This window comes from Theropithecus gelada, chromosome 5 (assembly GCF_003255815.1).
Source record: "Theropithecus gelada isolate Dixy chromosome 5, Tgel_1.0, whole genome shotgun sequence".
Classification (NCBI taxonomy): domain Eukaryota; kingdom Metazoa; phylum Chordata; class Mammalia; order Primates; family Cercopithecidae; genus Theropithecus; species Theropithecus gelada.
The window spans coordinates 38,597,091-38,719,827 of NC_037672.1; the positions used below are offsets into that span (position 1 = coordinate 38,597,091).

At 42.1% G+C, this 122,737-nt stretch overlaps 1 protein-coding gene across 8 annotated transcripts; it reads left to right on the forward strand.

Annotated features, from left to right (window-relative positions):
• Positions 1 to 33,570: 33,570 nt before the first annotated feature.
• On the forward strand, positions 33,571 to 119,595 carry UBE2K (ubiquitin conjugating enzyme E2 K). Of its 8 annotated transcripts, none has more exons than XM_025385132.1 (7): positions 33,571 to 33,920; positions 72,102 to 72,195; positions 80,372 to 80,430; positions 93,203 to 93,285; positions 111,304 to 111,403; positions 114,473 to 114,601; positions 115,152 to 119,595. In XM_025385132.1, exons 1-7 carry the CDS (start codon positions 33,858 to 33,860, stop codon positions 115,224 to 115,226), a joined length of 603 nt encoding a protein of 200 aa, XP_025240917.1. In that variant the 5' UTR covers positions 33,571 to 33,857; the 3' UTR covers positions 115,227 to 119,595. The 8 variants fall into 8 exon arrangements, with proteins under 8 accessions (XP_025240917.1, XP_025240918.1, XP_025240920.1 ...); XM_025385136.1 differs by having other exon boundaries at positions 33,574 to 33,832; XM_025385133.1 differs by lacking the exon at positions 114,473 to 114,601.
• The last annotated feature ends 3,142 nt before the right edge of the window (positions 119,596 to 122,737 follow it).

Consider the following 122,737-nt stretch of genomic DNA (forward strand, 5'->3'; position numbering starts at 1 on the left):
ATTTATGAGGGCAAAACCTCTTTACTCAGTCAACTGATACAAATGCTGGTCTCTTCCAGAAACACCCTCACAGACCCAGAAATAATGTTTTACCAGCCATCTGGGCATCCCTTAGTCCACCCAAGTTGACCCCAAATTAACTATCGCACCATCTTACCAGCTCCCTTTCCCACATCCAAATAATCACTGAATCCTGTTAATGTAACTTCTAAGTCAGCTTAAGTTTTGGCATTCTCTCTTTTTCAGTACCAATTCTTAGATCAGTTCCTGGACTAATAAAATAATATCTTAACTGGTGATTCTGCCTAGAGTCAGCTCTTCACAAATAATCCTCTGTGTTGTTGCCAGGGTGTTCTTTCTAAGATCTTTCTCTAACTATGTCATTTCCCCATTTAAAACCCTCTGCAGTACAGGACAAAGTTCAAATTCCTTTACATCTGAATCCCATTCTCCACCTTATGCATTGCACTAGAACATCGTACATCTCTTTATTTCCTGCACACATCATGCTCTTGTATATGGTGTTTCTGCTGCCTGGAATGTCCTTTCCACCTTGACTTCTTGCTGCATACCTATTCATCCTTTCAAATCTGGTGCCTGCAACACTTGCTGGTGTTCTGTGACACTTTCCTGAACCTCACAGTGAGAATATCCTCCTCTGCACTATTTCACGGCCTTGCACATAGTTCAGTTGTTTCACACATCACACACTGTTGTGTTATGTATTGACATGGCTGTCTTCACAACTAGGCTCTGAGCACCTTAAAGGCTGGGACTGACTCCAGTCAGTCTAATGCAAAGGACAGTGCTGTTATGGAAATGTTTATTGAACTGAACTGAAAATCCTGCCACATAAAGAGAGCTTAGGAAGGACAGAGAAGAGATAGAATGCTGAAAATGCCAAGCATAAACTTTGCAGTGGCTGAACTGTAAGAAGTTCACCCAAAGAATCAGCTCTGAGTCATCATTCTTGAGGTTCAAAATCACACAAATGAAGCAACTGAACGTAGAATTTAACCACTTACTTTGAAGAGGGTTTCTTGCTAGCCATTCAGGAAAACACAAAATGGTGCAAATATCTTTTTAAAATAAAGAATATGTAGAAATTCAAATCAAGTTTTAAAATGTAAAACTAGTTCACCTCCTCAGAGAGAATGAATAACTTGGAAGAGGAAAAAATGGTCTAAAAATTTCTATTAGTATAGTATCTCTTCTTTCTCTTGCATTATCATTTTGTATTTTCTAAGAGATAGAACTCACTTTCTGTTCCTACCGTTTTATGAGGCCTCTATTTTAGCAGTAAATTGATTGAATTACTGCCTGAAACTCTACATTTTAGATGAAATATTATAAATAGGATGTTCTGTGAATTGCGGTTACTTGTTACATAAAGGAACAGCTATAAAAATGCATCCGAATAGGTAAGACATTTTGAAAAGCAAGATTTTGTATTAAACTGTCTGTGATGCACTGTAATAGGTTAGTCCAAAAATATTACTTGTTTTTCTTTTTTTTTTTTCTTTTTCTTTTCTTTTTTTCTTTTTTTAGCTCAAAGGACCTGGCATAAAAATATTAACTTGTAATAAAAGAGTTTAGTAGCACTAATATGTGATGGCAATTTCAGGAATGTCAATGTTCTGAGCAAGAAGAACAAGGAACAGAAGGTATAATGATAACAGATGACAGAGGAAAAAGCAGACTCAATCAACTCCTACTTTTCCGTCATTTTTCCATTACAGAGAATTATCCTCAAATTAGAAAGAGTAGGACCTACGTGGTAAAGAAAAAATTTACGTGCCAGGCAGATGAGGAAGTAAGACAGCATCCAGCCCTTTCACACAACTTCATTCTCTGTCTTACTGAAACAATGTGAAATGTGGTGGCAACTTTACTGGGGACAGGAGAGGTGCCAGAAGTTTGAAGATGGACTAATGTCCTCGTTTTCTAAAAGAAGAACCTGTAAGTCTCTGAGCACATTTTTCCTTGGCAAAATTCTGGAATGCATAATTAGACAAATGGTTTGTGAATCTTTAGAAAAGTGGCAAAAACAAGGCACAGCATAAATTCACTAAAAAATAAGTGGACCTAAACTAAGCATTCTTTCTTCCTGATAGGAATCCTACTTTCCTTGATCTGACACCTGCAGGGTCGAGTATGGGCCTTGGAGTCAGCTGAGGCTGAATTCCAATTCCAGTTCCACCACTCCAAAAGTGACACTTGGACACCAAAGTCTCCGAGACCCTCCTGTAATGTGAGTGTAGTGGAGCTACTTTGGGGTTAGTGCGCTCTCCTCCAGGGCCTTCCTTGAGACCAGTGTCACACATGGTCTCATTACAAAACAGTAACAACAAAAATCCCAACTTTGGAAGCATTAATAAATAATGGGGATTATATTATACATAACAAAGCAAAATCTTCATAAAAATCATCTTCTATAACCCGAGTCTGGCCGAGTGTGGTAGCTCACGCCTGTATTCCCAGCACTTTGGGAGGCCAAAGTGGGCAGATTGCTTGAGCCCAGGAGTTCCAGACCAGCCTGGGTGACATAGGAAAACTCCATCTCTACAAAATACAAAAATTAGCTGGGCATGGTGGTGGGTGCCTGTACTCCCAGCACAAGGGAGTCTAAGGCAGGAGGATCACTTGAGCCCAGGAGTTTAAGACCAGCCTGGGTAACGTAGTAAGGCCCCATCTCTTCCAAAAATAAAAAAATTAGGCCAGGCACAGTGGTTCACGCCTGTAATCCCAGCACTTTGGGAGGCCAAGGCAGGTGGATTACCTGAGGTCAGGAGTTTGAGAGCAGCCTGGCCAACATGGTGAAACCATGTCTCTACTAAAAGTACTAAAATTAGCCAGGCGTGGTGTCGGGTGTCTGTAATCCCAGCTACTTGGGAGGCTGAGGCAGGAGAATCCCTTGAACCCAGGAGGCAGAGGTTGCAGTGAGCCAAGGTTATGCCATTGCACTCCAGCCGGAGAAACAAGAGTGACACTCCGTCTCAAAAAAAAAAAAAAAATTAGCTATGTGTGATGGTGGACACCCATAGTCTTAGCTACTGGGGAGGCTGAGGTGGGAGGATCACTTGAGCCCAGGAGGTCAAGTCTGCAGTGAGCCGTGATTGCACCACTGCACTCCAGCCTCAGCAACAGAGCAAAAAATAGAATCTGACACCTTCCCTAAAATTCTTCCCTTAGGAATCTACATCATTTCCTTCACCTCTTAACTCCCTGAAAACAACAAAAACAAAACAAAACAAAAAGCAACGACTACTTTCTCTACAACTTCTCCAGGCATACTTCTCTTTCTCTCCCAGTGGTCATTAAAAGAAAAGGCAGCCAACAATATTTGGAAAAACAAACATGTGGTTAGCTAAAACTAGACCACACTCATGTATGCCTTACAGGTCCTCAATTCTTGTCCCGTAATAAAAATTAAAACAGTAATACCTCAGAAAGTTTTTGAGGGGACTAAGTTAAAAGTAATCTATCAAGGTTAGGTGTGATGGCTCACACCTATAATCCCACCACTTTGAGAGGACAAGGCCGTAGGATGGATTGAGGCCAGGAGTTCAAGAGCAGCCTGAGCAACATATCAACACGTTGTCTCTACAAAAAAACAAAAATAAATTTTTTTTTTGAGACAATGTCTTGCTCTGTCAGCCAGGCTGGAGTGCAGTGGCACGATCTTGGCTCACTGCAAACTCGCCTCCCGAGTTCAAGCGATTCTTGTGACTCAGCCTTCCAAGTAGCTGTGATTACAGACATGCACCACCACACCTGGCTAATTTTTGTATTTTTAGTAGAGAAGGGATTTCACCATGTTGGCCAGGCTGGCCTCAAACTCTGATCTCAAGTGATCCACCTGCCTCGGCCTCTCAAAATGCTGTGATTACAGGCAAGAGCCACTGTGTCCAGCCTCTACAAAAAAATTTTAAAAATTAACTGGGTGTGGTGGTATGCACTTGTAGTCATAGCTACTTGGGAAGCTGAAGCGAGAGGATTGCTGGAGCTACAATGAGCCATAACTGTGCTATTGCACTCCAGCCTAGGTGACAGAGCAAGCAAGACCCTGTCTCAAAAAAACCCCCAAACACACACACACACACACACACACACACTCACTCTTAAAGCTTGACCAGGCCACTCAATAAATGATAGTTTTTATTATTCATTACTATTCTTACTACTATAGTAGATCAAGAAAATGGTGTGGAACCTATGTCCTTCTATTTAGAGGCATTCGACAAATCTTCATGAAGAAGGAGGGCTGGATAATAGCACAGTTTATTGGAAGCTGAGATTATGCAAAGGTTGAAATAGAAATTTCTAGCAATTTGTCAAAGGCCTCTATGACTCTTTACTGTTAAACCTTTTTATGAATGACTTGGCATGAACAAGCATGGAGGAAGCATGCTTGTCAAATCTGCAGATAATACAAAATGGGCTTGATGGGTCAACGGCTGAGTGACAGAATGCGCATTTCAGGAGATCTAAACAGGCTGAGCCAAGAAGTAATTTAACCTAAAGCTGAGTGTGTATGCTTGAAAAACATAACTACTGCATAAAAACAGAATGATGAGACTTGGATTTACTAGTATTTCAAGTGAAAAAATACTGGAACATCTTGTTGACTACAAGCTCAAAAATGAACCATCAGTCGTTGTATAAAACCTAAATAGCAATTGCAACAATGATGGCCCTATACAGAATACTTCCTTCTTTTTCTTTTCTAAAATAATTTTTAATTAAAAAGGAAATACAGATGGGGTGTTCTTATGTTGCCCAGGCTGGTCTTGAACTCCTGTGCTTAAGCAGTCCTTCCGTCTCGGCCTCCCCAAAGTGCTGGGATTACACATGTGAAGCCACCATGCCCAGCCTATGTTCTTATTTCCCTACAGCATCAAGTAGTGATGTCATAGCCTGAAGATCCCACGTTCTAGTCTTGGCTCTCCAGCATTTACTAGCTGCATGACCTTGGCCATGTTGATGAATCTTTCTGAGTCCTAACCCCGCAACTCAAAAGAGGTAGGGAGGGGAGTTTGGACTAATTTATTACTGTGTGTGTGTGTGTGTGTGTGAATGAGACAGGGTCTCACTCTGTCACCCAGGCTGGAGTGCAGTGGTTCAATCATAACTCACTGCAGCCTTGAACTCCTGGGCTTAAGCAATCCTCCTGCCTTAGCCTTCTGAGTAGGTGGAACTATAAGCATGCACCACCATGCCTGGCTAATTTTTTTTTTTTTTTTTTTTTTGAGACAGAGTCTCTCTTGCCCAGGCTGGAGTGCAGTAGCATGATCTTGGCTTGCTGCAACCTCCACCTCCCAGGTTCAAGCAATCCTCCTGCCTCAGCCCCTCTAGTAGCTGGGATTACAGGCACATGCCGCAACTCCCGGCTAATTTTTGTATTTTTAGTAGAGATGGGGTTTCACCATGTTGGCCAAGCTGGTCTCGAACTCCTGACCTCAGGTGATCCATCCACCTCAGCCTCCAAAGTGCTGGGATTACAGGCGTGAGCCACCATGCCCAGCCACGCCTGGATAAGTTTTTCTTTTTTAATTACACTTTAAATTCTGGGATACACGTGGAGAACATGCAGGTTTGTTACATAGATATAGACACAACTTGGTGGTTTGCTGCACCCATCAACCTGTCATCTACATTAGGTATTTCTCCTAATTCTATCCTTCCCCTTGCCCCCATCCCCTGACAGGCCCCAGTGTATGATGTTCCCCTCCCAGTGTCCATGTAATTTCATTGTTCAACTCCCACTTATGAGTGTGAACATATGGTGTTTGGTTTTCTGTTCCTGTGTTAGTTTGCTGAGAATTATGGTTTCCAGCTTCATTCATGTCCCTGCAAAGGACATTTTCTTTATCCAGTCTATCATTGATAGGCATTTGGGTTGGTTCCAAGTCTTTGCTGTTGTGAACAGTGCTGCAATAAACATACACATGCGTGTGTCTTTATAGTAGAATGCTTTATAATCCTTTGTGTATATGCCCAGTAATGGGATTGCTGGGTCAAATGGTATTTCTGTTTCTAGATCCTTGAGGAATCACCACACTGTCTTCCACAATGGCTGGACTAATTTACACTCCCACCAACAGTGTAAAAGTGTTCCTATTTCTCCACATCCTCTCCAGCATGTGTTGCTATCCTGACTTTTTAATTATTGCCATTCTTTTTGTTTTTTGTTTTTTGTTTTTTTGAGACAGAGTCTCGCTCTGTTGCCCAGGCTGGAGTGCAGTGGCGCAATCTTGGCTCATTGCAAGGCTCCGCCTCCCGGGTTCACGCCATTCTCCTGCCTCAGCCTCAGGTGCAGCTGGGACTACAGGTGCCCACCTCCCCACCCGGCTAATTTTTTGTATTTTTAGTAGAGATGGGGTTTCACCGTGTTAGCCAGGATGGTCTCGATCTCCTGACCTTGTGATCTGCCTGTCTCGGCCTCCCAAAGTGCTGGGATTACAGGCGTGAGCCACCGCACCCAGCCTTTTTTTTTTGAGAGGGAGTCTCGCTCTGTTGCCCAGGCTGGAGTGCAGTGGCACGATCTCAGCCCACTGCAAGCTCTGCCTCCCGGGTTCACGCCATTCTCCTGCCTCAGCCTCCTGAGTAGCTGGGACTACAGGCGCCTGCCACCACACCTGGCTAATTTTTTGTATTTTTAGTAGAGATGAGGTTTCACTGTGTTAGCCAAGATGGTCTCGATCTCCTGACCTCGTGATCTGCCTGCCTCGGCTTCCCAAAGTGCTGGGATTACAGGTGTGAGCTACCACGCCCAGCCCTAATGATTGCCATTCTAACTGGCGTTTTGATTTGCATTTCTCTAAGGACCAGTGATGATGAGCTTTTTTTCATCTGTTTGTTGGCCACCTAAATGTCTTCCTTGGAGAAGTGTCTGTTAACATCTTTCGCCCACTTTTTGATGGGGTTGTTTGTTTTTTTCTTATAAATTTGTTTAAGTTATTTGCAGATTCTGGATATTAGTCCTTTGACAAATGGATAGATTGCAAAAATTTTCTCCCATTCTGTAGGTTGCCTGTTCACTCTGATGATAGTTTCTTTTGCTGTGCGGAAGCTCTTTAGTTTAATTAGATATCGTTTGTCAATTTTGGCTCGTGTTGCCATTGCTTTGGTGTTTTATTCATGAAGTCTTTACCCATGCCTATGTCCTGAATGGTATTGCCTAGGTTTTCTTCCAGGGTTTTTATGGTTTTAGTTCTTATGTTTAACTCTTTAATCCATCTTGAGTTAATTTTTGTATAAGGTATAAGGAAGGGGTTCAGTTTCAGTTTTCTGCATATGGCTAGCCAGTTTTCCCAACACCATTTATTAAATAGGGAATCCTTTCCCCATTGCTTGTTTTTGTCAGGTTTGTCGAAGATCAGATGGTTGTAGATGTGTGACGTTATTTCTGAGGCCTCTGTCCTGTTCCATTGGTCTATATATCTGTTTTGGTACCAGTACCATGCTGTTTTGGTTACTGTAGCCTTGTAGTAAGTTCGAAGTCAGGTAGCGTGATGCCTCCAGCTTTGTTCTTTTACTTAGGATTGTCTTGGCTATACAGGATCTTTTTTAGTTCCATATGAAATTTACAGTAGTTTTTTCTAATTCTGTGAAGAAAATCTATGGTAACTTGATGCAGATAGTATTGAATCTATAAATTACTTTGGGCAGTATGGCCATTTTCACAATATTGATTCTTCCTATTCATGAACATGGAATGTTTTTCCATTTGTTTGTGTCCTCTCTTATTTCCTTGAGCAGTGGTTTGTAGTTCTCCTTGAAGAGGTCCTTCGCATCCCTTGTAAGTTGTATTCTTAGGTATTTTATTCTCTTTGTAGCAATTGTGAATGGGAGTTCACTCTATTATTGGCTCTCTATTATTGGTATATAGGAATTCTTGTGATTTTTGCACATTGATTTTTGTATCCTGAGACTTTGCTGAAGTTGCTTATCAGCCTAAGGAGATTTTGGGCTAAGACAATGGGGTTTTCTAAATATACAGTCATGTCATCTGCAAACAGGGAAAATTTGACTTCCTCTCTTCCTATTTGAATACCCTTTCTTTCTTTCTCTTGCCTGATTGTCCTAGCCAGAACTTCCAATACTATGTTGAATAGTAGCAGTGAGAGAGGGCATCCTTTTCTTGTGCCAGTTATCAAAGGAAATGCTTCCAGCTTTTGCCCATTCCATATAATATTGACTGTGGGTTTGTCATAAATAGCTCTTATTATTTTGAGATACATTCCATCAATACCTAGTTTATTGAGTGTTTTTAGCATGAAGCGGTGTTGAATTTTATAGAAGGTTTTTTCTGCATCTATTGAGATAATCATGTGGTTGTTGTCATTGCTTCTGTTTATGTGATGGATTACATTTATTAATTTGTGTATGTTGAACCAGCCTTGTATCCCAGGGATGAAGCTGACTTGATCGTGGTGGATAAGCTTTTTGATGTGCTGCTGGATTTGGTTTGCCAGTATTTTACTGAGGATTTTCACATCAATGTTCATCAGGGATATTGGCTTGAAATTTTCTTTTTTTGTTTTGTCTCTGTCAGGTTTTGGTACCAGGATGATGCTGGCCTCATAAGATGAGTTAGGGAGGAGTCCCTGTTTATCTATTGTTTGGAATAGTTTCAGAAGGAATGGTACCAGCTCCTCTTTGTACCTCTGGTAGAATTTGGCTGTGAATCCATCTGGTCCTGGGTTGTTTTTTTTTGTTTTTTTGTTTTTTTTTTTGCTTGATAACTACTTATTACTGCCTCAATTTCAGAACTTGTTTTTGCAGTGGCTGGTACTGGTTTTTCCTTTCCATATTTAGTGCTTCCTTCAGGAGCTCTTGTAAGGCAGGTCTGCTGGTGACAAAACCTCTCAGCATTTGCTTGTCTGTAAAGGATTTTATTTCTCCTTTGCTTATGAAGCTTAGTTTGGCTGGATGTGAAATTCTGGGTTGAAAATTACTTTCTTTAAGAATGTTGAATATTGGCCCCCACTCTCTTCTGGCTTGTAGGGTTTCTGCAGAGAGATCCACTGTTAGTCTGATGGGCTTCCCTTTGTGGGTAACCTGATATTTCTGGCTGCCCTCAACATTTTTTCCTTCATTTCAACGTTGGTGAATCTGATGATTATGTGTCTTGGGGTTGCTCTTCTGAAAGAGTATCTTTGTGGCATTCTCTATATTTCCTGAATTTGAATGTTGGCCTGTCTTGCTAGGTTGGGGAAGTTATCCTGGATAATTCCTGAAGAGTCTTTTCCAACTTGGTTCCATTCTCCCCATCACTTTCAGGTACACCAATCAAACGTAGGTTTGGTGTTTTCACATAGTCCCATATTTCTTGGAGGATTTCTTCATTCCTTTTCATTCTTTTTTCTCTAATCTTGTCTTCACACTTTATTTTATTAAGTTGATCTTTAGTCTCTGATATCCTATCTTCCGCTTGATTGATTCGGCTATTCATACTCATGTATGCTTCATGAAGTTCTCGTGCTGTGTTTTTCCGCTCCATCAGGTCATTTATGTTCTTCTCTAAACTGGTTATTCTAGTTAGCAATTCCTCTAACCTTTTTTCAAGGTTCTTAGCTTCCTTGCATTGGGTTGGAACATGCTCCTTTAGCTTGGAGGAGTTTGTTATTACCCACCTTCTGAAGCCTACTTCTGTCAATTAGTCAAACTCATTCTCTGTCCAGTTTTATACCCTTGCTGGTGAGGACTTGTGATCCTTTGGAGGAGAAGAGACGTTCTGGTTTTTGGAATTTTCAGCCTTTTTGCATTGGTTTTTCCTCATCTTCATGAATTTATCTACCTTCGGTCTTTGATGTTGGTGACCTTTGGATGGGGTTTCGGTGTGGACATCCTTTTTGTTGATGTTGATGCTATTCATTTACGTTTGTTAGTTTTCCTTCTAACAGTCAGGCCCCTCTGCTGCAGGTCTGCTGGAGTTTGCTGGAGGTCCACTCCAGACCCTGTTTGCCTGGCTGTCACCAGTGGAGGCTGCAGAGCAGCAAAGATCGCTGCCTGCTCCTTCCTCTGGAAGCTTCATCCCAGAAGGGCACCTGCCAGATGACGCCTGGCTAATTTTTCTTAAGTTTTTGGAGAGATGGATTCTCCATATGTTGCCCAGGCTGGTCTTGAACTCCTGGCGTCAAGGGGTCCTCCTGCCTGAGCTTCTCAAAGTGTTGGGATTACAGATATGAGCCACTGGACCTGGCCAGGACTAAATTATTTCTGAAAAAAACTTCTGGCCATGAAATTATATTTCAATTATTTAATTCAAAGCCAGTAGTTATTTTAAGCAATTTAGTTTAGCAGATTAACTGATTGCCATTTTAGATAAGGGATACATTAGTTGTTGTAAATGGTATAAATCCAATTCAAATTATTTCAGGCAAAACAGGATTATATAGGCTCTTAGAATTCAACAAATGGTTAAGCAATGAAACAGTGGGAAGGACAGAGATGCAGCTGAGCCTTGGGAACCCTGATACTCACACTAAGATAGACCTCAGTTCTAAGAGAAGTAAGATTTGAAATTGGTTACTTGATTTGGCTGTGAAAGCCAGCCTTGGCCGATGAATTACAGAAAGAAGAAGGGAGAGGAGCAGGAACCAAGCTTTGTTGAATGTCCACTATGTGTCAGGTTCTGTGCTAAGTAATTTCAAGAAATCTCTTTTAATCCTTATCAAAAAGTATAGAAACTGAAGTTTAGAGTGTTTTAAGAAACTTGCCTAAAGTCAAGTGGCAGGGCCAGATGCAGTGACTCATGCCTGTAATCCCAGCACTTTGGGAGGCCAAGGCAGGCAGATCACGAGGTCAGGAGATCGAAACCATCCTGGCTAAAATAGTGAAACCCCGTCTCTACTAAAAATACAAAAAAAAAAAAAAAAATTAGCTGGGCGTGGTGGTGGGCGCCTATAGTCCCAGCTACTCAGGAGGCTGAGGCAGGAGAATGGCGTGAACACGGAAGGTGGAGCTTGCAGTGAGCCGAGATCACGCCACTGGACTCCAGCCTGGGCGACAGAGCGAGACTCCATCTCAAAATAAATAAATAAATAAATAAATAAATAAATAATACAAAATTTACCTGGGCATGGTGGCCCAGTCCTGTAATCCCACCTACTCAGGAGGCTGAGGCAGAAGAATTGCTTGAACCTGGGAGGCGGAGGTTGCAGTGAGCAGAGATCATGCCACTGCACTCCAGCATCGGCAACAGAGCGAGACTCTGTCTGGAAAAAATAAATAAATACATACACAAAAAATTAAGTAAACTCAAAGTAGAACCAAAGAAGTGGCAGTGACAAATAATTTTCCCTGGTTTGGTTTAATTATGCTCAGCTAATAATATGCTTCCAAATATTTTTTCTTTTCTTTGTTTTTTGTTTTGTTTTTGTTTTTATTTTTGTTTTTCAGACAGAGTTTCGCTTTTATTGCCCAGGCTGGAGCACAATGTTGTGTTCTCAGCTCACTGCAACCTCGGCCTCCTGGGTTCAAGCGATTCTCCTGCTACAGCCTCTCAAGTAGCTGGGATTACAGGTGCCCACCACTATGCCCAGCTAATTTTTGTGTCTTTAGTAGAGACAGGATTTTGTTGTGTTGGTCAGGCTGATCTCAAACTCCTGACCTCAGGTAATCTGCCCGCCTCGGCCTCCCAAAATGCTGGGAATAGAAACATGAGCCACCACGCCTGGCTGCAAATATTTCTTAATAGTGGTAGCAGCCGGGTGCGGTAGCTCACGCCTGTAATCCCAGCACTTTAGGAAGCTGAGGCTGGCAGATCATGAGATCAGGAGATCGAGACCATCCTAGCCAACATGGTGAAACCCTGTCTCTACTAAAAATACAGAAATTAGCTGGGCATCAAGAGGTGGAGGTTGCAGTGAGCCAAGATCGCGTCACTGCACTCCAAACTGGGCGATAGATTGAGACTCCATCTCAAAAAAATAAAATAAATAAATAAGCTGGGTGTGGTGGTGTGCACCTGTAGTCCCAGCTACTAGGAAGGCTGAGGCAGGAGAATCTCTTGAACCCAGGAGGCAGAGGTTTCAGTGAGCCAGGATGGCACCACTGCACCAACTTGGAGGCAGAGCAAGACTCCGTCTAGAAAAAAAAAAAGTGGTAGCTAACAGATTTATAGTGCTTACTGAGTGACAAGAGCATATATAAGGTTAACTTTTTAATAATTTTTTTTTTTTGAGACAGAGTCTCACATTGTCACCCAGGCTGGAGTGCAGTGGCGCAATCTCAGCTCACTGCAACCTCTGCCCCCTGGGTTCCAGCAATCCTCCTGCCTCAGCCTCCTGAGTAGCTGGGACTACAGGCACGTGCCACCATGCCTGGCTGATTTTTTGTATTTTTAGTAGAGATGGGTTTCACCATGTTGGCCAGGCCGATCTCAAACTCCTAACCTCAGGTGATCCACCCGCCTCGGCCTCCCAAATTGCTGGGATTACAGTTGTGAGCCACCGTGCCCAGCCAACTTTTTAATAATTTTTAATTTTTTTTTTTCAGACAGTGTCTCTCTGTCACCCAGGCTGGAATACAGGGGTGAAGTCTCAGCTCACTGCCACCTCTGCTGCCTGGGTTCAAGCAATCCTCCCTCCTCAGTCTCCTGAGTAGCTGGGATTACAGGCAGAAACCACCATGCCTGGCTAATTTTTGTATTTTTAGTAGAGACAGGATTTCATCATGTTGCTCAGGCTAGTCTTGAACTCCTGAGCTCAAGTGATCTGCCCACCTCGGCCTCCCAAAGTGCTGGGACTTCAATTTTTAATTTTATAATAATTATAGATTCACGGGAAGTTGTGAGGTTCCATGTGCCCTTCACCCAGTTTCCCCCAGTGGTTACCTCTCACATAAATACAGTACACTATCAAAACAGGGAATTTGACATTGTTGTAATGTGTGTGCATAGTTCTATGTCATTTTATCACATATGTAGATTTATGTAACCACCACTACAATCAAGTCACTGGTTCTGAGATTTTACCTTACCTCTCTTTACATCCCTTTACCCTCCCTCACTTATTGTTTAATTGTCTTAAGTATTTCCTCTATGTACATCGAGAATTAGAAAGGGTTATTATTTTTGCTTCAACTGCCAAACATAACTTAGAAAATGCAAGAGAAGGAAAGTCTATTGTATTTACCTACGGTTTTCTTCTTTCCATGTTTTATCTTCCTTCCTGATGTTCCAAGATTTTTTCTTTTATTATTTCCTTTTTGTTTAGAGAACTTCTTTTTTTTTTTATTTTATTTATTTTTTTTTTTTTGAGACTGAGTCTGGCTCTGTCGCCCAGGCTGGAGTGCAGTGGCCGGATCTCAGCTCACTGCAAGCTCCGCCTCCCGGGTTGACGCCATTCTCCTGCCTCAGACTCCCGAGTAGCTGGGACCACAGGCGCCCGCCACTTCGCCCGGCTAGGTTTTTTTTTTTGTATTTTTTAGTAGAGATGGGGTTTCACCGTGTTAGCCAGGAGGTCTCGATCTCCTGACCTCGTGATCCGCCCGTCTCGGCCTCCCAAAGTGCTGGGATTACAGGCTTGAGCCACCGCGCCCGGCCGAGAACTTCTTTTTTTTTTTTTGAGACGGAGTTTCACTCTTGTTGTCCAGGTTGGAGTGCAATGGGGCAATCATTGGCCACATTGGCCATTCTTTCAGGGTAGGTCTACTAGTGACAAATTTTTAGTTTTCCTTTATCTGAGAATGCCTTCATATCTAAGGATATTATCTCTGGATATAAAATTCTAGATTGACAGTTAATTTTCTCTTAGTAATTCAAAAGTGTTGTGCCATCTTCCTTCTGGCCTCTGGTTTCTGATGAGAAATCTGCTGTTATTCAAATTGGTTTTTTTTTTGTTTTTTTTTTTTTTTTGAGACTGAGTCTTGCTCTGTCGCCCAGGCTGGAGTGCAGTGGCCAGATCTCAGCTCACTGCAAGCTCCGCCTCTGGGTTTATGCCATTCTCCTGCCTCAGCCTCCCAAGTAGCTGGGACTACAGGCGCCCGCCACCTCGCCCGGCTAGTTTTTTGTATTTTTTAGTAGAGACGGGGTTTCACCGTGTTAGCCAGGATGGTCTCGATCTCCTGACCTCATGATCCGCCCGTCTCGGCCTCCCAAAGTGCTGGGATTACAGGCGTGAGCCACTGCGCCCGGCTATTCAAATTGTTTATCCCCCTGGGAGGTAATGTTTCATTTGTCTCTGACTGCTTTCAAGATGTCTCCTGGTCTTCAGTTTTCAGAAGTTTAACCATAGCGTGCCTTGCATGGATTTCTTTGAGTTTATCCAGTTTTCAGTTCAGTCAGCTTTAATCTGTAGGTTTATGGTTTGTTTGCCAAATTTGAACATTTTCAGTTATTATTTCTTCAAATACTTGTTTAGCACTGGGTTCTTCCTCTATGAGACTTTTATGAGATGAAGGTTAGATTTTTTTGTTACAGTCCCACAGGTCCCCAAGTTTCTGTTAATTAACAAAAATCCATTTTTTCTCAGTTGTTTAGACTAGATAATTTCAACTGCTCTGTCATTAAGTTCACTGATTCTTTCTTCTATCCTCTCCATTCTTTCTGTTGAGCCCACTCATTAAGATTTTTATTTGTTTCTTTTTTTTTTGTTTTGTTTTGTTTTGAGATGGAGTCTCCCTCTGTTGCCCAGGTTGGAGTGCGGTGACACAATTTCGGCTGGCTGCAACCTCTGCCTCCAAGATTCAAGCCATTATCCTGCCTCGGCCTCCCAAGTAGCTGGGATTACGGGCACCGGCCACCACATCTGGCTAATTTTTTTGTATTTTTGGTAGAGACAGGGTTTCACCACATTGGCCAGGCTGGTGCTGGTCTCGAGCTCTTGGCCTCAAGTGATCCGCCCGCCTCGGCCTCCCAAAATGCTGTGATTACAGGCATGAGCCACTGCATCAGGCCTCATTTTTTCAGTTCTAAATTTCTACTTGGTTCTGTTTTATATACTCTATTTCTTTTCTAAGATTTCCTATTTATTTGCTAAGACTTTCTATTTTTTTCATTTGCATTAAGCATGCTCATAATTGCTTGTTGGAGTATTTTTATGATGGCTACTTTAAAATCCTTGTCAAATAATTTAACATCTGTGACATGTTGGTGCTGGCATCTATTAATTGTCTTTTTCTCATTCATTTTGAAATCTTCTTGGGTTTTGGTATGATGAGTGACTTTTTAATTGAGACCTGGGCATTTGGAATAGATCTTATTTATTTAATTATTTAAATCTCATGTTGGGATCAGCCCTACCTCTGACACTGGGTGGGTAAAGGTGAAACCAGGTGAAAGTCCTGGTTCTCGAACTCTGTTGATACTATGGGTGGAAGAAGGGACATTTCATTACTGCTGAGTGGGGGTGGGAGTGCTGGCTCCCTACATGGTCTCCACTGAGACAGTAAGGATATGTGTGGCCTTGTTACCACGGAGAGGTGGGGAAAGGACCTAATGGTCCTGACTTTCCACTAGGCTTCCTCTGACATCACTTGTAAGGAAGAAGGGTGCCTTGGATGTGGACTGAAGTCCAGGCTCCCTATGTGGTCTCCACTGACACTATGGGGCATTCAATATTCTTTACCACCAGCCAGAGATGAAAGTCCAGGCTTTCCATTTGGCTTTCTCTAACACTACCCTACAGGAGAGCTGGGCTGACACATCACAACTTGGAAAGAATGGAAGTCTACGCTCTCCAGTGGGCTTTTGCTGCTAATCATGTAGGTGGCCACGGTTTGGGTTTTTTTTTGTTTTTTGTTTTTTTTTTCTGTTATGCTTTAGTAGAGTAGAGCAACTATTATCTAAAGCAGTGGTGTCCAACCTTTTGGCTTTCCTGGGCCACACTGGAAGAAAAAGAATTGTCTTAGGCCACACATAAAACACAATAACACTAATGATAGCTGATGAGCTTAAAAAAAAAAAAAAAAAAGAGGAGCTGGGTGTGGTAGCTCAGGCCTGTAATCCCAGCACTTTGGGAGGTCGAGGCAGGTGGACCACATGAGGTTAGGAGTTCAAGACAAGCCTGGCCAACAAGGCAAAACCCCGTCTCTACTAAAAGTACAAAAATTAGCCAGGCGTGGTGGTGGGTGCCTGTAATCCCATCTACTTGGGATGCTGAGGCAGGAGAATTGCTTGAACCAGGGAGGCAGAGGTTGCAGTGAGCCGAGATCACACCACTGCACTCCAGTCTGGGCAACAAGAGAGAAACTCCGTCTCAAAAAAAAAAAGAAAAAAAAAGAATTGCACGAAAATATCATAGTATTTAAAGAAACTTTACAAATTTGTGTTGGGCCACATTCAAAGCTGTCCTGGCCTGCATGTGGCCTGTGGGCTGCAGGTTGGACGAGCTTGATCTAAAGGTTTTCTGTCTTGCTAGGCTACTCCTTTCCTGATCATTTGGCCCTTGGTTAGAGAGAGCAGACTTAGCCAGATGCAGTGGCTCATGCCTGTAATCCTAACACTTTGGGAGGCCGAGGTGGGTGGATCCCTTGAGCCCAGGAGTTCAAGACACCAGCCATGGGCAACATAGCAAAACCCAGTCTCCACAAAAAATATAAAAATTAGCTGGGCATGGTGGCTTGCACCTGTGGTCCCAGCTACTCGGGAGGCTGAGATAGGGAGGAGGAGTTCAAGGCTGAAGTGAGTTATGACTGTGCCACTGCACTCCAGCCTGCATGACAGAGTGAGACCCTGTCTCAAAAGAAAAAAAAGAGAGGGGAGGGTGGGGCTTGTGCAGGCTTTTCTTATGCCTTCTCTTTTTTTTCTTTTTTTTTTTTGTTTCTGTCTGTGGCCATTGCTGTTTCTAGGTTGCTTGCTTTTTCAGTATCCAGTGTGGGAAATATGCAGTAAAAGAAAATGAAGGGAATTCAGTATCATGTTGTTCTTTGGGTATCAAGGTCTCTAGCTGGTCTGCTTTCTCTGCTAGACTTTTACTTGTCTTCTTACATTTTGTTTTATATTGAATGTCCAAGGATCTTAGTTGCAACTAATAGAAGAAATAGGGAAAAGTGCATCTATTCGATTTCTTCCTAGAAGCAGAAGTCTATGTTAACTTTTTTTTTTTTTGAGACGGAGTCTCATTCTGTTGCCCAGGCTGGAGTGCAGTGGCGCGATCTCGGCTCACTGCAAGCTCCGCCTCCCGGGTTTACGCCATTCTCCTGCTTCAGTCCCAAGTAGCTGGGACTACAGGCGCCCACCACCACGCCCGGCTAATTTTTTTGTATTTTTTAGTAGAGACGGGTTTTCACCGTGTTAGCCAGGATGGTCTCGATCTCCTGACCTCATGAGCCGCCCGTCTCATCCTCCCAAAGTGCTGGGATTACAGGCTTGAGCCACCGCACCAGGCCTGTTAACTTTTATTTATTTATTTATTTTTATTTTTATTTTTTTGAGATGGAGTTTTTCTCTTGTGCCCCAGGCCGGAGTGCAATGACACGATCTTGGCTCACTGTAACCTCCACCTTCTGGGTTCAAGTGATTCTTGTGCCTCAGCCTCTGAGTAGTTGGGATCATAAGCACCCACCACCACACCCAGCTAATTTTTGTATTTTTAGTAGGGACAGGGTTTCACCATGTTGGCCAGGCTGGCCTGGAACTCCTGACCTCAGGTGATCCATCTGCCTCGGCCTCCCAAAGTATGTGAGCCACTGCGCCCAGCCTATGTTAACTTTTAAAATCCTCCTAATATTCCTATGTAGTAATCACTATTAGACCCATTTTAGATGGGGAATCTAAAGTATAGAGAAGTTAATTTATTTGCCGAAGATCACACAGCTAGTAACTAAGGAGATAAGATTCAAACTGAGGCAATCTGATGTCAGAGCCCATGGTCATGACTACCACATGGACTGTTGATAGCCTTTCATTTATTTATCACTTTATACCCTCAAAGTACCATCACAAATTTCATTCATTATTAACCCTATCATATCAAATGCTTACTGAGCACTCATTATGATACACTTTGTACTAGGTATCAGGATACAACAATGAAAAGACTTGGTCCCTGATTATAAAATGCTTACAGCCTAGTAAAGGGTACAGAAATATGAATAAATACCTGCAACAGAACATTATGAGTACTATAGCAGAGATATGTGGCAGATGTTATGGCTACATGAAAGAGGATGTAACTTTGTTTGCAGAAGTCAGGCAAGTTTCACAGATTATTTTTATTTATTTATTTAGAGACAGGGTCTCACTCTATTGCCCTGCCTGGAGTGCAATGGTGAGATCACAGCTCTCTGCAGCCTTGAACTCATAGGTTCAAGCTATCCTCCCACCTCAACCTTCTGAGAGGCAAGGACTGCAGCAGTGCACCCCCATGCCCAACTAATTTTTCTAAAAATATTTTTGTAGAGATGGGATCTCACTGTGTTGCCCAGGTTACAGATGACTAATTTGGATCTTAAAAGAAGGACATGCTTTCAACAGGGGATGAAAGGGAGAAAGAATTCCAAGCAGAGAGAACAGCACAAGCAATGGTATGGAAGCATGAAAATAGCATCTCTGGTAATGTCTAGTAAGCAGTAAACACAATGACATAGCCATTGTGCAAGGTGCACGTTGTAGGGTGGAAGATATGGTTGGCTTGCCCAAATTATCCTAACACTGCTTATTAAACAATTCATTATTTATCTACCAAATTTAAATTCCACATTTATCACATGTTAAAATTTTATTAATGGTGACTCTGCCTGTTCTGGCTACATTGTCTGGTTTGATTCTTCTTTTTTTTTTTTTGGAAACGGAATCTTGCTCTGTCGCCCAGGTTGGAGTACAGTGGGGCGATCTCAGCGCACTGCAACCTCCACCTCCTGAGTTCAAGCAATTCTCCTGCCTCAGCCTCCTGAGTCTCTGGGACTACAGGCCCATGCCACCACACCTGGCTAATTTTTTTTTTTTTTGTATTTACTTTAGTAGAGACGGGGTTTCACCATGTTGGCCAGCCTGGTCTCGAACTCCTGACTTCAGGTGATCCCACCACCTCAGCCTCCCAAAGTGCTGGGATTACAGGCGTGAGCCACCGTGCCCAGCCCTGGTTTGATTCTTAACAGCTTTAAAGTATACTTTGATATCTGGGCGCAGTGGCTCACGCCTGTAATTCCAGCAATTTGGGAGGCAGAGGCGGGCAGATCATGAGGTCCGGAGATCCAGACCATCCTGGCTAACATAGTGAAACCCCGACTCTACTAAAAATACAAAAATAAAAAAATTAGTCGGGCATGGTGGCAGGCGCCTGTAGTCCCAGCTACTCAGGAGACTGAGGCAGGAGAATGGTGTGAACCCAGGAGGCGGAACTTGCAGGGAGCCAAGATCGCGCCACTGCACTCCAGTCTGGGCGACAAAGCGAGACTCCATCTCAGGAAAAAAAAAAGTATACTTTGATATCTAATAGTGTGTTTCTTTTTTCTTCTTTTTTTTAGAGCTGGGTTCTCACTTTGTTGGCCAGGTTGATCTTCAACTCCTGGTCTCAAGCAATCCTCCTGCCTCAACCACCCAAAGTGCTGAGATTACAGGAGTGAGCCACTGTGCCTAGCCCTTTTTTCTTTCTTCTTTTTTTTTTTTTTTTTTTTTCTGAGACGGAGTCTGGCTCTGTTGCCCAGTCTGGAGTGCAGTGGCACAATCTCGGCTCACTGCAAGCTCTGCCTCCCGGGTTCCCTCCATTCCCCTGCCTCAGCTTCCCGAGTAGCGGGACTACACGTGCCTGCCACCACACCTGGCTAATTTTTTTGTATTTTTAGTAGAGACGGGGTTTCACCGTTTTAGCCAGGATGATTTCGATCTCCTGACCTCGTGATCCGCCCGCCTGGGCCTCCCAAAGTGCTGGGATCACAGGCGTGAGCCACCACGCCCAGCCCTAAAACTGATCAGTGTTCTAAAGGGCAATAAAACACAACCTTTGTAAATGGTCATCCTCACTACCAACAGAAAGGAAAAAAAATTATTGCATCCCTGTTCATTTCTATAAATTAAGCTCTACTGTTAGAGGATTGGAAGGCATCTGGTCCCTTATCAATTATTAGTCAGTGTTAGATTTTCTGAGTCAGATGATCCTTGGGCAGCCTTGTTTTAAAATGCTCTAAAAAATGCTCTAGCACAGAATAGCCAACACAATACTGAAGAAGAACAAAGTTGGAGAACATAATTGGAGAAACACTTAAAGACTTTAAAGACACTTGACCGGGCATGGTGGCTCACGCCTGTAATCCCAGCACTTTGGGAGGCCGAGGCGGGCGGATCACAAGGTCAGGAGATCGAGACCACGGTGAAACCTCGTCTCTATTAAAAATACAAAAAATTAGCCGGGTGCTGTGGCGGGCGCCTGTAGTCCCAGCTACTCCGGAGGCTGAGGCAGGAGAATGGCGTGAACCCGGGAGGCGGAGCTTGCAGTGAGCCGAGATTGCGCCACTGCACTCCAGCCTGGGCGACAGAGCGAGACTCCGTCTCAAAAAAAAAAAAAAAAAAAAGACTTTAAAGACACTTAAAGACTTACCATAAATCTACAAGGATTGACAGTGTGGTTTTGGAGAAAGAAAAGGCAAATACATATATCAATGGAAGAGAATAGAGAGTCCAGAAATAGACCCATGCAAATACAGTAAACTGATCCTTTTAAGGAGCAAAGGCAACTCAGTGGAAAAAAGATAGTCTTTTCACAAATAATGCTGAAACAACTGGACATCTTGTTGCAAAAACATGCACTTAGACACTAACCTTACATCTTTCAGTACCATAAAACTTCTAGAAGATAACAGGAGAAAATCTAGGTGACCTTGGGTTGGCATTAAATTTTTATTTATTTTTATTTATTTTTATTTTTTTTTTGAGACAGAGTCTCTCTCTGTTGCCCAGGCTGGAGTGCAGTGGCACGATCTTGGCTCACTGCAAGCTCCGCCTCCCGGGTTCACGCCATTCTCCAGCCTCAGCCTCCGGAGTAGCTGGGACTGCAGGCACCCGCCACCATGCCCGGCTAATTTTTTGTATTTTTTAGTAGAGATGGAGTTTTCACCGGGTTAGCCAGGATGGTCTCCATCTCCTGACCTTGTGATCTGCCCACCTCGGCCTCCCAAAGTGCTGGGATTACAGGCGTGAGCCACCGCGCCTGGCCTTTTTAAAAAAACTTTTAAGTTCAGGGCTGTACATACAGGTTTGTTATACAGATAAACTTATGGCATGGGGTTTGTTGTACAGATTACTTCATCACCCTAGGTATTAAGCCTAGTACTCATTAGTTATTTTTCCTGATCCTCTCCCTCCTCCCGCCCTCCACCCTCTGAAAGGCTCCAGTGTGTGTTGTCCCTGTCCATGTGTCCATATGTTCCCATCATTTAGCTCACACTTATAAGTGAGAACATGTGGTATTTGGTTTTCTGCTCCTGCCTTAGTTTGCTAAGGATGATGGCCTCTAGCTCCATCCATGTTCTTGCAAAGGACATGATCTCATTCTTTTTTATGGCTATATAGTATTCCATGTTTTCTTTATCTGGCATTGAATTTTCATTTTTATTTTTTATTTTTAGAGACAGGATCTTGCTTTGCAGCCCAGGCTGCAGTGCACTGGCATGATGATAGCTGCTGTCTCCACCACACCTGGCTAATTTTAAATTTTTTTGCAAAGACAGAGTCTCACCATCTAGCCCAAGCTAGTCTTGAACTCCTGGGCTCAAATGATCGTCCTGCCTCAACCTCCCAAAGTGCTGAGATTACAGGTGTGAGCCACTGCACCTGGCATTTATTTATTTATTTATTTATTTATTTAGGGGACAGGGTCTTGCTCTGTCACAGACTGGAGTGCAGTGGTGTGATCATGGCTCATTGCAGCCTAGACCTCCCAGGCTCAAGGGATCTTCCTGCCTTGACCTCCTAAATTGCTGGAATTACAGGTTCGAGTCACCATGCCTGGCAAAATTTTAGATACGACATAAAAAGCACGGTCTATAAAAGAAACAATAGATGAATTGTACTTCATTAAAATTAAAATATTTTGCCCTGTATAAGATACTGTTAAGGGAATGAAAAGTCATAAACTGGAAGAAAAATTTGCAAAACATATATCTGAAAGGCCAGGCGCGGTGGCTCAAGCCTGTAATCCTAGCACTTTGGGAGGCCGAGACAGGCGGATCACGAGGTCAGGAGATCGAGACCATCCTGGCTAACACGGTGAAACCCCGTCTCTACTAAAAAATACAAAAAACTAGCCGGGCGAGGTGGCTGGCGCCTGTAGTCCCAGCTACTCGGGAGGCTGAGGCAGGAGAATAGCGTAAACCCGGGAGGCGGAGCTTGCAGTGAGCTGAGATCCGGCCACTGCACTCCAGTCTGGGCGACAGAGCGAGACTCCGTCTCAAAAAAAAAAAAAAAAAAAAAAACAAACATATATCTGATATAACAGATACATTGATATATTGTATACATCTGGTATCTTGTATCTAAAATACACAACCAACTTTTAAAACTGAGCAATAAGAAAAAAACTCCAAAGTAGCCAGGTGTGGTGGCTCACACCTGTAGTCACAGGTACTTAGGAGGCTGAGGCAGGAGGATCACTTGAGCCTGGGAGGTCAAGAATGGAGTGAGCTGTGAGGGCACCACTGTACTCCAGCCTGGATGAAAGAAACAGACCCTGTCAAAAAAGAAAGAAAGAAAGAAGGAAAAAAAGAAAAGAAAAGAAAAGAAATGAAATGAAATGAAAAGAAAAGAAAAGAAAAGGGAGGGAGGGAGGGAGGGAAGGAAGGAAGGAAGGAGGGAAGGAAGGAAGGAAGGAAGGAAACACGATAATTTTGTCCCGTTTCCTGATCATTGTAATTTGGAGCACTGAAGTTAAGGGTGTAGGCTCTATAGTCAAAAGATCTGTGAGAATTCTCTTTCAGTCCCTAGTGCTTAACTTGGCGTTGGGTAAGTTACTTAACTTGCTTTGTTTCAGCTTCCTCATGGCAAAAAGGTTATTGTGAGTTTAAATGAGTTAATTTACATTTTATAACTTAATACATATGCATAGCACTTGGAAGCATGTTTGACATTAAATGAACACTCAACAAATGTTACTTTTTTTCTTGGAATTTTGAACTGTATAGAACTTCAACATTGTTAAATAGTATTCTCATGGTCATGAGATGGCTGTTGCAGTTTCAGCTTGATATCCAGAGGCAGGGAAAAGAAATAACTCTGTTTTGTGTTCTGGAAGACTTCTTCTCTTATATGAGTCTCCCGTCAGTTTTCTTTTCATGGCTCCCTGGCCAGAATTATGGCACATGCTCATACCTAATTTAATTACCTACAAAAGTACTTAAGACACCTATGATTATTTGGCCAATCAACATTCACCTTTGGATCTTGGGAGGGGGGTCACATGGAGAATGAACACATGAACAAACTGGGCCTCTGCAAAGAAGGGGGATGGGCAGGTGGTGGAAATGGATTTGGGTAGGCAATTAACAGGATTTGCTTCATGTATTAGCTCAAAACGTATACAAATTTGAATTCCTTGTCTTTCCTCTTACACCTGCACCTCTTCTTATCTTTCCTATTTCTGTTAATGATTTCAAAAGAAACCTGTGCATTTTCTTTGCTTCCTTCCTTACCCTTGCCCTTTAAATCCAAATAGTTGGCAAGACATACTGGAAATAATCTGCCTACACATCATAAGCTTTTCTCTATTCACTTTATTGCCACCCTCTTTCAGGTACTCATAACTTGTCTCCTAGAGCAGTGCTTCCTAAATGTTTCTCTGCATCAGAATCACCTGGAGAATAAAAATGCAGATTACTGGATCCCAGAACTAATTCAGTAGTTCAGGAGTGGGAACCAATAATTTACATTTTTAACAATTTCCTAGTTGATGCTAGTGCTGTTCTAGAATATTTTAACAGAAACCAGGCAGGCTTTCTTCCTCCAATTCTTCTCCATTTCAGTCTAGCCTACTGAGAGCTGCCAGTATTAATCCTCCTTAGCAGAGTTTCAGCACATAATCAAAAACTTTGGGGATTCTATAAAGCTAAGGGAAACAGCTCATTTGGTCCAGACAATAGTTGTTTATGGATTACTGGTTGGTATTTTTTTTCTTTTCTCTTTCTGTCTCTCAACTACTTTATTGAGATGTAGTTCGCATACAATAAAATTCACATTTTTTTTAAAGAAGTGATGGGGCTGGGTGAGACTTTATTTTTATTTTTAATAACACCTTCATTGAGATACAATTTACATACCATACAAGCCATCTATTTAAAGTGTACAATTCCACCCGGGTGCAGTGGCTCACGCCTGTAATCCCAACACTTTGGGAGGCCAAGGTGGGAGGATCACCTGAGGTCAGGGGTTTGAGACCAGCCTGGTCAAAGCGGGAAAACCCCGTCTCTACTAAAAATACAATAATTAGCTGGGTATGGTGGCACGCACCTGTAATCCCAGCTACTCGGGAGGCTGAGGCAGGAGAATCGCTTGAACCCAGAAGGCAAAGGTTGCAGTGAGCCAAGGCACTGCACTATAGCCTGGGCAATAGAGGAAGACTCTGTATCAAAAAAAAAAAAAAAAAAAAGTGTACAATTCTGTGGTTTGTAGTATATTTACAGAGTTGTGCAACTGCCCCCATAATCAATTTTAAAACATTTTTAATACCCCGAAAAGAAACCCTGTACCCATTAGCAGTCACATCACTTTCTATTCCTACCCATAGCCTAGGCAACCACTAACCTACTTTCTGTTTGTATGAATTTCCCTATTCTGGATATTTTATATAAATGGAATAATACAATACAATACGTGGCCCTTTGTGATGGCTTCTTTTACTTAGGATAATGTTTTCAAGGTTCATTCGTGTTATAGCATGTATTAGTACTTCATTTCTTTTAATTGTTGAATAATGTTCCATCATATGGATATACCATATATTCATCATTGCTAGACATTTGGGCTGTTTCCACTTTTTGGCTATTATAAATAATGTTGCTATGAACATTTGCGTACATACTGATTGGTATCTTTCCTTTTCTTTTTTTTTCTTTCTTTCTTTTTTTTTTTTTTGAGATAGGCGCGATCCTAGCTCATTGTGGTCTTGACCTCCCGGGCTCAAGTGATCCTCCCACCTCGCTCCCAAGTAACTGAGACTACAGGCACACACCACCACACCTGGCTAACTCTCTCTCTCTCTCTTTTTTTTTTTCTCGATAGAGACAGGGTCTTGCTGTATTCGGTGTCACTGGGACCACGCGGAACCCCTTCTGTATTTTTTTCAGCCCCACCTTCAGTTTGCTTTCTCTAGACTTTGAGAGGCAGTCACTGTTGCCTTCGATAATACTTCCTCCTTTTCTTTCTTTTTCTCTTTTTTTCTTTCTTTCTCTTTTTCTTTTCTTTTTCTGGAGAGGGAGTCTCGGTCTGTTGCCCAGGCTGGACGACTGTATATTGCCTAACCTGGTCTAGAACTCCTGGCCTCAAGCAGTCCTCCTGCTCAGCCTCCCAAAGTGCTGGGATTACAGGCATGAGCCACTGTGCTCAGCTGATTGGTATCTTAATACACAAAATCGGCCAGGTGTGCTAGTTCATGCCTATAATCCCAGCACGTTGGGAAGTCGAGGTGGGTGGATCACCTGAGGTCAGGAGTTCGAGACCAGCCTGGCCAACAAGGCAAAACCCCATCTCTACTAAAAATACAAAAATTAGCCGGGCGTGGTTGTGTGCACCTGTAATCCCAGCTACCCAGGAGGCTGAGGCAGGAGAATAGTTGGAACCCAGGAGGCAGAGGCTGCGGTGAGCCAAGACTGTGCCATTGTATTCCAGCCTGGGTGACAGAGCAAGACTCTGTCTCAAAAAAAAGAAAAATATATATATATATAAAATATATATGTATACACACACGTATGTACAAAATCCATTATTAAAATCACAACCTCTGAACTCCCAGGACACACAATTTCTTTGCCACTTATTTAAAAATTGGCATATGCTATCCTGTATTTGTCTTACAATGAAATGTTCTATCTCCTCCAATAAACTAGGTTTTTATTTTTTATTTTTTATTTTTGGGTGGGTGGGGGACAGGATCTCACTCTGTTACCCGGGCTGGAGTGCAGTGGTGCGATCATAGCTCACAGCAGCTTCAAACTCCTTGGGCTCAAGCCATTCTCCTGCCTCAGCCTCCTGAGTAGCAGGGACTATAGGCACACATCATCATGCCTGGGATGGGGACTCACTTATGTTGCCCAGGCTGCTCTTGAACTCCTGGACTCAAGCAGTCCTTGTGCCTTGGCCTCCCAAAGTGCTGAGATTACAGGCATGAGCCACTGGGCCCAGCCTCCTGCAATAAATTCATTTTTTTTTTTTTTTTTGACAAAGTCTCACTCTTGCCCAGGCTGCAGTGCAGTAGTGTGATCATGGCTCACTGCAGCTTTGAACTCCTGGGCTCAAGCGATTCTCCCACTTCAGCCTTCAGAGTAGCTAGGACTACAGGTGTACACCACCACACCCAGCTAATCTTTAAGTTTTCTGTAGAGATAATGTCTCAGTATATTGCCCTGGCTGGTGTCAAACTCCTAGCCTCAAGTGATTCTCCCACCTTGGCCTCTCAAAATGCTGGGATTACAGGTGTAAGCCACTCTGCCCAGCTCCTAATAAGTTATTAATTTCATAAGCAGAGTATGTATTTTATTTCTCTGTGCACTCCTAGCATCTAACATAGTGACTTGAACTTCCATAAATGTTGATAATTACAGCTGCTTTTCTTCAATATAAAGCTTTGTCTGGGAAGAAAAGATTACAATAACTTTCTGTATTAAAAGCTTGGGATGGGGCCAGGCGCAGTGGCTCACGCCTGTAATCCCAGCACTTTGGGAGGCCGAGGTGGGTGGATCACCTGAGGTCAGGAGTTTGAGACCAGCCTGGCCAACATGGCGAAACCCCGTCTCTACTAAAAATAGAAAAATTAGCCGGGCGTGGTGGCATGCACCTGTAGTCCGAGCTACTTGGGAGGCTGAGGCAGGAGAATCGCTTGAACCCTGGAGGCGGAGGTTGCAGTGAACCGAGATCCTGCCACTACCCTCTAGCCTGGGTGACAGAGCGAGACTCCACCTCAAAAAAAAAAAAAAAAAATTAAAATGGCAGGGCGCCTGTAATCTCAGCACTTCGGGAGGCTGAGGCAGGAGAATCTCTTGAGCCCAGGAATTCAAGACCAGCCTGGGCAACATAATGAGACCTTGACTCTACAAGAAATTTTTTTTTTTTTTTTTTTTTTTTTTTGGAGACGGAGTCTCGCTCTGTCGCCCAGGCAGGAGTGCAGTGGCCGGATCTCAGCTCACTGCAAGCTCCGCCTCCCGGGTTCACGCCATTCTCCCGCCTCAGCCTCCCGAGTAGCTGGGACCACAGGCGCCCGCCACTTCGCCCGGCTAATTTTTTGTATTTTTTAGTAGAGACGGGGTTTCACCGTGTTAGCCAGCATGGTCTCGATCTCCTGACCTCGTGATCCGCCCGTCTCGGCCTCCCAAAGTGCTGGGATTACAGGCTTGAGCCACCGCGCCCGGCAAGAAATTTTTAAAAATAGCCAGACATATTGGTGTGCACCTGTGGCCCCAGCAACATGGGAGGCTGAGGAAGGAAGATCACTTGAGCCCAGGAGGTTGAGGCTACAGTGAGCTATGATCATGCCACTGTGCTCCAGTCTGGGTTGACAGGGTAAGACCCTATCTCTAAAAAGGAAAAAAAAAAAAAAAAATTAACTCCAAATGGATTAGAGGCCCAGTGTGATGTCTTTTACCTGTAATTCCAGTGCTTTGGGAGATCAAGGTGGGAGGATTGCTTGAGCCCAAGAGTTTGAGTCTGCAATGAGCTATGATTGTGCCACTGTACTCCCACCTGGGTGACAGAGTGAGACTTTGTTTCAAAATTTAAAAAAATTTAAAAAAGGATAAAATATAAATCTTAGAGGCATTTCTGGAACTGGGGTCAATTGGAAGTTAATGTGGCAGATTAGCATCCAAGATGGAGCTGCTTTAGTCTCCACTAAGTTTAATAAAATTAATAATTCCTACTGTTCCATTAAGACATTCCAAAGTGAAATTGGCAGTTTTTTAAACAGTGAATATGTTACATTATTGTTACTAGTACAGTAATTGTATAGTACTATTGCTTTACAGTATTGGTGCAAATGTCAAAGTGGGAAAAAGGCAGATAATGTCTTAGTATCATTATAATAGTTTAAGCATGGGCTGGGCGTGGTGGCTCACGCCTGTAATCCCTACACTTTAGGAGGCCGAGGTGGGTGGATCATGAGGTCAAGAGATCCAGACCATCCTGGCTAACATGGTGAAACCCTGTCTCTACTAAAAATACAAAAAATTAGCTGGGCATGGTGGCACCCGCCTGTAATCCCAGCTACTCAGGAGGCTGAGGCAGGAGAATCTCTTGAACCCTGGAGGCAGAGGTTGGGTAGATTAACTGCCTGAAAACATCTCAGGGATTCCCCAGGCGTCTGCAGACTATAGTTTGAGGTTAATTCTCTTCATCCCTGCTAAAATGTAAATTCCACACTTGCAGGGATTTTAATCCCTTGTTCATTGATATGCCTCCAGGGCCTAACACATAGTAGGTGTTCAATAAATATGTATTTAATTATTTAGTTAATGAAGTTAATCAGAATTAGAGCATATTACTGAAGAGCTATGTTCTCCATGATTGGAAACACATTTTTTAAAATTTGTTTTTGGATGGATAAAATATACAGCAGGAGACATGGTGAAAATTCTCCCACTTTGCTTTCCCCAAAGTACGTAAGTTCCTTTCTGAGAGGTAATCACTGTTATCAGTTTCTTCAACATTTTTCCAGTGATATTTTATGGTTCACAAGCATCATATACACAAGCATATTCCTTTCTCTCCTCACAAATATGGTGGCATACTATATACATATGGGCTGTGTCATACCCTTTAATAAGTAAACTTTTTCTTTTGGAATAATTTTATTTACTTTTTTTTTTTTTTTTGAGACGGAGTCTCACTCTGTCGACCAGGCTGAAGTGCAGTGGCACGATATCGGTTCACTGCAAAACTCCGCCTCCTGGGTTCAAGTGATTCTCCTGCCTCAGCCTCCTGAGTAGTTGAGATTACAGGCATGCACCACTACACCCGGCTAATATTTTGTATTTTTAGTAGAGACGGGGTTTCACCATGCTGGCCAGGCTGGTCTCAAACTCCTGACCTCGTGATCTGCTCACCGTGGCCTCCTAAAGTGCTAGGATTACAGGCATGAGCCACCGCACCTGGCTAGAGATGGGGTCTTTTTTTTTTTTTTTTTTGAGATGGGGTCTTGCTCTGTCACCCAGGCTGGAGTGCAGTGGCCGGATCTCAGCTCACTGCAAGCTCCGCCTCCCGGGTTCACGCCATTCTCCTGCCTCAGCCTCCCGAGTAGCTGGGACTACAGGCGCCCGCCACCTCGCCTGGCTAGTTTTTTGGATTTCTTAGTAGAGACGGGGTTTCACCATGTTAGCCAGGATGGTCTCGATCTCCTGACCTTGTGATCCGCCCGTCTCGGCCTCCCAAAGTGCTGGGATTACAGGCTTGAGCCACCGCGCCCGGCCGAGATGGGGTCTTTCTATGATGCCCAGGCTGGTCTAGAATTCCTGGCCTCAGGTGATCGTCCCACCTCTGCCACCCAAGTTGCTGAGATCACAAGCATGAGCCATCACGATTGGCCTTGGAATAATTTTAGATTACAAGAATGTTGAAAAGATAATACAGAGAGTCTTTTTTTGTTTTTTGTTTTTTTTTTTTTGAGATGGAGTTTCGCTCTTGTTGCCCAGGCTGGAGTACAATGGCATGATCTCGGCTCACTGCAAACTTTGCCTCCTGGGTTCAAGCTATTCTTCTGCCTCAGCCTCCTGAGTAGCTGGGATTACAGGCATGCACCACCACCATGCCCGGCTAATTTTGTATTTTTAGTAGAGATGGGGTTCTCTATGTTGGTCAGGCTGGTCTCGAACTCCTGACTTCAGGTAATCTGCCTGTCTTGGCTGCCCAAACTGCTAGGATTACGGGTGTGAGCCATCGCACCTGGCCCCGTACAGAGATTCTTGTATACTCTTTACTCAACTTCCACTAATGTTAACATCATATATAACCATATGGCTATGTCAAAACTGAGAAATTAGCATTGTTACAATACCATTAACTAAATTACAGAATTTATTTATATTTCACTAGGTATGTCCTTTTGGTTCTAGGATCCAATTCAGGATACCACATTACCACATTGCATTTAGCATGGTGCTTCTTTTTTTTTTTTTTTTTTTTGAGACAGAGTCTGGCTCTTGCCCAGGCTGGAGTGCAGTGGTGCAATCTGGGGTCATTGCAAACTTTGCCTCCTGGGTTTGAGCGATTCTCCTGCTTCAGCCTCCTGAGTAGCTGGGATTACAGGCGCCCACCACTATGCCCAGTTAATTTTTTTGTAGTTTTAGTAGAGACAGGGTTTCACCATGTTGGCCAGGCTCGTCTCCAACTCCTGACTTCAAGTGATCTGTCCATCTTGGCCTCCGAAAGTGCAGGGATTACAGGTGTTAGCCACCGTGCCTGGCCTCGCATGGTGCTTCTTATTCACTTAAAATGTATCTTGGAGATTGTTTCACATCAGTTAATATGCCGTAGTCTCATTAGAAGGACTATAGAATGAATTCCTAAAAGTGAAATCGCAGAATCAGTGATTATGTGCATTTAAAGATTACCAAACCCTCTCCCTTGAAGAAATTACCAGATCCTTGCCAGATGCGGCGGCTCACACCTGTAATCCCAGCTCTCAGGGAGGCAGAGGCGTGAGGATAGCTTGAGCCCAGGAGTTTGAGACCTGCCTGGGCAATATAGCGAGACCCGGTTCTCCACAGAAAGGGGGAAAAAAAGACACAAAAAAGAAATTACCAGACCCTTTTTTTTGCGGGGGGGAATTTTTTTTTTTTTTTTTTTTTTGGTTTTTCTCTTGAGACAGAGTCACCCTCTGTCACCCAGGCTGGAGTGCAGTGGCGTGATCTCCGCTCACTGCAACCTCCGCCTCCTGGGTTCAAGTGATTCTCCTGCCTCAAACTCCCAAGAAGCTGGGACTACAGGCGCACGCCACCACAACTAGCTAAGTTTTTGTATTTTAGTAGAGACGGGGGTCTCACCATGTTGCCCAGGCTGGTCTCGAATTCCTGAGCTCAAGCGATCCGCCCGCCTCGGCTTCCCAAAGTGCTGGGATTACAGGTATAAGTCACGGCTTCTGGCTTAGACCCTTCTAACTGGTCCCCCTTTGAGTATTCCAAGTTTCTTCACATTCCAAGATTAGGATTGGACAGTGATAATGTAAAGCGCTCAAAAAGTTTTTGCACTCTTCAAAATAATTTTTTTAAAGTCTACTGACACAAATACACAAATACATATAGCATTGCGTGATTTACATTATGCCAATAATTCCTTGTACCGTGACCTGTGTATATGGTTGAGTCCTCTTAGGACCACTAGGGGGCTCTGCTAGAAGGGTTTATATAATTTATGTCAGCCCACTTAGGGGAAATGTTTTGAGATGATGTTTTAGAATTCTGAACTCTTAAAACTTTAAAGAGATAATCTAATCCAGTTTTCTCATTTCGTAGATGAGGAAATAAAAGCCGGCAAGACAGCTGCCATGGGAGAGACTGGAATTTTAAAATCTCCTCTTGGTTCCTGGGACAGGAGTTTAAGAAATTCTTTTGCCGTGTGCCTCCACTGATTCACCTCCATTGGCTATTTCCGTGTTTGCCACCACAATTTTAATTATTTTTGGTAAGACCATGTATTTGTGATTTTTTTTTTTTTTTTTTTTTTGAGACGGAGTCTCGCTCTGTGGCCCAGGCTGGAGTGCAGTGGCCGGATCTCAGCTCACTGCAAGCTCCGCCTCCCGGGTTCACGCCATTCTCCTGCCTCAGCCTCCCAAGTAGCTGGGACTACAGGCGCCCGCCACCTCGCCCGGCTAGTTTTTTGGATTTTTTAGTAGAGACGGGGTTTCACCGTGTTAGCCAGGATGGTCTCGATCTCCTGACCTCGTGATCCGCCCGTCTCGGCCTCCCAAAGTGCTGGGATTACAGGCTTGAGCCACCGCGCCCGGCCTTTGTGATATTTTTATAATAGATATTTTACTTATTGGCTAGGTGAAGGAAGTGCATGAAGTATAAACTTCTAAAATGACACCCTTATTACTTGTTCCAAAATGTTCTATTCAAAATGTTTCTCAGTACCAAACCATTACTACTATGCACCTTAGAAACCACTTTCTTTTCTAAAAATTATTATCTTTAGAGATAGGATTTCACCATGGGGCTCAGGCTGGTCTCCAACTCCTGGGCTCAAGTGATCTGCCCCCACTAGGTCTCCCAAAGTGCTGGGATTACAGGCATAAGCCACCGCGCCCGACCAGAAACCACTTTCAAACTTACTTTCTACTTAAAATATTTTATACTTTTTGTTTTGTTTTGTTGAGACATAAACTTGCTTTGTGGCCCAGGCTGTATGTAGTGCAGTGGCGCGATCTCGCTCACTGCAACCTGCGCCCCCCAGGTTCAAGCGATTTTCCTGCCTCAGCCTCCAGAATAGCTGGGATTACAGGCGCCTGCCACCACACCTGGCTGATTTTTGTATTTTTAGTAGAGACGGGGTTTCACTATGTTGGCCAGGCTGGTGTCGGACTCCTGACTGCAAGTGATCCGCCGCGCCAGCAAAAGCGTTTTACTCTTATCTGTACTCATTTACACATTCAATATTTATAGAGTGCCTACTATCACCAAGCACCTTTGTAGGCCTAGGTTTACGGAAATAAGGCTCCCCCTCCCCCATCCCAGTCCCCTGAAGGGTACTATAATTTCTATTTCTCCAGTTTTCAATTTAATATATATGAATTTTCACACGCTTCAGTTCAGTGGTTCTCATAGTGTGGTCCCCGAACCAACACCAACAGCAGCAGCAACTGGGAGACTTGTTAGAAACGCAGTCTTAGGCCCACTCCACACTCTAGGGATGGGCACAGGAGTGTGTGTGTGTGGTGTGTGTGTGTGACAGAGAGTGTGTGTGTGTCAAGCTCGGTATTAAATAGGTCAAAGATCAACATCTGACTTCTAAACCCACCCTCAGGCCTCTCCACCGAGTACCTGTCTCAAACCCAATCTGATCCAACAATAACCAGCCTTAATTCGATAATCTGTGCTACCTGAGATGATGGGAATAATCGTGGTACTATAAATGTTGCAGAACAAAAACGACTGCAGTGGATTTTCTGGGGCTACACCAGCTGAAAATGGGCCGGACTGAGATCCGCGAGAGCGTTTTCCTGCGCTAGACACGGCGTTCAGCCTCCGGGTTCCGGGTCTAGCTGAGTCAGGGCGGCGTTCCAGCCGAGTGCGGCTTCGGGAACCCGTTCGGCTGCGCCCGAACCTTCGGTCAGAGGCCAGCGCTGGAAGCCCCGACCACAGCACCTGGGTTTAAACAGGAGCGGAGGCGCCGGGTAGGACCGGGCGGGCCGGCTACGGCCGGCCACCTTGGAAGCCGCGCCCTCGCGGCCCCAGACGCCGGCAGGGCGGAGCCACGCGGCCGCAGCCCCAGCCGAGACGCGAGCTCTTGGCTCGGGCGTATGGGGGCTACAACGGGAGCGGCTGCGCCGCCCGGCCGGGTCAGCGTCGTGCGCATGCGCCGACCCGGCGCCATTTTGGTGGCCGGGCGCGGAGGTGATTCCACACTGAGGCGAGCGCGGCGGCCGGGGTGGTAGTGGCAGTGTTCGTGTGCTCGGGTCTGAATCGCCGGGGGAGGAGGCGGTGGAGGAAGAGGTGGCGGCGGTGGCGGTGGTCGTAGCGGTGGCGGAGGAGGCGGGTACGAATCAGCTGCGGGCGGAGACATGGCCAACATCGCGGTGCAGCGAATCAAGCGGGAGTTCAAGGAGGTGCTGAAGAGCGAGGAGGTCAGAAATGAACTCCCGGATATCCCCCATCTCTGCCTGGAGCGGGAGGGTCCTCCCAGCTGCGACCCCGATATCCCCGGTAGTCCCTGGGTGGCCCTCCTTGCGGCCGCCCTTCTGCCTGTGAGGAAGCAGCAGTGTTCCCCTCCTCCTTCCGCCGCCTTCCCCTCCCCTCCCAGAGCGCTAGGATGAACGGTCTCGCGGGCGGGTGGTCTGGGGTGGAACACGGTTTGGGGAGCTGATGGACAGGGGGGAGCTCCTCGGAGGGGTGGAAGCTCACGAGAGAACCCGAGGCGGTGGCCACAGCTGGAAATGTGGCTGTGGGGTGGGGAGGGAGCAGGCCGAGCCTGAGAAAACCCGGGAAGTGGGTTGGGGGAAGGGGAAAGGTGGTAACTGGATACGAAGAGCAGTGCTGCTCAAAGGCCCACACTTTTGAGGGTATTTGGGGTTATTGCCTGTCAGGCCTTCACTGTTCTTTTCGTAGGGGAGGAGCGGTGAGTCCAAAGGTATTGATTAGAAAGGAAGGACATTCAGAGTTAGTCCTTCTTAGTTGGGTGTTAGGAGTCAAAGGGAGACATAATAGAATACTGTCTTATTTGGTGGCGGGGGTAAGGGAATTTTCACCTGAGTTAGCAAGTTATTCCAAACGGGATAATTATGTCTTGCACTTAACCCCCAAATTCGTAGGCCTAATTTTTATTGACATCACAATCTTTTTTGAGTGGGCAAAGGCGAGGTGTTTGGTGTATTAAAGACATGTAAATATTTTTAGTTAGGAAAAAAATAATGGGATGTATGAGTAGTTTATTTCAAAATATTGTTTACAAGTTACCGATCAGAGAGACTGTCCTAAGACAGTGCCTCTGTGACTCGTGTTGTGCCACGAAACTTCATTATGATGTCCCTCATAGGTAACTTGATTCTTACTTTTGAAAAGTAGACCTATTAAAAATGTGAGATTTCACCAGATTAATACATTATTTCATCTCCTTATTAAGTGAGTAGATTTATCACGACTTAACAGATTTTCAAAAAAATTGCCTGCCGTTGCTCTTAAGTTCTGCAGAATTTATATACATTAGTACTACGTTTATTTCTGTAAGATATTCACAATGCTCTAGTAATTTGACTCAAAATTATGCAAGTATTAGTACAGTGTGTCGTACCAAGATGAACAAGAATGCCAGATTGTCTTCCCCACATGAATTAAACAAAAAGTAATACAGAAAATGATTATTTTCAAGTTTCACATACCATTATTGAATATATCATTGCTATTTTTGTTTTTCTTTTACGGTTAGTACTTTGATAGTGTCAATAATGATTTGTGAAATTCAGCATTCTAAATATGTGATGAGTATACATGGAGAAAAATTATTTAAAATTCAAAAATGACAACAGACTTACTGAAAGTAGTAGTATGTAAGTCATGATCGGTTTTACAGAGCATGTGTATGAACTCTGACCTCTGTGTTCATATGCCAAAACTCTGAATGGAAGGATGACTTTGTGTTTTGTGGTACAGCGCAGAAATAGAGTCAATAAGTGTCTGTACTGATACAGTGAAACAGCAATTTTAACTTATTTAATATGAAAATGTATTCCAGGTTAGCTGACATACATACTCCTAATGAAAGATAGCAGCTAATATTGTTGCCAACAATCTAAAACATTTCTTGTTTAATAAGGTTGTACAAGCCTGAAACTTAATAGACTTTTAGTGCTTTATTTTCTGTTACAAATGGTAAGTTACTGCTTTGGTAATTAATATGGTCTCTTTGCTTTTTATGAGCTCACTTTTCACTGTGAGATTCTTAGTACTTAAGTTGAAGATTACCAGAAATACTTGTATTGCTCTCTAGTAATGCATATTGTTAAAACAAACAAACAAACAAACAAAAAAACACTGCTCTTTATACGTAAGGGATGATGAAGCCTTACTTCAGATAAGCATCAAAAGTGTTTCAGAAGAAGAAAACAGGAAATGCAGACAGGTTTTTTGTTTGTTTTGTTTTGTTTAGAACAGTACCTGTATAAATATGGAAGGAAACTTCTTTTGGGAAAATCAGTTGCAAAGAACATTTAGGAAAGAGTCACATCATTTAATCTTGCAATAAATATAACCAATAAATAGCTTATTTTCGCCAGTATTTTTTGATATTTTAGTAGCCCCAGTTCTGTAAGTGGATTGTTATTTTCAACTCATTGAAGACTTGTAGTATAGTCCATGTGTTTCCTTTTTAAGGGTGTAAATCCAGTCTTTTGAATGGCTGATCAAATAAATATTTCATCATGTCACTTTTTTGGTAAATCTGCACTTTACCAAAATTTATTTCATGTGCTTGTATGCTTGCGTTTACTAAGAACACTGGTTGATTTAAGGACTTTTTGGGGTGGCCTTATAAGTGCCTTTGTAAAGATAGCTGACGCTTACTGGATTCTGGTTATGAGAGATTATAAGTGACCATTCTTAGAGTGTGTTAATTAAAATACAGCCAACAAGATAAATGTGAAAAGCAAGATGCAGAATAGTGTGGAAGAAGCCACCATTTGTGTTAAAAAGAGGGGAATATGTGTATTTGTCTTTATAGGCAAAAGGTTTCACAAGAAATTAGTAAAATTGATTGCTTTCTGTGTAGAAAAATTGGGTCTCTGGGGCACGGGGTATAGATATTTTTTGAATTTTGTGTCATACGAATGTGATTTACTCAAAGGCACCAGTTGGCCTCTTTCCCTTCAGACAGTGTTTGGAAATTTGTCAGATGTTTCTTTTTATTTATTAATATTTATTTTCTTTGTTTTAGATGTTTGTTTTTAAATACGAGTGTGAATTTTAAGCAGTTTTAAATAATATTCCAAAGTTGTTAGGCATGGAATATTGATGTAAAGTACGTTTTATAATTTATGAGTAGGATTACATTTTATAATTTATGAGTAGGATTACATTAGTAAATTGTTTATTGTGAGGATATAAACCCATAATCAATGTTTTATTCATAGGTTGTATTATTTACTATTAGTTATTGCTGCTGTTAATAACTAGTTGTCATTTGTAGAATGGCTAGTTGTTCTTAGTGTTGTTTGTTTATACGTTATTGCTAATTCTTAAGAATAGTTCTTTAGATTTTCTATTTCCTAGATGAGAAAATAGAGATTTAGAGAAGTTAAATTATTTGTTTGCAAACACAGAGCCTGGGATTTGGATCTAGGTCTGCTTGTGTTCATATTGTACCACGCTGTCATGACTTGCCAAGGATAGGCATGCTTTTAATTAACTTAAAAAATCGAGCCTGGTTTGTATTACTGGTTAAAGGATTTAAACACAGTTTAATTTGCTAGTTTAAACTCATTGAAATAAGTGTTACCTATAATTAGCTTTAAGATTTACTTGAATTTCTTTCTTTTTTTTTTTTTTTTTCTTTTGAGAAGGAATCTCGCTATCTCGCCCAGGCTGGAGTGCCCAGTGGAGTAATCTCTCAGCTTACTACAACCTCTGCCTCCCAGGTTCTAGAGATTCTCCTGCCTTAGCCTCCCGAGTAGCTAGGTTTACAGGTGCCCGCCAGCATGCCCAGCTAATTTTTGTATTTTTAGTAGAGACGACATTTCACCATGTTAGCCGGGCTGGTCTCGAACTCCCAACTTCAAGTGATCCGCCTGTCTTAGCCTCCCAAAGTGCTAGGATTACAGGCGTGAGCCACCACGCCCAGCCAGATTTACTTGAATTTCAACATACAGAATATTTTAAAATCTGAAACTTGATGAAATAAAACACCCTTAAATCAGTTCACTTACTCTTGTTGCTCTTATGCTGTATGGCACCTGTTGGTTTTTCATGTTGTAATTACACTTTGGTAACATTTTCTTTTTTTTTTTCTTTTTCTTTCCTTTTTTTTTTTTTTTTTTGGAGACAGTTTTGCTTTTTTTGCCTAGGCTGTAGTGCAATGGTGCGATCTCAGCTCACTGCAACCTCCGCCTCCCGGGTTCAAGCAATTCTCCTGCCTTAGCCTCCTGAGTAGCTGGAATTACAGGCATGTGCCCCCATGCCTGGCTAATTTTGTATTTTTAGTAGAAGCGAGGTTTCTCCATGTTGGTCAGGCTGGTCTTGAACTCCTGACCTCGGGTGATCTGCCTGCCTCGACCTCCCAGAGTGCTGGGATTACAGGAGTGAGCCACTGCGCCTGGCCAACATTTTCTAGTCTCATAGGGTGTGTTTAAATCTGTGGCACAAACAAATTGGTTTCATGAAAATTACTATAGTACATTAAGTTTTCCTTCATCATTTAAATAGATTTTTATATCCATTTTCCTTTAAAATTTTAATGTATTTGATCTAGCTTGATCTAGGTTATTCTATAATAAAAGTAGTTGTAAATCTCTAAAAGTAAGCCTTTTGATTTCTGTAGATCATGGGTTTTTTAACCTTGTCACTATTGATATTTTGGGCAGATAGTTATTTGTTGAGTGGCTCTCCTGTGCATTGTGGGATGTTTAGCAATATCCCTGACCTCTACCAGTATATGCAGGTAGCACCGCAAACCCCCAGCCCATGTCCCCACTATCTCCTCTTGCTGGATGCATCAACTAAAAATGTCCCCAGACTGCCATATGTTGAGAACTATGTAGACAAAACTTTTTTTTGATACAGAGTCTTGCTCAGTCACCCAAGCTGGAGCGCAGTGGCACGATCTCAACTCACTGCAACCTCCACCTCCTGGGCGCAAGCCATTCTCCTGCCTCAGTCTCCCGAGTAGCTTGGATTACAGGCGCCCACCACCATGCCCTGTTAATTTTTTTATTTTTAGTAGAGACGGGGTTTCACCACGTTGGCCAGGCTGGTCTGACAAAACTCTTAATAGAGTATTTATGGGCCAGGTGGGGTGGCTTATGCCTGTAATCCAACATTTTAGGAGGCTGAGGCTCGATTGAGGCCAGGAGTTCAAGACCAGCCTGGGCAACATAGTGAGACTTTTGTTACTACTAACATTTTTTTAAAATAGCCAGGCCTGGTGGTATGTGCCCATAGTGGCAGCTACTTGGGAGGCTGAGGCTGGAGGATGCTTGAGCCCATGAGGTCAAAGCTGCAGTGAATTGTGATCATGTGACCGCACTCTAGCCTGGGCAGCAGCGAGACCCTGTCTCAAAAATGAAAAAAGAAAATAATTCCTGGCTATTTGTTAATTATATAAGAACAACACAGCCAGGCGCAGTGGCTCACGCCTATAATCCCAGCACTTTGGGAGGCCGAGGCAGGTGGATCACGAGGTCAGGAGAGCGAGACCATCCTGGCCGACATGATGAAACCCCGTCTCTACTGAAAATACAAAAATTAGCTGGGTGTGGCGGCATGGGCCTGTAATCCCAGCTACTCAGGAGGCTGAGGCAGGAGAATTGCTTGAACTGGGGAGGTGGAGGTTGCAGTGAGCTGAGATGGCACCACTGCACTCCAACCTGGCAACAGAGCAAGGCTCTGTCTCCAAAAAAAAAAAGAATACTTTGAGACTTAACTAACTGTATCAGATGTGTAAGATAATTTATCTAAAGAATAAATGGACCCGGACAGTAAAGACACAAAAAATATATAATGGCTTTGAATGTTTTATTTTTAAAACTTTTAAGTTTGTTCCCCCTTTTTGATGTTTTTCTGTTAAAATTTCTCCCTTTTGATTTTAATAAAAAGATAAAATTCTCTACCAAAAATAAATGTAACGAGAATTTGAACAGTTGTTTAAGACTAGAGGCAGGCTTGGTGGCTCACATCTGTAATGGCAGCACTTTGGGAGACTGAGGCAGGAGAATCGTTTGAGTCTGGGAGGTCAAGGCTGCAGTGAGTGGTGATTGTGCCACTGTACTCCAGCCTGGGTGATGGAGCAACACACTGTCTCCAAATAAAGAGTAGAAAAGTGGTTTTTAAAGTTTTTATTTTCATTTTATTTTTCAAAAGTGTTTTTGAAAGTTATGCAAGTTACAGTTTTATGTAATATTTAAATAGTATTTTTTATGGGTTCTGAAATGGATTGAGCAAGGAAAGTCTATAGATTGGATTTTTAAAAAATCAAAGTCTGTGCAGGTAATATGTTTGGGGTGAATTCCTTGTTTACACTGTTACAGAGACTTTGAGCTCTGTCCATTGGGCGTAGGTTTAGACACATCTGGGCTCCCCTAGCTTCTTCCCTTTTTATTTGTGTGGTTTTTTGTTTGTTTGTTTGTTTGTTTGTTTTGAGACAGAGTCTCACTGTCACCAAAGCTAGAATGCAGTGGCATGATCACAGCTCACTGCAGCCTCTAACTCCCCAGGCTTAGGTGATCCTCCTACCTCAGCCTTCCAAGTAGCAGGGACTAAAGGCATCTGCCACCATGCCCAGCTAATTTTTGTAATTTTTTGTGGAGTCAAGGTTTCACCATGTTGCCCAGGCCAGTCTCGAACTCCTGGGCTCAAGTGATCTCCCGCCTTGGCCACCTAAAATGCCGGAATTGCAGACGTGAGCCACTATGCTTGGCCTGTCATCCCTTCTTAAAAACTATACACTTTTTTTTTTTTTTTGAGACGGAGTCTCCGTCTGTCGCCCATGCTGGAGTACAATGGCGCAATCTTGGCTCGCTGCAACCTCTGCCTCCCGGGTTCAAGCAGTTCTCCTGTCTCAGCCTCCTGAGTAGCTGGGATTACAGGCGTGTGCCACCATGCCTGAGGGTTTTTTTTTTTTTTTTTTGGTATTTTTTGTATTTTTAGTAGAGACGGGTTTCACTATATTAGCCAGGCTGGTCTCGAACTCCTGACCTTGTGATCTTGCCGCCTTGGCCCCCCAAAGTGTTGGGATTACAGGCGTGAGCCACTGCACCTGGGCTTTTTTTTTTTTTTTTTTTTTTTTGAGACAGAGTCTCGCTCTGTCGTCCAGGCTGGAGTATGGTGGCACAATCTCAGCTCACCATGGTCTCTGCCTCCCGGGTTCAAGTGACCCTCGTGCCTCAGCCTCCTGAGTAGCTGGTATTACAGGTGCACCCTACCACGCCCAGTTAATGTTTTGTATTGTTAGTAGAGACAGGGTTTTACCATGTTGGCCAGGCTGGTCTTGAACCCCAGACCTCAAGTGATCCAACTGCCTCAGCCTCCCAAAGTGCTGGGATTACAGGCATGAGCCACCACTGCCCAGCCAAGACTATATACTCTTATTTCCCAGTGAATACATTATTGACAGTTTTTGAAAATACTGACTATAGCCCCAAAAGGCTTAACTGGTTGGAGATACAGGGCAGACAAAGGACAGATAAAAATGGTAGGGACAAAGAGTAAATGCTATGGGATTCTAAGGGTATCTGTATGAGTGAGATTCCTTTTTGTTGTTGTTTTGTTTTGTTTTTGAGAAGGAGTCTCGGCTCTGTCACCCAGCCTGGAGTGCAGTGGCTTGATCTTGCTCACTGCAACCTTCACCTCCCAGGTTCAACCAATGCCTCAGCCTCCGGAATGGCTGGAATCCCGGGATTACAGGCATGCGCCACCCTGCCCAGCTAATTTTTTTTTTTTTTTTTTTTTTTTTGAGACAGAGTCTCGCTCTGTTGCTCAGGCTGGAGTGCAGTGGTGCGCAATCTCAGCTCACTGCAGGCTCCGCCTTCCGGGTTCACGCCATTCTCCTGCCTCAGCCTCCCGAGTAGCTGGGACTACAGGCACCCGCCACCAGGCCCGGCTAATTTGTTGTATTTTTTTAGTAGAGATGGGGTTTCACCATGTTGGCCAGGATGGTCTCGATCTCCTAACCTCGTGATCAGCCTGCCTTGGCCTCCCAAAGTGCTGAGATTACAGGTGTGAGCCACCGCACCCAGCCACTACGCCCTGCTAATTTTTGTAGTTTTAATAGAGGCAGGGTTTCACTATATTGGCCAGGCTCGTCTCAAACTCCTGACCTCAGATGATCTGCCTGCCTCGGCCTCCCAAAGTGCTGGGCTTACATGGTGAGCCACCATGCCTGGCATGCCTGGACTTTTTTTTTTTTTTTTTTTTCCAGATGGAATCTCGCTCTGTCACCCTGGCTGGAGTCCAGTGGCATGATCCAAGCTCTCTGCAGCCTCCGCCTCCCAGGTCAAGCGGTTCTCCTGCCTCAGCCTCCCAAGTAGCTGGGACTACAGGCGCACCCCACCATGCCCAACTAATTTTTTATATTGTTAGTAGAGACAGGGTTTTATGATGTCGGCCAGGCTGGTCTCAAACTCCTGACCTCAAGTGATCCACCTGCCTCGCTCTTCCAAAGTGATGAGATTACAAGTGTGAGCCACCATGCCCAGCCAAGACTATGTACTCTTATTTCTCAGTGAATACATTATTGATAGTTACTGAACATATTGACCACAGCCTCAAAAGGCTTACTGGTTGGAGATACAGGACAAAGGATAGATAAAAATGGGAGGGGCAAAGAGTAAATGCTATGGGATTCTGAGGGTATTTGAATGAGGGAGGTTCTTTTTTGTTTTTGTTTTGTTTTGAGTCAGAGTCTCTGTCGCCCAGCCTGGAGTACAGTGGCTTGATCTTGGCTCACTGCAACCTCCACCTCCTGGCTTCAAGTGATTCTCAGGCCTCAGCCTCCGGAATGGCTGGAATCACAGGCATGCGCCACCACACCTGGCTAATTTTTTGTATTTTTAGTAGAGACTGGATTTCACCATGTTGGCCAGGCTGGTCTCACACTCCTGACCTCAAGTGATCTGGCTGTCTTGGCCTCCCAAAGTGCTGGGCTTACACGCATGAGCCACCCGACCTGGAGTTTTTTTGTTTTGTTTTGTTTGAGATGGAAACTCACTCTCACCCAGGCTGGAGTGCGGTGGCGTGATTTTGGCTCACTGCAGCTTCTGCTTCCCAGGTCAGGTAGTTCTACTGCTTGACCCAGTAGCTGGGATTATAGGCACGTGCCACCACACCCAGCTGATTTTCCTATTTTTAGTAGAGATGGGGTTTCTAGCCAGGCTGATCTCGAACTCCTGACCTCAGGTGATCCGCCTGCCTTGGCTTCTCAAAGTGCTGGGATTACAGGCGTGAGCCATCGTGCCCGGGCTGTATGACTGTATGAGGGGGGTTCTTGAGCTAGGTGCTTTTTTTTGTTGTTGTTGTTGTTGAGACGGGGTCTCCCTCATTCGCCCAGGGGCACAGTCATAGCTCACTGCAGCCTTGACCTCCTGGGTTCTAGCAAGCCTTCCACCTCAGCCTCCCAAGTAGCTGGGTCTACAGGTACGTGCCGCCACACCCAGCTAGTTTTTACTTTTTGTAGAGATGGGGTCTCACTATGTTGGCCAGGCTGGTCTTGAACTCCTGGCTTCACACAGTCCTTCTGCCTCAGCTTCCCAAAGTTCTGGGATTATAGGCATGAGCCACCTCACCAAGCCTTCTTGACCTGAGTTCTAGAGGAAGGTTAAGACTGACCTCAAATTTCAGGAGACAGTCCCAAAGGAATTGTGGTAATATTGCGATTCTTTTTTTTTTTTTCCCCCCGAGACAGAGTTTTGCTCTTGTTGCCCAGGCTGGAGTGCAATGGTGCAATCTCGGCTCATTGCAACCTCTGCCTCCTGGGTTCAAGTGATTCTCCTGCCTCAGCCTCCCGAGTAGCTGGGATTACAGGCATGCACCACCAAGCTCAGCTAATTTTGTATTTTTAGTAGAGACCGAGTTTCTCCATGGTGGTCGATCAGGCTGTTCTTGAACTCCCGAACTCAGATGATCTGCCAGCGTCGGCCTCCCAAAGTGTTGGGATTGCAGGTGTGAGCCACCACGCCTGGCTGAAATTCTTAAGTAAATAAACTTTTCTCTAGGCACATGAATTGGAACTATGGAACAAAGAGATTATTGATACAATTATTCAAGAAACACATTTACATATTTAGAACGGAAAGGTTGCACAGCTCTTATATACTCAAACATGGTTGTAGAGTTAGATCATGTTCTTAACTTTCTTCATAGTTACCTTTTGGGGAGGAAAACCACCCTTTTTCATATTAAAGTAAAACGTGTACCTAATAAAGTGTGACTGGCATCCAAATCAAGAAACAGACCCTTCCCAGTACCATAGGAATCCTCCTTCCTTTTAGTTACTTTCCTGACTTCTAATAACAGATTAGTTTTGAGTATGTTTGAGTAAAAGAACAGATGTGAGTATATGTTACGTATTTTAAGTTGGAAAGTTTTCAAAAGATGCTGTTCAAAATCTGTTAAGAAAAATATAGTGTCTTAGAAAATGTACTAAAATGTATTGAATTTCAGAGCTGAAATAGATCTAGGCCAAACTCCTCATCTATAAAATCAGGAAACTGAGGCCCAAGGAGGTTGATTGTTCCTCAGAGAAACAGCTGGTTAATGGTTGAACCCAGGCTTTTTGCATACCAGTTTAGTCATAATAAGTAGTTGGTTTGTGGGAATATCCTTTTCATAAACGATAGTGTAAAAGCTGACTGCTAATACAACTTTACTGAAGGAGATAACAATGCAGTATTATTTAAATGTGTCTTTTCTTTTCCCCCTCTTAGTATGAGAACTTAAACTTGCCAAGGAGATAGAGATTTTTAACTCCTGAAGCATAATTTAGTGAAGTTAGCTTAGTAATTAAGAGCATGGGCTTTATAATTAGATTTGCTTTGAGTCCTGACTTTTCTTCTTAAAACCTGAAGTACTGGCTCTGTATCTCGATTATCTTTATCTGTAAAAATGTGGGAAGATTAAGAGAGTCTTTACAGTGCTTAGAACAACCTTGGGACATAATTAAACAGATAGCTGTTAGATGTCAGAAGTAGCTATGTTTTCATATTCTGTTGTGCTTATTGTTCTTGAATTATAAAGGTATTGTTCAATGGTTTAGTGATTACTGGATGTAAATATGCCTCAAGAAAAGCTCAATATGAGGGCTATGGTACTTTAATAGTGTTTCTTTGTCACCTGTGTGCAAATAATCCATGGGGCTGGTAGCCAAGTAGTCCACCCTTATCTGCAGTTTCATTTTCTGCAGTTTCAGTTACCCACTGTCAACCATCGTCCAAAAATAAGTGAGTATAGTACAATAAGGCATTTGAGAGAGCACATTCACATAATTTTTATTACAGTATATTGTTATAATTACTCTATTTTATTATTGTTAATCTCTTACTGTGTTTAATTTATAAATTAAACCTTATCATAGGTATGTACATATAGGAAAAAACGTATAGGGTCAGTACTATCCGTGGTTTCAAGCATCCAATAGGGATCTTGGAGTGTGTCCCCTGTGGATAAGAGGGGATATATTAATACAGAGGAATATATGTGGGCTCTGTTCTCCAGATGTGATTTATTTAATCTTTCTTTAGGAGACGGTTATAAATTGGAGAAAAGTTTGTGTTAAAATGTTACCTTCCTGAATGAAAAAGTTTATTTGGGAAACTCTCAAATGATATAGAGATAATGGGATTATTTTGGATTTCTTGACATGGCTCTGGTTTCCTGAAACTAGAGCAAAGAATCTAGATTCTAATCCTATGGTATATAATCTTGGATCCCTTTGCAAATCTCTTCTTCAGTGGGCTTTGGGAACCAGAAAATAAGTGGTCTCATTCATCTGACATCCATGTTATTCTCTTATGTAAATCTGAAAAGGTGGGAGAACTTTATTTCATTGAAAATGCTTTTTAAAAAATTTTTTATTTTTTTAAGGCTAGTCCAACGAAGCAGTGGAAATGGAAAAGGAAAAAAGTCTGTAACTGGTTATGATCAATTAATTGTTAACACCACTGCAAAACCCTTTTTTCCTTTCTCTTCCCTTTAGTTCTTTGCTTTTACTCCAAATTTAGAATAACTGCCTACAGTTGAATGCCTACTGTCTGATTGATTGATTGATTTTAAGACACAAGGTCTTGCTCTGTTGCCCAAGTTGGAGTGCAGTGGCAGCAAAGCAAGACCTTACAGCTCACTGTAACCTTGAACTCCTAGACTCAAGTGATCCTCCTGCCTCAGCCTTCCTAGTAGCCACCACACTTGGCTAAATTTTCTTTTTTAAAATATTTTGTGGAGTTGAGGGTCTCACTATATTGCCCAAGCCAGTGTCAGACTCCTGGACTTAAGCAGTCCTCCTGCCTCAGCCTCCCAAAGTCCTGGGATTACAGGCATGAGCTACTGCACCCTGCCTGTCTCACATTTTTTATATATGGCAGCTGTATGAGATTGATAGTATTCTTGTTTCACAGATCCAACAGTTGCAGCTGGGAAGAAATTAAGTAGCTTCCTCAGTATCAATGACCTGCTGGTGGGACAGAGGTTTGAAACCAGGTGTCTGCCTCCAAAATATTGGTGGTTTTGGTGGAAAGAGTTACACTCATATCTGCTGCTTGCTCCCTACATTTTTGAAGATTTTTTTGAAACTATGAAATACTTTATACTTAGAAGTTTTAAAAGTAATACATGAACATCTTTATATCTGTGGTCCATATTTAACAGATTGTAATCTTCTCATACTGTGGGCTAAACTGCCTCTACCCAAATACAGTAAAATATAGAGGTAGAGCTCATTGGATAACTTTTTTCTTATTCCATTTTTTCTTTCTAGGAGTATCTGCTATGTGAAGCTAGTGTATATTCTCCCCCTTCATATTTTTGTTTTTACTGTTAAAGATAGTATCTCCTGAATTTAAAAATGAAATACTTTTTGCTTTTTTTAAAAGTGTTTTTTTAAAAAACAGTTTTTATAGATGATTGTAATGTGCATCTCTTGGAAACTTTTTCTCTTAGCATTATTTTTAAAAGATCTGTGATAGTGCATGTTGTGCTAGTTCTTTATATTGTATTCCATGTCAGTTTTTAAAGTTTATTTTTCTATTGATGGCATTTAATTCCAACTTTTAGATAAAAGGATGTACTGTACATTTTTACAATTTTTGGGGGGACATATAAGAGTTTTTCTTGGAAGTAGATTTGCAGATCTGAGCATATTTTCAGCTTCTGCGTGACTGGATTTTGCTTCATTGTTCTCCAGATGATTGAATCAATTTACATTCCCACTAAAAGAGTTCTGGCCGGATGCGGTGGCTTACTCCTGTAATTCCAGCACTTTGGGAGGCAGAAGCGAGCGGATCACCTGAGGTCAGGAGTTCCAGACCAGCCTGACCACCACGGAGAAACCCCGTCTCTACTAAAAATACAAAAAATTAGCCAGGCGTGGTGGTGCATGCCCATCCTGGGCAACAGAGGGAGACTCTGTCTCAAAAAAAAAAAAGAATAGTCACTATTTTTTGTAAGACTATCTCCGGAAAAAAGGGGGAAAAAAAAGTAGTTACTAGAACCCCCCTGTTTTTTTGGAGATGGAGTCTCACTCTTGCCCAGGCTGGAGTGCAATAGTGCTGACTACATTTTTTTTTTTTTTTTTGAGACGGAGTCTCGCTCTGTCGCCCAGGCTGGAGTGCAGTGGCCGGATCTCAGCTCACTGCAAGCTCCGCCTCCCGGGCTTACGCCATTCTCCGGCCTCAGCCTCCCGAGTAGCTGGGACCACAGGCGCCCGCCACCTCGCCCGGCTAGTTTTTTTTTTTGTATTTCTTAATAGAGACGGGGTTTCACCGTGTTAGCCAGGATGGTCTCGATCTCCTGACCTCGTGATCCGCCCGTCTCGGCCTCCCAAAGTGCTGGGATTACAGGCTTGAGCCACCGCGCCCGGCCCATTTTTTTTTTTTTATACTGAGTCTGGCTCCATCGCCCAGGCTCGAGTGCAGTGTTGCAATCTCAGCTCACTGCAAGCTCCGCCTCCCGGGTTCACGCCGTTCTCCTGCCTCAGCCTACCAAGTAGCTGGGACCACAGGCACCCGTCACCACGCCCGGCCAATTTTGTGTGTGTGTTTTGTTTTGTTTTGTTTTGAGACGGAGTCTCGCTCTGTCACCCAGGCTGGAGTGCAGTGGCCGGATCTCAGCTCACTGCGAGCTCCGCCTCCCAGGTTCATGTCATTCTCCAGCCTCAGCCTCCCGAGTAGCTGGGACTACAGGCGCCCGCCACCTCGCCCGGCTGTTTTTTTGTGTTTTTTAGTAGAGATGGGGTTTCACCGTGTTAGCCAGGATGGTCTCGATCTCCTGACCTCGTGATCCGCCCGTCTCGGCCTCCCAAAGTGCTGGGATTACAGGCTTGAGCCACCGCGCCCGGCCTTGTGTTTGTTTTTTAAAGACGGGGTTTCTCCGTGTTAGCCAGGATGGTCTCACTTTCCTGACTTTGAGATCTGCCCGCCTCGGCCTCCCCAAAGTGCTGGGATTACAGGGGTGAGCCACTGCGGCCGGCCTACATTTTTAAGACTTAGGTTTTTGTCACTATGATGAATGTGAAATGGTGGTTTATTCTAATTTTTACTTCCCTAGTCATTAGAGATATTAAGCATATTTTGTGTTTATTGGCCATTAGACTTTTGTAAATTTAGTGTTTAGTTTTTTGTTTGTTTTTTTTTAAGATGAGACGGAGTCTCGCTCTGTTGCCCAGACTGGAGTGCAGTGGCGTGCAGTCTTGGCTCACTGCAACCTCTGCCTCCTGGGTTCAAGCAATTGCCCTGCCTCAGCCTGCCAAGTAGCTGGAATTACAGGCATGCCCCACAAAGCCTGGGTAATTTTGTCTTTTTAGTAGAGATGGGTTTTGCCATACTGGTCACACTGGTCTCGAACTCCTGACCTCAGGTGATCCACCTGCCTCAGCTTCCCAAAGTGCTGGGATTACAGACGTGAGCCACCATGCCTGGCCGTGTTTATATTCTTTAACTGCTGTTTTAAAAATTGGGTGTTTTGGCCTGGGCAACAAGAGTGAAATTTCATCTCAAAAAAAAAAAAAAAAAAAGAAAAAGGTGGTTTGTTGTTTTTTTCTTGATTTGTAGGAATTTTTTTTTTTTTTTTTTTTTGAGACAGTTCTTGCTCTGGAGTAAGGCTAGAGTCTTGCTCTGGAGTCAGGGTTTCGCTTTGTTAGTCCGGCTGGTCTCTTTCTGACCTCAGGCAGTCCGCCCATGTCGGCTTCCCAGAGTGCTGGGATTACAGGTGTGAGCCACTGCGCCCGGCCAGATTTGTAGGAATTCTTTATGTTATTTATATGATATTGTCTCTCTTACATTATGTGGCTTGATTTTTAATTTTGGCTTATCTTTTTAATGCTTTTTTAAAAAAATGTAGTAAAATACACATAACATAAAATTTATCATCTTAACCATTTTAAATGTTCAGTGGCATTAAGGACATTGTGTACCTATCACCACCGTCCATCTCCAGAACTTTTCGTCTTGCAAAATTGAAACTCTGTACCCAATATTACTAACTCCCTATTCCCCTACCACCCAACTTCTGGCAGTCACCATTCTACTTTGTATCTCAATTTGTGTGACTGCTCTATCATTCATTATTTGTCCCTTTAAAAAAAAAAAAAAACTGTGAGTATACTTTCTTCATTTTTGTTTAAAACGGAAACTCTGGAAGTTAAAAATAACATTCTTGCCCATGAGCAGCTTCTCTTTTTTTTTGAGAGAGAGTCTTGCTCTATTATTGCTCAGACTAGAGTGCAGTGGTGCAATCATGGCTCACTGCTGCAACCTTAACCTCCTGGGCTCAAGTGATCTTCCCACCTCATCCTTCCAAGTAGCTGGGACTACAGGTACGCCACCATGGCTGACTAATCTTTGTATTTTTTGTAGAGATGAGGTCTCAGCCCAGGCTGATGTCAAACTCAAGTGATGCTCCTGCTTCTGCTTCCCAAAGTTGTGGGATTATATGCATGAGCCACTGCAGCCATCAAACCCCTGTGCTTCTTACAAACACCAGAAAAAGTTTTAGCCTTGTTTTCAGCATTGTTCTGCTGTGCTTTGTCTAAGTGAATCTTTATGAGCTGCCTGCAATCCAGTTTCTCTCGCCCACAATTTCACTTGGGTAGACCAAGCCCTCAAGGGTTATGTCATGCACGGCTGTCAGAATAGGGCTCCTGGGACACTGCTGCTTGTTTTTGTACAGCTTTTTGAGTTGGCTTATGCAGAATTACCCTCTGAGCACATTATTTGTCCTTTTGTGACTAGTTTATTTCATTTAACTGTCTTCCTTGTCTTTTAGAAGTTTATTTTTTATTTTTATTTATTTATTTTTTTGAGACAGAGTCTTGCTCTGTTGCCAGGCTGGAATGCAGTGGCACGATCTCGGCTCACTGCAACCTCCGACTCCCTGGTTCAAGTGATTCTCCTGCCTCAACCTCCTGAGTAGCTGGGATTACAGGCACATGCCACTACCCCCAGCTAATTTTTTTTTTTTTTTTTTTTTTTTGTATTTTTAGTAGAGACGGGGTTTCACCATGTTGGCCAGGATGGTCTCGATCTCCTGACCTTGTGATGTGCCCACCTCAGCCTCCCTAAGTGCTGGGATTACAGGTGTGAGGCACTGCACTTGGCCCAGAAGTTTAATTTTTAAGAGACAGGTCTCACACTGTTACCCAGGATGGAGAGCAATGGTGCGATAATGGCTCTCTGCAGCCCGGAACTCCTGGGCTTAAGTGATAGCCCAGCCTTCTGAGTAGCTGGGACTACAGGCGTGAGCCACCACTCTTGGCTAATTTTTAAAAAAAATTTTGTAGAGATGGGAATCTCCCTATGTTACCCAGGCTGATCTTGAACTCTTGAGCTCAAGGGATCATCCCAACTCAGCCTCCCAAAGTGCTGAGATTATAGGTGTGGGCCACCATGCCTGTCTACTTTTTTGTATTTTTAGTAGAGATGGGGTTTTTCACCATGTTGGCCAGGCTGGTCTCCAACTCCTGATCTCAAGTGATCCACCCGCCTCAGCCTTCCAAGATGCTGGGATTACAGGTGTCACCCACCGTGCCTGGCCCAGTTTAATTTTAAAGTAGTCAAATTTTTTCTGGCGTATTTTACTTATTGTTCTCCTTTTTGTCTTACAGAAGTTTAATTTTAAGGTAGTCAGATTTTATCTTTTCCTACATGGTGCATTTTTTGCATTTTAAGAAGTCTTTTCCTACTTTGATATTAATAAAGGCATTCTCGGACCCAGGTCGCTGGTTGACCTGACCTCCTGCTCTGGAGATGCTGTGCCGGAGGACCCGTTATTTTATTTTATTATTTTTTTTAAAGATATTCTTCTATATTTGGTTCTTAAAAGTTAATTCATTTTCTTAACTTCTGTACTCAGGTTTCTCTCTCTACCATGTCATATTGAAACTGTTCCTTCAGGCAGTACCTTCCCAATTATCGAATACAGAGTAAGTTCTCGTGATCGTCTATTTTGTACATGTTCCTTCAGCATTTCTGTTTCCATCTTAGAACTCTCCTCCTTTGGTTGCTCTGACACTGCTCTTTTCTGATTTTCCTTCAACCTCTGTTACTATCCTTTATAAAATATTGTCACTGATTTACCTTTGATCCTCCACTTGTCTTTGGAATGTTTGTTTTCTCTTTTTTATTCCTTTTGTTAATACCATAGGTCAGGTTTTTATATCTCAGGATGGACTATTTATTTGAAATATGGTATTCATCTATCTGTCTGTCTGTCTGTCTGTCTATCTATCTATCTATCTATCAGTCAATCTGTCACCCAGGCTGGGGTGCCGTGGTGTGATCACAGCTCACGCCGCAGTCTTAACCTACTGGGCTTAAGTGATCCTCCCACCACAGCCTCCCAAGTAGCTGGCATTACAGGCATTTGTCACCATGCCTGGCTGATTTTTTTTACTTTTTGTGGAGACAGGGTTTTGCCATATTGCCCAGGCTGGTCTCGAACTCCTAGGCTCAAGTGATTCATGCGCCTTAGCCGCCCAGAGTGCTGGGATTACAGGCATGAGCCACTGTGCCCAGCCCAGATGGACTATTTGTATTAAACGTTTCCTGGCTACTTGCAGTGGCTTAAGCCTGTAATCTCAGCATTTTGGACAGCTGAGGCAGGAGGATTGCTTGAGCCCAGGAGTTTAAGACCGATCTGGGCAACATAGTGAGACCCTGTTTCTACAGAATATTTTAAAAATGAGGCCAGACACGGTGGCTCACGCCTGTAATCCTAGCACTTTGGGAGACCAAGGCAGGTGGATTGCCTGAGTTCAGGAATTCAAGACCAGCCTGGGCAACACAGTGAAACCCCGTCTCTACTAAAATACAAAAAATTAGTAGGGCACAGCAGCGTGCACCTGTAATCTTAGCTACTTGTGAAGCTGAGACAGGAGAATCACTTGAACCCAGGAGGCGGAGGTTGCAGTGAGCCAAGATCGTGCCACTGCACTCCAGCCTGGGAGGCAGGGTGAGACTCCATCTCAAAAAAAAAAAAGCCTGGAGTGGGTGCTGCACATCAGTAGTCCTAACTGCCCTGGATGCTGAGGTGGGAGGATCCCTTAAGCCTGGGAGATCGAGGCTGCAGTGAACCTTGACTTTGCCACTGCACTTTACAGAGCCAAGACCCTGTCTTTAAAGAATAAAATAGAATAAAAGTTTGCTTATGTACACTTATTTTTCTGCCTTCAGTCTCTCTCAGCTTTTCTTTTCTTTCTTTTTTTTTTTTTTTTTTTTTAAGATGGACTCTAACTTTATTGCCCAGGCTGGAGAGCAGTGGCGCGCTCTCAGCTCATTGCAACCTCCATCTCCCGTGTTCAAGCAATTCTGCCTCAGCCTCCTCAGTAGCTGGGATTACAGACGCATGTCACCACGCCTGGCTAATTTTTGTATTTTTAGTACAGACAGGGTTTCACCACGTTGGTCAGGCTGTCTTGAACTCCTGACCTTGTGATCTGCCCACCTCGGCCTCCCAAAGTGCTGGGATTACAGGCGTGAGCCACCGCGCCCAGCCTCTCCCAGCTTTTCTAGTCAACCCTAATGGTGCTATGCCACTGGATTTAACTTTAAAAATACGATCTTATATCATTCTCTGTTAGGTTCTCTACTGCCTATGGGGATAAAGTCAAAACCTTTATACTATTGTTCTGACCTGCCTTTCCTGACCTATTTCCTGTCAAGTCACAGATACACACTTGCATTCCTACACATACCTCAGACTTTCACTCTCCCTCAAACCTTCAGCAATACAAAATTGCTTGCTATTTAGTTGTTTCATCTGTGTGGAATAAGCCCTTATCTTTTTTTTTGCCTTTCGAAACCTACTTATCCTAAAATGCCACCCCTGCTAAGCCTTTCTTGAAGCCAAAGTTTCCTTCTGTTTTTCATTGTCAGTCAGACTTCATGAGAGCAGTTATCTTATTATTGGTAATTGTGCATATGTCCTTCTATTCCTGATAGATTAAGCTCCTTAAGGACTCATACTCATTTTTTTCTCTTTAGCACCTTGTAGGGTACCTAGAATGTAGAAGCCTTAGTAATTTAAATTAGCACACCAAAAAAGTCTTTGATAGGTATCTAATTTTGAGGAGCTGCTGCTAAAAGTGCTCTTAGCATAGGTTTGGGGCAGGCTTTTGTTACTTTTAGCAAATGTGTGATTATGGATTCTAGTGATTAGAAATGTAGGACTGGCTAGTCTATGTACTCTTTTCTCTTCAATTAACTGGGTGTCTTGCTTTTAGGCTTCTTTGTTTCAAGTGAACCACCTTACTTGGTTTTGTCATACCCAACTGTGGGTTGTCCGATGCTGTTGCTTTTCAGCGAGCTGATAATAAAACATTTTATGCTTTTTCTTAAATCACTGTAGTGATTTAGTTTTTGTTGTATAGAATATAGCAGTTTTTGCCTCTTGTCTATTAGACAGTTATTTCCAGTTTTTTGATGGTGTACATGTGTGAGAATTTTGAGTGTATATCTCTGAAAGTGATACATACTGAGTGGTCATTGAGCGTTGGATGAAATGTTAGGCATTTATATTGTTAGTTGCTTTCTTTCCATCTGCCCATAGGAACTGTGAATGTGAGTCATTGAGAGCAGAGTTCTTTCTCACCGATCTTCCATTCCCCATTGCTTAGCACATTGCCTGCTAAGCAGGAGGCACTTGTTTTCCTGAATGAGTTTAAGGATATTCCTAAACTCTAGGGAGCTCATCCCCAACCATTGTGAAAGTTTCATCCTGCTTCTGGGACTAGGAAGAGTTGAATATGTTGATAAATGTGGCCTGCAGGTAAAGCTGGATTTCTGTTCCATATAAGTTATGTTAATAATGTAGTCAGGTCTTGAATTAGGGTGATGGAATGTCCAAGCCCAAAACTGGGAAACAAGATAGTGGGAAGGGAATCTTTTTTTTTTTTTTTTTTTTTGTAGTTTTCCCCTTTGAAGATCTCATTGGGCATCTGTTTAGTATATATGACATCATCTGTGGTTCAATTCTTTAGTGTAACTTTACATTTTTTATTTATTCAGATACTTACTGAATGCCACCTATGTTAATAAAATGGACATGATTCTTGCTATTATGGAATAAATTATGGCTCAGTAAGGCAGTGAGAAATTGAACAGCTAATAAGTGTGTTTGTTGACTTTAAGTAAGGGGACGTATGGAAGTTGGGTATTCTAGCCTCAGGGAAAGAGTTTCTTGGGATAAATTAGAGTGACTATGATCAACTCTGTACATGTATAGATAGCTAATAATCATTATACAATGAATAATGGAAAACCATTTTACTGTTTTTTCTTATGTATAATGTTTGTATTTGTTAGAGACTAGATCTCACTTTGTTGCCCAGGCTGGAGTGCAGTGGTGTGATCATAGCTCACTGTAACCCTGAACTCCAGGGCTCAAGTGATTCTCCTGCTTCAGCCTTCCGAGTAGCTAGTACGACAGGTAGACATCACTGTGCCCGGTTAATTATTGTTAAATTATTTGTAGAGACTGAGTTTTGCCATGTTACCCAGGCTGGTCTTGAACTCCTGGCCTCAAGTGATTTTCCTGCCTTGGCTTCCTAAAGTGCTGAGATTACAGGCATGAGCCACTGCCTGGCCAACTTTTCTTTTTCTTTTTTTTTTCTTTTCCTGTTGGACTGTCCTACAACTGTTTTTATTTTTTTAACCAAAACTGCATATCATAACCTCTTCTTGGTTTAAGGGAGGCTAGGAAATCTTCTTTAGCTGAGTACAGTACTCCTCAATTAAAATGAGAGGTTTCTTTAGTAGGGAAGAAGGAAAAAATAAAATTGACCAGACAACTAGCCATGTAGACGGTAAAGGGGCAAGAATGAACTCAGGATCATTTAGGAAACCTTTTTAGGTAGTTTAGGCAAGAGATTATTGTAGTGTGGGGCTAGAGTTGAATAGGGAGCTGAAGAGAAATTGTAAGTATTTGGGAGACCCTCTGTCACCCAGGCTGGAGTGCAGTGGCTCAATCACAGCTCACTGCAGCCTCAAACTCCTGGTCTTAAGTGATCTTCCTACCTCAGCCTCCTGAGTAGCTGGGACTATAGGCACATCCCACCACGCTCTGATAATTTTCATATTTTTTTGTAGAGGTGAGGTTTCACCATGTTGCCCAGGCTGATCTTGAATTCCTGGGCTCAGGCCATCTACCTGCCTCGGCCACCCACAGTGCTGGGATTATAGGCATGAACCACCACACCCAGCCACCTTTTAATTTTTTTTTTTTTTTTTTGAGACGGAGTCTCGCTCTGCCGCCCAGGCTGGAGTGCAGTGGCCGGATCTCAGCTCACTGCAAGCTCCGCCTCCCGGGTTCACGCCATTCTCCTGCCTCAGTCTCCCGAGTAGCTGGGACTACAGGCGCCCGCCACTGCGCCCGGCTAGTTTTTTGTATTTTTTAGTAGAGACGGGGTTTCAACGTGTTAGCCAGGATGGTCTCGATCTCCTGACCTCATGATCCGCCCGTCTCGGCCTCCCAAAGTGCTGGGATTACAGGCTTGAGCCACCGTGCCCGGCCTTAATTTTTTATCTAGAAAATTTTGAAGAGAAAAGTCAAAAAGACAGTACACTTGTATCCCCACTAGCTAAGATCATGTTGCTCTCATGAATATAATTTACTACCAAAAACTTGAGCATGCACCTCTTAAAAATAATATTATTTTGGTTGGGCATGGTGGCTCACTCTGGTAATCCTTGCACTTTAGGAGGCTGAGGCAGGAGGATAAGTTGAGCCCAGGAGTTTGAGACCAGTCCGGGCAACATGACAAAAGCCCATCTCAACAAAACATAGAAAAAAAATAATTGGATGTGGTGGCATTGTGGCTGTGTCCCAGCTACTTGGGCAGCCTAGGTGGGAGGATTGCTTGAACCCAGTAGGTACAGTGCCATGATCATGGCTCACTGCAGCCTCTGCAGTCCAGCCTGGGTGACAGAGTAAGACCCTGTCTCCAAAAAAACACCAAACTTACTTTTCAGTTAACTTAAAAAAAAAGTCTTATCTATGTAAATTTCACAGATTGTATATAATTATATATTCTTGGGTCTTTTAAAATTTATGATTGTTAACCCCTCCACGTATGTTTCTTTTTTTCTCATCTCATTAATACTGAAAATCCTCATGTCTCTGATTCCAAGTTTAGGTGTAAAGGTTTGATTAGCTTCAGGTTAAACATTTTGGTAAGAAGACCCCAAGTGATGTTGTGTACTTCATATTGAATCATATTGAATCATGTTAGTACATGTGTAATACCAGATTGTCTCATTGTTAGTGCTGCTTGGTCACTTGTTTAATCATTTGATTAAGGTAGGAACAAGATTTCTTTGTAAAGGTACATTTTACTCTCTTTGCAATTAGCAAGTAAATGATGGATTAATTCTTTGGCATCCTGGAAATAATCTTATTCCCAACATCCTTTTACCAGGCGCACTCACACACACACCCACTCTCACTCATGCTGGTACAGTTTAACCATGCCAGTTAATCTGACATGTTTATCTTTGGAATTTGGGAAGAAACCTGAGTACCCAGAGAAAACCCACAAAGACATGGGGAGAACATGGCAAGCTCCACATTAGACAGCAGCCTGTGTGGGAATTTTTTTTTTTTCCTCATAAATGTTATAAGGAAATGATGTTATCCAGGGACCTGCTGTATTCTCTTTCTCTCTGTTTTTTTCTTTTTTTTTTTTTTCTCTTGAGATGGAGTCTCCCTCTGTCACCCAAGCTGGAGTGCAGTAGCATGATCTCGGCTCACTGCAACCTCCACCTCCCAGCTTCAAGTGATTCTCCCACCTCAGCCCTGCAAGTAGCTGGGATTACAGCCATGTGCCACCACACCTGCCTAATTTAGTAGAGATGGAATTTCACCATGTTGGCCAGGCTAATCTCAAACTCCTGACCTCAGGTGATCCACTCGCCTCTCTTTATTTATTCATTTATTTATTTTTGTAATTTTTTTTTTTAGATAGTGTCTCACTCTGTCACCCACACTGGAGTGCAGTGGTACAACTTCAGCTCACTGCACCCCCTGCCTTCCAGGCTCTAGGAATCCTCCCACCTCACCCTCCTGAGTAGCTGGGACTACAGGTATACAACACCACGCGTAAATAATTTTTGTTTCTTTTTCTTTTTAAGTAGAGACAGGATTTCACCACGTTGCCCAGGCTAGTCTCGAACTAAGCTCAAGCAGTCCGCCTGCCTCAGCCTCCCAGAGTGCTGAGATTACATGCATAAGCCATTGCACCCAGCCCTGCTGTCTTCTCTTTTTTTTTTTTTTTTTGGAGACGGAGTCTCGCCCTGTTGCCCAGGCTGGAGTGTAGTGGCACAATCTCTGCTCAGTGCAAGCTCTGCCTCCCAGATTCATGCCATTTTCCTGCCTCAGCCTCCCGAGTAGCTGGGACTACAGGCACGCACCACCACACCTGAGTGTTTGTTTTGTATTTAGTAGAGATGGGATTTCACCATGTTGGTCAGGCTGGTCTCCTGACCTCAGGTAATCCACCTGCCTCGGCTTCCCAAAGTGCTGGGATTACAGGCGTGAGCCATCATGCCCGGCCCTTTAAAAAAATTTTTTTTTTAAATTGTTGTCACCCAGGCTGGAGTACGGTGGCACAATCATGGCTTGCTACAACCTCAAACTCCTGGGCTTAAGCAATCCTCCAACCTCAGCCTCCCAAGTAGCTGAGACTATAGGCACGTACCACCACACCTGGCTAATTTTTGTGGTTTTTTTGTAGAGTTGGGGTTTTGCTGTGTTGACTAGGCTGGTCTCAAACTCCTGGGCTGAATCCTCCTGCCTCGGTTTCCCAAAGTGCTGGGATTACAGGTATAAGCCACCGCACCCGGCCCAAACTGTATTTTTTTGTCCTCTAGTACACTTTGTAATTTTTTGTTGAAAGCTGGGCATGGACTGGGCATGGTGGCTCAGGCCTGTAATCCTAGCGCTTTGAGAGGCTGAAGCAGGCGGATTGCTTGAGTTCAGGAGTTCAAAACCAGCGTGGGCAACATGGTAAAACCCTGTCTCTGCAAAAAAAAAAAAAAGAAAAAATTAGCTAGGCATGGTGGTGCATGCCTGTAGGCCCAACTACTTGAGGGGCTGAGGCAGGATGATCACTTTAGCTCCGGAGGCAAAGGTTGCATTGAGCTAAGATGGCACCACTGCCCTTCAGCCTGGGGGACAGAGTGAGACCCTGTTTCAAAAAAAAAAAAAAAATGCTGTGCATGTTTTACTAGGTAAAAGTAACTGAGGTAAATAAGCCTTTAGTGTGAGGCATTACGTTTATCTGACTTAGAATTGGGCTGTTTTGTGTTACTATTTGTTGTAGCTGTAGGTATGAGAACTAATATTTCCTCCAGTGTTCTTATTTTTGTTTCCTTTGTTGTCTTGGGGTTCCTTAGAGACTTCTTAAAGAAGGTCTGAGACATGCAGTTATATTTTTTTCTTTTTTAGTTTTTGAATTCCTTGCAAGTGTTGCACAAATGCAGTTCTTTGAGTAACGTCCTGTTGTTATACAAAAGCCTCCTTGGCCAGGCATGGTGGCTGACAACAATAATCCCAGCACTTTGGGAGTCCGAGGCTGGCAGATTGCTTTAGCCCAAGAATTCGAGATTTGTAGACAAATAGAGACATGGCAAAACCGTCTCTACAGAAAATACAAATATTAACCAGGCATGGTGTCGTGCACCTGTACTCACAGGTGCTACTTAGGGGGCTGAAGTTGGAGGATCACCTGAACCCGGGAGGCAGTTTGCAGTGAGCCATGATCGTGCCACTGCACTCCAGCATGGGTGACAGAGCAAGACCCTGTCCCAAAAAAACCAAAAAACAGCAACCAAAAAAACCCCTCTTGATGGTAAGGTTTCAGTATTCTGTTGTCTCATAATTGGGTTTTAGTCTTTTGGTGAATCTGTGTACCTGGGCTGTGATACTCACAGTTGCTTCTCAGTTCACACTTCCTCCTTAGATGAGATTGGAAGGCTGGGATTGGGTTTTTCACTTCCCTCAGGTCAGTTAGCTCTGATAAAACTCCAGTTGGTTAACCTCTGGCGAAATCTTTTCTCTTGAAGGCAGGCCTTTTTAAGAAGAACAGAATACTTTGGAATTACTTCAGAATGGCTAATTTTCCCCTTCCCCCTGCCAGAAGCATGCAGGGAATTTTCTTCCATCCTCACTGTGAGAGCCTCCTGCGTTCAAGTGACCCTCCTGCTTCAGCCTCCTGAGTATCTGGGACTACAGGCGCGCACCACCATACCTGGCTAATTTTTGTATTTTTAGTAGAGACCAGGTTTTGCCATGTTGCCCAGGTTGGTCTCAAACTCCTGGGCTCAAGCTTAGTCTATCTATGTTGGCCTCCCAAAGTATTGGGATTGCAGGTGTGTACCACCAAACCTGGCCTTTTTTTTTTTTTTTTTTTAAATAGTATTGTAAATATTTGGGTTTTTAAAATAAAATAAATTTATTCTCAGAGTTCTGGAGGCTAGAAGTTGGAAATCAAGGTGTCAGCAGGGTCAAATTCCCCCTGAAACCTCTGGGGAATCCTTCCTTGCCTCTTCCTAGTTTCTGTTGGTTTGCCAACGTTTTTGGTGTTCCTTGGCTTGTAGATGCATCACCCCAATTATCTGTCTTCATGTGGTATCCTCCCTGTGTGTCTGTCTTAACATGTTGACCAGGCTGGTCTCTAACTCCTGACCTCAGGTGATCTACCCACCTCAGCCTCCCAAAGTGCTGGGATTACAGGTGTGAGCCATCGTGCCTGGCCTGTTTTTATTTTTTAACTTTTCTGTTAAAATTTTTAAACTTGTACTGAAGTTGAGAAAATAGCATAATAGACATCATCATTCAGTTTCTTTTTCTTTTTTTTTTCTTTTTTGTAGAGACAGAGATCTCACTTTGCTGCCCAGGCTGATCTTGAACTCCTGGGCTCAAACAATCCTCCTGCCTCAGTCTCCCAAAGTGCTGGAATTACAGGTGTGAGCCACCACTCCTGGCCTCTACTTTCTGTAGTTGTCAACATGTGGCCAGTTTTGTCTGTCAGATTCCCACTCCCTTCTAGATTATTTTGCTGTTTGTTTGTTTTTTGAGATGGAGTCTTGCTGTCTCCCAGGCTGGAGTGCAGTGGCATGATCTCGGCTTACTGCAACCTCTGCCTACCGGGCTCCGACGATTCTCCTCCCTCAGCCTCTTGAGTAGCTGGGACTACAGGCGTTTGCCACCACACCTGGCTAATTTTTTGTGTTTTTAGTAGAGACAGGGTTTCACCATGTTGGTTAGGCTGGTCTCAAACTCTTGACCTCAGGTGATCCACCCGCCTTGACCTCCCAAAGTGTTAGGATTACCAGCGTGAGTCACTGTGCCTGTCCCCTTCTAGATTATTTTGAAACAAATCTTCTGAATTATTTTGCAGCAAACCCTAGAATTCTGTCATTGTACAGTGAATAATTCATTGTGGGTCTTTAACATACAAGGACATTTTTATGAAACCCCATCAAGTGTCTTATTACGTTCAACAAAAGAAACACTAATTTTTTAATATGTAATAACATAGTACATGCTCAGGTTTCCTTGACTTCTGACGTGTCTTTTTACAGTTACCTTTTTATTCTTTTTTTTTTTTTTCTTTTTTTTTGAGACAGAGTCTTGCTCTGTCGCCCAGGCTGGAGTGCAGTGGCCGGATCTCAGCTCACTGCAAGCTCCGCCTCCCGGGTTCACACCATTCTCCTGCCTCAGCCTCTCGAATAGCTGGGACTATAGGCACCCGCCACTGCGCCCGGCTAGTTTTTTTGTATTTTTTAGTAGAGACGGGGTTACACCATGTTAGCCAGGATGGTCTCGATCTCCTGACCTCGTGATCCGCCCGACTGGGCTTCCCAAAGTGCCGGGATTACAGGCTTGAGCCACTGTGCCCGGCCTCCTTTTTATTCTTAATGGTTGTAGTCATTGAGTTTACTTTCTAGTCCTTTTATCTCACAAGCAGTCTTAGAGTACAGATGTTTTATCACATACAGAGGATCGTATTGTGTAGGAAAAACATGGACAATGAAGACTGAATTGAAAAGGTGATACTGGAGAGTAGGACTTGATGTGAAGAAGTTTGAGGAGTAGCTTTGACTGTTTTTCTTTTCTCTTTAATAATCTTAAAAGTCTGTTATGGGGGGAGTGCTGAGACAGGATACACCCTAGTCACCCAGGCAGGAGTGCCAGTGGCAAGATCACGGCTCACTGCAGCCTCGGATTCCTGGGCTCGGGTGATTTTCCCATCTCAGCCTCCCGCGTTGCTGGGAATATGGCCATGCACCACCACACCCACACCTACCTAATTTTTTTGTAGAGACAAGATTTCACCATGTTGTCCGGACTGATCTTTTTTTTGTTTTTTGTTTTTTTTCCATAAGGATAGAGGTGGGCTGGTGTTGAACTCCTGGGTTCAAATGATCAGCCCACCTCCACCACCCAAAGAGCTGGGATTACAGGTGTGAGCCACCGTGCCTGGCCTAATCTAAAGAATGAAGTATATAAATTCTAAAAGTTGAGTAAGTGTAAAATAAAAGCTCTGAGTGATAAATTATTGTGTCATAGTGTAAATGGCAGTGTTTTTTTCTTACTGGCATACATTGAGATGTCTTCTAACTGAAATTTTAGAAGTGGGCCGGGTGCAGTGGCTCATGCCTGTAATCCCAGCACTTTAGGAGGCTGAGGCAGGCAGATCATGAGGTCAGAAGTTCGAGACCAGCCTGGCGAAACCCCATCTCTACTAAAAAAAAATGTAAATAAATTAGCCAGGCATGGTGGTGCGCACCTGTAGTCCCAGCTACTCAGGAGGTTGAGGCAGGAGAATTGCTTGAACCCGGGTAGTGGAAGTTGCAGTGAGCCGAGATTGCCTCACTGCATTTCAGCCTGGATGACAGAGCAAGACACCATCTCAAAAAAAAAAAAGTGAAAGAAAAGCTCTATCTTGGCTCCTGAATCAGTTTTAAAACCTGGCTTCACTGATTATTAGCTTTGTGACTTTGTTGCCTCAGCTTCCTTATTGGTAAGCATGTAAGTTTGTTAAAAGATTGAGTTATTAATATACATCAGTTAAAATATTGCCCGTAAATTACATATAAATATTGAGCTGGAAGTGGTGGCTTATGCCTCTAATCCCAGCAGTTTGGGAGACTGAGGCGGGAGAATTGCTTGAGCACGTAAGTTTGATGCTGCGGTGAGCTCTAATTGTACCACTGTACCTCTTGCCTGGATGATAAAGCAATGTATTAGATATTATTGATCGTTCAGCAACATTACCCACTGTTTCCTTGAAATATTATTCTTCCTGTAGTGTCGGTGATATCAGACTATCCAAATATCTTTTTCTTCCTTTCTTCTTTCCTTTTTCCTTTCCCTTTTCCCCTTCCCTCACCTCCCTCCTGCCTTTCCTTTTTTCCTTTTTTCTTTTTTTTTTTTTTTTTTTGAGACAGAATCTTGCTTTGTCGCCCAGGCTGGAATGCAGTGGCGCCATCTCAGCTCACTGCAAGCTCCACCTCCCGGGTTCACGCCATTCTCCTGCCTCAGCCTCCCAAGTAGCTGGGACTATAGGCGCCCACCACCATACCCGGCTAGTTTTTGTTTGTTGGTTGGTTTGTTGGTTTGTTTTTGTATTTTTAGTAGAGACGGGGTTTCCCCATGTTAGCCAGGATGGTCTCCATCTCTTGACCTCGTGATCTGCCCGCCTCAGCCTCCCAAAGTGCTGGGATTACAGGCGTGAGCCACCACGCACTCCCCCCCACCACTTTTTTTTTTTTTTTTTTAGAAAGAGTCTTTTGTCACCCAAGCTGGAGTACGGTGCTTTCCGTCTTGGCTCACTGCTCCATCTGCCTTTTGGATTCAAGCAATTCTCCTGCCTCAGCCTCCAGAGTAGCTGGGATTGCAGGCATGCACCACCATGCCCCCAGCTAATTTTTGAATTTTTAGTAGAGTCATGTTGGCCAGGCTGGTCTCGAACTCTTGACCTTAGATGATCCACCCACCTTGGCCTCTCAAAGTGCTGGGATTACAGGTGTGAGCCGTGGCGCCTGGTCTTTCCTATCTTTCTAACTATATCTTCAGACCATATCACTCCTGAACCCGAGACCTGAATTTTCATTTGCCTACTTGGTTCTTTGTATTTTCACAGATACCTTGTATCCAACATATCTCAAACTGATTTTTCCCCTCCTCCTCAAACCCTGACTCCTCAATTCTTTGTTTCCTTATCTTAGTTTATTATACTGTCATCCACCCAGCAAAAAATCCCCTCCTCTAAGATCATACGCTTTTAGTTAGTAACTAAGTCCTTTAGATTTGACTTCCTGTCTGCCTTAATTCATCTACTTCTTTTCATTGCACTGGACCGTATTGGCGTCTCTCACTGGATTCCTAAGTATTTTCTCTAATCCTCCTCCAGCCATTTCCCCCTACTCCAGCCGGGTGATCTCTAAAAGACCCAGATCTGATTGTTATAATACTTCAAATTTTTATTATTCTTCATGACCCTGAATAATCTGGCTCTTGACTACTTCTCCTGCCTCATCTCTACGTTTTCATTCTTTGTATTGTAGTCACTTTGGCGGCTTTTCAATTTTTAAACCTGTCAAGTCCTCCTTTGCCTCTATTTTGCACAGCGTGTACACTCTGCCTTAAGTGCTGGCTTTACCTAAAGTAAAGTATTTTAACATTAGTTTCCTCAAGGAAACTTCCTCTTACTTTCTAGATTTTCTCTTTGCTAAATTGTTCTTCATAGTATCCTGTATTTCATTTAAAAATTATATAATTAGTTGTTCAGTACCTTAGAATGAAATAACTATTGATGCACGGTAGAGAAAATTTCTAGTTGATCATTATACTACGAGTATCTGTTACAATGCCTTGCAAATAGCCAGTACTCAGTAAGTATTCATGGAATTGATAAATTCAGACTTGAATTACTCTTCATTGTAGATTGTGTAAAGTTTGATAGAAGTCTAGAACTTAACTTTTTTTTTTTAAGAGATGGGGTCTCACTCTGTCACACAGGCTGGTGTGGAGTGGCACAATCATAGCTTACTGCACCCTTGACCTCTTGGGCTCAAGTGATTCTCCCACCTCAGCCTCCTGAATAGCTGCGATTACAGGCACACGTGTTTTGTTTTGTTTGTTTTTTCCCCTGTAGAGATGGGAGTTTCACTATGTGGCCCAGGCTGGACTCAAACTCCTGGGCTCGAGTGAATCCTCCCTCCTTTGCCAAAGTGTTGGGATTACAGATGTGATTTTAAAAATGCTAGTTGCAGCCTGGCGTGGTGGCTCATGCTTGTAATCCCAGCACTTTGGGAGGCTGAGGCCGGTAGATCACTTGAGGTCAGGAGTTCGAGACCAGCCTGGCCAACATGGTGAAACCCCCATCTCTACTAAAAATTCAAAAATTAGCCAGTCATGGTGGCAGGCATCTGTAATCGCAGCTACTCAGGAGGCTGAGGCAGAAGAATCGCTTGAACCCCCGAGAGGTGGAGGTTGCAGTGAGCTGAGATCGCACCACTGCACTCCAGCCTGGGCAACAGAGTGAGACTCCGTCTCAAAAAAAAAAAAAAAAAAAAGCTAGCTGCTATAGACAGAGTCTCACTTTGTTGTCCTGGTGGAGTGCAGTGGTGCGATCTCTGCTCACTGCAACCTCTGCCTCCCAGGTTCAAGCAGTTCTCCTGCCCTAGAATTTCAAGTAGCTGGGATTTACAGGAGTGTGCCACCATGTCCAGTCTCTTGTACTATTTTTATTTTATTTTTTTATTTTTGAGATGGAGTCTTGCTTTGTCGCCCAGGCTAGAGTGCAGTGGTGCGATCTCAACTCACTGCAACCTCTGACTCCTGGGTTCAAGCGATTCTCCTGCCTCAGCTGGTCTCAAACTCCTGACCTCAGGTGATCCACCTGCCTCAGCCTGCCAAAGTGCTGGGATTACAGGCATGAGCCACCACAACTGGCCATCTTGTTGTCTTTTCAATGTGAATACCAGAAAATTTTAAATTTACGTATGTGGCTTACGTTATATTGTATTGGATACTGCTAGTCTAGAACTTGTTTTTAGTAAGGATCATACATGTGTCTCCATGGCCTCAGTTTTTCATTCTCCCAATCCCTTTGTTATCATGTCATTTTTTGCTTTGGGACTGTTATGTGCCATAAGCTTCAGAAAACATGGTGGCTCACACCTGTAGTCCTAGCACTTTGGGAGACTGAGGCAGGCGGATCACCGGAGGTCAGGAGTTCGAGACCATCCTGGCCAACATGGTGAAACCTTGTCTCTATTACAAATACAAAAAGATTAGCTGGGCATGGTGGCAGGCGCCTGTAATCCCAGCTACTTGGAAAGCTGAGGCAGGAGAATTCCTTGAACCCAGGTGATGGGTTGCAGTGAGCTGGGCGACACAGCAAGACTCCATCTCAAAAAAATAAAAAATAAAAAAATAAATTTAACTGCCTAGAACGTAGAAATTGTGTTTGTTTCTTAGGCCTTTGAATAATAGGGGAAGGATATTATATTAAATTATGAGAAAATAATGGCAACTGTTAAGCTTTCAAAGTATTATTCCCAACAAATTAGGAAGAACTAAATTTCACTTTTATATGCATGATAATGATGAGCAGGGCTCCTAAAATAGTTGTGGCTTGATTAGGAAACAAATAGTAATTTCTTTATATCAATGAGAATTACTTATAACTTTAGGGGGCATTTAGGGGCATTTAGAATTCTATTTGTCTTATTTGAGATTTGGATTTAAATTTCATTTTAGAGCATTTTTTTTTTAATAAATAGAAGTGAGGCTAATATTGTTAATTATTCTTTTTTAAAAAATACAATATTTGCTTTGGGTTACAGTTTTCTGCCCCAACATCATTATCAAGAGTCAGCATATTACAGTGATAAATTCAGCACTTACTGTGTGGCAGGCATTGTTCTATATACTTCATTCGTTAAATTCACCAGCGAACCCTATGAGGAACTGTCTTATCCTTAGTTGACAGAGGATGAAACTGGAGTACAAAGTGGTTAATTAACTTGTTCATAGCTAGTAAGTTTTAAAAAGGTTACACAACAATATACTTTGTATTTAGTCCTTAAATGATAAACATCTTCCAGTGTTTAGTTTTTCCCACTAGAGTGTAAGCCCCAAGTGGGCAGGGACTTAGGTTTTGTTTAGTAACATTTGAGATAGCATATATTAGACTCTAGTCATTATTTGAAAGAATTTTTACAGTGATGGTGGTAACAATGACAATATCATTTCACTGAGAGGTGGCCTTGGAAATGGAAATATATTAGAACCGCTTTGAGTTCTTCACTATTGGTTGTTGACAATAATTTTTTAAAATCTCATTCAAATTAGCTTCAACATTATGTGCTGTTTTTTGTATGCTTCATGTATATCTTAATAAAATAGTTGATTTAAAAATTGCTGACTTCTATAGCTTCTTTCTTTCTTTCTTTTTCTTTTTTTTCTTTTTTTTTTTTTGTGTGTGTGTGTGTGTGTGACAGTCTTGCTTTGTAGCCCAGGCTGGAGTGCAGTGGTGTAATCTTGACTCACTGCAACCTCTACCTCCCGGGTTCAAGCAATTCTCATGCCTCAGCCTCCTGAGTAGCTGGGATTACAGACATGTGCTGCCATGCCCAGTTAATTTTTGTATTTTTAGTAGAGACAGGGTTTTGCTATATGGGCCAGGCTGGTCTCAAGTTTCTTGCCTCAAGTGATTTCACCTGCCTCAGCCTCCCAAAGTGCTGGAATTACAGGGTTGAGACACCCTGCCCGGCCTAGCTGCTATAGCTTCTGTATATCTCTATTCCTTTTGTGCATTAGAAATGCCTTGAAACCCCCAGGGAACATCAGGGGAAAAAAAAAAAAAAGACTACCAGAGGTCCTACTGTGTGTTTAGCTGAGGTGGGAGAAGAAAGTTTAGAAAAGCAATCTTTCACCTATCCTCATGAAAGATTTACAGTGATAACACAGTTCTTCAGAATTTCACCCAAAAGCTTCAGCTGCCTTGGTTGTTGCAGTCATTGAAGTGAATAACACATTATTTTGTTGTTTATTTTTAGATGCTACATTTTTTTTCTTAGACTGTGGAAACAGAACTGTGAAATTAATTTTGTAAAATCGGGCTTTAATTTTTTTTTTTGAGACAGAATCTAGGTCTGTCACCCAGGCTGCATGCAGTGGTGCAATCTCGGCTCACTGCAACCTCCACCTCCCAAGTTCAAGCCGTTCTTCTGCCTCAGTCTCCCGAGTAGCTGGGACTACAGGTGCCTGTCAGCACACCTGGCTAATTTTTATATTTTTGGTAGAGATGGGGTTTCACCATGTTGGCCAAGCTAGTCTCAAACTCCTGACCTCAAATGATCCACCCGCCTTGGCCTCCCAAAGTGCTGGGATTACAGTCGTGAGCCACTGCACCCAGCCAAATTAAAGGTTTTATAATTAATGTTGTTAGGAAAAGGGGAACTACGCTGCTTACTTCTATACAAGAAACTTAATTCTGAAAGTATTCTCATTTTACAGTAATAAAATTGAGAGTTAGGTGTTAAGTGGTATACCTGAATGAATACCACAAGGACAGAACTAGGATTCAGCACATAAGACATATGTCTTACTCCAAAGGCCATCCCTTTTGTAATACTGTCATCTTTCACCATTCTCCGTGTCTTGCTTATAGTTCCTGACTCTTAAAGTGAGACTTTAAGTTCGCTTGTGGGAGCAGTGGGATTGTTGTTTTAGATTGTGAAATAACTGGATGTTTGAATTAAACTGTGGTGGTATAAAGAATAATTGTTGCTTGATGGAAAATTGAGCTTTGAAGAAATTTTGACTTAACTTTCTGTTTTCTTTTTATCTTTAGTTATCTGCAAATAAAGACCCTACTCTAAACTCTATAGAATGCTTTTTTTTCTTTTTTTTGGCTTTTCGTGACAGAGTATCTCTCTTGTTACCCAGGCTGGAGTGCAGCGCCGTGGCGAAATCTCAGCTCACTCCAACCTCCACCCCCTGAGTTCAAACGATTCTCGTGCCTCAACCTCCCAAGTAACTGGGACTACAGGCATGCACCACCATGCTCGGCTAATTTTTCCTGTTTTTAGTAGACACGGGGTTTCACCATGTTGGCCTCAAACTCCTGACTCAGTGATCTGCCTCGGCTTCCCGAACTGTTGGGATTATAGGCATGAGCCACCGCACCTGACCAGAATGCTTTTTCGTAATGTAATTCATCATGATGATGGGTATTTTCTTGAGCTTATTTAGTACATTTCTCTTTTTTTTTTTTTTTTTTTTTTGAGACGGAGTCTCGCTCTGTCACCCAGGCTGGAGTACAGTGGCCGGATCTCAGCTCACTGCAAGCTCCGCCTCCCGGGTTTACGCCATTCTCCTGCCTCAGCCTCCCGAGTAGCTGGGACTACCGGCGCCTGCCACCTCGCCCGGCTAAGTTTTTGTATTTTTAGTAGAGATGGGGTTTCACTGTGTTAGCCAGGATGGTCTCGATCTCCTGACCTCGTGATCCGCCCATCTCGACCTCCCAAAGTGCTGGGATTACAGGCTTGAGCCACCGCGCCTGGCCTTTAGTACTTTTTTCATACAGTAATAATATTCTTTCTCTAGAGTGAAAAATGAGCAATTTTTTTCTGACTTATCATTTGGGGGCTGGACGTGGTGGCTCACGACTATAATCCCAGCACTTTGGAGGCCAAGGCAGGAGGCCAAAGCTGGTGGATCACTTGAGCCCAGGAGTTCAAGACCAGCCTGAGCAACATGGCAAAACCCTGTCTCTACTAAAAATTTAAAAATTTAGCCAGGCATGGTGGTGCACACCTGTAGTCCCAGTGACTGGTTAGGCTGAGGTGGGAGAAATCACCTGAGCCTGGGAAGTTGAGGTGCAGTGAGCTGAGATCACGCTGCTGCATTCCAGCCGGGGTGATGGGAGTGAGACCCTGTCTTAAACAAATAATAATAATTTGGGGATGATGTAGACAGAAATAAGGACAGAGGTATGAAAATGAATAATTTTTTTTTTTTTTTTTTTTTTTTGAGATGGAGCTCTGTCGCCCAGGCTGGAGTGCAGTGGCCAGATCTCAGCTCACTGCAAGCTCTGCCTCCTGGATTTACGCCATTCTCCTGCCTTAGCCTCCCGAGTAGCTGGGACTACAGGCGCCCGCCACCTCGCCCGGCTAGTTTTTATTTTTTATTTTTTATTTTTTATTTGTTTAGTAGAGATGGGGTTTCACCGTGTTAGCCAGGATGGTCTCGATCTCCTGACCTCGTGATCCACCCGTCTCGGCCTCCCAAAGTGCTGGGATTACAGGCTTGAGCCACCGCACCCGGCCAATGAATAATTATTTAGCATTTTGTTACCCAGAGATTTGGGCAGTCCCAAAAAGCAGCTTTTCTAATCTCCCTCTCCTCCTTTCCCAAAAAACGTTAATCAGATCCTTTAGTATCCTAACGTCTTTGGGTTATTTACATACTACTTTTTGGAGGGGAGATTATGGAAAGCTATCGAGATGTTTGAAAGCATTGATAATTAGCAAGATGATTATTTTTGTAAGAAGCCTTAAGAGGAGAAATTTAAGTGTATTCTAAGTTAACACTGGCTTCTTAAATTGGTCAGTGAAAGTTAAATGCCTCCAATTTTCTTTTTAACATTATTTATGCATAATTTAACTAGACAATTTTCTTTTCTTTTTTTTGAGATGGAGTCTTGCTCTTTCACTCAGGCCATGCCATAGTGCAGTGGCACGATCTCGGCTCACTGCAACCTCCGCCTCCTGGGTTCAAGCGATTCTCCTGCCTCAGCTTGCCGAGTAGCTGGGACTACAGGTGTGCACCGCCACACCCAATTAAGTTTTTGGTTTTTTTGGTTTTTTTGAGACGCAGTCTCATTCTGTCACCCAGGCTGGAATGCAGTGGCACGATCTTGGCTCACTGCAAGCTCCGCCTGCCGGGTTCATGCCATTCTGCCTCAGCCTCCCGAGTAGCTGGGACTACAGGCATCCGCCACCACACCTGGCTAATTTTTTTGTGTTTTTAGTAGAGGCATGGTTTCACCGTGTTAGCCAGTGTGGTCTCGATCTCCTGACCTTGTGAGCCACCGTGCCTGGCCATCAAAGTATTTTTACTGTTGCTAAAATGTACATTTTCTCCTCTACCACAAATACCAAGGTTGTTAATGATTTTTTAGGGCGTAAGAAGTAGTTTCTTATTGTACATATTTATAGTTAAATTTAGATTTTGGATAAAAATATTTTCAGAAAAACATGAAAAAACAATACTAATTAGAAAGTAAGTTTTTAAATCCTGTGTTTTTATTAAAAGACAGGATTAATTAGGAATGATGTGAACTTTGAAAAATTAGGATTTTAAGTAATGTATTGTTTCTGAACTAAATGTTCTGTACTAAAAAATATTTAACATAGTAAAAGAGTAAAAATTGTGTATTTTTTTGGGTTGGAGGAGGAAGCCAAAGACCTTTAAAACAGTAATTCTTACACCGTTTCATCCAGTAATCAAGTTTAAGAAAGTCAATCTAAAAGCAAAAAACTTCACTTTTGAAATCTTGAGTGAGGCTTTGTTTCATAAGAGTAGATATGTTGTGTCAATCAGGTAACAATATGGAATTCTAACCAAAAAAATGAAGATATAGGCCGGGCGCAGTGCCTCAGGTCTATAATCCCAGCACTTTGGGAGGCTGAGGTGGGAGGATCATGAGGTCAGGAGTTTGAGACAAGCCTGGCCAACATGGTGAAACCCCGTCTCTACTAAAATTACAAAAATTAGCTGAGCATGGTGGTGGGTGCCGGTAATCCCAGCTACTCAGGAGGCTGAGGCAGGAGAGTTGCTTGAACCCAGGAGGTAGAGGTTGCAGTGAGCCGAGATCGTGCCATTGCACTCCAGCCTGGGTGACAAGAGCAAGACTCCGTCTCAAAAAAAAAAAAAAGAAGATATAACTTGTACTTTAGGGATTTTGGTTTAAAAAATTGAGAGGAGAGGATTTACTATATTTTTAACATAGGTTTGAGAATATAAGTGGAGAGCCCATTTGCAGGCGGGCACTTATGAATGTTAATGTGAATCCCACTGGGGTGGTTTTCTGACTCATTTAAGGTTATCATGGCTCTGAGAATGGACTGTCATAAGATTAAGAGACTCAGTAATGCTATAGATAGGAAAGTACTTGGAGTAGTATAAAGTGCAAAATAAGTCAGTGTAGATAAATTTAAAGTAGAAATCTGGTTTTTGGAAGTAGGTAGTTGCCATTTTAATAAACTAAGCAGAAAAACAAATTGAAGAAGGCCTTAGATTCTTTTGAGGCATTTAGTCCTTTGGAATTTTCATGGAAAGGAGAATCTGTTACATAGCTAGAGCTTTCATCATTCTGGTGGATAGTGTACTATTTGAGTCAGTTAAACTAAACATTTAGAGTTGTTATGGTTAGTTCAAGTGAGAGTTTATGGCCTAAATGGCTTTTAATTACCCTGAATTTTCTGTTTATATAAGCAGAACTCATGTATCCTGGGGGTATAGTTCAGAATATAGTATCTTAGCGTTCATCTGTGGATGATTAATCACTTTGGACCTAATGTACATGGATTGGCAAACATAAAATAGGTTTTATACTATTTTTCTCTCATAACATTCCTAGAAATTCAAGAAGCCATTGTATTGTTCAAAGTGGTGTTATTTCATTTAAAACATTGAAGTTAAAATTTATTAGTTTGTTTTAAATATTCTTAAAACTGGCCAATTAAGTCCTAGAAAAGCCCAGACTTATTTTACTAGAGCAGATAATCAAGTTTATGAAAGGGGGGCGTTTCAAAAATTTTTATAGGTAATACTTTAGGCGTTTTTCTTGCTGACATACTAACATTTATTTTCTGTTTATTTTTAAGACGAGCAAAAATCAAATTAAAGTAGATCTTGTAGATGAGAATTTTACAGAATTAAGAGGAGAAATAGCAGGACCTCCAGACACACCATATGAAGGCAAGTACTTTTTTCTGTATCAAAATATTGTGCGTATTAGAACTTGTCTAAAACATTAAATCAGAATAATCTTAAACATCTATAAATTATATGGAGGGTAACTTCATTTGGTTTAGATAAACAGCAATTTTAAAAATACTAAATTTAGATACTTAATATAGACTGGTATTTCTTACTGAATTTTAGCTAATTTTTTTCTTTCCACAAAAAGTTTAGCAGAGCTTTGTTACAGGTATTATAGGTTAGAATTTAATAGAATAAAAGATCTGGCATGGTAAACCTCTAAATTATATGGACTATAGACACTCAGTTACCCTTCATATGGTATCTAAAACAGACCTTGCCTTAAATATCTCACTGGTGAAATGTTGCTTTTGTTTTTAAAGTTCTTCTTTCTGTCATTTAGCATTTCATTCACTCATATGTCTTCATACAGGCTGTAGTCCAAATGTTTTCTTTATTCAGGAAAGCTTTTAGTGATCATTTCAAGACACATAGAAAGGAGGTGGCTTTGCTGAACTTGGTGTTCACAAATTAACTCTGTAGCTACTTTAGACCATGGAGTTGGGTGGTAAGATACAGAAATAAGCCTTATAGCATTTTACTTTCTTATTAGGTGAGTCTTCGTTAATTAATATTATTGTAAATTTAGGTTATACAGCATATAACCAAGGTTCTTGCATTAATAGCTATTCAAATATTTGTTTATTAGAAAACATAACAGAATATATGGTAACCCTAATTATGCAATCTTTGCATGTATTTTCTCATTTAATCCTTTCAGCAAATCTTATTAGGTAAATACAATGATTGCTGTTTCATAGATGAAGAAACAAGTTCAGAGAAGTGACTTGTCTAAGGTCAACCATCTTAGCACAACTGATAGGCTTTGCCTTCAAAGCCTGTGCTTTTAATCACTTTATGTAAATCAGAATTCACTTAATATTGGAAGTGGTGGTGATGTCTATTTTGTTTTGTTATGTATTTTTTTAGATGCAAAGTTTTACTGTTACCCAGGCTGGAGAGCAGTGACATGGTCATAGCTCATTATAAATTTGAATTCCTAGGCTCAAGTAATCCTCCAGCTTCCTCAGTAGCTAGTACTACAGGTGCATGCCACCACATCCAGTTAAATACTTCATGTGTGTTTGTTGTTAATTTTTGTTTGTTTGTTTTTTGAGACTGAGTCTCCCTGTTGCCCAGGCTGGAGTGCGGTGGTGAAATCTTGGCTTACTGCAACCTCACCTCCCAGAATCAAGTGATTCTCCTGCCTTAGCTTCCCGAGTAGCTGGGATTACAGGCGTGCACCACCATGCCGGCTATAATTTTTGTACTTTTAGTAGAGACGGAGTTTCACAATAACAGCCAGGCTGGTCTTGAACTTCTTACCTCAGGTGATACGCCTGCCTTAGCCTCCCAAAGTGTTAGGATTACAGGCATGAGCCACCACTCCCGGCTGCCAGCTAAATACTTTTGAGTGGTTCTATAATTCTGTAATGAACAGTTTACCCAAAACCCTTTTTTTTTTTTTTTTTTTTTTTGAGATGGAGTCTCGCTCTGTTGCCCAGGCTGGAGTGCAGTGGCGCGATCTTGGCTCACTACAAGCTGCACCTCCCAGGTTCATGCCTTTCTCCTGCCTCAGCCTCCCGAGTAGCTGGGACTACAGGTGCCCGCCACCACACTTGGCTAATTTATTTGTGTGTTTTTTTAGTGGAGATGGTGTTTCACCTTGTTAGCCAGGATGGGCTCGATCTCCTGACCTCATGATCCACCCACCGCAACCTCCCAAAGTGCTGGGATTATAGGTGTGAGCCACTGCGCCCAGCTACCCAAAACACTTTTTTAAAATCTAATATTTTTGAATATTTTCTTGTTCTTAATCCAGATTGTTGAAGACCCTAGAAGGTCTTTAGCATATTATACCAATTCTGTTTATTCATTTTTTTCTTTTTTTTTTTTTTTTTTGAGACAGAGTCTCACTCTGTCGCTCAGGCTGGAGTGCAGTGGTGCGATCTCACTGCAACCTCCACCTCCTGGGTTCAAGTGATTCTGCTGACAGCCTCCCGAGTAGCTGGTACTACAGGCGCCTGCCACCATGCCCGGCTAATTTTTGTATTTTTAGCAGAGATGGGGTTTCACATTATTGGCCAGGCTTGTCTTGAACTCCTGACCTTGTGATCTGCCCACCTCGGCCTCCCAAAGTGCTGGGATTACAGGCATGAGCCACCGCTCCCGGCCCGTTTTTTCTTTCTTTATTGGATAGATGGCATCTTGCCAAGTTACCCAGGCAGGTCTCAAACCCCTGGCTTCAAACAATCCTCTTGCCTTAGTGTCCCAAAGTCTTGGGATTCTAGGCATGAGCCATTGTGCCCAACCTTGTACCAATTCTTAAGTGATAAAATTTTATTTGTTGTTTTATAGTTAATATGAGCCATTTCTAGATATTTAATTTTTTATGCTGTTTATTGAGTGCTTCCTATCTGCCTTGCTTGGTCTGGCCGTTTTCATGGATGCTATTTCATTTAGTCCTTTTTACAATCATTAAATGTAGAGGAGACCTTTAGTTATCTTACGAAAATCAGGTGGTTGTCCTAATAGCAGATGTTTTTATGTAATAATATATTAGCTTCTTCTTGAAGACAAGCCTTACAGTTATTCTTGAATTTTTTTTTTTTAGATTGTTTTGAAGTATTTTTGGAAGATAGTAGGGCGATGACATTATTTTAGAGGTCTGCCGGCAAAGTTTTAAATTTTTTAACTGATTTTTATAAACAAGGCACTTCCTGAGCTAAATTAGATAGAAGCAATATTTAATAGGTAGATTAATTTTTTAAAATGGATAATGTATACTTATATACATTAAGATATATTAAGATATATTCTTATGGTTGGGTGCGGTGGCTCACACCTGTAATCCCAACACTTTGGGAGGCTGAGGCAGGTGGATCACGAGGTCAGGAGATCGAGACCATCCTGGCTAACATGGTGAAACCCGTCTCTACTAAAAATACAAAAAAATTAACCGGGTGTAGTGGCGGGCACCTGTAGTCCCAGCTACTCGGGAGGCTGAGGCAGGAAAATGGTGTGAACCCGGGAGGCAGAGGTTGCAGTGAGCGGAGATCGTGCCACTGCACTTCAGCCTGGGCGACAGAGCAAGACTCTGTCTCAAAAAAATAAAAAATAAAAAAGATATATTCTTTTGGTTAGAAGCAAGTTTGGTCATTTTTTTCTTTTCTTTTTCCCGATACCGAGAATGGGGCCAAAAGTTTGGTCATTTAAAAGTGCTTATTTCTGTCTGGGCGGGGTGGCTTATGCCTGTAATCCCAGCACTTTGGAAGGCTGAAGCAGGTGGATCACGAGGTCAGGAGTTCAAGACCAGCCTGACCAACGTAGTGAAACTCCATCTCTACTAAAAATACAAAAATTAGCTGGGTGCTGTGGTGTGCGCCTGTAATCCCAGCTACTCAGGAGGCTGAGGCAGGAGAATCCCTTTAACCCACAAGACGGAGGTTGCAGTGAGCTGAGATCTCACCGCTGCACTCCAGCCTAGGCGAGAGAAGGCGACTGCGTCTCAAAAAAAAGTGCTTATTTCTGCTGCTGCTGCTGCTAAATGAGTATCTTGATGAGATTAGATTTAATATGCTTTTTGGTATATGTTTGAGGTAGAGTAACTTTAATTCTATTATTTTATGTAAAACTGTTGAGAGAAGTTCATTTTGTTAAGGAAAAGTACCATTCAAGGGCATAAACTTTAATGCTTTTTCTTTTAAATATAACGGTAGGTTAAATATTTATTGCAAGGATGTTGCAGTTTTTTGAGTTTTTAAAAATCTAAACTTAAATGCTAAGGCAAAAGTTTACATGTGGAATGTTAAACTATTTATGACCATTATTAAGTAATGAGGCAGCTGTTTTATAGTATTTAAAGAATCAGATTGTGAAGTAGAGTACTCACGGGAAAATGCCATATTGTAGATATTACTTAACTCAATTTTCTTCACTTCTTTTGCCTTAATAATTCAGTGACAAAGGAACAGTTTAGTTCTTGAGCTTTTCTTCCTAAAATTTCTTTTAGGTTTATGGAATCATTGTTGACAGCTTAAAAATTCTCATTCCTTCCCCATCTCCTCTTTGGGTTAAGTTAAATTTAAAGATGGTTAATTTTTAATATTAAAAGCTATTTTTCAAGAAGTTAATGTTTTATAGTAAAAACTATTATAATGTGAATAATATAGTTATCATTAGTTGTATTACCCTGATCAGATGATGCTATGATTAATGCTAAGTGGTCGTATATTGAAAGTTGTCAGAGCATGTAACATAAGGGATAGAAATAGAAATAAGATTTTAGAGACTCGTGAGTCCAGCATTATTTATATAATATCTCTGGGCCCTCACACTGCTCCTAAGAGATTATTTTGGCCATTAACGAAGAACTTTGTATGATGGGTTATAGAGATGGTAATCTGGAGTTTAATCAGAAAAAAATAATTCTTAGGAAGGAAAAAGAAAAGCCTATGTAGTGCTGAAGCCATATTTATTATAACTATATTTGAAGCTAGCATTTCTAAATCTGGGTATAGACGGTTATAGTCACAAAATTTCTTCAGGTACCCTTCTCTTACGTGTCAGTTTTTTTTTTTTTTTTTTCTTTCCACTACTTTTCTTTAAATTTCATTATTGTTACTATATGTTCTGCGATTCAGGCATTTAGTTCAACTCATGCATTAATCACTATGGGATTATATTAAAAAGAACTAGTGGTTGGGCATAATGGCTCATGCCTGTAATCCCATTACTTTGGGAGGCTGAGGCGAGTAGATCATTTGAGGTCAGGAGTTCGAGACCAGCTTAGCCAGCGTGGTGAGACCCCCTCTCTACTTTAAAAAATTAAAAAATTAGCCAGCATGGTGGCACACACCTGTAGTCTTAGCTACCCAGGAGGCTGAGGTAGGAGAATTGCTGTAACTGGGAGGTGGAGGTTGCAGTGAGCCAAGATCGCACCATTGCACTCCAGTCTGGGCAGCAGAGTGAGAATCCATCTCAAAAATAGCAAGAAGAGAGGCCAGGTACAATGGCTCTTGCCTGTAATCCCAGCACTTTGGGAGGCTGATGTGGGCAGATCACTTGAGGCCAGGAGTTCAAGACCAGCCTGACCAACATGGTGAAACCCCATCTCTGCTAAAAATACAAAAATTAGCTGAGCGTTGTGGTGGGCACCTGTAATCCCAGCTACTCAGGAGACTGAGGCATGAGAATTGCTGGAACCTGAAAGGTGGAGGTTACAGTGAGCCAAGATTTTACCACTACACTCCAGCCTGGGCATCAGAACGAGACCCTGTCTCAGAAAAAAAAAGAAAAAGAGGAAGAAGAAGAAAAGAAGGATTCAAACCAAAAAGGGCTTGAAGAAAATAGTACCACTTTTATTTTTTCCTCAGATTCATAGTCATCCATCCATTCATAACAATGGAGTAGTAAGGAGATACATCTGAGAGAGTCTAGAATATACTGAAGAAAGTCTCCTGTTTGACTTTTTAAAGAACTGAGTGTATAGAATTTTGAAGATAATAATGCTGCTAGCACACAGTTTTTTATTTTACTTTTTATTACGGGAGTTTCAGATATATAAAAAGGAATAGGCCGGGTGAGGTGGCTCATATCTGTAATCCCAGCATTTTGGGAGGCTGAGGCAGGTGGATCATGAGGTCAGGTGATCAAGACCATCCTGGCTAACACGGTGAAACCCTGTCTCTACTAAAAATACAAAAAAGTAGCCGGGCATGGTGGCGGGCGCCTGTAGTCCCAGCTACCCGGGAGGCTGAGGCAGGAGAATGGCGTGAACCTGGGAGGTGGAGCGTCCAGTGAGCCAAGATGGCGCCACTGCACTCCAGCCTGGGTGACAGAGCGAGACTCCGTCTCAAAAAAAAAAAAAAGAATATAATGCAACCTCTTCAGCCAGCTTTAATAACTATCAGCTCATGGCCATCTTTGATCTAATGTATTCTTTGATTATCTTGAAATAAAATCTCATAGTCTTATATATAACTATTTCAATAGAACAGTTTTATTTACTGTATTTTGTAATAGTATTTTGTTATTAGTAATTGGTCATAAAATCTTAGAAGATGCTTAAACTCTTAAGAGTTAAGAGTTGAATCCAGCCTCTCATCCAGTGCAAGACTTACCCCTTCGGAGTTTTCTTTTCTTTTTTCTGTTCTGTTCCGTTTATTATTTGAGACAGATTCTCGCTCTGTCACGTAGGCTGGAGTGCAGTGGTGCGATCTTGGCTCACTGCAATATCCACCTCCTGGGTTCAAGCGATTCTTGTGCCTCAACCTCCCGAGTAACTGGGATCATAGGCACATGCCACAATACTCAGCTAATTTTTGTACTTTTAGTAGAGATGGGGTTTCGCCATGTTTGTCAGGCTGGTTTTGAACTCCTGGCCTCAAGTGATCTGCCCACATCAGCCTCCCAAAGTACTGGGATTACAGGCATAAGCCATTGTGCACGGCCCAGAGTTTCTTAAGAGGCAGTTATCCTCTCCTTGAGTCTTGAGTACCCCAGTTGTGAGAAGCTAGACGCTAGATAAATTTTTTTTTTTTTTTTGAGATGGAGTCTTGCTCTGTTGCCCAGGCTGGAGTGCAGTGGCACGATCTCGGCTCACTGCAAGCTCCACCTCCCGGTTTACGCCATTCTTCTGCCTCAGCCTCCCAAGTAGCTGTGACTACAGGTGCCTGCCACCATGCCTGGCTAACTTTTTCTATTTTTTAGTAGAGATGGGGTTTCACCATGTTAGCCAGGATAGTATCACTCTCCTGACCTTGTGATCCGCCCCCTTGACCTCCCAAGTGCTGGGATTACAGGTGTGAGCCACTGTGCCCGGCCTAAATAAGCTTTTTAAAAATGCTGTATAGATGCTAGTTGCTCCAGATAACTTCAAAACAAAATAAAAAGTTGCCTTCTATTTGTATATTACTGGTTAGAAAAGCTCCTTGGTAAAATTTTGCATTTTATAAACCCATTTAAAGGAATAGTTTGGGCCAGGTGCGGTGGCTGTAATCCCAGCACTGTAATCCCAGCACTTTAGGAGGCCGAGGCGGGTGGATCACGAGGTCAGGAGATCGAGACCAGCCTGGGTAACATGGTGAAACCCCAACTGTACTGAAAACACAAAAAATTAGCCAGACGTGGTGGTGGGTGCCTGTAGTCCCAGCTACTTGGGAGGCTGAGGCAGGAGAATGGCGTGAACCCAGGAGGCGGAGCTTGAAGTGAGCAGAGACCGCGCTCCGCTGCACTCCAGCCTGGGCAACAGAGTCAGACTCTGTCTCAATAAATAAATTAATAAATAAATAAATAAAATAAAGGAATAGTTTGTCTTTATGTCTGTCTCTCTTGTTGAATTTTGTTTAAAAAATAAAAAATATATTTAAAGTTTTTTATATTAAAATAGAAACAAGGTCTTGCTGTATTGACCAGGCTGTACTCAAACTCCTGGCCTAGCTTTAAGCAGTCCTCCCTCCTCGGCCTCCCAAAGTGTTGGGACTGCAGGCATTAATTAGCCATGGACCTAGCTTGTTTTTTTTAGGCTGGTACAAAAGTAATTACAATTTAATTGCACAAATAAAATGTTAACAAATAAGTATTGACATTTAATTTAGGGCACAAATGAAAAGATTGGGACCTTATTTCATTTGCAAGAAGCAGCCAGAAGTAGAATTTTGTTTATGGCATAATCTCTGTCCTTTGTATCATCTATACTTTCATCCCTCCTTGCCGCCTTTCTTTCTTCTTTTTTTTTCTGACCCTTTTTTTGTTTGTTATTTAGCAATTCTTAACAGGGTGGATTAGAGGACACAGTGGGAGATTAGAACTCTAATAGTTAATTGTCCTGATGAAATGTTGACGTTGCATTGTCTGGATTTAATGTATTTATCTCTAGCCTTGTTACTCATTGATAAACTAATATAGTTGTATGAAGTGGATATTCTGTATGCTTTAAACAACCTTTAAATTAAAAACTAGTGCTTTTGATTACTTTCTTTCTGGGTTTCAACTTTAAAATGAATTTCTTTAATTGAATATGAAATAGCTGCTCTGAAAAGTTCATCAGTTTATTTGTTTTACATATTTGAATTGAGCAGCATTCTTAACTTTGTTTTCCCCATTTTTTTAGGAGGAAGATATCAACTAGAGATAAAAATACCAGAAACATACCCATTTAATCCCCCTAAGGTACTGTAAGCCTATTTTTGTGCATGAACTTATAAAATATTTTATATTTCTGACCTCTTTTTATTAATATATATTTTAAGGCTTATTAAAGTCACAGCTTTATGAGTTGTTTACTGTGTAAATTTGATGTGGACGGTATTTTAGGTAATGGCAGATGGCTTGCTTCTGAAATTAGAATGAAAAGCAAACTTACCCAAAGGCAGCCATTAATGGCTCAAAACTGGAATAGGATGTACATCTGACAATGGCTCATATGCTAGATCTAGAAATACTTGTCAGTGTTCCCAAATTTAGAGAGCCCTTTTACACATAGACAGAGGTTCTTACTTGACTCAAAGAAGTATGTGTTTTAGGAGACTAGCTTCTCTATTCAGTCATTATTTGAGTACTTTGTGCCAAGGAATATAGCAGTAACTAAGACTTACACTGTTCCTCCTTTCATAGAGGTCACATTATAGTGGGGAAAAAAACTGAGCATGGAATTGCAACTGTGACAAATGTTGAAAGGGAGAATGGAATACCCTAAGATCATGTACAACATGGGGACCCAACCTAAACTTATTTTTTGATTGAACCACTTCCTTTATGTCTCTGCTTTTACTGTCATCAGCACTTTAGGCATTCAACTTTATTCCCTATTTTGTCTGTTATTTAATCACCCTTCCATCTTTGCCACTTCTACTCATTCTCTGCACTGTTGGTCTAGAAATATTCCTAGAGTGCAGTTTTGATCATGCTGCTTTTCTTTCCCTGAATAAAGTCTAAACTCCATGGCTTGACACTTTAAACCTCCTAGAACCTGACCCCAATCTTGTTTCCCACTCTAATCTTCTACCACTTCCACCCACAATGTGGGTCTCATTTTCCATCTTAGATTGTTTATTTGTAGATGATGCTTATTCTTCCACAGCTTTCTATCAGTTTCGCTTAAATCTTTGCCCCTATTATTTAAAATTGTAGTTTTCTATGAGGCCCGAGTATCACTTTCTTCTTTAAGCTGAGTTCATCAAATGTTTCTCCCTCTCCTCTCTCAATAGCATTTTATACAGTTTATATAGTGACAACACAAATATAGTTCCAACTCATGTATTATTTTGGATATGTATCTTTTTTTAGCTTCTATGCTCCTGAGTCAAGGACCATGTCTTATACACCTATATATTATCAGTAGTTTCCAATAGTGTAGTGTCCCTTGAGCATATGATAGCAGTCACTCAGAATGTTCTAGAATTTGTTCATTCAACCTATTGGTTGTTCCAGTTTAAGAATAGATATGATAATGAAAGTTCCAGGGTGATTTTGGCTCACCTAGCATTATGGGGTGCCTATTAGTCTATTGTTTATGTACATCTATTTTCTGATAAGTCTGGTTGATTTTTTTTATTATGATAAAATATACATGACATAAAATTACCATTGTAATCATTTTTATGTGTACAGTTCAGTGGCAGTATATTTACCTTGTTGTTTAACCTTTACCATTATCTGTCTATAGAACTTTCTCACCTTCCCAAACTGAAACTTCATACCCATTAAGCAGTAACTCCCCATTATTCCCTGCTCCCAGCTTCTGGTAACCACTGTTTTTGTTTCTCTAAATTTGATTAATTCATAAACCTCATGTAAGTGGAATCATAAAATGTCGTTTTGTGTCTGGCTTATATCACCTAGAATAATGTCATCAAGGTTCATTCATGTTAAAGCATGTGTCAGAATTTGTTTTTAAGGCTGAATAATATTCCATTCTAAGTATAGACCATATTTTGTTTTCTCATTCAGCTGTTGATGGACAGTTGGATTTTTTTGTTTGTTTGTTTGTTTGTTTTGGGGGATGGAGTCTTGCTCTGTTGCCCAGGTTGGAGTGCAGTGGCGCAATCTCAGCTCACTCCAAGCTCCACGTCCTAGGTTCACGCCATTCTCCTCCCTCAATCTCCTGAGTAGCTGGGACTACAGGCACCTGCCACCACGCCCGGCTAATTTTTTTTGTTTGTTTTTGTTTTTTGTTTTTTGTTTTGGGGACAGAGTCTTGCTCTATTTCCCAGGTTGGAGTGCAGTGGCGCGATCTGAGCTCACTGCAAGCTCCGCCTCACGGGTTCAGGCTATTCTCCGCCTCCCGGGTTCAGGCCATGTTAGCCAGGATGGTCTCGATCTCCTGACCTCGTGATCTGCCCACCTTGGTCTCCCAAAGTGCTGTGGGATTACAGGCTTGAGCCACTGTGCCCGGCCTTGGATTTTGTTTTATTTTGTTTTTTGTTTTTTTCGTGGAAATAAGGAGAAAGGAAGAAAAGAGCTCTTATAGGAACCGTTCTCTATTTTACTATTTACTATATGTAGTAAAATAATATGTTTACTATTAATAAAAAAAAAAAAGTTTATTTTTACTATTAAATAATGACGGTAGCAGCTGTCACTTGTTTTGTGCTAGGAATTTTATATGCTTTTCCCAAAAGTCTTCATAACCACCCTAATAAATGAGTGAGCTGAGGCTTAGAAGTTAAATGGAATCAGATTCCATATGGCTGTTATAAGCCCATATGTTAAGTCACTGGGCTTTACTTCCTTTATTCTGATAAGGAAAAAGTAAGGACAAAATCTCTTAACCTGTGAGTATTTAAGAACAATCAACCAGAGTTCAAATCTTTCTTATGTAATCTCTGTGCCTCAGGTTCTTCACCTGCAAAATCTTTTCCTAGGGTTACAAAGACTAAAGAAGTTAATCGGTGTAGATAACTGTATTTCATTAATTCTATGATCTATTTTTTCCCCACATTTTTAACATCTGTGAAATCAGGATACATCTTTTGGTGGATGGCATGTCATAATTTAATTGGCAGAGGTTTTTGTTTCCCAAGGTGTGTTAGTATGTTCTCACCCTGCTATAAAGAAATACCTGAGACTGGGTAATTTATAAACATAAATTAGGTTTAAGGCCGGGTGCAGTGGCTCAGTCCTGTAATTCCAGCACTTTGGGAGACTGAGGCAGGCGGATCACCTGAGTTCGGGAATTTGACACCAGCCTGACCAACATGAAGAAACCCTGACTCTACAAAAAATACAAAATTATCTGGGCATGGTGGCGCATGCCTGTAATCCCAGCTGCTTGGGAGGCTGAGGCAGGAGAATGGCTTGAACCTGGGAGACGGAAGTTGCGGTGAGCTGAGATGCGCCATTGCACTCCAGCCTGGGCGAGGTTTAATTGGCTCGTGGTTCTGTAGACTGTGCAGGAAGCACAGTGGCTTCTGCTTCTGGGGAGGCCTCAGGAAACTTATAATCACAGCAGAAGGCCAAGGGGAAGCAGACACGTCTTACATGGCAGGAAAAGGAGCAAGAGAGATTTGGGGAAAATGCTTACACACTTGAAAACAACTAGATCTCATGAGAACTCACTAACACGATGACAGCACCAAGGGGGATGGTGTTAAGCCATGAGAAACCATGATCCGGTTTCCACTAGGCCCCACCTCCAACACTGGGGATTACCATTTGACATGCGATTTGGGCAGGGACCCAAATCCAAACTGTATCATAAGGGTACATAAAACAATGTTATGTTAAATAGTTGATGGTGCCTGATATTTGATGAAATGTAAGTTACAAGTGCCTGGAATAGTAGTAAGCACTTGGTAAATGTTAGACAGCATTAACCAATGACTGCCACCCCAAGTGAGGGAGGCCCTTTCCAAAGTAGTGTGTTGGCTTTCCTTTATAACAGCATTTTAAAATACAGTAGTATTGACACTTAAATTTTCTCTATAAATTCATATTCTCATACATTGCTGGGGGAAATGTAAAATGTTGCAGCCTCTTTGGGAGACAGTTTGATCAAAATGGCAAACTTAGAGTTCCCTTGTGACTCAGCAGTTCTACTTCTAGGTATAACATTTATCCACACAGTAACTTGTACACAGGTGTTCATACCAACACTATTCATTACAGCCAAAAAAATGGAAGCAATCAAAAATGTTCGTCAACTGGTGAATGGATAAATAAAATGCAGTATATCCATACCATGGAATACTATTTGGTTATAAAGAAGAATGAGGTACTGATAAATGATACAACGTATCAGTGAACCTTGAAAACATTATGCTAAGTGAAAGAAACCAGACACAAAAGCTTCACATTGTATTATTTTTATGAAATACTGGAAAAAGCAAATCCTAGAGACTAGAGACAGAAAGGAATTTGGTGGTGGCTTAGAGATAGAAGAATGGGGAAGTAACTGCCAATGGTTACAGGGTTTCTTTTGTTTTGTTTTGCTTTTTTGAGGCAGAGTCTCGCTCTGTCGCCCAGGCTGGAGTGCAGTGGCGTGATCTCGGCTCACTGCAAGCTCTGCCTCCTGGGTTCAGGCCATTCTCCTGCCTCAGCCTCCCGAGTAGTTGGGACTACAGGCACCCACCACCATGCTCGGCTAATTTTTTGTATTTTTAGTAGAGACGGGGTTTCACCGTGTTAGCCAGGATGGTCTCAATCTTCTGACCTCGTGATCCTCCTGCCTCGGCCTCCCAAAGTGCTAGAATTACAGGCGTGAGTCACCGTGCCCAGCCAGGTTTCTTCTTGAGGTGATAAAATAGTCAAAAAATAGATTGTGGTGATAGTTGCACAAGTCCGTGAATATACTAAAAGTTAGCAAGCTGTACAGTTGCTGGGCACGGTGGTTCATGCCTGTCATCCCAGAACTTTGGAAGGCTGAGGTGGGTGGATCACCTGAGGTCAGTAGTTCGAGACCAGCCTGGCCAATGTGGTGAAACGCCATCTCTACTAAAAATACAAAAATTAGCTGGGTGTGGTGGCACGTGCCTGTAATCCCAGCTACTCAGGAAGCTGAGGCAGGAGAATTGCTTGAACCCGGGAGACAGAGGTTGCAGTGAGCCAAGACCACGCCATTGCACTCCAGCCTGGGCAACAGAGCAAGACTGTCTCAAAAAAAGAAAAGAAAAGGAAGTTGTACACATTAAGTGGGTGAATTATGTCTCAGTAAAGGTGTAGCCTTTATAGGGTATAATAGCTTCAAAGTAATTGCATAATTGTGGCTCTGTTTTAGGCACTTCGACCTGTAACTTCATTTAATTCTTGAAATAAATATTTTATTAAATCTCTCCCACCTCATCCCCACTTTTTTTAGAGACAGGGTCTTACTCTGTTGCTCAGTCTGGAGTCTTCTGGCATGCACAATCATAGCTTAGTGCAGCCTTTAACTCCTGGGCTCAAGTGATCCCTCCACCTTGGCCTCCCCAGAGTGCTGGGATTACAGGCATGAGCCACCACACCCACACTCCTGTTTTATTAAAATGAGAAAAATAGACTCAAAACATAAGAACTGAAGTATGTCTGACGTTTTTGCTACTACTTCATCTTGCTGTTAAGGCCACTGTTACCTGCTTTGGCATGGTGGCTCATGCCTATAATCCCAGCACTTTAGGAAGTCAAGGCAGAAGAAGCATTTGGGCTTGGGAGTTTGAGTTCAGTCTGGACGACATAGCAAGGCCCTATCTCTAGTCACACACACACACACAAAAAAAAAAAGAAGAAAAAGGCCTCTACATCTCTTAATTCCAGCTGTTCCATTTGGAGGTAGCTTTGACGTTTAGAAACATCTTAGATTCAACTTCAATTTGTATTACTGTGACTTCAACCAGTTAGTCATAGTTACAGTTTAGTGTTCTTTAAATATGGTATATATAAAATAAAATTTTTTAAAACAACAAAAAAATAAAGAACAAACAAGAAAATAAATATGATACATACCCCACTTGTGGCATTGTGCTGCTCTTGCAGTAAATGTTAATGAACATGATAAATATGTTCTAGATGTATACTAAGTTGATTTGAATTTTTACTGATGGGTAAATAAAATGAGAAGAATGGAGAATATTTATGTAAATTTCTTGCTGAATTGTGTGTTCACATATGTTTGGACTCAGGCTTAATTTTAAGTCTTATGAGGTAAAAGTATCAAAGTAGCTGGTTATATTTTCATTACTACTATGCAGCTAAAATTTGAGAAAAGATTAAAAATTCACATTTGTCTTACCATGGTCACAGAATATTTTGTTTCTTATTATGCAATATATCATTGACCAGAAGAGTAGGCTTACTTCTAAACAGAGAAAAATATATCTTTAAATCAGATGATAATACTGTAGAAGGAATTTGATTAAATGCATACAACCAATATGATTTCTAGTGTTAAATTGTAATGTGTATTGTGCTAGTGAAAAAATCATTAGTAAAATTCTAGCCCAATGGTGTGTCCTGCTCGAATAGAGATTAAGTTGTAGGCCGGATGCGATGGTTTGCATGCCTATAATCCCAGCACTTAGGGAGGCAGGGGGCAGGTAGATGGCTTGAGCTCAGAAGTTCATGACCAAAATGGCAAAAACCTGTCTCTACTAAAAATGCAAAAAGCAGAACAAAACAACTAGTCAGGTATGGTGGCATGAGCCTGCAGTCCCAGCTACTCAGGAGGCTAAGGCACAAGAATTGCTTGAACCTGGGAGGCGGAGGTTGCAGTGAGCCGAGATCGTGCCACTGCACTGCAGCCTGGACTACAGAGTGAGACTCTGTCTCAAAAAAAAATAATAAATTAAGTTGTGAATTTTGCTCTTGTTTTCTTGGTGTTATCAACATATTTTTTACATGTTAAGTTGTATATACATACCAATGCTAATAATCTTTAATGAGCATATGCTCATCTGTACATGCATATTCAAAATAAAATAACATTTTCTTTTGTATGATAAGAGAGTTAAAGCTGGTGTAATAATATATGTTTTGAGATCCTGTCTCAAAAATAAATAAAATAAAAAACAAGACACGGCCAAGCACGGTAGATCACCAGAGGTCAGGAGTTCAAGACTAGCCTGGACAACATGATGAAACCCCATCTCTACTGAAAATAATTAGCCAGGTGTCATGGTGCGCGCCTGTAATCCCAGCTACTCAGAAGGCTGAGGCAGGAGAATCGCTTGAAACCAGGAGGCGGAGGTTGCAGTAAGCTGAGATCGCACCACTGCACTCCAACCTGGACGACAGAGTGAAACTCCATCTGAAAAAAAAAAAAAAAAGCAAGAAACACACTTCACATATCTTCAGATCTTAAAACTGGAAGTTACAAATGGAAATATGAACTCAAATCTACCATGAAGTGGAAGCTGAAGTGTTTGTTAAACTAAAGAGTGAATGAAATGTACAGTGCATCTTGGAGGAGGAGATAAGAACCATTGATGCTATGCCAATGTTGATAATTTAAGAATAGTTTCCTTCGTTTCTGTCTGAGAACTTTTAGTATCTGTTGTTACGTAGTGTTCAGATTTCTGTTTTTATTTATTGAGTACTTTCCGAAGCTATTGAGTGTTCTGAAGTTCCCAGACAATGCTAGTACTAGTTTTGTATATAAAAATAAGGAGACATTATTATTATTTTCTTAATAGAGACAGGGTCTTGCTACATTGCCCAGGCTGGTCTCAAACTCATAGCCTCAAACAGTCTTCCCACCTTGGCCTCCCAAATTGTTGAGATTACGGGCTTGATTCACTGTGCTGGGCCATGGAGATAATCTTGAAGATTAAATTTTTTTTTTTACAAAATTTTTTTTTAAATTTTATTCTTTGAGACAGGTTCTTGCTCTGTTGCCTGGACTGGAGTACAGTGGCGTGATCATGGCTCACTGCAACATCTGCCTTCCAGGCTCAAGCAATCTCTCACCTCAGCCTTCTGAGCTACCATGCCTGGCCTTGAAGATTAAATTCTTTAGTGGGTCATCTGCAAATCCAAAATTATTCTTTTTCTTTTTTACTTTCTTCTTTTTTTTTTTTTAAATAGGGATGGGATCTCACCATATTGCCCAGGCTGGTCTCGAACTCCTGAGCTTAAGCAACCCACCTGCCTTGGCTTCCCAAACTGCTAGGATTATAGACATGAGCCACCATTCTCAGCCCAAATTCAAAATTATTTATTTCTAACTATAGATTATAGTACAAAGAATTAGTTCAGTAATTTAATTGTGTCGGCATTTTTCCTATGTATCTACAGAGAATTCTGCATAGAAGACCCTTCTTTAAAAAGCAATGCTGAATGCCATATCCTGCTTTTTGCTCACACCTGTAATCCTAGCACTGTGGGAGGCTGAGATGGGTGGATCACTTGATCCCAGGAGTTTGAGAAGAGTCTAGGCAACATGGTGAAACCCTGTTCCTGTATCCACAAAAAATATGAAAATTAGCCGGGAGTGATGGCACACGCCTGTAGTCCCAACTACTCTGAAGGCTGAGGCAGGAGAATTGTTTCAGCTCAGGAGCTCGAGGATGCAGTGAGCCGAGATTGTGCCACTGCACTTCAGCCAAGGTGACAGAGTAAGACCCTGTCTCAAAAATAAATAGAAAAGGCCAGGCACAGTGGCTCATGCCTGTAATCCTAGCATTTCGGGAGGCTGAGGCAGGCAGATCACTTGGGAGTTCCAGACCAGCCTGGCCAACATGGTGAAACCCCGTCACTAGTAAAAAATACAAAAATTAGTCGGGCATGGTGGCGCAAACATGTAGTCCCAGCTACTAGGGAGGCTGAGATGGAAGAATCACTCCAGCCCAGGAGTAGTAAAAAAGTAAAATTAAAACAAAAGGCAAGATATATTTCATATATCTTCAGCTCACTTGACTAAACTGTAATCCTTCTGACATCTCCAATAGTGTTTTTAAATTATATTATCTTTTTTTTTTTTTGAGACGGAGTGTCGCTCTGTCGCCCAGGCTGGAGTGCAGTGGCGCGATCTCACTGCAAGCTCCGCCTCCCGGGTTCACGCCATTCTCCTGCCTCAGCCTCCCGAGTAGCTGGGACTAAAGGCGCCCGCCACCACGCCCGGCTAATGTTTTGTATATTTAGTAGAGATGGGGTTTCACCATGTTAGCCAGGATGGTCTCAAATCTCCTGACCTCGTGATCCGCCCACCTCGGCCTCCCAAAGTGCTGAGATTACAGGCGTGAGCCACCACGCCCGGCCAAAATTACATTTTCTAATCTTGTTGAAAATACTAAACCACAGTGGGTTTTTTGTGTGTGGTTTTTTTTTTTTTTTTTTTGAGATGGAGCCTCGCTCTGTCCCCTAGGCTGGAATGCAGCGGTGCGATCTCAGCTCATTGCAAGCTCCACCTCCTGGGTTCACGCCATTCTCCTGCCTCAGCCATGGGAGTAGCTGGGACTATGGTAGCTGGGACTACAGGCGCCCGCCATCACGCCCGGCTAATTTTTTGTATTTTTAGTAGAGACAGGATTTCACCGTGTTAGCCAGGCCGATCTCCTGACCTTGTGATCCGCCTGCCTCGGCCTCCCAAAGTGCTGGGATTGTAGCCATGAGCCACCACGCCGGCCACCACATTGTTTTAAAGTTATAAAATGCTGTGAATTCCTTGAGTTACTGACATTATGGCATATGATTGTTTATGAATTGAACTCATTGAATAGTAAATGGAGATTGATTATTAAAAATTCAAAAATCTGAGATTCGAAATGCTCCAAAATCTGAAACTTTTTGAGTGTCTACATGTCACTCAAAGAAAATGCTCATTGAAGCATTTTGGATTTCTGATTTTCAGATAAGAAATACTCAGCATAGGCCAAGCACTGTGGCTCGTTCATGCCTGTAATCCCAGCAGTTTTGGAGGCCAAGAGGGGAGGATTGCCTGAACCCAGAAGGTTAGGACTGTAGTGAGCGGTGATCGCACCACTCCACTCCAGCCTGGGCGACGGGAGTGAGACCCTGCCTCCAAAAAACAGAAAGAAAGAAAAAGAAACACTCAACCTGTATTAAGATGTGAAATGTGTGGTTATATCTCTTATAAAGCAGTGTTTGATGTGGTCTCAGTGGCTTATGCCTGTAATCCTAGTACTTCAGGAGCCTAAGACGGGCAGATCTCTTGAGCCCAGGACTTCAAGACCAGCCTGGGTAATATGGTGAAACCCCAACACTATTAGAAATAAAAAAATTAGCTAGGTGTGGTGGTGTGTGCCTATAGTCACAGTTACTTTTAAGATGGATCACCTGAGTCTGGGAAGTTGAGGTTACAGTGAGCCAAGATTACACCATTGCACTCAAGCCTGGGCTTATAGGAGTGAGACCTTCTCTGGGGAAAAAAAAGGAAAAAGGGAGAAATGTTTGTTGTACATAAGCCCTATATTACTGTCTTACTTAACTTGCATTGTATTTGATATTTAGCCTTATAATAACATTTTTGCTGTAAAGTTAAGTGCACATTCATTTAGTGTGAGTCGCTTATATCTGGGGATGCTTTATTAAGTAGGATGGATACAATGTCTTTTATGGAAGACCAGACAAATAAGGCAGAAATCACAGAAATGTAATTAATACTATGACAAAGGAAACTACAGGTGTGTGGAACAGATCAGGAAGAAGTGATATGGAAAGTGAAACTTGAAGAGTAGGAGTTAGTTGGGAGAAGAGGGCACAGAGGTATGTTATTGAGAAAACAAATATGTATGAAGGCCCAGAGCAGGGGAAAAGTTTATTATGACTTTTTGAGCAAGAGAGTGGAATGGGGAATAGAGGTAAAAACTGAGATTTCCACCGGGCGTAGTGGCTCACGCCTGTAATCCCAGCACTTTGGGAGGCCAAGGTGGGAGGATCACAAGGTCAGGTGATCGAGACCATCCTGGCTAACGCGGTGAAACCCCATCTCTACTAAAAATACAGAAAAATTAGCCGGGTGTAGTGGCGGGCGCCTATAGTCCCAGCTACTCGGGAGGCTGAGGCAGGAGAATGGCGTGAACCTTGGAGGCAGAGCTTGCAGTGAGCTGAGATCGTGCCACTGCACTCCAACCTGGGCGACAGAGCAAGACTCTGTCTCAAAAAAAACAAAAAACAAAAAAACAAAAAAAACAGATTTCAGGGGTAGTCTAGGGCCAGGTTAAGAGTGTGGGCTTGGCCGGGCATGATGGCTCATGCCTTTAATCCCAGCACTTTGGGAGGCCGAGGTGGGTGGATCACCTGAGGTCAGGAGTTCAAGACCAGCCTGGCCAACATGGCGAAACCCCGTCTCACCCTGTTGGCGCGCCGAGATCGTGCCACTGCACTCCCTGAGCGACAGCGCGAGACTCCTCAAAAAAAGAGAGAGAGAGTGGGTCCACATTGAAGGGAATGAGAGGTCATTAATGGTCCTTAGAGCAGCATGGTGATGCAAATCAGATTTACTTTAAAGGGCTCTCTTTAGTTTCGGTTGGGAAAATAAATTGGCGATAACAGAAGGGAAGGCAGTAAAGTCAGGAGACTGTGTAGTAACCTAGGTGATGAATGATTGTCTCCTTTAATGAGAAGATGGAGAGAAGTAGGTATCATTGAAAGTAGTAAGTATTAACACTGAAAAGAATCAAGCATAGCAAGAATGAAGGAATGGAAAGTATCTTGTTAGTTTTCAGTATTTTAAAGTCATTGGCGAATTAAAGTGCCTTTTTAGATTGAATATGAGTTAGTGAGTGAGCAGGAGGTAAGGAAGTAGAAATAGTGTAGACAAATCAAGAAGTCACAAAGAGAAGAGAGAAGTGGAAACTTAGCTTTTTTCCATAAATAGCTGAGGAGCATATATTAAAGAGTCAGTTTTTTTCCAGTTGGTTGTGCTCTGTTGGCCAGGCTGTAGTATAGTGGCATGATCATGGCTTGCTGCAGCCTCAATCTTTCAGATTCAAGTGATCCTCACGCTTCAGCTCCCTAGTAGCTGGGAGTACAGGTGTGTGCCACCATGCCCAGCTAATTTTCTTATTTGTAGAGACATGGTCTCACTGTGTTGCCCAGGCTGGTCTCAAAACTCTTGAGCTAAGGGGATCCTTCCTGCCTACCTCTCCCAAATACTGGGATTACAGTGTGTGAGTGCTAATTTTTGTAAAGTTCTTAGAACATTAATGTGCCATTACATATTAATGTACATAATGTACTATATACATTAATTGGCACATAGTAATTAATCTATTAAGTGTCAAAGAATTTGGGCTCAACTGGTCATTGTCATATGTGTCAGAGATAAGAATACAAGACCCTCCAAAAGTTCATGAGTAAGAGCTGATGAACTTTTTAATTTCATGGTGTTTTAGCATTTTCTTAATTTTCACTTGTTGATTTATTCTTCTTCCATAATGACACAAATAATGAGATGATTAGACTCAGAATCTGGAATCAGATTGTGGGAGTTTACATTGTGCTCTGTTTAGCTGTTTGATTAGGTTTCTTAAACTCTAAGCCTTAGTATCTCCTCAGTGTTTGCTATATCATAATAGGCATTTCAATAAAAATAATTTGAGAAAAAATTATACAGAAAAAAAAGCACAGTCACTTACTGTTTGTGCTTTCATTCACTGGTTTTACTTACTTTTTTCCTTAAGTCTATTCTGCACCCTGCCTCACATGAAGAAAGTGCCATTTACTATTTATGTTTTTATTTTATATACTATTTTATTTACCAAAATGGATTTTATTCTCTGTTGTATTCTCATAGCATCTACCATTTTTCTAGGTAAATTGTAATCTTCTAGTAATTGTTGGGTTTGTTTAAAGGAGGAACATTTAAAGAGTTTAAAAACAATATATGTTAGTGACAACATTCAGCTTACTGGATCCTTTGTCTTCTACACTCCTTCTTTCACCTAGGCAAAATGATGTAATAGATATAGGGACCTTTCTTTTTTTAGTTTGAAGATTTCATTTTCTTGTAGTTCTGCTTAAACTGTTTTATTTCTGTTACTGAAAAACTCAAGTGTGCTTTATATTCTAGGTCCGGTTTATCACTAAAATATGGCATCCTAATATTAGTTCCGTCACAGGGGCTATTTGTTTGGATATCCTGAAAGATCAATGGTAAGAGATTTTGAATTCACCTTCTCTCCTTCTCATGTGAATACCAAGACTATAAGAGTGCTAAATGTGTAATTGCCTCAAAACATATATTATATTTTATCTTGTTTGGGCAGTAACTTTATAAAGTCTCAAGTACATAATTGAAAATGCAATATAATTGAGATCACAGTCCATATTTAAATAGAGACTTGTTAGATAATGTTAGATGCTAGCTTTACACTTTGAAAAGTCTTGGGTTTCATTTGTTATTTTGGTAAATTTGATTATTTGCTATCTTAAGAAGATATTTGTGAAAGACTAAAAAAGTAGAAAGTAAGTATTGAAGTAGTCATATCCCCCTTGGATGGAATGTAAGTTACAAAATTGTTGCAAGTTGTGTTAATGGAGCACAGTTTGAGCACAGTTATGACTTTGGTTTATGAATTCTAACAAGGAGCACCTTTGTAGGTGATGTCTTCATTTGGATAGCAGTATTGTGCTTTCACATTTTTTGTCTGATTTGCTCTGCACAGCATTAAGTGTTTTAAGAGTTTCTGCTCTGGAGCCACTAGGTTCACATCTTGGCTCTCCAGTTTACCAAGCTGCATGGTCATGAGCAAATTACCTAAATTCTGTGTGCCTTCGTGTCCTCGTCTGCAAAATGGGTTGACACCCACTTCATAGAGCTGAGAGGATTAAATAAGTTACTTTATGTAATTCCCTTAAATTAGAGCTTTGCTTTTGTTTTTTGGTTTTTGTTTTTTTGAGACAGGGTCTTGCCTTGTCGCCCAGGCAGGAATGCAGTGGCGCAATCACAGCTCACTGTAGCCTTGACCTCTAAAGCCCAAGTAGTCCTACCACCTCAGCCTCCCAAGTAGCTGGGAATACAGGCACATACCACTACACCTGGCTAGTTTTTGTATTTTTTTGTAGAGACAGGGTTCCTATTGCCCAGGCTGGAAGCTTTGTGTAGTCTAACAATGATAAAGATGATAGTTAATTATTTAGCATGTGATTTTTTTTTTTTTTTTTTTTTGAGACGGAGTCTCGCTCTGTTGCCCAGGCTGGAGTGCAGTGGCCGGATCTCAGCTCACTGCAAGCTCCGCCTCCTGGGTTTACGCCATTCTCCTGTCTCAGCCTCCCGAGTAGCTGGGGTACTACAGGCGCCCGCCACCTCGCCCGGCTAGTTTTTTGTGTTTTTTAGTAGAGACGGGGTTTCACCGTGTTAGCCAGGATGGTCTCGATCTCCTGACCTCGTGATCCGCCCGTCTCGGCCTCCCAAAGTGCTGGGATTACAGGCTTGAGCCACTGCACCCGGCCTAGCACGTGATTTTATAGATGGAAAAACTAAGACCAAAGGTATAAAAATTAATTGGAGTGGGAGAAAACCATAAAACTAGAAAAAAATCAGTTGAGTGAGTGTGTATTACAACCTTTTCTTCTGATTTTACTCTTTTATAAGAGAAGGTATAACAGAACAAAACAAAACAGCAGTTGGTAAGAACACTTGGAGCCAAAACTGTGTTTAATGGGCCCAGCCTGGCTACCTAATCTTCTAAAGATTATATATTATTGTTGGTACTAGAATTTTTAAGCTATGTTTTTTTGGGTAGTGTTTGTTTTTGATACAGAGTTTCACTCTTGTTGCCCAGGCTGGAGTGCAGTGGCGCGATCTTGGCTCACTGCAATCTCTGCCTCCCAGGTTCAAGCAGTTCTCCTGCCTCAGCCTCCCGAGTAGCTGAGACTATAGGCGTGCGCCATTACGCCCAGCTAATTTTTATATTCTTAGTAGAGATGAGGTTTCACCATGTTGGCCAGGCTGGTCTCGAACTCCTGACCTCAGGTGATCCTCTTCCCTGGACCTCCCAAAGTGCTGGGATTACAGGCGTGAGCCACCACATCCGGCCTAAGCTATGTGTTTGATTTGTTAAGAAAGGGGGGATAAAAAGGTACCTGAAAGAAAATGAAATAGGAATGACAGCATTTAGTGTATGGCCAATTTGGTTTACTTAGTAACTGGATGAACAGACTAGAGTTACACGTTTCATTTTGTTTTTTCTGTTCCAGTAGTATATCTGAGTACATCCTGTCCCTCTATAGATCATCTCGTGAGATCTGGTTTCTTGATCTATATTTCAATATATTCTATGTTGCATATAGATCAAGACTTTCAAACATAAAGCCGTGTGGAATAGACTTACTTTTATCTTCTCTGTTACTCTTTTGATTTGTGACTTGCCAATTTATTGAACGTCTTAAGTGTCAGTGTTTTTAATCCATTAGGTTATAGCCAAGGCCTCTAAAAGCTCTAAGATTCAGTGATATGAGTACGTATTTGCAGTATTCGAGACATTTTACTGTTTTCATTTGGTTTCTAGGACATTAGTTTTTCTATTCTTCCTTTCCCACCACGCTCACTCCCAGACTCCTTAACTAGTTCCTTGCATATCCCCGGATCTTTGTGTATTAGAATGCCTCAGGGATTAAGTCTTGGATTTCTGCTTCTTTCTAGCTGCACTCACTTCCTTGGTAACCTCATCTGATTTCATCATAACTTCACCTTTATATACTGCAAACTCACAAATTATCTTCCCTGAACTTGAGACTCTTATCCTGCTGCCTGCTTATCATCTTTACTTGACTATATAATGAACATATCAAACATAAACTGAACTGATAGTCTCCTAACCTGAAACCTGTTTCTATAGTCTTCCCCAACTAAGTTATTGGCAAATACATCCTTGCATTTTCTCAAGCCAAAATCACATCATGATCCTTGGTGTTTCTTTCTCTGGCACCCCATGCCCTGTCTGCAGATCTATTGGCAAAACCTCCAACATCTTAACAGCAGCTTTACTACCACATTTTTCCAAACAAACGCGTTACCTCTAGCCTGGATGATTGCATTAGTCTGCCTCCCTGCTTCTGGCTTCTCCCTACTCAGGCTATTCTCAGCACCCAGAATGACGACCTTAAAAACAAAGCTTGCAGCCAGGTGTGGTGGCTCATTCCTATAATTCCAACACTTTGGGAGGCGGAGGTGGGCAGATCACTTGAGGTCAGAAGTTCGAGACCAGCCTGGCCAACGTGGTGAAACCCTATCTCTACCAAAAATAAATAAATTAGCTGGGCATGGTGGTGCATACCTGTAATCCCAGCTACTTGGGAGGCTGAGGCAGGAGAATCGCTTGAACCTGGGAGGCAGAAGTTGCAGTTAGCCCACATCATGCCATGGCACTCCAGCCTGGGTGACAGAGTGAGACCCCATCTCAAAAAAGAAAGAAAGAAAAAGCTTGGAGATGAAAACTTCCCACTGACTTGCTTTTTGCCCAGAGTTAAGCCAACAGTACTGTTACTTGTAATTATCTCCCTATGTAGCTAGTTGAAAGATTATGGTGTGTATATATAGAGAGAGAAATTGAATTTTTATACCAAAACATTTTCTCCTAATATGATGTGCAGGAACATAACATGTTTTACATCAACTGTTCCCTTTCCTAAGGCAGGTGAATAATCTTGCCTTGTATCTTTACAATTGAAATATTAAAATATACCAAAGATATTGTATTTTATCTAAATACAATATCATTAGATAAAATAGGTGAGACTCGATATTCATGAATTCATTACTCTATTCCCTGAGCTTTACTGAGGTATAATTGGCATTTAGTGCATATCCATATTTAAATGTGAATGTTTAGGTTTCAGAACTGGAATTTGATAGAGAAAAATACAGGGTCTTAATCATAGGAAAAATGAATTACATAAACATTAAATAATTTTCTGCAAGCATACTAGAAAATACATGGTTAATCTTGGTCTTTTATTAATGGCATCTAGGGGTGGTGATATACCTTTATTAATATTTAACAACTTAGTATATTTATTATTTTTATTATCTTTTTTTTTTTTTTTTTTTTGAGGCAAAGTCTCATTCTGTCACTCAGGCTGGAGTACGATGGTGCGATCTCTGCTCACTCCAACCTCCACCTCCCAGGCTCAAGTGATTCTCCTGCCTCAGCCTCCCAAGTAGCTGGGATTACAGGCATGTGCCACCATGCCCAGCTAATTTTTTTGCATTTTTAGTAGAGATAGGGTTTCACCATGTTGGCCAGGCTGGTCTCGAACTCCTGACCTCAGGTGATCCCCCCGTCTCAGCCTCCCAAAGTGCTGAGATTACAGGCGTGAGCCACTGTGCCCGGCCCCTGGTTTATTTCTTAATTTCACAACTTATGCTATGTGGAAACGATTTTCTAATGTTTTCCACTGACACTATGACTAATGGTGTCTACTTACCTGGGGAAGAAAATGACAACACAAAAATTTCACTCAGTGATGCTGCCCTTCTAAAAGACACAAACAGGCACAGAATATCTGCCTGGTCAATAACGTATGCTCAGCATCATTACTCATCAGGGAAATGCAAATTAAAATCATAATTAGATACCACTGCATGCGTGTAAACATAAATACCTCATGCATTGCTGGTAAGAATGTGGCTTAACCAGGCAGGGCACGGTGGCTCACGCCTGTTATCCCAACACTTTGGGAGGCCGAGGTGGGTGTATTGCTTGAGGTCAGGAGTTCAAGACCGGTCTGACCAATGTAGTGAAACCCCATCTCTACTAAAAATAAAAATTAGCCAGGCATGATGGTGGGCTCCTGTAATCCCACCTACTCGGGAAGCTGAGACAGGAGAATCTCTTGAACCTGGGAGGCAGAGGTTGCAGTGAGCTGACATCACGACACTGCACTCCAGCCTGGGTGACAAAGCGAGACTCCGTCTCAAAAAACAACAGAAAACAAAGAATGTGGTTTAACCACTTAAAGCCAGTAATATCTACCAAAGCTAAACACACACCTTCAGTATGCCTTATCAGCTTCATTCCTAGGTATATATCTAAAAGAAATTAGTGCCTATGCCTACTTTTTGAAAGACATGTATGAAAGAATTTTTATGGCGAATTTATTAATAGCCCCAATGGGAAATAACTCAGATGTCTCATCAACAAGAAAATTGATATATTGTGATCACACATTGGAGCACCACGTAACAGTAAAAAAGAGCATATCATTGACACAAACAACATGGATGAGACTCAGATATGTTGAGTGACAAAAGCCAGATACAAAAGAATACATACTGTATGGTTCAATTTTTATGAAATTGAAGATGATCCAGAATTTATGGTGATAAAAAAATAAGATAGCTGGGCATGATGGCTCCTGCCTGTAATCCCAGCACTTTGGGAGGCCGAAGCGGGCAGATCACAAGGTCAGAGACCATCTGGCTAACGCGGTGAAACCCCATCTCTACTAAAAATACAAAAAAATAGCTGGGCGTGGTGGTGGGCGCCTCCTGTAGTCCCAGCTAATCGGGAGACTGAGACAGGAGACTGGCATGAACCCGGGAGGCGGAACTTGCAGGGAGCCAAGATTGTGCCACTGCACTCCAGCCTGGGCAACAGAGCTAAACTGTCTCAAAAAAAAAAAAAAAATACGGTAGTGATGAGGGTGGGCAGGAGTTGTGAGTAGGAGGAACAAAAATGAGGCTTTGTAGTGCTAAAAATACTCTGTATATTTATCCAGGCGGTGGTTACATGGATATATACATATGTAAAAATTCATCCAGCTGCATGATATCTTAACTTTGCTTAAACTTTAACAAAAAAATTTATAGCAGCTGGGTACAATGGTGTGCACCTATAGTCCCAGCTGCTCAGGAGGCTGAGGCAAGAGGATTGCTTAAGTCCAGCAAGTCTGGGCTGAAGTGTGCTATGCCAGTCAGGTGTCCACATTAAATTGCGCATGAGTATGGTGACCTCTTAGGAACAGAGGACCACCAGATTGCCTAAGGAGATATGAACCAGACAAGGTTGGAAACAGAGCAGGTCAAAACTCCTGTGCTAAGCAGTAGTGAGACAACACCTGTGAATAGCCACTGCATCCCAGCCTTGACAACATAGTGAAACCCAATCTCTTTAAAAAATAAAATCTTGGCCGGGCGCGGTGGCTCAAGCCTGTAATCCCAGCACTTTGGGAGTCCGAGACGGGCGGATCACGAGGTCAGGAGATCGAGACCATCCTGGCTAACCGGGTGAAACCCCGTCTCTACTAAAAAATACAAAAAACTAGCCGCGCGAGGTGGCGGGCGCCTGTAGTCCCAGCTACTCGGGAAGCTGAGGCAGGAGAATGGCGTGAACCCAGGAGGCGGAGCTTGCAGTGAGCTGAGATCCGGCCACTGCACTCCAGCCTGGGCGACAGAGCGAAACTCCGTCTCAAAAAAAAATAAAAATAAAAAATAAGGCCAGGCACGGTGTCTCAAGCCTGTAATCCCAGCACTTTGGGAGGCCGAGACGGGCGTATCACGAGGTCAGGAGATCGAGACCAGCCCGGCTAACACGGTGAAGCCCCGTCTGTACTAAAAAATACAAGAAACTAGCCGGGCGTGGTGGCGGGCGCCTGTAGTCCCAGCTACTCAGGAGGCTGAGGCAGGAGAATGGCGTGAACCCGGGTGGCGGAGCTTGCAGTGAGCTGAGATCCGGCCACTGCAGTCCAGCCTGGGCGACAGAGTGAGACTCCGTCTCAAAAAAATAAAAATAAAATAAAATAAAATAACATAAAATAATATCTTGGCCGGGCGCAGTGGCTCACGCCTATAATCCCAGCACTTTGGGAGGCGGAGGCGGGCGGATCATGAGGTCAGGAGATCGAGACCATCCTGGTTAACACAGTGAAACCCCATCTCTACTAAAAATACAAAAAAATTAGCTGGGTGCTGTGGCGGGCGCCTGTAGTCCCAGCTACTCTGGAGGCTGAGGCAGGAGAATGGCGTGAACCCGGGAGGCGGAGCTTGCAGTAAGCTGAGATCGTGCCACTGCACTCCAGCCTGGGCGACAGAGCGAGACTCCCGTCTCAAAAAAAAAAATAAAATAAAAAAATAAAATCTTAAGTATAAAAGCTTCCTTTCTCTTTAAGTAGCATTTAGTGTTTTGAATGAACATGGTTTAATTATTGATGATCTGTTGGAAGATCCTTAACAGAAAAGTTACTCAACGGTATGAACAATTCACATGATTATTCTGCATAGTAAGGCCCTACTGAGTCCTTATCAATGAATATATGAATATTTACATAGCCACATTAACTATGTCTTACTGATTTGAGACTGGAGCAAAATTAATTTACTGGAGATAGATTTACGAGGTACTGATTTATTCACATTATCTACTAAATTATAAAGATTGACACATTTTTTGAAATTTCATACTCCTGTTTGCCTGTTAGGATTTGTTATAATAGATTTAAGTTGATTGTATATACTGATCCTAAAGATCTCAGTACAATATAGATTTGATCACTACTTTGTAAATAGAAGAAATAGAACAAAAGAATGTTTTCAATTATATACCTTTTCACATTACTGAATTTAGATTAGAGCAGTCCAAAATTGCACACATTTCTTTGTATTATCAAAGATACAGTTTCTATAGTTTTCATTCATTTTTTAAAGTTTTAGGCCGGGTGCTGGCCGGATGCGGTGGCTCATGCCTGTAATCCCTGCAATTTGGGAGGCCGAGGTGGGTGGATCATGAGGTCGGGAGTTCAAGACCAGCCTGGCCAAGATGGTGAAACCCTGTATCTACTAAAAATACAAAAAAGAAAATTAGCCAGGCATGGTGACACACGCCTGTAATCCCAGCTATTTGGGGGGCCGAGGCAGAGAATTGCTTAAACCTGGAGGGGCGGAGGTTGCAGTGAGCTGAGATTGCGCCACTGCACTCCAGCCTGGGCTACAGAGCGACACTCCGTCTCAAAAAAAAAGAAAAAAGTTTTAGGCCGGGTGCAATGGCTTATGCCTGTAATCCCAGCACTTTGGGAGGCTGAGGCGGGCGATTACCTGAGGTTAGGAGTTCAAGAACAGCCTGGCCAACATGGCAAAACCCTCTCTACTAAAATTACAAAAAAGCTGGGTGTAGTGGTGCACACCTGTAGTCCCAGCTACTCCTCGGGAGGCTGAGGCACGACAATCACTTGAACCTGGGCGGCAAAGGTTGCAGTGAGCTGAGATTACACCACTGTACTCCAGCATGGGCGACAGATCAAGGCTCCATCTCAGTAAAAATAATAGTAATAATAATAATAAAATAAAGCTTTAAATTTATTTATTTATTGTAGAGATAGGGTCTTGCTATGTTGCCCAAGCTGGTCTCAAGCACCTGGCCTCAAGTGATCCTTCCGCCTTGGCCTCCTGAAGTGCTAAGATTATAGACTTGAGCCCCAACACCTGGCCTATAGTATTTAGGGTTAGAAAAATAGGTGTGGTAGGCTGTTTTTGCATTGCCATAAAGGAATACCTGAAACTGAGTAATTTATAAGGAAAAGAAATTTCATTTGGCTTGTGGTTCTTCAGGCTATATAGGAAGCGTGGTGCCAACATCAGCTCAATTTCTGGTGAGGCCTTAGGGAACTTATGATCACGGTGAAAGATGAAAGGGGAGCCTATTTCACATGGTGAGGGTAGAGAACAGAGCGGAAGCAACAGAGAGTGAGGAAGTTGCCACGTACTTTTAAAACTTTTTTTTTTTTTTTTTTTTTGAGACAGTCTCACACTGTTGTGCAGGCTGGTGTACAATGGCACGATCTCGGCTCACTGCAAGCTCCGCCTGCCGGGTTCATGCCATTCTGCCTCAGCCTCCCGAGTAGCTGGGACTACAGGCACGTGCCATCACGCCTGGCTAATTTTTGTATTTTTAGTAGAAACGGTGTTTCACTGTGTTGGCCAGGCTGGTCTCAAACTCCTGACCTCATGATCTGCCTGCCTTGGCCTCCCAAAATGGTGGGATTACAGGTGTGAGCCACTGTGCCCAGCCAAAAAACACTTTTTTTTTTGAAGACTGTCGCCCAAGCTGAAGTACTGTGGTGCAATCTTGGCACACTGCAACCTCCACCTCCCAGGTTTAAGCACTTTTCGTGCCCTCATGCCTCAGTCTCTTGAGTAGCTGGGATTACAGGTGCATGCCACCGTGTCCAGCTAATATTCGTGTTTTTAGTACAGATGGTCTTTTGCCATGTTGGCCAGGCTGGTCTGGAATTCCTGGGCTCAAGTGATCCACCCACCCTGGCCTCCCAAAGTGCTGGGGTTAAAGGCATGAGCCACTGCTTCCAGCCTTAAAACACTTTTTTTTCTTTGAGACAGAGTTTCACTCTTGTTACCCAGGCTGGAGTGCAATGGCATGATGTTGGCTCACTGCAACCTCCACCTCCCAGGTGCAAACGATTCTCCTGCCTCAGCCTCCCGAGTAGCTGGGATTACAGGTATGCACCACCACACCCAGCTAATTTTTGTAATTTTAGTAGAGACAGGGTTTCTCCATGTTGGTCAGGCTGGTTTCAAACTACCAACCTCAGATCATCCACCCACCTGACCTCCCAAAGTGCTGGGATTACAGGCATGAGCCACCATGCCCGGCCAAAATACTTAAACAACCAGCTCTCACATAAACTCATTCATGACCAATGGTGTTCCTCTAAGCCATTCATGAGCTATTTGCCCCCATGATCCAAACACCTCTCCCCAGGCCCCACCTCCAACGCTGGGAATTACATTGCACCATGAGATTTGGAGAGGACAAATATCCAAACTATATCAATAGGTTTTGTTTTGGTTTTGTTTTTTTTTTTTTGATACAGAATCTCACTCTGCCACCCAGACTAAAGTGCTGTGGCTCACTGCAGCCTCAACCTTCCAGGCTCAAGCAGTCTTCCCACCTCAGCCTTCCGAGTAACTGTAACTACAGACATGTGCTACCACACCTGGCTAATTTTTTGTAGAGACAGAGTTTCAACTCATTGCCCAGGCTAGTCTTAAACTCCTGGACTCAAGCAGTCTACCTGCTTCAGCCTCCCAAAGTGCTGGGACTAGGCATGAGCCATCCCGCCTGACCTCAATTATTGAACTAATTTTCTTACAATTAATGATTAAAACTGGCTGTGCGCGGTGACTCAGACCTGTAATCCTAGCATTTGGGAGGCCAAGGCAGGAGTATTTCTTGGGCTCAGGTGTTTGAGACCTGCACTGGCAACGTGGCAAGACCCTGTCTATACAAAAAGTTTTAAAATTGGCTGGGTGTGGTGTTGCGTGCCGGTAGTCTAAGGTGAGAAAATCACTTGAGCCTTGGAAGTCAGGGCTCCAGTGAGCTGTGTTCACACATTCTGTGAAAATTCAATCATGCAGAAAAGTGACAACTTTTTCTCTTTGACGTTGTTATGAATTGTATATAAATTTATAGCTCTAGATTTTTTTTCAATTTTGAGGGTTTTGAGAGCAAACTGCCCTTTTTTTTTTTTTTGCACCCCTGCCAGACACAGTTTTGCTCTGTCGCCTAGGCTGGAGTGCAGTGACACGATCACAGCTCACTGCAGCCTTGACCTTCCAGGCCCCAAGCATTCTTGCCACCTCAGCCTATTACAGGTGCACACCAGCATGCCTGGCTAATTTTTTTAAATTATTTTTTATAGAGAGAGGTCTCGCCATGTTGCCCATGCTGGCTGGTGCTCAAGCAGTCCCCCTGTCTTAGCTTCCCAAAGTGCTAGGATTACAGGCATGAGCCACTGCCCCCGGCTGATTCTTTTTCTTTAACCTCCTCTTCATTCAAGTTTCTGATTCTTGCAATGGTAATCTAGAGTCTGTAGGAGACTGTGTCTTCACAATAGGAAGACAGTACAAATAGAGGAAATAGACAGTATTTATAATAAGGATTTTTGAGTCTCTAAGGTAAGAACTTATTACTTAGATTTTTGTTTCTTTGTTTGAGACAGAGTCTCGCTCTGTCGCCCAGGCTGGAGTGCAGTGGCATACTGCAAGCTCTGCCTCCTGGGCTCACGCTATTCTGTTGCCTCAGCCTCCCTACTAGCTGGGACTGCAGGCGCCCGCCACCACTCTAGGCTAATTTTTTGTATTTTTAGTAGAGACAGGGTTTCACAGTGTTAGCCAGGATGGTCTCAATCTTCTGACCTCGTGATCTGCCTGCCTCAGCCTCCCAAAGTGCTAGGATTACAGGTGTGAGCCACTGCGTCTGGCCTACTTAAAAGTTTTTCAGAAAATTTTTGTAAAGTACACAGCATAAAATTTACTAGGCCAGGCATGGTGGCTCATGCCTATAATCCCAGCACTTTGGGAGGCCAAGGCGGGTGGATTGCTTGAGCTCAGGAGTTCAAGACCAGCGTGGGCAACATGGCGAAATTCCATCTCTACAAAAAATACAAAAATTAGCCAGGCATGGTGGCATGAGTCTGTAGTCCCAGCTACTTGGGAGGCTAAGGTTGGAGGATCACTTAAGCTCAGGAGGTTGAGGTTGAGGCAACAGGGACCTGTGATCACACCACTGCATTCCAGCCTAAGTGACCATGAGACCCTATCTCAAATAAGCAGGGCCGGGCGCGGTGCCTCACGCGTATAATCCCAGCACTTTGGGAGGCCGAGGTGAATGGATCACCTGAGGTCAGGAGTTCCAGACCAGCCTGACCAATATGGTGAAATCCTGTCTTTACCAAAAATATAAAAAAGTTAGCCAGGCGTGGTAGCATGCGACTGTAGTCCCAGATACTAGGGAGAATCACTTGAACCTGGGAGGCAGAGGTTGCAGTGAGCCGAGATTGTGCCACTGCACTTCAGCCTGGGCAACAGAAGGAGACTCTGTCTCAAATAAATAAGTAAGTAGGCTGGGCATGGTGGCTCTCGCTTGTAACCCCAACACTTGGAGGTTGAGGCGGATGGATCACCTGAGGTCAGGATATATATGTACACACATACGCATATGCGTATACAAAAGCCAGACATTTTGTTGATCCATTCATCCATCCATGGAAACCTTAAGTTGCTTCTGCCTTCTGGCTGTTGCGAATAATATTGTTATGAACATGCATATATTAACACCTACTCCAGTTCCTGCGTTCAGTTCTTTTGGGTGTATATCCATAAGTGGAATTGCTGGATTATATAGTAACTGTGGGTTTTTTTTTGTTTTTTTGTTTGTTTTTTGTGTTTTTTTTGAGGGACTGCCGTACTGTTTCTCATAGAGTTTTCACCATTTTACATTCCCACAAGTAGTGCACAAGAGTTCCATTTCTCCACAACCTGGCTAACAATTACTTTTTTTTTATGGTAGCCATTCTTTTTTTTTTTTTTTTTGAGACAGAGTCTCGCTCTGTCGCCCAGGCTGGAGTGTAGTGGCCGGATCTCAGCTCACTGCAAACTCCGCCTCCCGGGTTCACGCCATTCTCCTGCCTCAGCCTCCTGAGTAGCTGGGACTACAGGCACCCGCGTTTTTTAGTAGAGACAGGGTTTCACCGTGTTAGCCAGGATGGTCTCGATCTCCTGACCTCGTGGCCCATCTCGGCCTCCCGAAGTGCTGGGATTACAGGCTTGAGCCACTGCGCCCAGCCTATATGGTAGCCATTCTAATGGATATGAAGTGATAGGTCATTGTGGTTTCAATTTGCATTTCCCTAATGATTAATGGTGTTGAGCATCTTTTCATGTGTTGACACTTTATATATCTTCTTTGGAGAAACGTCTGTTCACATCCCTTGTCGATTTTTTAACCAGGTTTGTTTTTTGTTGTTACTGAGTTGTAGGAGTTCTTTATATATTATGGATATTAAGCCCTCACCAGATAAATGATTTGGAAATATTTTCTCCTGAAACACAGAAGCTTTTTTGTTTTAAGTAGTGGGGTCTTACTATGTTGCCCAAGCTGGCGTCGAACTCTTGGGCTCAAGTGATCCTCCCACCTCAGCCTCCCAGGTAGCTGGGACTACAGGTGTGTGCCACCACACCAGCTTCACAGGAGTGTTTATTTTTATTTTTAATTTTTATTATTTTTTTTCTTTCTTTTTTTTTTTTTTTTTGAGATGGAGTCTCGCTTTGTCGCCCAGGCTGGAGTGCAGTGACATGATCTCGACTTACTGCAGCCTCTGCCTCCTGGGTGTTCAAGCAATTCTCCTGCTTCAGCTTCCCAAGTAGCTGGGATTACAAACATGCCTGGCTAATTTTGTGTTTTTAATAGAGATGGTGTTTCACCATGTTGGCCAGGCTGGTCTCGAACTCCTGACCTCAGGTGATCCACCTGCCTCAGTCTCCCAAAGTGCTGGGATTACAGGTGTGAGCCATTGTACCCGGCCAGGAGTTTTTAACTTTGATAAAGTTGTCATGCATATTCCCTTATTTTTTTCTTTGGTTTCTTCTACCTTTGATGTCATATCCAAGGAATCATTGCCAAATTCAGTGTCATGAAGTTTTCCCCCTATGTTTTTGCTTCCTAGCTCTTACATTTAGGTTTTTGATCCATTTTGAGTTAATTTTTATATATGGTATAATAAGGTAAGGGTCCAACTTCGTTAATTTGAGAGATTATCAGTTTGCTTTGTTTTGTTTTGTTTTGTTTTGTTTGAGATGGAGTCTCGCTCTGTCGCCCAGGCTGGAGAGCAGTGGCGCAATCTTGGCTCACTGCAAGCTCTGCCTCCTGGGTTCACGCCTTTCTCCTGCCTCAGTCTCCAGAGTAGCTGGTACTACAGGCAACCGCCACCACACCCGGCTAATTTTTTTGTATTTTAGTAGAGACGGAGTTTCACTGTGTTAGCCAGGATGGTCTCAATTTCCTGACCTCGTGATCCGCCCGCCTTGGCCTCCTAAAGTGCTGGCATTACAGGCGTGAGCCACCACACCCGGCCCGAGATTATCAGTTTTCAAGAAAAGTGTTAATTGCCTTGTTGAGATATTTGTTAGACTACCTATGTGATATAGTATGAAGGACTTGCAAGATTTGGACGCTTTTCTTTTACATGCCTTTATGTTTTTATTTCAAATTAAAATAAGTATGAGTTTAGTAATTGCCTTAGTATTAAATACTTCCTTTGAGTGAAAACTTTTCTTTGCTATTCAGGTAAATTTCCTTTAAATAAATAATTTTATTAAAAATTATATAACATAAGATTTTGTTTCAGGCAACACCATGGATTTTAAAATTAGGTTGCTTAGAAAGTCCATTGAGGCCGGGCGCGGTGGCTCAAGCCTGTAATCCCAGCACTTTGGGAGGCCGAGATGGGCGGATCACGAGGTCAGGAGATCGAGACCATCCTGGCGAACACAGTGAAACCCCGTCTCTACTAAGAAATACAAAACATAGCCGGGCGAGATGGCGGGCGCCTGTAGTCCCAGCTACTCGGGAGGCTGAGGCCGGAGAATGGCGTGAACCCGGGAGGCGGAGCCTGCAGTGAGCTGAGATCCGGCCACTGCACTCCAGCCTGGGCTACAGAGCGAGACTCCGTCTCAAAAAAAAAAAAAAAAAAGAAAGTCCATTGGAAAATTAAGTAGTGCACTTAAGTGTTGTAAGAATTGCTTGAACCTGGGAGGCAGAGGTTGCAGTGAGCCAAGATTGCACCACTGCACTCCAGTCTGGGGGACAGAGTGAGATGCCGTCTCCAAAAGAAAAAAAAAAAAAAGGCGAGTTGAAAGACAAGAATGAACATTTGAGGATTGAGGTTGGCTTTTTGTTTTGATTCATGTCTTAAAAGAAAAGAATATTGTCAATTTTAAAGAGTTGGGGTTTTGCCATCTTGCCCAGGCTGGTCTCAAACCCCTGGGTTCCAGCGATCCGCCTGCCTCAGCCTCTCAAAGTACTGGGATTACAGATACGAACCACCGCGCCTGGCCCTATTTTTAATTTTTTTGAGGAAACTCCATACTGTGTTCCATAATGGTTGTACTAATTTGCATTCCCACCAGCAGTGTGCAGGGGTTTCCTTTCCTTTACATCATCAGCAACACTTGTTCATCGTTTTTATAATAGCCATTCTAACGAGTGCTAGGTAATACCTCATTTTGGTTTGTTTTATTTTATTTATTTATTTTTGATAGAGTATCACTCTGTTACCCAGGCTGGAGTGCAGTGGCATCTCAGCTCGCTGCAACGTCAGCCTCCCGAATAGCTGGGATTAGAGGTGTGCACTACCATGCCCAGGAAATTTTTGTATATTTAGTAGAGACGGGATTTCGCCATGTTGCCCGGGTAGGTCTCGAGCTCCTGACCTCTAGTTTAGGTGATCTGCCCGCCTCAGCCTTCCAAAGTATTGGGATTACAGACATGAGCCACCATGCCCACCCTAATTAACAGTATTTGCCAAATATTAATGTGCATCAGAATCACCTGCAGTACCTGTTAACCCTGGAGTTTTTGATTCAGTAGCTCTGGGGTAGAGATAACTTCCCAAGGGATGCTGATGCTGCTGGTTGGATGAACAACACTGTGAGATCATTGCCTTAAGACGTCCATTGTTGGTTGTTGGCAATAACTTAACTTTTTGGCTAGGGGTGGAGGTGTGGGAGACAGAGTCTGGCTCTGTCCTGCATGCTGGAGTACAGTGGTGCCATCTGGACTCATATAACCTTTGCCTACCAGGTTCAAGCGATTCCTGCCTGAGCCCCTCAAGTAACTGGGATTACAAGCATGTGCCACCACATCTGGCTAATTTTTGTATTTTTAGCAGAGGCTGCGTTTCACCATGTTGCCCAGGGTAGTCTCAAACTCCTGGCCTCAAGTGATCTGCCCACCTCGGCCTTCCTAAGTGCTGGGATTACAGGCGTGAGCCACTGCATCCAGCCTAAATTAACTTTTATTGTAGACATCTAGGGAAGTACTATTTATGTACCAAACTTGGGAAAATTGAGAGAACAGTCACCAGTCTTTTCTATTCTGTGGCTCAAATCAGGAACCCAGTTGAAAAAGGCTGGTTTAGAGTAATTGGCCAGTTGTTGTGGCTCACACCTATAATCCCAGCACTTTCGGAGGCTGAGGTGAGAGGATTGCTTGAGCTCAGGAGTTCGAGACCAGCTTGGGTAACATCGTGAAACCCTGTCTCTACAAAAAAAAATTGTTTTTAATTAGCTGAGCGTGTTGGCATGTGCCTGTGGTCCCAGCTACTCAGGAGGCTGAGGTACGAGGATCACCTGAGCCAAAGAGGTCAAGGCTACAGTGAACCGTGATTGTGCCACTGCACTTTAGCCTAAGCAGTGTGAGACCCTGTCTCAAAAAAGAAAAAAAAAGAATGATCTAATTTGCATGGTAAAAATAGTCATTCTCTTTACATGCAACATTTTTAATATGTCCACATTGTATTTATACATACCTCTTATTGGTGAAGCAACTTTTTTTTTTTTTTTTTTTTAAGATGAAGTCTCACTCTGTCACCCAGGCTAGAGTGCAATGGCGTGATTTTGGCTCACTGCAACCTCCGCCTCCCAAGCCCAAGCAATTCTCCTGCCTCAGCCACCTGAGTAGCTGGGATTATAGGCACATGCCACCATGCCTAGCTAATTTTTGCATTTTTTGTAGAGATGAGGTTTCACCATGTTGGCCAGGCTGATCTCAAACTCCTGACCTCAGATGACTGCCTGCCCCGGCCTCCCAAAGTGTTGGGATTACAGGCGTGAGCCACTGAGCCTGGCCAGTGAAACAACTTTTTAATAGAAATGCCAAGAATTACTACTAGACAAGTAGATGCTATTTTTAAGACAAATATTAGCTTTGTAAAGATACTTTCCTTATAAATACATTTAAAATCATAAGTGATGTAGTTTAAGCCAAAAATGTTATCCTATTTCAAAATGTTATGGAATGATTTCATATTTTCTTGAAAATATGGCCAAGCACGGTGGCTCAAGCCTGTAATCCCAGCACTTTGGGAGGCCGAGGCGGGCGGATCACGAGGTCAGGAGATCAAGACCATCCTGTCTCTCACGGTGAAACCCTGTTCTACTAAAACTACAAAAAATTAGCTGGGCGTGGTTGCATGTGCCAGCTACTTGGGAGGCTGAGGCAGGAGAATTGCTTGAACTAGGGAAGCAGAGGTTCCGGTGAGCCGAGATTGCACCACTGCACTCCAGCCTCGGCGACAGAGTAAGACTTCATCTCAAGAAAAAAAAGAAAGAAAAAATATATTTGCTTCATAGTATCTTGTTTTTAGAGTGCCATTGAAAGAAAGTCTCACAAACTATTGGTACTAATGATTTATCACTTTAACTTTGTGTTTAGAGAAATGGATAGAAAATAAGTGAGTGGATAAAATTGACAAGAAAGATCTTGGCAACAAGAAAAACAAGGACAGTTCAGAATTTGAGTTGTCTTAAGAAATAGAACGGCCGGGCGCGGTGGCTCAAGCCTGTAATCCCAGCACTTTGGGAGGCCGAGGCGGGTGGATCACAAGGTCAGGAGATCGAGACTATCCTGGCTAACATGGTGAAACCCCGTCTCTACTAAAAATACAAAAAACTAGCCGGGCGCGGTAGCGGGCGCCTGTAGTCCCAGCTACTTGGGAGGCTGAGGCGGGAGAATGGCGTGAACCCGGGGGGCGGAGCTTGCAGTGAGCCGAGATCGCGCCACTGCACTCCAGCCTGGGAGACACAGTGAGACTCCGTCTCAAAAAAAAAAAAAAAAAAGAAAAAAAAAAAGAAATAGAAAAGCTGGCCGAGTGTAGTAACTCACATCTGTAATCCTTGACCTTTGAGAGGCCAAGGTGGATGGATCACCTGAGCTCAGAAGTTGGATACCAGCCTAGGCAACATGGCAAAACCCGGTCTTTACGAAAAAAGGAAAAAACAAACAAAAAAATGCTGGGTGTGGTGGTGTGTGCTTGGAGTTCCAGCTACTTGGGAGGCTGAGGCAGGAGAATCGCTTGAACCCAGGAGGCAGAGGTCGCAGTGAGACAAGATAATGCCACTGCCCACTCCAGCCTGAGCGGCAGAGTGAGTCCCTGTCTCCAAAAAAAAAGAAAAAAGAAATAGGCAAATTGTAAAGTAAGGAAGAAAATAAATGATAGGCAGATACATAATTATAAATGTCTATGACTTAACTGTATAATTAAGATAAAGATCTAAGTAACTTTTAGCTCCACAATTTTTTAATTTTTATTAAGAAAGTACTTAATTGCTTTTGCCTGCAGAGCCCTCTTAATTGGGATATTTTCATATTTGAATTTTAGGGCAGCTGCAATGACTCTCCGCACGGTATTATTGTCATTGCAAGCACTATTGGCAGCTGCAGAACCAGATGATCCACAGGATGCTGTAGTAGCAAATCAGGTAAGATGGCTGCTTTTGAAAGACTTCCTTACATTATGTATGAGTCTTTAACCGCTTTAATGGTTTGCACATTAACACATGAGCATACTCTATTGAAACTAAATTTTGAAATGGTTTTCTTTCTTGTAGGATTATTTTGTCAGGTGTAATAGTGAAAACTTAATAGACTTTTAACATCTAGTTTAGTTGGATATAGATGCTATTTTCCTAACATGAGTATTTTCAAACACATAAAGTCAAAAGAATTACACAGTGAACACCCATATTCCTACCATCTAGATTCTAGGATTAATGCTGGTGTATGTATCCATCTTTTTATCCTTCTATTCAGGAAGGATGATCCCTCCTGCTAATAATTTTAATCACCTCCTATCATGGCACTGACATGGCATGGCACAGTCTCCAATGACCTGGTAATTTGTTGAATGGAATAAATATTTTTCATTTCACTTTCTAGCTGTAGTGGCTGAGTTTAATAATTACATCAGAGACTGGACCTAAGTTATTAGTATCTGACCCATTAAGAAACAGTTTGCTGGCCAGGTGCGGTGGCTCATGCCTGTAATCCCAGCACTCTGGGAGGCCGAGGTGGGTGGATCACTTAAGGTCAGGAGTTCCAGACCAGCCTGACCAACAGGACCAATAGGTGGTGAAACCCTATCTCTACTAAAAACACAAAACTAGCCCGGCGTGGTGGGACGCACCTGTAGTCCCAGCTACCTGAAAGGCTGAAGTGGGAGAATTGCTTGAACCTGGGAGGCAGAGGTTGCAGTGAGCTGAGATCACGCCATTGCACTCCAGCCTGGGTGACAGAACGGAACCCTTTCTCAAAAAACAAAAAAGTTTGCCAATACCTACTTTAAGCAATTGGAATATAATGAACAGTCTTTTTTTTTTTTTTTTTTTAACCTTAGTTTTTCTTCTCTTGACTTCTAAGATATTACCCACTTTTCTTCCTCACTTCATAGCTGTTCTTTGTTAGTTCCCACAATTATTTCCCTTCCTACTCATCTTTCTTAAATGTAGTTCCTCAGTTCTGACCTTGTTACCTTTACTTTCTGTACACATTGACACTTGGATGATCGTATCTATACTGATGTTACCACCCGTACATTGATGAAATGTGTAGGCTTGCCCTCTCACGAGAGCCTGGTGTTTAACTAAATTGGTAGGTGATGGTATCATAGAATGATAGGTTTGTAGGATTTATGATATTGCATTCAGTTTTGGCAGTGTTACACTCAGGTATCTAAGGAACATTCGTATGGTTAACCACCCAAGTCACAGCCTTTGGAGTTTTTCTCTGTCTCCTTTGCTCCTGTTGATAACCATTCCCTGTATCATTCTGTTACTATATTTACATAATTACTCTGATCACTTTTTAAAAATTCTTTTCAACTGCTCTGATAGATCTTTTCTCAGCCTCTTTCTTCCTTTCTCCGTCTTCTACGTTGCTATCAGGTAGCTTTATAAAGTGCAAATCTTACTTCACTAACAAAAACTTGTTAGTAGCTCTACTGTCACCTACTTGAGTCCAAATTCTTTAGTTCATAGAGTTTTTCCATGATCTGAACTCTCTGCAAACCTAGCTTTATTTCCTAAATTCTTTTCTTCAAACTCATGCTTTTTCAAGCATTGCATTCGTTTTTACATATTGTATCCAATCTGCCATATTTCCTCTGCCTGAGGAAACTTCCTCTTGGCAAATTTCTTTAACCTATAAGATTTTAATTTATGTATTATCTTCTTTTCCCTTGAAGATCTGTTTACTCCTTGCTTTATGTATATATCCTTGTCAGTATATTCTGTTATTTGCCTCAGAGTACTTGCAATTCGGATTTTCCATGTTTTTTTATATATGTGCTATTTATTCATATTTGGTTGTTAAAAGCATGGCTTGTATTCCAGCTTTGCTTTCCTGTTGAATTCTAAGCCTTACAGGCTAAGGTTGGACTCAAGGGTTTCTTCTAGCTCCTAAGATAGTTCAATAATTTGACTTATTTTCTTGTGATGAATCAGTGGTAGAAAGTAGATTTATCATTTTAATATGTAATAGATTTAAATATATAAAGTACTTTTAAAAGAAATATTAAAGTGAATTGAAGCGTTAGTAATTTATACTTTGCTTTACTAAGTAATGGTGGTTCCAAAGTATTTGATAAATTTACCTCTTTCCAATGCATATGGGAAGTCTTTTAATAAAATTACTCTTGTGAGTTTATGATCATCTCAAGTTATGTAATAAGTTAGGTCTTTGCACGTGGGTTTCCATAAATCACTGTACACTAATGCAGCTGTAAGAAAACAGAAGAATCTAGTTGTATTCTAGCCTGGGCTGTGGGTAATACAAAAGCTGGTCACATTGTAAAAAATTATTCTAATGTCGGCCGGGCGCGGTGGCTCAAGCCTGTAATCCCAGCACTTTGGGAGGCCGAGACGGGCGTATCACGAGGTCAGGAGATCGAGACCATCCTGGCTAACACGGTGAAACCCTGTCTCTACTAAAAAATACAAAAAACTAGCCGGGCGAGGTGGCGGGCGCCTGTAGTCCCAGCTACTAGGGAGGCTGAGGCAGGAGAATGGCGTAAACCCGGGAGGCAGAGCTTGCAGCGAGCTGAGATCCGGCCACTGCACTCCAGCCTGGGCGACAGAGCAAGACTCCGTCTCAAAAAAAAAAAAAAATTATGCTAATGTCCACATATTTTTATAAGCTAGTAATCTGTGTTCAGTTGTATAATGTTTGCTGCTTTACAGTGTTTGGAACATCTCTTAATACTTCACTTAATCTAATTTTAGTCTTTTGCTAGTTATATCTGTTGGATTTGGAGATTAAAGTAGATTAATGTTACTTGTCTTTATTATTGTCAACACAAATTGTGAGTCAAAGCTTCAGGTTAAGTGGTCTTTTCTCGAGTGACATAGGTTGTCTATAATGCAAAGTGAATCACATTTTAAGTGTAGATTTGTTTTATTTGGAAAAAGTAGGATTGTAGGCAATTAAGAGCTGAAATACCATATCAAATATTATAACTGTAATGTCATGTCAATCAATTTTTTCCCCCCATATAGTACAAACAAAATCCCGAAATGTTCAAACAGACAGCTCGACTTTGGGCACATGTGTATGCTGGAGCACCAGTTTCTAGTCCAGAATACACCAAAAAAATAGAAAACCTATGTGCTATGGGCTTTGATAGGGTAAGTACATAAGGGCATGTTGATTTTGATATATTGATTGATTTTAAATTATTGCAAATTCTTGACTGACAAAAGTGGTTTAGAAAATTAAGAGAAATTCGCAGCCTGAGCAACATGGCAAAACGCATCTCTACAAAAATTAGCTGGACGTGATGGTGAGTGCCTGTAACCCAGCTACTCTGAAGGCTGAGGTGAGAGAATCCCTTGGACCCAGGAGGTCAGGAGGTCGAGGCTGCAGTGAGCGATAGTCATGCCACTGCACTCCAGCCTCGATGATAGAGCAAGACCCTGTCTCAAAAAAAAAAAAAAAAAAGGAAAATAAGAGAAAATCTAGTTTTGGTAAACATATTTTCTGTTTTCGAAATCAGTGATTTTTTTTATTTTTACTGATCACTGTCATTGATTTTAGAAGCTTTTCATGCACTGCAAATGTAAATCAACTTACAGAAAAGAAACAAGGTGTTAATTCCCAATATAAAGAGTGAATGATTCAGTATTGTTTAAATGTTTCCTTGAGATTTAATTTCTTGTCCCCTTTTCTTCTCTACAGAATGCAGTAATAGTGGCCTTGTCTTCAAAATCATGGGATGTAGAGACTGCAACAGAATTGCTTCTGAGTAACTGAGGCATAGAGAGCTGCTGATATAGTCAAGCTTGCCTCTTCTTGAGGAGCACCAACATCTGTTATTTTTAGGATTCTGCATAGATTTCTTTTAAACTGGCATTCTTGCCTAATGATGTTATCTAGGCACCATTGGAGACTGAAAAAAAAAAAAAAATCCCTGCTCTGTAAATAAAGCTAATTAAACGTCTGTGTAAATTTAAAAAGGGGAAATACTTTAATTTTTTTTTCTTAATAGTGTAAAAATTCCTTGAGCTAAGCTAAAACCATGGAAGAAACATGCTACTTTAGTGTTTAGCAGTGTACCAAGACTAGCAAGAGTTTGCTTCAGGATTTTGTTGAATAATTAAGATAATACTTTGAGTGTGTCAGGGCCATTCAAATTGTTGGTGTTGCATCACAGCTACCTTAACTGTTTTTAACATGGATCCTCTGTGCCTGTGAATTTACTTGCATGCTTGTACTTGACTTCTTAGGATGGGTAGCTGAAAAGACCACCATTTTAAGCATTTGAGAATTCTTAAATATGAAATTTATTCAGAATTGAAGATGGTGACCTATTCAGAGCCTTTTTGTCCTTGTCAACAGACTGGGACATAGTGTCTGTTTCCCCCCTTCCCACCCCTTTCCCCACCCCCACCTTGCCACACACAGCTAATATTCTAATGGTAAATTTCTCTGTATTTGGTGGGGAAATGTGCTGAAGGACAGTATGTATCCCTTGCTTCATTTTTAGGTCGTGGGTTTGGAATGTTTTGTCCCAGTTCTTCAAACACTCTTAAATTTTTCCTAAGTAATGTAAAAATGGAACTGCCAATTTTATTTCTCTTGCAAAAATAGTAAATACTTGGTGTTACATTATTCCCAGGTTTAATGAAAGAACCCAACTTAGTTTTTCAGTGAATTTGACACCTGTTTTTTAAACGATGAAATTTTTCTTTGAGAACTGGCAAGGATGCAGTCAGCTGTTTCCAGTAATTTTTAGCCTGATTTTGGGGTCTATAGAGATTGCTTTATTGGATACTTCAAGTCATTCTTGCTTGCACTTCCCCTATTGACACATGAAAGCTGTGTTGGTGTTTTATTGTACATACTTCAGATGCACATAGGAATAGAAGTGTGTTATAAATCTAGCTTTCTTTATGATGTTTCTGATAATATGAGAATTGAAAACTTTACCTTCTCTTGTACATAGTCAGACTATTTGTATTAAATTTTCATTTCATTCTAAGTTCAAAAGTTTGAAAATTATTAGTTTTGCAAGATCAAACACTAATGTGACCATTTTATGAAGGTTGAAGTGGATTTATGCAGGCAGTTCTATATATAGAAATACAATTCTTTTTAAATTTTTAGTACCAATACAAAATAACAAAAATGTAATGGAATCAGACTGAATTAAAGTAAGGCTGTATATTGAAAGTAATATTATAAAAGGTTTGCTTTCTTTAAGTGTTATTTATCTTAAATTATAATCGTTAAATGTTTGGAAGATAATTTTTGAATCATAACGTCAGCATAACTTCATTTGACTTCTCAATAATCTTGATACTAGAAGCAATAAAAGAACCATTATTAAATATATTGTAATGTTAAAGATGTGAAGGTTCTTCCAAAAATTTGTAAGGCTTTCCTAATTAACAGTAAACTCTTATAGTTGATATTATTGCATACTAAACACAAGTTGCTGTTTTTTCCCCATATGTTTGCTTAAGCATGTCTTTATGCAACCACCTCCTTTTATTGTTGTAGTTTATTTTCTAAAGATGCCAAAGGAAACAAGATTTTTCTTTATTTATTTTAAATACCTGAAACCTTGTACTTTATATTTTGAAGTAAGGTGGGATTGTGTGAAAATGTGGATGGTTTTTCTCCATTATTGGTTAGAATTACTTTTTTTAAGTGGAGGGCAACTTGGTACTATTCGTAGAATTTGGGTTTAAAAATATCAGACACATCTACCCAGTTTTTTTTTTGCCTGTATTATCAGGGTATATTTAATGTCCTGTGGTTAGACAAAGGTGAGAGAGCTCAGAGGTTTCTAAAGGTCAGGCATTACATACATACGTACATGCTCTTGGAGGCAGCTATATCCTGCTTTGATTTTTATGCACATGAGCCCTATAGGGTTATATACTCATCTGACTACACTTCAACATCCCCAGTGCCCAAGAAATTGGAAAGTACATTTGGTTTGAGACATCTTCATAAAAGATTCTTTATTATAAAAATTTACCTCATTTACATTTAATGTGATGATCTTTTTTTCCCTTTCTGGTATATTTCCCACTGTACTGTTTGCTTTTGTTATTCTCTTGTGTGTGGGTAGATTTAGTTACCCAAACATAGAAACTAAAGCAATTGCTTTTTTCCTCTGTTCTTAAATATGTTTGGAAAAAAGACACTAAAAGATCAGGCCTAGGGGAAAAGTACCCTGGTGGAAATTATTTTTGTAATTCTTAATATTTTTGAGTTGGCTCCGTTTGTCAGTTTTAAAAGTCTCAAAAATTATGTTAAAAAAAAAAAATCCAGTGAAATCCCATTTAGGGCAGGCCGATTTGTTAGAAGTCATTGATACTCCAGTAGGCTTTTGTTGTAATCAGGCCTGTTTCCTGAGTATGTGCCTCTTTTAAAAGAAGAAATAATTAGCTGTATAGTATTTCAGTACTGATGAATGAATGAATGAATGAATGAATGAATGGCAGTTAGTGGACCCAAATAAGTATTCAGTGGTATATAAATATTTGAGGGACTAGGTACTGAATTAGATGCTCTGAGTTGGCACCCCGAAATGTTTAGAATTACAACTATGATTTACTTATATCCTTGTAACACGTTCAAGGATATATAAATGTTTGGATTTTGTATTTTGCTTCTGAAGAGAATAATCTATGAATGGGGTTTTTTTTCCATTTTTTAGAAGTTATACACATTTATGATTGTTGGTGGCACATAAAACTATGCAAAATAATTCTTTTTAAGTATCTGTAAGAAAGAATTGGCAGTTTAAATGGATTTTGCTTATTTATGCACTACAGAATGCAGCATACTGTATTACTGTTGAGGCTGCTTAATAAGTTTACCAATGTGAAAAGCAGATCTTGGGCATAAGTGTATGCCTGATTTGAGCTTTTAAAACTGTGCAGTAGGTGTATGGTAATGTTTTACAATCCTATGTAGCAAAATAGGAAATTATGAATTTTTGTTGTTGTTGTTTTAAAGATTTAAGATGGATTGGGTAGGGAACAGCTGGAGCCAGGTATACCTTCTAATATGTAGAGGGAAACAATGTTTAGATGTGAAAAAGGAAGCCATCTGTTTACAGTTAACTTTATTTCATGGACTTCTACAAAATAATGTTGTATTAATCACTTTTTCTAGTTCAAGGAATTTCAATTCCAGGGTACAAACCATTGATTTTAAAATTACGTTTCCATTATTTTTAGTACAAGTTTAAAGTAAATGCTTACCATCAGCCAGTTGCTGTCACTGGGAAGAAGGCAACTTGAAGTATTTACTGATAAATAGCCTTTATTCCCAAGTGTGACTTTTCTTCAGTGTCTACATATTATGTCACACGTTCTATTTGCACTGCTGCAATATAGATCAAAGATCTTGTGGCATAGGGGTAAGGGAGTGTTACCATCTCCCTTGTCCCATTTGTTCTGTTACTGCTTCATTGGACTGATCTACCCTCATGAACTTGCAATCACCTAAATGGAGTCTTGAATGTGTCACCTTTTGCTTGGTTATTTCAACCATGCTGCTATATATAATCAGGTGTGGCACAGTTTGTCAGTTTGATTCTAGGTGTGAGTGGAGAGAAATCATTACACTGTGCTGTTAACGATCCTTGTCTGCTTGCTGTTACCTACTTTTTACAGGCATCATAATAAAAGCTAGACTATTTCTTTGGGGGGAAAGAGACTTATTTAATGTAATTTAAAAAACTTTTCCAATAGAAAATGAAATATTATTGAAAATAATATCTATTTTTTAGCTTTCAGCAATTGATGGTGCTTTGTTGTGGTGTCTGCTGGAAGTCTACTGCCATTATAGGGAACCTTGCTTGTTAGCTTCTCTAGATCTCTATTCTAAACAATCTGTTAGTGATGATAAATTCTGTAGGAGGGTCTATTCTGAGCCGTTAACTTCCTGTAAGGGGAAAATGGGTGGGTCACCAGAAATACCATGGAAGCAGGGTGGGCTGTGGGTGGAGGGTTGGGGTATTTGTCTTGAGAATTAAAAACTACGAAACACTTTTGTACACAACTGATTTTTTAAAAAATAAACACATTTTTAAAGATGTTGAATTTTTCCCCCCTTATTGGGAATTCTTAAAAATAAATGCATGCATGTTTTCCCCTGAAAATGGTTTATATCTTATTTCTGGGTACTCATCTGTGGACAAGCAATTAAGTCTTACTCTAAATAAGAATAAGAGAACTAGGCAGATATTTCTCCTTCACAAATTTCATAGTGATTGACATATAAATGCAGTAAGTTGTATCAGATCTTTGAATTTAAAAACATTGAAATTTAGTTCTAATTAAACTTACTAAAAGTAGAATATATTTGCTTAGATTCTAATCCAAAATGCAGAGTAATTAAGAGTTAGTTAAGTAATACTTTGTATTCTGTTTCCGTATATGCTTTCTGGAAATGTTGCATGGTACTATCAAAAAGACTGAATTGTTTCAGAAAGTCCAGAGTTTAATCCCAGCTTTTACTCAAGAGCAGAGAACCTGGACTTTTCTGAGCCTCAGTTTCCTCATCTAGGTAAGATATTTGCCCAGTACTTTGTAGCATGTTTGTGAAGATCAAATTAAATGATTGATGTAGCTATAAAAGTACTTAATATATTTGTTATAGATGTTAATATAATTCTAACACTAAATTTTGGCTTAACTATGAAAGGATTACTCTGTTCCTAATCTGAAACCACCAAGAGGATACCTTGTTTGAAAATTGTTCTTGTTTGGCAAAGTAGCTATTTTTTGTTATGTCTATTTCAAAGGTCCATTGATTGGTTATTATCTGTAGATTGCCCCTTCCTCCATAAATGCTGATAATTAGAAGACACTTTGTCAGGGTTTGTACAAATTATTTTACATGGCAAAACTGATTGTGTCTTTATGGTATTTGTAACCAACAAACAGCAGGCCTATAGGTTTCTTTGCCAAGAAATGGAATTCCTCCTGACCTGGAATACCAATATAAAGTGTTCTTTTTGTGGAGCAAGACTGGGTCTTTAGGTACTAAAAATCTAGGATAGCAAGCAGAATTCAAGGCTGGGTGTGGTGGCTTACACCTATAATCCCAACACTTTGGGAGGCAGAGGCAGGTGGATAATCTGAGACAGGCTGGCCAACATGGTTAAATCTCATCTCTACTAAAAACATAAAAATTAGCTGGGCATGGTGGTGCACGTCTGTAATCCCAGCTGCTCTGGAAGCTGAGGCAGGAGAATTGCTTGAACCCAGGAAGCGGAGGTTGCAGTGAGCCAAATTTGCACCACTGAACTCCAGCCTGGGCAACAGTGAGAATTTAAGGAGCTCTCATGCCCTGGCAATAGTCAAATGTAAAGAGCATCAGACATTTGGTACTTGTTTTGATCATCAGTGAATTAGTTTTTTTTAGTGGATAATATGCAGGTTAGTAAGGATAACTTAAGGTATCAGATAAAGTCAAATGGCAAAATTTGCAAAATGACACTAATTCAGGATAATTGCTGAGGTGATTATTAGCTGGAGCATGGTTGATTTTCTTCGCCAGTGCGGTGGCTCACAACTGTAATCCCAGCACTTTGGGACGCTAAGGAGGGAGGATCACTTACGCCCAAATTGGAGGCTGCAGTGAGCCATGATCCACCACTGCACATGAGAATGGGCAACAGAACAAGACCCTGCCTCCAAATAATTTTTTTTTTTTTTAATTATTCTTGGCCAGGTATGGCGACTCATGCCTGTAATCCCAGCACTTTGGGAGGCCCAGCTGGGTGGATCATAAGGTCAGGAGTTCGAGACCAGGTAAAACCTCATCTCTACTAAACATACAAAACAAAAATTAGCCAGGCGTGGTGGCACGCACCTATAATACCAGCTACTCTGGAGGCTGAGGCAGGAGAATTGCTTGAACCCAGGAAGCGGAGGTTGCAGTGAGCTGAGATTGCACCGTTGCATTTCAGCCTGGGCGACGGCAAGACACTGTCTCAAAAAAAAAAAAAAAAGTATTAGGCCAGGCACAATCGCTAATGCCTAATCACACCTGTAATCCCAGCACTTTGGGAGGCCGGGGGATCACCTGAGGTCAGGAGTTTTACACCAGCCTGGCCAACATGACAAAACCCCGTCTCTACTAAAAACAAAAATTAGCCAGGTATGGTAGCAGACGCCTGTAATCCCAGCTACCCGGGAGGCAGAGGCTGCAGTCAGCCGCGATCGCGCCGTTGCACTCCAGCCTGGGCGACAAGAGCGAAATTCCGTCTCAAAAAAATACTGTTATTCCAAATAAACATTGCTTTTTAAAAGTCAGTAGTAAGAGTTCATAGTGAAAAAAACTGTCTACGAAACTCTACTACTAGTACACAGAACAGTTTTTAAATAATGGATTTTTGTTTTTAGGTTACCTCCAGATCACTAAATAAGGTGCTTATTCCTGTTTCAGTAACTCATTTCTGTTCTGTTGGTTACACCTGCTTATCTCTTGACTCCATGTTTTTATCCCCAACTTTATCTTCACTCAGCAGTGGAGTTTAGGTTAAAGGAGGGCTGTCATATGCAGAAAAACCTTGAGAAAATCAGATGGTTTTGGGGGCAAGTATGTATAGCTAAGGGGCACCTACTCACTGAAGTAAAATTGCTTTGGACTGAGGGCAGAGGAAAGGAAAATGAGTAACTGCAACAAGGGGACTATGGTACCTAGATAAAGGTAGTAATTAAAAGATGAAGAGATAGGCCGGGTGCTGTGGCTCACACCTGTAATCCCAACACTTTGGGAGGCCAAGGCAGGTGGATCACTGAGGTCAGGAGCTCAAGACCAGCCTGGCCAACATGGTGAAACCCCGTCTCTACTAAAAATAAAAATCAGGCCGGGCACAGTGGCTCATGCCTGTAATCTCAGCACTTTGAGAGGCTGAGGCGGGCAGACCACCTGAGGTCAGGAATTCAAGACCAGCCTGGCCAGAATGGTGAAACCCTGTCTCTACTAAAAATACAAAAATTAGATGAGTGTGGTGACGTGCGCCTATAGTCTCAGCTACTTGGGAAGTTGAGACAGGAGAATTGCTTGAATCTGGGAGGCAGAGGTTGCAGTGAGCCAAGATCATGCCACTGTACTCCAGCGTGGGAGACAGAGTGAGACTTCATCTCAAAATAAAAATACAAAAATCAGCGAGCCGGGCGCGGTGGCTCAAGCCTGTAATCCCAGCACTTTGGGAGGCCGAGACGGGCGGATCACGAGGTCAGGAGATCGAGACCATCCTGGCTAACACGGTGAAACCCCGTCTCTACTAA

What these genes read in the sequence shown, in the direction of transcription:
- UBE2K (XM_025385132.1), top strand. Translation starts at nt 33,858, where the DNA reads ATGGCCAACATCGCGGTGCAGCGAATCAAGCGGGAGTTCAAGGAGGTG. An exon ending in AGGTGCTGAAGAGCGAGGAG is followed by an intron (nt 33,921 to 72,101) that starts GTCAGAAATGAA and finishes TTTATTTTTAAG; the next exon opens with ACGAGCAAAAATCAAATTAA. An exon ending in GTGCTATGGGCTTTGATAGG is followed by an intron (nt 114,602 to 115,151) that starts GTAAGTACATAA and finishes TCTTCTCTACAG; the next exon opens with AATGCAGTAATAGTGGCCTT.